The sequence below is a fragment of the Melitaea cinxia genome, chromosome 16, assembly GCF_905220565.1.
Source record: "Melitaea cinxia chromosome 16, ilMelCinx1.1, whole genome shotgun sequence".
In the NCBI taxonomy this organism is placed as follows: domain Eukaryota; kingdom Metazoa; phylum Arthropoda; class Insecta; order Lepidoptera; family Nymphalidae; genus Melitaea; species Melitaea cinxia.
The window spans coordinates 16057566-16201744 of NC_059409.1; the positions used below are offsets into that span (position 1 = coordinate 16057566).

The window sequence follows — 144179 nt, forward strand, 5'->3', positions numbered from 1 at the left end:
ATAACAGCCGGTATTTATCCATCTGTTGAGCGAAAACTCTGTTTTTAAGGAAAACAAATTTGAAGTTTTTACGTCATACCATTCCTTAGCTTTCAAACTTTTCTCGTACTTATGCATCTCAGGATATTTTGCTTCGTTACCGCAACCGAGATGAATTTTTAACTTTAATATTAAAACACATATTTCAGCTGTGACAACACTGCTATTATTAAACTTCTGACTGATAGTCTTAATCCACTGTTTTATATTTGACTCTCGATTAGAATGACGTGTTTTTTTTATTTTATAATACCACAGTGATGACAATTAAGCATACATTCCACCGAATGGTAAGTGATTACCGTAGATGGTTGCGTGCGACGCCAGAAACATCACAAGCGTATTGCTGACCATAAAACATATAACAAATACTATTTTAGTAGATGCTAACTAGAAGTTTGACTAGCCAGTTGGCGCAGTTTGTAGTGACCCTGCTTTCTGCTCCGAGGGTTGTGGGTTCGATTCCCACTCCGAGTCTGGGTGTAATATAAATATTTATTTATATATTTATATATCTATTATTTATAAGTGTATTTACGCTTCAGCCTGTAATATCCCACTACTGGGCATAGGCCTCTTTCCCCATGTAGGAGAAGGATCAGAGCTTCATCCACCACGCTGCTCCAATGCGGGTTGGTGGATAAGTATGTTTATCGGAAAAAAATATGTAGCTATATACCAGTCGGCTGTTATTTATAACACAAGCATTAAGTTGTTTAATTTAGGAACAGACGACAGTGTGTGAATTGTGTAGAAAAAAGATTTCAAAGAAAGAAGCAAAATATCACAAAATTGTGTAGCGGAGATTGAGTAAAGGATTCAAAACTTCCAGAGACAAAGCGCAGATTTTACTGGGATCAGTGTATTTGACACGCGTTAACTCAAGGGACCTCAGGTTAAATATGATTAGAAAAGTTAACAGTTTTTTTTGTTCTACTAAATTGTGATGAATGTACTTGACGTCTTGAGCTTGCGATTTTACGACTTTTGTCTTAGAAGTAGACCGCACATTGTATAGATACCAGCTATTTATTTATTTATTTTATTTCATTAGGAAAGTACACAATGATACATTTTAACAATTGCTTAAAAAAAGGAAATATCTAAGAACAATTAAGTTGCTTTTGCAAGTATTAATCTGTTATGTTTGAATGCTTTAAGACAATGAAAAAATCAATCATGAAATTAACTATATACACAATATATGAACATTAAATAAGGAAAAGAGGTTTATGATATCATATCGAACCAGTGTCTTGCCAGTTTCGTTCTAATTGTTTCAGAACAGAAACAGAGAAAGGAGTTTTGCCTATAATTTGCCGAGCAACTAGGCACATATAAATAGTTGAGGGGTTGTCTTAAGAATCTTTTAGGCACTTTTAGGTAAATTTTACTACGAGTATATACATAACGTTGTCTGGAAGAAATCACTATTTTAGGATAATACCTTTGTATATTTTCCTTCAATTGTATTACTTTTCAACAGACTTCCAAAAGGAGGAGGTTCTAAAATCGTTCTTAAATCGTGTAATCGTATACAATAAAGAATTTTATTATATTTATTACAAACAATGTAAAAAAGTTTACTAAAAAAATCTGTTTGTCTATATGGTATTATTAAATTTGACGATTTCACTTTGTCATGCATATTGTTTTCTCGTGTCTACGCTTAACTTTTTTGGACTTTATCGCGTTTTATTAAGTTTTTTAAATGCTCGATGTTTCGGATACTTTACAGCAACCATGGTCCTCGGAAGTCTGTCATACGTTTTGGGTTCCATCACATAGAACACTCACAGTACATTTGCAGCTTAACATACACACGCACGCACACACACACATACATACATAGATAAGCAATCTCACACATGATAAGAATTAAAATAAATTTCGTACAATGTGACCACCAAGAAACTTTTTAGTTTAAATTGAAAGTAAAGATGTCACGTAACCTCAAGGGGGTTACCGAGACGTCAATTTAAGTTGCTCTTGTGAATGCTGTCTGCATTCATGAGGGCTGCAGCATATTCTAACAACTCGTGACCTGAACTGAACGTACTGAGCGAGAAACGAATACATCCAAACTGCTATAAATCATATTTAATGTTTGGCAATGGCGTTTATTATTGTGACAATTGAGTAATTTGACTTACTGATAAAATAGTTACCACGTTTGGCTTCCTCCGTCGCTGAAGATTTGACGGTCAATAAAACTAGCGAATGTTACGCGCATATTATATTTTCGCTAATAATGTAGAAGGATAGTAAATCATACTTCTAATTAGGTTAATATAAAGATGTTCCTTTATTGAATTTGACCTGTACGCGAAAGAGACTGTAAGAATTATCTAGACTTTTTAAAAATAGATAAATATTCGTGGAAGCGAAGCCTTGTCATATCTAAAATATTCTATTTTCAAATATTTTTTGACCAGCTATTTTTTTTACAATAGCCACAGACTATCCAACAAATTACCTTTTCTACTAATATAAATGCGAAAGTTAGTTAAGATGGATTAATATTCGTTACTCTTTCATTTAAAAACTACTGAACTGATTTTAATGAAATCGAGTACGTTAAAACTAGAGAACCGGAATAATACATAAGTTACTTTTTATTCTGACTTCTACATAGAGAAAGAGGCTGGCATTATATATCACATATATATTATCTGTGTCTGCGATTCGTATTAAAAGTTCAATGTGTATAATAAATCCGAACATTCCGATACGACGCTACGTTAGTGGCCACAACGTTTCCGCTCGTAGACGTCAAGCTACGTCACTCTACGCTCGTTCCCGTAGCGTTAAACATTAGTGTCTCGAGATAGCGAAACGATTTTATAACGTTTAAACATTGTAGTTGCTCGAGTACTCGGCGCGTAAACACGAGTTATCGAGTTATACCCTGCACGATATTGACTCGTACAACTGTAACTAAAGGAATTTGTCATTTAACTAACTGTTAACAATATGACACATCGTCGTAAATTCACTACCAAGTAATGACTTATATAACTGTCAAATTAGTAACAGAAGTTCGTTCGTTGACGTATTGTTTGTTGTTTAACGTGTTATAATAGAGTTTAAATATAAATGGAAGCATTGAATGCAGGGCAGTTTACTTTTAACGAGCACTTTAATTGTTACCATCATCATTCCAGCCTATTGCAGTCCACTGCTGGACATAGGCCTCCACAAGTTCGCGCCAAAAATGCGTGAACTCATGTGCGTTGCCGATAGTCACCACGCTGGGCAGGCGGGTTGGTGACCGCAGGGCTGGCTTTGTCGCATCTGAGACGCTGCAGCCCGTCTTCGGCCTGTGTGTTTCAAAGCCAGCGGTTAGATGGTTCTCCCGCCATCGGTCGGCTTCTCAATCTTGTTATCCCTTAGTCGCCTCTTACGACACCCACGGGAAGAGAGGGGGTGGCTATATTCTTTGGTGCCGTAGCCACACAGCACAATTGTTACAATATTGAGGAATAATTAGGTTTAAATTTTTTAATAATTCGAAATAATTTCTCGGAAACGATTGTAAGTTGAAAGAGAAAACGAATGCTTTGTAGTTCTATGACTCCATCTTGAAGCGCCGGTGTGTGCACGAACTACTACACCAGATCAACGACGTATAGGTATATCTACTATAAGTAGAAACTAAACCTGTAACAGATAAAAAAAGATTAAGGGATAACACAATTCCACTACCCTTGGAACTTAAAAAGCCGACCGATGGCGGGATAACCATGCAACCACTGGCTTAGAAATACACAGGCCGAAGACGGGCAGCAGCGTCTTCGGTGCAACAAAGCCAGCCCTGCTGTCACCAACCCGCCTGCCCAGCGTGGTGACTATGGGCAACTCACATGAGTTCACGCCATTTTTGGCTTGAACTTGAGGAGGCCTATGTCCAGCAGTGGACTGCGATGGGCTGAAGTGAGTGAATGAAACCTGTAATTGTCAGCTTTAATTAAACATTAACACTACACCAACGCTTGTCAAACTCATTTTAACTACTTAAATAAAAGCAGACAAAGGTGTTAGGCGCAGTAACATTAGCACTCGTTCCGTTTTATATCGAAGTAACTCACACTCGCTCATAGATCACAAGTACTATTAATGTATCAAAATTCGTCCAGTCTTTAGCGTCCGAGAGCAGAATGTCGCAACATATTTTAAACAAGAAATACCTTGACCGTCATTTATCAACCCCGCTCTTATACGAAGCCCTCGTAAGGCCTAGAAATTTTAATTAAACGAAGCAAAGATTCTGCTCGCCGTCCGTTTAATTTCCTCAAATACATCACGGAGTAAATTATGTGAAGGTGCGTAATATTAAAAATTGTTTATAATCAACATCTCTTTCGTTTAATTCTGATTTAGGTTAAAAATTATATAAGGTGAAAAAGTTGTTAACCGACTTCCAAAAACGGAGGACGTTCTCTTTTTTATAAATGTTACCTCAGAACTTTTGACTGGGTCGACAGATTTTAATGATTTTTTAATCGAAAGGTGGTGCATGTAATATGGTCTGATATAATTAATTTAGATTTAATAAGTACTTTTCGAGTTATATCTAATAACGCGTATTGACTTACATTGTATTATACCGCATAACTTTTCACTGTGTATACCGATTATAAGGATTCTTATTTTAATCGCAATTTGATGCTTGTCATGTAGTCTCATTTCGATTTGTCCCATTTAAATTTAATCGAGATCTGATGACTACTTTTTGACTAATCTTTGATAACCAATTTTATGACAATTTTTTCGTCTACTTACGTTATATTACTTATCGATGTAATTGACGTCGTTTTTGTTCGTTTGCGAGCAAAAAAAAGTTATATTAAACTTTAAAAAGATCCGGTAACACGACATAGCGTGCCATGGCACAAAACATTATCTGCATTAAGAAAGAAGAATACGGAACACAAAGTAAATACTGTGGATTTCAAGTGTAAGATCCTAGCTCTTACTAATCACGCTATCATCAGTAATATGATTGATAACAAGGTAAAGAGACTCAGGATATGTAGCAACCAAGGAACTTATCAACTGGTCTGAATTTTATACAAATTTGTATAATTTAAAAAACATCGTGCAAAATACCTAGTTTAAATTCGCAGCACAAACATATGTCTCGTTACGTTATTTTTCATTTCAAAAAAAGCTTTACAGGCGCCTGTATAATTTTTAAAGCAATTCCGTATGTAGACTTTTTTATTATTTTTTAACGACAGGCGCTATCACCCTCGTTTTATAATAGCTCAAAGCAATTTTATTTTCTAAATTTCGTTTTTTTTTATACTTTTTGTCGAAACCCATTACGATTGCGTACGTTTCAAATTACATAAAACTAGCTGAAATAGAGACGATATTCCGACTACCTTTGTTTTTACAATTCATAATTTTTTCTTTAAAATTCATCAAGAACAAGAATATACTTAACATACACACGCGGTTGTCTGTACTTTTTGCTTAATGAGTAAATAAATATACCCACCTAATAAATAGGTTGTGAAATAACTTATAATCGGTATTTGACAAAATACCACAAAATAATTGTGTTTGCTCGCAAACGAAAAAAAAAACCGACTTCAATTACATCGACGAGTAATACAACGTAGATCGACGCAAAAATAGTCAAGTAACTACGCGTTATCAAAGATTACTCAAAAAGTAGTAATCAGATCTCAATAAAATTTATATGTGACCACATGACAAACATCAGCTATCGATTAAATTAAAAATTATCAAAATCGGTACACCCAGTAAAAAGTAATTGCGGATTTTCAAGAAGTTCCCTCGATTTCTCTGGGATCCCATCATCAGATCCTGGTTTCCTTATCATGGTACTAAATTTGGGATATCTCCTTTCCAACAAAAAAAGAATTATCAAAATCGGTACACCCAGTAAAAAGTTATTGCGGATTTTCAAGAGTTTCCCTCGATTTCTCTGGGATCCCATCATCAGATCCTGGTTTCCTTATCATGGAACTAAATTTGGGATATCCTCTTTCCAACAAAAAAAGAATTATCAAAATCGGTACATCCAGTAGAAAGTTATGCGGTGTAATACAATGTAGGTCGACGAAAAAAGCGTCAAGTAAAAACGCATTATTAGATATAACTCGAAAAGTAGTTGTTAGATCTCAAATAAATTTAAATGGGACCAATTGGCACACACCACCTTTCGATTAAAATAAAATTTGTCGAAATCGGTCCACACGATCAAAAGTTCTGATGTAACATACATAAGAAAAAAAAAAAAAAAATACAGTCGAATTGAGAACCTCCTCCTTTTTTGGAAGTCGGTTAAAAATACGATCAAGATATAAAAGTACAGATAGTGATAAATTTTTTAAAGCTTCCGAATCAACGAATGTCGTATTTATTTCATGTTTTAAAGTGCTTAATGTTACGGCTGTCAATTTTATGCCGTTGTTAATATTTACTACACGAATCATAAAATATATAAATAAATACACACACACACACACACACGTATGTTTGTTCTTAGCGTAAATAACTTATTGCCCTTGTTATATGCAAGTGCTGGACTTTTGTAATAAATATTTATACTATATGAGTACCATCACCGTTGTAGGCTGGATGAGGATTGCGGAAAACCGGGGTGTCTGGCGCGAACTTGGAGAGGCCTATGTCCAGCAGTGGACTGCAATAGGCTGAAGTGATGATGATGATTTAAAAAACATTGGCTTGACAAAAAAAATTAACACACACTACTATGTATTTGACACACACACGCATATATACTCTATTGTTTACTATTATAGAAGTATAGTCTTTAACAACAGAAACTTAATAATATTCAAATTTATAATTTAAATTAATTATGGTCGAATTTTGATCACTTGGCGACCACTGGTATTTATAAAAATGTTTAACCAATAATAAAATTAATAAGATCCTTTTCTTATGCCCCGTATTAGTTGAACCACTACCAGTTGCGTTTCGTAATAAAAGCCTGACTCATTTAAACAACATGCATGTAAGAGCAAGTTCGAGAGTGAAATAAATTTAAATAGACCTTTAATAAGCTCTTGTGTAAGCTAGTAGTGTCATACATATTATGAAAACAGAACATAAATAATGCTGGATTAGAATAGAAGGTTGGACTGATTTGAATAATATTAAACATGTGGGTACGTCTATTGTTAAAACAGGATTGAAAAATTAAATGTGACGTCATTATTTCGAAAGTAGGTACTCTATGATAAGAAAATAGACTGATAAGTAACATAAACAAAATATTATTTTTATAAGTAACTTTATCGCGTCCAAAACTAGGACCGATCGTTAGTTTCATATGAATAAAATATATATTATTTACGCGTAATAATTATTTATATCAGTTATTTAATAGTTAAAAAAATTATGTTAAGAAAATAAATAAATAATTAGACAATTATATTAGTAGTTAGATTTAAAAAATAGAAGAAAATAAAACGAATAGCGGTAAAATTAACGATTATCACTATTGCTAAGATAGTAAAGATGATTTTGTCAGTGTCATACAGAATGGAAAAGACAAGAAGGAGATAGATTGGTGCCGTCAAGATTTCATTCACATCAGCCTCTCTCAGTCCACTACTGGACAGAGGCCTCCACAAGTTCACGCCAAAAATGGCGTTAACTCATGTGTTTTGCCCATAGTCACCACGCTGGGCAAGCGGGTTGGTGACCGCAGGGCTAGCTTTATCGCACCGAAGACGCTGCTGCCCGTCTCCAGCCTGTGTATGTCAAAGCCAGCAGTTGGAAGGTTATCCCGCCATCGGTCGGCTTTTTAAGTCCCAAGATAGTAGTGGAACTGTGTGTTATCCCTTAGTCGCCTCATACGACACCCACGGGAAGATAGGGGGTGGCTATATTCTTTAATACCGTAACCACACAGCATAGCGGTCAAGATTACAACCTTAGTATAATTTTTAAGACCATAAAAAAGTATTTTGACAAAATTTAATTCTTAGTTTTGGAACGAAAATACTAGATACATTTTAAACCAATTGTAATAACTAAAAACATTAACTTTCTAAATCTTACTTAATTTATTTTTATCATTACAAAATGAACCATTAAAACTGCAACGTTATGTAATTGACATCATATATCAAATAAGTGGAATTGATCAGAACAAGGCCGGAAACGGACATTTTTATCGGCGCGCGCCGTTTTTGGCGACAGTACAAATGACGTAAGAGTAGCAAGCGTAAATGCGGTGAAAGTTGATCTTATTCGGACAGATGACGAGCTATGGACCAGTTTTACACTTGCGCTTATATACGTAGTAGATTTTCTATATACTTAAATCTTTACATGTACTGTGACCGCTATATATGAATGAGTTACTATGTTTTTTTTATTTATTCAACTAGGTCGACCAACAAGCGTACGGCTCACCTGATGATAAGCGATTACCATAGCTTATAGACGCCTGCAACACCAGAAGCATCGCAAACGCTACCCCCAATTCGATCCCAGGAGCTCTGGTCATCTTGCTCACCACAGGAACACAGAACTGCTTGAAAGCAGAATTATTTATCTGTGATCTTTTGTAAAGTGGAGATACTTCCCCAGTCAGGCTGCTCCAGATTTAGGGCAGGATATTTCTCTACCTCAGTTAAATGTGTCTTGTGTAATTTGCTCAACATGTATGGCTTATTTTGTGTGCATATCCGCTACAATATGCTCTAAATATATAAATAATAATAAATAAATATCTACACAATATACACACGGTCGTCTGCTCCTAAAGTAAGAAACTTAATGCTTGTGTTATAGGTAACAGCCGACTGGTATAGCTACATATATTTTTTTCTCGATAAGCATACTTATAAATAATACATATATGGATATATAAATAAATATTTATATTACACCCAGACTCAGGGTGGGAATCGAACCCACAACACTCGCAGCAGAAAGCAGGGTCAGTACAAACTGCGCCAACGGGCTAGTCAATGCTTTTAAAACAGGAGAATCGAAAGCGCTTTGCTTCCGCTGCCGATGCAAACCATACCCAGGCGCTCCTGCTACCTTATTATAGGAATACTAAACTACTTAAATATCGTAGTAAGTGGTATCTCATAATTACTACTTGTATTTTTTTAATATAGCATTCACTGTAAAATTATTTCTATTTTTTTTAAACAACACTTATTTTAACCTTTTATATTATTGGTGACGCACGATTTTTTGACCTTCAGTCACAAACAATCTATAACTAACATATTGTGTTACCCTAAACACAATATAATATTCCATACAAGGTCTGTCAAAACAATGAACGCTAATACCTAATAATGTACCTACTATATTATAAATATCTTAAAAAAATAACAATATCTTATTCCACATTTCGACATCAGTGTGAAAGACTTAAAAAGTAATCTAGCGTATGAACTATGAAGCGATCTCATTGCTGGGCTTGCATAATCTCAGGCCAGTTCGTACTCGAAGTACTCGTTACAGAATACTCATTGCCGTGGGAAGCGTAACGCGAATTTTTGTCACCGTTTCAAGTATTTAATTATTTCAATTATTATATTAATATTTTCCCAAAGATTACTCGAGTTGCGAGAACTTTGGTAATGGATAGTTCATTGAAGACAAAGGCTGTTTGTCAATTCAAAGATTTATTTATGAGTAACGTCCTGTTCAAATATGAATTTATAAAAAATATATTTAGCAATTATGCTGACCCTTTTTCATTATTCACTTCGACATTACAAAAGAATTATCTTTACATTTTTTTTTAAACTTTTAATTTAATATTTAGCTTTTAGTGTTTTTTATATTTGGTTTTGTCTTCTATGTGATGGAAAAGAACAAGTTTAAAAACGTGTTATATACAAAAGCTCCTTAAAATATGAGCCATACTTCATTCGTTCCAGAATAGCGTCTATAAAAATGTGCCGAAGGATTTTCTAGCGCGCAAAAATTGCAAAAGTTATTATGTCATTAATGTTATTAACAAATGAAGTTGCAAAAAAAAAAAGAAATTGAGTTTTTAATAATAACTACAAAATTATTAAATTTAAGGAATCTTATTAAAAGTTTCTTAAAGAGTAGGAAATTCTCAATGAAAAGAATCTTTACTTTCGGAGTTCTATCTCTATTAAATATTTATAGTTTTAATTTAACGCTGAAAATAGGGCTCCGTGCGGCTGCTAAGGTTTGCGCTGCCAAAGCGAGTAATCCCAAAAAAAAATTTTTTAGTATGAAAATTTAACTGAAAAAAAAGGTGAATTCTTAACACTTGAATGAATAAATCATCTCATTGGAAGAAAGTTTTTAAGTCCATTTTTCAACAAATAGGGCTATTGTTAAATAACAAAAAAATTCCCGGCCTCTGTCTTTATTGCAGACATTTGAAATGGTTTAGACAATTGCTCTCTACGTTTGGAGCTATATCTTGGAGCCTTTCTTATAAAAATATACTCAATAGGATTACACTGCTAGTTTTTACTAACCATACCTTTTGTCTGTGATATTTTTTTTAAGTTAACAAAAAATGAAAGGCAATTCAATAAACAGTGTTGTGTTCTTGTGTGACCAGAGCTTCTGGTGGAATAGGGTCGGCAACGCTCTTGCGGTGTCTCTGGTGTTACAGGCGTCTTATAAGCTACGTTAATAGCTTACCATGAAGTTAACCGTACGCTTGTATACAAATCCAGTTGTATTGGAAAAAAATAGCTAAAAGAAGACTCGATCTATACCTTAAAAGAATTATACACATATTAGCCGTGTTGCCAACAGTAACAAACAAAAACAGGAGAAAACAGTAGGTAAAGTAAAAAAGGCATATTTCATACTTTTTTCATTGTTAAAGAAACATTATTTTCCACTTTCATCCTCAATTGCCACTTCTTTATTATTTTCTGACTCACTTTCCTTATTAAGATCATACATATTTATTGTTAAATTTCTTTATACGTGCCTTTTTGTGCCTTCAAATGAGTAGCAATCAGTTATTTAACCGTTTGCATTTGAAGATTTAATGTGTACGACCGATATTTTGATTTCGGTCGATATTTTGATGCGTAATTAAGTAAATTAAGACATAAATGAACAAACATAAATTTGCAAGCTAACAATACTCACGTAAAATGGTGACAAATATAAAAATTCTGATTTTTCGGATAATAAATAAATAATCTTATCACCCTTGGAGACAACGAGTCAAAGCGCCATTTGTAGTTTCATTTTTTGCTATATTATATTTAAGTCTAAATGTTTCAAAAGCAAATGCTATTCTAGAATTTACTACTAATTTAGAGCAATTTTTTTTATTTAAAATTATATCAATTCTATTACTTTGTGCAAGAACTTAATAGCACTGTCGGTCATATTTTTATAATTACAAGAATTCGTTAAGTGTTCTTGTTTAAAATGCAAGCCGCATGTGTGTAAAATTACCTTGTCAGCTAGAAACATGCTAGGCTATAAACATGTACATGTCGCAATACACCACTTTCGTAATTATAATAATATTAAGTTTATTTTATAATATTTTGCAAAATGTATTTCGCTAGATAAACCAACGGGCCGGAAGACACACAACAACAAGATTGTCGGTGTGGGCTGGATGAGGATTGCGGAAGACCGGGATGTGAGGCGCGAACTTGGGGAGGCCTAGGTCCAGCAGTGGACTGCGATAGTCTGAAGTGATGAGATAAACCAAATTTGTGTTACAGATTACTGAATAGATAATTTTTCATAATAAACCCTTTAGGCCTGAATGATGATAATTCCAAAAAGAGTCCAAAAATACAAGCTTACACTACTACAAACGCACAGATAGCAACAAATACATATATCCATGACCTACTTGTATACACAAAATTATCATGGGTTATGATTGAACCCAATACGTCAATTATACAAGCACACAGTCAAGTATACAGATTTTCATTTTTTATAATGTTGTATTTCTGTGCTAACTAAGAGAGCCAGAGCTTCTGAGGATGCGTGATGTTGATAGAGGGGAATGGGGTGACGACAAGGTTTCGACGCTCGTGATTTTATAGGCTTTTTTTTTCGCTGGGAAATGCACGTACACACTAGTCCCATCGCCCGGATCGGGAGTGGAGGGCTTCCAGTGCGCTCAAAAAGCGCACAGACTACCCACTAAAACGTCGTTATGGCGCGTCAAGGGATTGCTAACACAGGCAACCGTGACATGGTTTAACCTAGTGTCATTAAGAATCGTATTTTAAAGTCTGGTGCAAGTAAAAATTTTCAACCACTTTCGATTTACTTACAACGATAAAGAACTTTCGTCATTAGTCTCCGATTCTCAGAATCTGATCAATCAGGGAAGTTGATAAAACCAACCAAAATATGTATCTACAAGCTACGTCAATGACGCAGTCGTTGTATTAATTTACAATCAATATACTTTTGCATGCCTTTTGTCCGATATTCGATTACGATACATTTTTGAAATGAAACGAAACTACATTTATTTGAAACCAACAAACTGCTTATAAACTTGCAAAAATGATAAAATGTCACAAAATATATAATGAGACAAGTGAAGAAGAAATCAGTAAAAAAAAAACGAGCGTGCTTTAGACCACATGACTGAAGTAAAACTTCTGCACAATAGACCTGCACTGTGTCTTGGGTGTACGAAACTGTCTATGAGAGAAAGTGAGAAAAAAAATTGTGTGCTCATACCTCTCTCTTGCTCTGTTCGCCTCACCCAATCACACTTCTCTCAATAATACGCAAACTTTATTCAAAAGTCACCTTTGAAGGTCAGAATTTAAAATTATATAATGTAAGTTACGTAAAAATGTAATAACATTCCATTCAATTATGTAAGAGTTGTATTGAACATTTTTTTATCTCATTACTGATTAAAACCAGATATAACTGGTTCCATTATACATAATTAATAGCTGTTGGCTACCATTTATTCTCTTGGAAATATGACTCATGGAACCCATACATTTTAAATACGTTCAGAATGAAATGAGGAATAAAAGAGAGCCTTGTGCTATTCCAGAGTAACTTAACCTATCTTTGTTCCAATTTTTAAAGAAAAAAGCAAAAAAAAAATTATGTGTTTTCTTCAGCGATGATTACAAAAAGTTTTTATTTTATTTGTTTTTCAATCTTCTACTGGGTACACCTTGCGGTGTCAGTCACGTAATTTACGATCTCGTGACAATTTCTGCCTTTTATTCTAATGTGTTAGTAGCCGATGCGTTGTTCTGAATCTCCGGCTATCTACGTATCAAATTTTATTATCATTATCATCATTACAGCCTATACAGTCCACTGCTGGACACAAGCCTCCACAAGTTCGTGCCAAAAATGGCGTAAACTCATGTGTTTTGCCCATAGTCACCACAATCAAATTTTATTACAATTAGTTTAGTAGTTTTTGCGTAAAAGAGTCACAAACACTCACTGCACCTATCGATTATGTATCCGATAAGTAGATATGATAAAAGCCTTCACGAAATTCCGTCCAATTAGGAAAACACGCAAAATCGCGAGAATAAGCTAGTGCTATAATAAGACCTTTAATTATTTTATACACATTTTAGTTTGGTAAGTAACTAGAGCAACCAGCAAAGGAAATGTGTGGCAACCGTTTAGCCATTGACCCCGTCATATCTTTAACCGCTGACGGTGCACACATCGAGATTGCTTGAAAACTATCACATACTATGCCTCGGCGTTATACGGCAAAGTTATTTGTATACGTCCAGAATGTTAAAAAAGCGTACGGTCTACGCCTACAACAGAACAATACTCCTGACCCTCCTTAGTGGCTTTGGTCAACATCACTACAGGAAGACAACATTTTTTGGAAGCAGCATTTTTCAGCTGAATTTTTCTGTATGATTGAGATATTTCCCAAATGGGGCTTCTAGAAATTACGAGATAGATCTTGTTGTGCTCTATCACAATAAAAAAATAATCACATAAAATATAAAATAATATATTTGTATAACCCATAGCATTGAACACAAACAAATTAAACCGGTAATTCTTAGTCAAGTTTCATTAGTCATAACTCCTGCTTGAAAGCCACAGTTACAAAAATCAAATATATCGTTTATATAACCTTATAAGAAAATATAATTCTTAAAGACATTCGTAATAGTGTTAAAATTATACACAAAGCATCAAATCTACTCACATTTAGCGGAGTTTCATAATCTTAATAGCAAAATAAAATAACAAAAACAGTTATCGTAAATCAAATCAAAGTGTGCTTTCTAGCTGCACAACCGGCGTTAGATATAAGTGAAGGAGTTTAGTTTCTTATAAGAGAAATAAGCCGTGGCTGTACTTATTCCGAATAGGTGGTAGTTCACTTTGCCTATAGGTAAATCTATAAATCCAATTTAAAAATATGAGATAACATACCCATTAAAATATACTTGAATTGAAAACCTCTTAAAAGCATAATTATTTTGATCAGCCTAATATCATTGAAGTAAAATTTCTTTACTCACGCTTGACTTGAGGAGTAAGCTGGTGAATGCGTGACGAGAGAATTATGAAAAGTGTGATCGGGCGAGGCGAACGGAAGTTGAGAGGGAGATATAATGTAGTGTAGATGGAAAGAGAGAGAGTTACGGCTCGTATATTACTATAGTGGAAAATAAAGAAGTTTTATTTTTTAACCGACTTCCAAAAAAGGAGGTGGTTCTCAATTCGACTGTATTTTTTTTTAATGTATGTTACATCAGAACTTTTGACCGGATGGGCCGATTTTGACAATTTTTTTTTAATCGAAAGGTGGTGTGTGTCAATTGGTCCCATTTAAATTTATTTGAGATCTAACAACTACTTTTCGAGCTATATCTAATAATGCGTTTTTACTTGACGCTTTATTCGTCGACCTACGTTGTATTATACCGCATAACTTTCTACTGGATGTACGGATTTTGATAATTCTTTTTTTGTTGGAAAGGAGATATCCTTAGTTTGGTACCATAAGGAAACCGGGATTTGATGATGGCATCCCAGAGAAATCGAGGGAAACTCTCGAAAATCCGCAATAACTTTTTACTGGGTGTACCGATTTTGACTATTTTTTCGTCGATCTACGTTGTATTACTCGTCGATGAAATTGGAGTCGGTTTTTTTTTCGTTTGTGAGCAAACACAATTATTTTCTGTCATATCATCGCTTGTGTAATATAATTCGGTAAATATTGTAAGTATCTACATATAATGTTTCCTAACAAGGTTACCATGAAATAAAAGACGGGAGAATGAATAAACTTCACGCTCAATGATCCCCACTAGGGTATGGATTTTGTGTCGAAGGTCTGAAAATACACTCACAAATACAGAGCTGAGAGACAAAACAATGTGCATTTGATCATCATCATAATTATCTATCTATAGGATACAGCAGATATATCTTTTGGTTTCAACGATTTATATAGTTGACTCTCACTTCAGCCTATCACAGTCAACTGCTGGACATGGGCATCCCCAAACATCCAACCTCCACCGGTAATCTTACGTAGATCGTCGCACTATTTTTTAAATTATTTTTAGTTTTAAAATATTTGGTTATCAAAAACTGTTCATCAGTTCAACATTCGTGATAGTAAACATCTATAATTAATTCGTTTAAAACCATATACTTTTTCACAATATTATCTTTCAAAAGTTCTTTTGAAGTAGAAGAGAAGAAAAAAATTTCCTTTCCAAATATATGGGTAACAATATACGAAAGTAATGTATTTACTTCCAAAAATACAATGTTTTTGATTCCGTCATCTTGCTTATATCTTATACTTGTTTTGTCTTTTAAAAATAGGTTGTCGAGTTGATAAAAATGGTTCTTCTGGTAAAAAAATGTGTTTATAGATTACAATACAGTATATTATGTACTGTGTGGCTACGGTACTAAAGAATATATAAAGTTAATGTTTTGGTTTAAATTACAATTGATTTAAATTGTATCTAGTATTTTGGTTCCAAAAGTAAGAATTAACTTTGGTCAAAATACTTTTTTAAGGTTGTAATCTTGACCACTATGCTGTGTAGTTACGGTATTAAAGAATATAGCCACCCCCTCTCTTCCCGTGGGTGTCGTAAGAAGCGACTAAGGGATAACATAGTTCCGCTACCACCTTGGAACTTGAAAAGCCGACCGATGGCGGGATATCCATCCAACTGCTGGCTTTGAAATATACAAGCCGAAGACGGGCAGCAGCGTCTTCGGTGCGACAAAGCCAGCCCTGCAGTCACCAACCCGCCTGCCCAGCGTGGTGATTATGGGCAAAACACATGAGCTCACGTTATTTTTGGCGTAAACTTGTGGAGGCCTATGTCCAGTAGTAGACTGTAAAGGCTGTAATGATGATAATGATGAATACAGTATATTAACAGGGAAATTAATATCCAAAGGTCCACGTTAGCGAATATCCGGCCTAGGGACAGTCAGCTGCCGGATAACTTTTTAATTGCAAGTATGTAATGTGTTGCAAGTATCAACTTGTCACTGCTTGTGAGTCGCGAGATTAGGTAGATGCGGCGAGATTGCGGTACGATATTTAAGCTTTGTACACATTAGGGGTATTTGTTTTACGTTTTAATAGCATTCTTGAATGTATGAAATATTGTAACTCAAATTTGAAGCATTATGAAATATGACTTGCTGGGAATAACTCGAAATATAAAGTGACCTACTCCAAATCCAATATGGCGAACTCCTAAAAATGGTGGACAAAGCTTTTTTTTCATATGTATTAAATAATAGGACTTGCATATATTAGCAGACTGAGAAACTCACCCAGTGATAAATAAAAAGTGAAACTTTATTGCAGTGCACTCTATTGTACTGCACGATATTAATATTAATTTTTAATAACATATTAACTGTAATGAAGAATTCGCATAAAAAAGCCGTAACGATTCTCATCGCTGTGCGCCCTAGGCTTTAAGCATGGAGCGTTGTATTCGCTCTGCTAACTGGGTTGTTCAAAATTCAATCATAAAATCACTCGTGTCATAGTGACGTAAGGAGATTGTATATCATAATCTTCAAAGGATTTTAAGCGTCTCAAGAAACCGTTATAAGATATTTATATTTTTATTTATTTATTATTGGAAATCTTCAAAAATAGCTGTATTATCCACCCTTTTTCAGTATTTATAGAGATAATTGAGAATGATTTTAACTAAGGTAGGGAAAAACAGGGAAGTAATTCGACCTTACGAAAAATCACAGCTAATTAATACTACTTTTAAACAATGTTATGTTCCTGTGGTGAGTAAGGTGACTAGAGTTCCTGGGAGGGAATGGGAGTAGGGTCGGCAACGTGCTTGGATGCCTCTAGTATTGTACACGTCTATAGGCTACAATAAAAATTGCTTATCATCAGGTGAGCCGTACGTTTGCTTGCCGAAAATGTGTATAATAACAGGACCGCTGGACATTTGATTCGAACGATATATGTTATAGTATTGTACGGATATATTTTCCAAATAGTACTGTCAAAAGACAATTTTTACTAAAGATAAGTTCGTCTTCACTGTAGTCACGGTATTTTTCAATAAATAAATGTTGTACATAAGTAAACTCAGAATGAACTTTAAAATTTAAAATATAATTTTTAAAGTTACGGACAAACGAATGTTAATTTCACTACAATAGTATAGATTATATAAATATTTAATGCGATTTTTTTTTCATTTGTGTATTGACTACAAAAAAATGCTAATAAAACATAATTGTAATTTTTTTACTATTTGTATTTTATTTACGAATTAACTCTTCACACGAAACTGGAACAAACAATAGAAAGGCTCAATTTTCTTTAAATATTTTAAAGTTTTTTTTAAGAACCTACTTCAAAAGTGGCACACAAGCGCACGCTCTACCTGGTGATACCACTTATAAAGTCTACATATAATTATATAATATGCGTATAGACATTTCCAACGCCAGGAGCACTGCATTCGCGTTGTCGATACTACCTCGAGCGTTCCCAGGAACTCTGGTTACCTTACCACTGGAACACAATACTACTTGATAGTAGATTTATTTAAAATAAGTATTCCCAATCGTACAGATTGGGGTATTTTCGCAGTAGGGCTGCACCAAATTTAAGCAAATATTCTCTATATATAAATAAATAAATATACGCTTCACACTCAACTGACCCCAATAGGATGTTTTTCCGTGTCCAGAAACACACAATACACAAGCACAAACACCCAGACCACGACAAACATCTATATGGCCAATACAAATGTTTGTCATGTGCGGGGATCGAGTCCGCGACCGCCAGCGCAACAGCCAGTGCTGTGAAGAATAGTTTTTTGTTTTTTATGGGTCATTTGATACCTAAAATAAAAAAAATAATTATTATTTATTTAAAAATATGTGTAAATAAAACTGAATACTGCTCTTAATTATATTGCAGTAGCTTCGTAACAATTAAAGCGAAGTGACCTTAGACTGACAATAGATTTCCACGCTCTTACACTATAAACCGTCTCAAGACAATAATTAGGAGTAATAAATTAATTTACAACACACGTATGACTAAAATTATTTAAAAACGGGATATTTACCATGTTTTTTGTTTTTAATTTTGCGGAGTTCGATATTTCAACATTAACTGCGAATGTCTTGTTCACGAGACAACATGATAAATATCCAGTTTTTGAATAATTTTAGTAATAAAAATAACCATCATCATCATCACTTCAGTCTATCGCGGTCCACTGCTGAACATAGGCCTCCACAATTTCAGGCCAAAAATGGCGTGTACTCGTGTGTTTTGCCCATAAAATAACCATGTTAATTTAAAATGTTATACGAATGACTATTTCTTAGATTTTTAACCAGCGATTAAGTATTTACTTTTTAACGTTTTATAAACTTATCCCCGCCTGGAGGCGGGAATTTTCTGTGGAGAAGGCTTTATTAATTTGTGGCAGATTTTCTACCATAGATTAGTAGATACGCTTAAAAGAACTAATGAAAGATACTTATATGTTTATCTATATTAATATTATAAGGCTGAGGAGTTTGAGAGAGGTTTAAAAAAAATATTTCAATGTTAGATAGCCAATTTATTAAGAAACCCTTTATGCTATATAATATTTAAGTACCTCTTTTTTAAATTAACGTGGGTGAAACCGCGGTGCACATCTTGTGATTGTTTAGAGAAAATCGCTACATAGCTTTTCTCTTTCTCTCCTACCTTTCCCTAACATGTCCGATGGAAAAAAAACCGAAACAGTAATAAAATGTCATAAAGTGATCGATTTATCGACGCAAATTTAGCAGTATACATATTTAGCAACAACGAACCCTGATTATTGTACATACATGGTTACGTGTCAACGCAATCTAAATCCATCGATCTTATTCGTCACTAACTTCAGCCCGCAACTTCGTCCGCGTGGAACTTTTAAATGGGAACATTTTAAATGTTTACGCAGCGCACGCAGCGGAAGCTCTCAAAAAAAAGATAAAAAACGGATTTAAAGCATTCTTCATTGGTGCTTCGCTCTTATTGATCTTCGTGTGATGATATATACCCTATAGCCTTTCTCGATAAATAGGCTATCTAACACTGAAGGAATTTTTCAAATCGGACTAATAGTTCCTGAGATTAGCGTGTTCAAACAAACAAACGAACAAACTCTTCAGCTTTATTATATTAATGTAGATATCGATGCATTGATATAATATGAAGTTAAAGGACTGGTTAGGCAAAACTTGGTATTTCGATCACGTACTGACACGAATGAGGAATAAGTAGGTACATTTATTACCATATTCTTAATATACAAAAAAAAATTTAACACTATACGAAATAAATTTTTCAGCTACCATTGTAATAACGGTATTTCTGGAGTTCTTTTTTCTGGTTTTTCTCTTCAAAATCAACGTTCCCAATTGGTGGTTACTTTTTATTTAACATGATAATTTTTTAAAAACGAATATAATTGTACAACCGTAAAATTAAAAGTGCTTTTGCTTTAAACTACTTAAATAAATCAATTTTTATATTAATTTTGAGCATACATCGAAACAAATCAGAAAGAAGTGCGTCTTATTGACAAAATGTTTAAGTTACCAATCTAATTTAACGCTCTCAGAAATAATTTTTTATTTACTATTTAATTTATTAAGCCTAAGTAAGAAAAAAAAAACTTAAAACAAAGTAATTTTTATACTATTACGTTACACCCCTACAATGACCCGAAATTCAAGATGGCGCTAAAATCCGGTAAGTGTCAGAGACCATATAAGCGAGGGCGATCGGACATACACCGCAAACGCGGCCTATAGCTGCGCGTACGTTGTTATTGAAACTGTGGTTGTGAATTAAACATGAAAATAACGGTTAGTTTTGTGAATTTTTAGTGATTGTTATATTCGTTTTTTTTTTTTTTTTAGTTATTTATGTGTTATTGGGTGATTTAAGAAAATAATTAAAGTATAACGGATCGTAATTATCATATCAAAAATGTCTATGATTAATTTATATGGTTAACTAGCTTTATTTCTAAAAATAATATGAATACTAGTTGACCCGTCAAATTCGCACAGATTTATATTTTTATACAAATCTTTTTATTTCGCTTTTTTTATTTTATTTTTATATAAATTGTCCAGAAAATAAAAAAATATATAATTTAAAAAAAAAAATACTGTTTTAAAAGAGAGGCTTTTTTAAGTGGGCTAAAAATAATTCTTCATCTTCTACAATTCATATGATATAAGAGCTAGCCGCGAGATTACCTTCACCTTTATAGATAAACAAGTAAATTAAACAACTATATATATATATATATATATATATATATATATATATATATATATATATATATATATATATATATATATATATAAGTTAGATCAAACTGCACACACTGTTAAAATTTGATTCAAATCGGTTAAGTAGTTTAGGTTATTTATATATATCAAGATTAGGGATGTTAGAATAAATACAAGGCTTACAAGTAATCCCAAACAAAACTATCAACAATAGTTAAGCTCTGATCAACAGAGCATTATCCCGCTTATAGCTCATTAAAAATGTAATTACCTTTGATCCTTACATCTAAGACAACGGTAAAGTATATCCAGAATACTAATGAAGTGCTTAAGAAGCTTTACCAAGTTCTGTTTCTTGAATAGAATTCATATAAATAGCATTACGCTTAAGATAAATGATAATTTATGTCATGTGAACTTTATCGTCCTTTTACTGCATTCAAAGGTACGCGGGGATTATATCCCACTACTGGGCATAGATCTCTTTCTTTATGTAAGAGAAGGATTTTTAAAAACGTTGTGATTTGAAACTCGATAAAACGAAAATGCGTCCCGGTAAAGATACAAATATGTAAATTTATAGGATTAACTCGGCGAGCGAATGAGATAGATTACATTACACAGTAGTTTATTTATTTATTTATTATTATTTTTTAATAATTTAAGTATAGAGAATTTTTCACCGAGAAGAAAAAGTCTCTCGTAGGCTTCTTTTCAGAAGTATCATTCTGCTGTGTGTGAATTGCACACACACACTTGTTTTTATTTTTTCAGTCATTTTACCGACTATAATTTTAACCACTTGAACTAAATTACTAAGAAGTTTGTATTCTGACATTTTTAAAACAAAATAATACTTTTTCATATAAAGGCATAAAAAATATATAACATTAAAAATATTAATAATTCCGAATTATGTATATTAAAAGGTAATTTTTTTTTTTATTTAAATGCGGTAATTATGATCCAAAGAAAAATTTTTTTCAGACTATTTAAATTTATTAAAAGTATTAAACATTACATTATAGTTGTATTAATCCTTAAAACAATTCTATAATATGCATACTAATATCTCAAATAAATATAAATAGGGTTTGTGACACATAAAGCCTACAATATATAGCCTTTTTATAGCATATATTTAATTTCTATAAATTATTTTCTTTTGATTAGCCCGTTATCGCAGTTTGTAGTGACCCTGTCCCTTACTTGTTGTTCCGCGGGTTGTGGGTTCGATTCCCGCCTGAGCCTGGGTTTAATATTTGCATTTATATATTTATGTATGTATTATTTCTATGTCATCATTACAGCCTATACAGTCCACTGCTTGACATAGGCCTCCACAAGTTTACGCCAAAAATAACGTGAACTCATGTGTTTTGCCCATAGTCACCACGCTGGGCAGGCGGGTTGGTGACCGCAGTACTGGCTTTGTTGCACCGAAGACGCTGCTGCCCGTCTTCGGCTTGTGTATTTCAAAGCCGTGTTGCCAGTTGGATAGTTATCCCGCCACCGATCGGCTTTTTAAGTTCCAAGGTGGTAGCGGAACTTTGCTATCCCTATTCTATGTATATTTATTTAAAAAAATACCTACACAACAAACAAGTTGCTTACCTTAGGAACAGACAACCGTGTGTGAAAAGATTATTATTTAATTATTTATGGTTGTTACTTGTATTATATAATTTACCTAAATGTTAATCTTTGTCAGGTAACTCTCCTCCTCTTAGCGGCGGTAAGCCAAGCCGCTAAGACAAGTGATTTCAAGACAAATCACAAGACAAAGTCTGCGGAGAGAGTCGAAAAGACGGAGAAACGAGAACTAACAGAAGGTAACAGCGGAATAGAGAAGAGAACACCACTTTTACCTTCAGGTAAGATTTTTTAGTGCTGTGTGGCTACGGCACTAAAGAATTTAGCCACCCCCTCTCTTCCCGTGGGAGTCGTAAGAGGCGACTAAGGGATAACAAGGTTCCACAACCACCTTGGAACTCAAGAAGCCGACCGATGGCGGGATAACCATCCAACTGCTGGCTTTGAAATAAACAGGCCGAAGACGGGCAGCAGCGTCTTTGGTGCGACAAAGCCAGTACTGCGGTCACCAACCCGCCTGCCCAGCGTGGTGACTATGGGCAAAACACACGAGTTCACGTTATTTTTGACGTAAACTTGTGGAGGCCTATGTCCAGCAGTGGACTGTATAGGCTGTAATGAAAGATTTTTAGAGGCCTATGGCCCAGCAGTGGGATCTTATAGGCTGAATTGTGAACGTAATCGAAGATTGTTAATTCTTTTATGTCCGTATTTGATCACACAGTCCTACATTGTTTTATTCTTAAGGGAAATGTTATGTCATTTAACATTGAAGGCAAATTATTTTTAAGGAATATTTGTTTATCTAAGATTTTATTTTTGTGTTACCCACATTAGGAATTCTAAACATTTTGAATATCATATCAAAAATTGACCGCTCCAGCGGGGTTCGAACCCGCGTCTCCGACGTACCGTGTCGGCGCTCTAGCCAATTAAGCTATGGAACGATGCACCCGCCCGAGCGAAATTTTCGATATGATAATTTTTAATTTCGGTTTAAGCGAGATTTTCATTGTAATATGAAACTTTGAATAGTTACGGGTTTCTGTAAAGAGCTCACTATAGACGGCGCCACGGTTCGCTTAAACCGAAATTAAAAATTATCATATCGAAAATTTCGCTCGGGCGGGTGCATCGTTCCATAGCTTAATTGGCTAGAGCGCCGACACGGTAAGTCGAAGACGCGGGTTCGAACCCCGCTGGAGCGGTCAATTTTTGATATGATATTCAAAATGTTTAGAATATTTGTTTATTATTTTCGTATAATTTTTGAAGTAAAACTTCTTTCCGCACGCTTAACTTGGGGAGTAACTTGGCGAATGCGTGAGGAGAGCGTTACGAAAAGTGTGATCGGGTGAGGCGAACGGAGTAAGAAGGAAGTGCGAGTACAGATTTTCTTTCTTTCTTTCTCTCATTGCCAGTTATGTTTCGTATATCTAAGACACAGTGCAGGCCTTCTCAACTGTAAACTACTTTCCGTCTCAAGTATTTAATTATTTAAAAAAACATCATACTTGTTAAAGAATTATTGATGTGGTTGACAAATACATACTTTGTAATTTCGTCATTAGAACATTTTTCAATATAGCATTGATTCAGCTCAGAGATTTCAAAGATACGGCCCGCGATCGCAATGTGTCACAGAAAGAAAAAGTGATTTGTAGTTTTAAAATACGCACTAATATTAATATATAGCCCTCTGCAAAATCGAGTTTGACACCCCTGATTTAATTGTGTTTAAATTATTACAAAAGATGCCTTAACGTAATAATAATCTGCAGTTTCGTCCACGGTCGCAACTGGTGGAGTGGAATATGCCGATTCAAAAGAAAACTTACAAGACAAATCTCCGACTCAGGTCAGTGACTTTTCATAACAGACACATACCAAATATACAGAAATTATAAACAGACTAGCTTTTACCCGCTGCTTCACTCGCATTGTCTACTATCTATCGTGCTTCTAATATCTTCAATAATATGTGTACAAAGTTTCATGATGATCGGTTAAGTATTGTTCGCGTTGGTATTATACATATATATGTTTAAACTTATAAACTTAACTTTTTATTAACTTATATATAACGGGCGACTACTAGTAATACCAGTAGTAATACCAGACCATTAGTACTACAAGCACTTAGTGGTATCTAACTACTTCGAAAAAGGAGGAGGTTCGAGTGTATTTTTTTTATGTGTTACCTCATAACACTTCACTGGGTAGACCGATTTCAGTGATTATTTTTTTAACCAAAGGCTGTTTTTGTTAGTCCTACTAATATTATAAATGCTTAAGTTTGAGAATATATGTTTGTTACTCTTTCACTAAACCGATTTTAGTTAAATTTAGTACGTAAATGGTTAAAAATCTAGAATAACACATAAGCTACTTTTATCCCAACATTTCTACGGGTTCAGAAATTACGCGAGTGAAAACGCGTGGCGCAGCTTGTTTGTTATATTTTAGGAAATTATTCAAAAAATTTACAAATCTACCAACCCTTATATAAATTATGGAATGTGTTGAACTATACAGAGAGCATTTCAAAGTAAAGTTGTTAAAATATGCGTATAACGAATGAATTTTGATCAGTATTCTATTGACTTTGGGCTACATGGTATCAAAAGTGTAAATATTTTGTCATTTTTGAAGTGAAATTTGTACGGAATTATTGTGTTTTGAAACTCAATGAAACGATAATGCATCACGATACAGAAACAAACACGTAAATGTATAGGAGAGAATACATTACACGGTATTTTATATTCTCGGTGAAAAAGTCTCTCGTAGGCTACTTTTCATAAGTTTCACAACTTTACAGCTTAACTGACGGTAAGCGATTTCCGTAGCTTATAGACGCCTGCAACTCCAGGAAGCAGCGCAAGCGCGTTGCTGACCCTACTTCAACCCTCCCCCCTCCCAGGGGCTCTGGCTACCGTTCTCACCACACGAACAAAACATTCATCAATTTCATTCAACGTGTCATTTAGCTGCGATGGGCTGCTCCAGATTTTGAGCAGGATGTTTCCTGCAGTGACCTGCCTCAGTTAAAGAGTCACGTATTTTAGTCACTGCACTACCTTGACATACTCCAAGTAACTTTGATATTAATTTAAATAAATAACGTCACAGCAGCGTCTTAAAACTCACGAAATGAGATATCGTTAATTTTAATAATGAAGTGAAGTTACAGAAGGGTGTTGTCTTTGTGAGTCTTCCCATCGTACATAATTGACCATTTTACACCATCGCCATTATCAAAAATATATATTAGCGAGCATTACTCATGGTACCAAAATATTCTCTAACTGTTATTAGAGCGGTGCGTACGTTCCAGTGATTTATATAACTTATCTATACTAATATTGTAAAGCTGAAGAGTTTGTTTGTTCGTTTAACGTGCTACTGGTCCGAATTGAAAAATCCTTTTGGACATTTTTGAATATCATATCAAAAATTGACCGCTCCAGCGGGATTCGAACCCGTGTCTCCGACTGACCGTGTCCTTTTGGGTTGGATAGTCCCTTTTGCCGAGGAAGACTATAAGCAGTATAATATTTTTGTGGTGTTTTCCCTCAACTTAACGCGGATAAAGTCACGGGGCAAAAATATTCATAATTTAAGGAGCTTGACACGATCACGCAAAGATACCAACCAATACTAACTTTACGATACAAATAAACAATAATACATCTCTGAGACAAATCTTTAAATCCTCAAAACTTCAGATTGTGTCTTACGAGAGTTCTTGAGTCGTTTAGGTTACATTCTGCAAACACTCACATGAAACAACCTCGCGAGTTTATGACTAAAGTTGGCTATATTGAAGAAGTTCTGAGCGACTGCGCTGATGCTCCTTTTTATGGACGCTTTAAAAGCGATCTAAGTAGTATTAATGTTTCTTGGTTGGGGTGCCAAATTGTTAAAGGGATGATGTTACGAGGACACTGTTTACCTATGAAAGATGAGAAGTTTTTAGTTTTCTAGTTGAATTAGTGTTTTTGATAGTGGGTTTCGACAAAGTGAAGAATAGACAATTCGTGAAATGTGAATCTTAATATAATTTTGAGGAATGTAAAAGTAAAATGCTTAATCTTGACTTAGAATAACACAAAAGTTTTAAAATACCATAAGCATGTAATATATCAATTAAGTTTAGGATAACTTTGGTCGGTGGACACACGTCTGCATTAGGGATACTAAGATAGAATAATTAGTTCTCTTAATGTAAGCTGCAGTAGTGTAACAAGTAAACGATCAGTAATAAAACTAAAAATCGGAATAACAAAAGCACGGGCACTATAAGCCTGTGGATATAACTTTATATACATAAAAAAATACCATAAGCATACCCACTATCGTTAGTAATTGACATGGAATTGGCAAGCGAATGATATTATCAAGTCAAACCTACGAGTATTTTTGGTCTTATAATAATTAGCATAATTTATTCATAAGAATTAAATAAATAAAAAGTTTTTCGGTAGGAGACGAACTTTTATATTAACTTAGTATCTCATTGTCGTCTCCATTGCTGTATTTAAATTTCAATTTGATATTTTTCAACAGGATAAATTGGTCAAAATTTTGACAGTCATATCTTTTAGCGCCATCAAAAATAACACCATATAAATACAATATAGTTACATCGCATGCATCATTCAAAACAATCTTCGGTAGAATATTTTTTTTTTACAAAATAACTACTTTAGTCGAAGAACAAAGGCCGAAAATATTACGAGAGTTACACGATGAATAGAATATAAGAACGGTTAAATAACTTGGGATAATATTTCATTACCGCCGCCTTTTGTGGAAATTGTATGATTAGCCCTTTCACCCTATTTTACTTAAGGGATCATATTACTTAAACTTATGGCGTACCCAACATTGTTGGTAGAACAAATTTTACACTGCAGAAGATGTAATGGCGCAGTGGCCATAGCAAGGGACACTTGCTCTAACTTTTAATAGTTGGAAATATAGCAGAACTTTGTATACGGTGATGGATATTTGTGTTTAAATATATTTTAATACGACTACATCGGCAAACAAGCGTACAGCCCACATTATGGTAAGTGGTTACCGTAGACTATAGACGCCTGCAACACCAGAAGCATCGCAAGCATGTTGCTGAGCCTATCCTCGACTATCCCCAGGAGCTCTGGTCGCCTTACTTACCACAAGAACACAATATTACTTGAGAGCAATGTTTAAGCTGTGATCTTTTACAAGATTGAGGTACTTCTCCAGTCAGGCTGCCCCAAATTCTGAGCAGGATATATTCCACCTCAATAATAAATATCGGAATAGCTAGCGTAGTCAACATGTATGTAATATATATGTTATATATAGGTAATCAATCGTATTTGACTAGCCCTTTGGCGCAGTTTGTAGTCATCAAATCACATGAGCCTTTCGCAATCCACTACTGGACATAGGCCTCCACAAGTTCGTACCAAAAATGGCGTGAACTCATGTGTTTTGCCCATAGTCACCAGTTTCTAGTGGCCCTGTTTTCTGTTCCGCGGGTTGTGGGTTTAATCCCCCTCTGAGTCTGGGTGTAATGTTTGTATTTTATATGTATTATTTCTATGTATATATGTAAAAAATAGTTATAACAGTCGACTGTTACCTGTAACATTAAATTGCTTACCATAGGAACAGACGACTGTGTGTATATGTTATAAGATATTTATTAATTATTTAATCAAGCGTATAAGTATACCCGGTATTATCGATATCGTTACATTTAACATACGCGTGACGTAAGAACATACGAGCTTAAGATCGTTCCAGTTCTTCTTGTATCCTTTATGTAACACCATATCTACACGTAATAATTATTTATACCTTATGAGCTTTTATCGTTACTCAATCCTTATGTAATGTATATATGTGCTATATATATTATACATATAGATAAAAATATAGAGCACAGATTGTTACGCCCAGACTACAACAGACATGTGTAAGTCAATTAAATCGAATCCGTGGATTACCACGGATTCAATTAAATTAATTAAATTAATTAATAATAATTCGATTAATGCACCATTCTGTTCCTTTAGCATGTGTGCAATCCGTGGATTACAACGGATTAAATTAAATTAAATTAATTTATAATAATTCGATTAATGCACCATTCTGTTCCTTTAGCATGTGTCAACGTTGTCGTCAAACAAATATTAATGAGGATTAATAAAAAAAAATTTAAAAAGAGGTCGAATTCCTTTTTTAAAATAAGTATAATTTTAAAGTCGCATCATCGCTAGAGATATATTTTTCTACATGTTAAACACAAAAAAATTAAAACACATTAGACTATATTATTAAGGTCCTATTTTCTCAAAGCATGCTCTAAGCAAGCACTATTCAAAAGTGAATGTAGCCATTTCTAAATAGTAATTAAACCATTCAAAACTTTCTCTATAATACTGAAAGTATAATGAACTAATAAACAAGGTTAACAACATTTAGAACAAAAACCTAATTACAGTTTTATTAAATAAATATTAAGTGTAAACTTCACCTGTAATGATCCTCAGTAGGTCCCGGTAGGTCAGTCAAAGAAACGCCTAAGAGAAGACAAAGAATTGTCATAATCTATATAAATAAAAATGAATGTTGCTAATCGGATAACTCGAGAATGGCTCGACAAATTCGGCTAATTAATTTTTTTGTATGTTCCTTAAGGCCCACGGAAGGTTTTAATACTTAAAAAAAAAAAAAAAAAATTTTAACTATTAATTTATGATAGAACGAAGTCTTTCCGGGCTAGCTAGTCTAATATAAATCCTAGATGAATCTAATCCAAATCCACTAGCGCATTACTTACTCTTAGCACTGCGCTAACTCATGGTTGTAGTTAAAGGTTTTGTTGCATTATCCTTTAAAATTCAACGTATGTTTTATATTAATATAATGTAAAAGACACATCAAAATATCTTGCTTAAAATCTAGAGCAGCCCGTCTGGGAAAGAACCTCAACCTTACATAAGATCACAGCCAAATAACAACTCTCACATTACTTTCCTGCTATTAGTAATGTGGCGAGAGCTGTGGGGATAGTTGGTGGTAGAATCAGAGATGCTTTTTGACTAGCCCGTTGGCGTAGTTTGTAGTGACCCGGCTTTCTGCTCCGGGGGTTGTGAGTTCGATCCCACCCCGAGTCTGGGTGTAATATATATTTATTTATATATATATTATTTATATGTATGTTTATCGAAAAAAATATGTAGCTATACTAGTCGGCTGTTACCTATAACAAGCATTAAGTTGCTTACTTTAGGAACAGACGACATTGTGTGTGTCTGTGTGTGATGTAGATATTTATTATTTATTTTATGATGATCTTGATGTTACAGAAATCTTTAGGCTAACGTAGTAGTCTACTATCAGACAGTACAGTTTACTGACATGCTAATCGTATAAAAATGCGAATAGACTTTAACTAGACATGTCTAAAAACAATGAACGGTTCAATTTTAAAAAATATATATTTTTAATTTTGAGAATTACATTAATTTCTCATTTCCGTAACATATAAGACATATATCAACATAATTAAGTCGACAGAAGGACATACGTAGCATAAAATAATTTTCTCCAAGCCGGAACGCAACCCAGTTACATTACATGTGTTATAAGACTGCCAATCTTTCATGCTAAATATGGAATGTATGTGAACACTCCCTTAATGCATTCACTCGCTTATATTATACTGAATAGATACCACGTTGACTTGTTCAATTCATTTATGCGTATGTAAATAGTGAAATATATATCTTTAAACACATAAAAATATTACACAAACAATTATCTTTATTTACAAAAATTTATTAAAGGTACTTTAACATACACTGAGGTAATGCTCAGGAGGAAATATCCTGCTCAAAATCTGGATCATTCCGGAAGTACCTCGACCTTACAAAAGATTACAGCTAAATAATACCGCTTTTAAGCAGTGTTGTGTTCCTCTGGTGAGTAAGGTGACCAGAGGCCCTAGACTCCTGTAATGAGTAATGTGGCCAGAGCTCTGTTGCTGAGCGTCTGTTGTCAAGTCGTCCATAGCTACTTTAATCGCTTACCATCAGGTGAGCCGTACGATTGTTTGCCGACCTAGTTGTATAAAAAAATACAACTAATTTTGCATAACTTCGCCCACCCGGACAAACTCGCCATCCGGATTTTATATATATTACACAATTATAGCTATACCTCACTACGCTACGCTATATGTCACTCAAAGATAGTGTAACACTTTACAATTCACTTGAGAAATAATGTTTAAAATCGATCGAATATTGAGCTTATCACCATATATATACGCTAAAGTTAAGATTTTTGCCTCCCTTTTTAGTGAAAACCTCACAATTACCCCACATAAATTATATATATCATTTTATAGATAATTGCTTGCTCTACCGGTATCAACAATTAAAAAAATTATTATTGCTTTTGTTTTTATAAATTAATTATTAAAATTATATGTATGAAGGCTTTAATTTTGAAACAACGTCAACATGATTGGCGGTCGGTAATTTTTTTACTTATTTAGTGCGAATTATTTATGCGAGTATTGCTAGTCTATTTTAATAGCATTAATAGATATGTTTACATACTTAAAATAAATAGAATGAAATAATAACGAAATATATATTGAAAGATAATAATTAGCACTAAGCGAGCCCTCGATGACGCCGCGTTGGCGCAACGGTTACAGCCATGGATTGTACCTGTTGCGCTGGCGGTTGCCGATTCGATCCCCGCACATGACAAATCATTTGTATTGGCCATACAGGTATTTGCCCTAGTCTCAGTGTTTGTGCAGTCCTTGTGGGTCTCCCCACCGTTCCTCGGAGAGCACGTTAAGCCGTCGGTCCCGGTTGTTATCATGTACACCTGATAGCGATCGTTACTCATAGTAGGGAATATATCTGCCAACCCGCATTGGAGCAGCGTGGTGGATTATGCTCTGATCCTTCTCATATATGGGGAAAGAGGCATATGCCCAGTAGTGGAATATTACAGGCTGAAGCGAGCTCTCACTTTCCACCCAGATATTCCCGTCTTCGATTTTTATATAGTACCTACTGTAGACATCCGCGTTATCTCAAAGAGCACGCAACACGATTTATATAAACGTTAAAACAAGGAACACTTAATTACATCACAAACAGAGACTGGAAATATAAAGAACCATTAACAGATCCGAGCAAAAAGATAATTAACAACGAACAATTAAAGCGGGGAATTGCGTTTTTGAATAAATTGCTCGAAAATAAAATAAATCGGAATGTTCACAAAGAAACGAGGCACACAATTTTGGTGTTAATTTTTTAATTGTAAACGACGCCGTACCTAATTAAAGCAAATAAATGCGTCATACTTATATAAAAATCAACTCAAATATATCACCATTAAAAATTAAATTTAATAGCCTTATCTATATATTATCAACGTCAGTCTTTACAAAGTCGAAAAGCTAACACTTAAATACTCCTAGTGGGACGAAATTCTTGTTGGGCGTCTGAAAAGAGAAAATGATAAAGGTCAAATCACAACTTATTACGAATCTAAACGCAGACAGAAATTTCTATTTGATAAGGGAACTGAAACCAAACAGATACAGTCTTCATATTCATAGTATTCAGTAGATATGTAGGTATAAAAGTCTCACTCTTTATGGCCATTAGTCTGATTTAATCATGTTCTGGAGGTCCGGATACACACTAAGACAATCGCCCACACCATTACAAACATCTATAGGACACATAAATATTTATCCATAGTCTATGACTTCAAAAATTGTAGATTATTGGTTGGGATTAAACCAGAGCTCTAAGAGCATGTTTTACTTTCTGCTGATAAATTGCGAGAGAGCGAAAGTAAATGACCTACCCCACAGAATTAGTAAAGTTATAGTGGCTAATCACCCGTGTCGTAGGACCGATGGTGCAGACGTGTCTTGAAGTGAAGACCGCGTGCTGGCAAACGTAGTGTTGGATGTCCGCTGGCACTTGGGAAGGCTGTTGTTCAGCAGACTGCAATAAGACGAAATGACTGACTAACTGACAGATAAATTGAATAAGTTGGTAACTTATGCCGACATAAACTTCACAAGTTATCGATGAAACATTCTGATAGTCTAAGTCAGAAACCACATCTTCTTTCTATAACCATGTATACTTTTACTACCAGTATTTAATCTCAAAATGGGCGAAACCACAGTAAATAATTTATTTACTACAAAACAGAAATATAAAAACGAATCATGAAATATTTTATATGCATTTCGTAAATACAAAAAGCGTCTCTAAAAGGCTTTAATGCTTTAACTAAAAAGCTGGATTTAGTTAAAAAAGGGTATGTCTTTCGTTTTACCATTTCTTTCCTTCAATTTGGTTTATTTCTCTTCAAATTTTTAGCTTGTTTAGTTTGGCCGCTAAAATTTTATACAAGATTTCTGTTTTTTATTCACTTTATTTGCTTACTATTTAAAATACTTCATGCTTTTATGACTAATAATATCCTCACGTACTTGTTGTATATGTATGTGAGAAAAAAAATCCTAGGTGAATAAATTTAACGGAAGCAGGGTCACGCAGTTATGCTCCGAGTTGGTGGATAATTTATCTACTATAGGTAATCACTATTAATTTATGGTGTTAGATAGACATAAAAGACTTAACAACGTATACCGCTATTTAGTGTATTCGTGCATTTGTCCGAAAATTCTTACCAATAGTGAATTTTCCGATCTCGATATAATTCACCGGAAAGCAATTTAGAAGTCACAAATGAAAATTAAATGACAATATGAAAGAATACGTCAGCGGTAATTATTCTACAGCAAGTAGACCGGTCGGTCGACTGGTCCTCTCTGGTTAAACGATTGGTTGACACGCTCCCTACAGCGAAGATTTTATGTAGAGTAGTGAAAAATAGGCCCTAAACAATTTTTTGACATCGAAAAAAATGTTTTTAAAACAATAAAATTTTTGTTAATACAATATTTGGTTGTTACAATATTGTACACTTTTTGTTTTAATTTTTAACGTAAAAATAAATTAAGCAAAGAAGAAAAAATTATTCAAATATTTAAATCTGTCGAAAAAAAAAGTTCGTGCTCAAATCAATATAGCCTTTTTGATTTTAAACTAAAGAAACATAGATAGATATTCACCGAATTTTTAAATTTTTTGATGTACACATACCGCGTTTCGTTTTTTTTTTTTATTTTTTTTTTCATTCACTAAAGTATTTATAAAAAAGTATAAAAAAAACAAAACAGTAAGTATATTGTATCTAAGTTCGACAGTTATGTTAGTTATGAACAAAGGAAACTCATACTTTAAAATTTAATCTACCACTACGTAGTAAACTACCGATAACTATTCCATTGGAGCTTGTTTCTAAAGAGGATAAGATTGCGTGGTTAAATAATCTCTTTCCCTGGCAATATATAAGCAATAATCCGATAATACAATTACACTAATAACGAGATTAACAATAACTTCGCATAATATTATTTTATACCTTTATATGATAATAAGTAGTAGTAACAGAAATTTATTTTCGGTTCTAATATGGAACTTTGTATGATTCAAAGCTATTGTAATCATACAAATCCTCTCCGCACAAAAATGGCGTATGTAATAATGCTAATAACATTCTTACGTACTACAAAACGAGAGGATCTTTATCAGAATAGCTTGTGCCAAAATCGCTAAACCAATGACTCCAACCATTCGGTATCTAGTTGAACAACTGATCGAGCAATCGATCGTTCAACAAGTCAAACGATTCATCCAATTCGGCGCTGTATTTAATTATAATCAAAGTGAAATTAAGAGATCGATCGGCATGTGTGACAATGATATATTGTTCTAAAGAAACGTTTTCGTTCTTTCCGAGCAGTCATTTTAAATTAATGATAACTTTCATTCATATCAGTATAAAATAAAGTAAAACAAAAATGGTGATTGGTTGATTGATTGTAATTGGTTCGTTTTTTCTTGTCTTTTTTTACTGAAATGTAATTGGTGGAGTTTATAAAATAATAAATGTAATAAGTCAGTTTATTGAGGAATATTTTAGACTATACAAGTATATCTCAAAATCATTTAACACATAAAAACTTAATAGTTTATTTAACGCCTACAAGTATAAAGGTTGGAACTATCTGCAATTTTTACGATATTGTTGGCGTCTCTTTTGGTAACGAGCGTACACTTTCGTAAATCTTTTAAATAAGAATAGAAAATATATATCAACACTTAAATTGTCTTGAGTTTAAACTATATAAAAATAATAAATATTTCTTTCTAATCTCACAGACTTACGGGTAATTTGTTCAATGCATCAAGCTCTGTTACACATCTTGCATTAAGTTCTCGTTATCTAATGGTCTGGTCTTAATGTTGCTTGGGTGCTTGAATAGAGAGATTTAGTTATACACACATTGTTATCATCGTTCTTATATCTTTTTGATAATCACTTACCACCAACTAACTTTTAATCAGAATAATATAGAAGAACTTAATTAAAGAAAAGCTTATATATTTATTTTTACAGATAAATATTAGAAACTTTTACAGCTGAAATGTGACTGTGTGTCATGTATGAGGATGAAACTCTGTTCACTTTAATATTAGCAATGTCTCAAATAGACGATTGCGTGTAACTTACAACATCATATATTTTGTACCGCAGCTTAAAAAGATCTCTATTGTGAGAAAATATTCCAAACTATCCACAATTAAAAACCTGTTTCACAACCCCAAACAATTCAGTACATCACTTGTGTCTCCTATAATCCTAGCGAAGGCGTAATCTTTTATCATCAATGCTCGACTTACTTCAGTGAATTTCCCCTGGTCCTGTCTCGTCCCTGGAATAATATTACGGCACTAATCTCTTTATCACAGCCGGAACTGGGTACAAATACCCCGCAGTTATGAACTGAGGACGGACGAAATCTACTAAATATCTTTATCCATTGAACGATGTAAGAAAATAATTGATTTTTGTCACAACGCCTAGAAAACAATCATAGCAAAATATTTAAATTGAAATTATTTAAAACTTTTCATTAGGCGCCTTATAAATTTTTGTTGCTGTATAATTATTATTATTTAGTTTCCCGCAATTAAATCTAAACTGTCACAAATCTTATAATTAAGTGACAATTATTAGTAACTACCTGTTTTACCTTTTATCTATTTTACCTACTTTATTGTAAGATAATAGCTCTATAAATGTCTAATATTGAGGGCGGATTACCTACATATGCTGATAAAACTGATTTATAACGGTATCCAACAGATAAAATTTACTAAATAACTAGTACTTTAGTTGCTAATCTCATTAGTACTACTTAAAATATTTTTTTATTATTATTGGTGTGCGTTTTTTTACAATACTTTTACTTCAGACCAGCAGTTCTAATACATTCTAATAAATAAAAATCGCTAGGATGGTCCGCCACTGACAGATTTTTGCTGTTATAAATATATCATAATATATATATATATATATATGTTTATTTTTTAATTTATCGACATATATATTTATACACGTAGGTACATATCTCAATACAGAAACAGACTGTAAGAGTCTGTTTATACTTGCTGGAGGTACTGATAAAGCATTAATTAAAGTGTGAGATAAACGTTAACAGCAATCATTAAAACAACTATTAAGACATTTACAGCTTACATATATGGCTTTAACGCCGGATCACTATCATGGAAACAGTCTCTGATACTGAGAAGACGGTTGGCCTTAATAAGGTCGCTTGTCGTACAAAATGTTTTAGGCCGAGAAAATTACTTATTACTTTTATGAATTTCTATCTTCACTACAATGTTTTATTTATAACTGACTGTTTATCTAAAGCTTTCCCATTAAACCTTCCTTCAAAAACCCAAATGCAAAGATCTATTGCCTGTTTTAAACTCCATGTTATATTATAGACTTAATACGGATTTTTATTTATAGACTCAATGGGACCGGTTATTTTAAATTAAATGAGTTGTTGTTATATATTATTTATAACGCTTTTAAATATGTAAATTTTTATTTCTTTATTTACAGCAAATATACGCCACTCCTGTACCGCAAGTTGGTAAAATATCGGATGTTCTGAGTAGTCAGGGTCATCAATTCCAGGCAGCCATCGCAAGCCATCTATACTCACCTTTCTCAATCTACCAGCCAAGGGTAAATAAAAATACGATACATATATTTAATATATTTTTTCTAAGACACACATATATTGATATATAGTCTGAGAATTAAAAATAATCAAAATTAAACTCAATATAGTTTACATCAGAAATGTCTTCTTCTTCTCCTTCTTCTTAAAGTGCCATCTTCTCACGAAGTTCGGCGATCATTTTAGCAACTTGTATCCTTGATACCGGAGCCCTGAATAACGAACGGGTGCTTTTCCCAAACCATTGGCGTAGATTTTTTAGCCAAGAATGTTTTTAGACAGAAATGTCTAAATCAATAAAATAAAAATAAAAAACTATAAAAAGCTACCTCAAATATCATTCTAGACACATCGGAGAGTTAAAAAACGTATAGCTGTTATAACTATGACAAATAAAAAATGACCATATTCTCTCGCGTAATAAATTATATAAATCGCTTACATTATACTAAGTACCTATTTAACATCCACAATTATTTAATTTACAGCTTGGATCTCCAACAACGTACGAAGTGTCAGCTCCAGTACCGTCTCAGCTGGCCTACTCCGAGCACAGGCTGTCTGTGCCTTTGCCGAACTCACTGCAATACGCAACGAAACCCCAGCAAATAACAAAACCAATAATAACGAACTACGATCAGCCCCAAAGTTACATTCAACCGTTGTACGACCAAAACCTGTTACAGCTCCAATCATTTTATCAACAAGGAAACAATGGCAATCTACAACACAATTATCAACCACTTCAATACGCCCAACCCCAGATTTACAGCCAACAATTGCAATACTTACAACCATCCCAGCAACCTGGTATTGTATATCATCGTCAAGAACAACAGAGTCAGTACCAACCTAATCTGAAACAGACTGAGCAGAGAGAATTACAAAATCCAGGTTCAGAACAAATTGTTGAAAAACAACAAATCGCTCAACAGGTGAGTTTGTCGTATATATATTTTATGTAATATTTTTGTAAAAATATGTATAAATTATACTTTATTTGTACATATTTATTGAAGTATGAGTACGATTTTTAAAAAATTTAGTTCAATAATATTATTTAGCGTATTCGGTGTGAGAAAGCCAGCCCTGCGGTCACCAACCCGCCTGCCCAGCGTGGTGACTATGGGCAACACACATGAGCTCAAGCTATTTGTTTTGTTGTGAACTTGTGAAGGCCTATGTTCAGCAGTGGATTGTGATAGGCTGAAGTGATGAATATTATTTATAAGATACTGTTGTCGAAAGAAAGCCACATTTGAGTTTGATTTACAATATATTTAGATAAACGTTAATAAATTTAACTGAAATAATCTTAGATTTATTGAAAATTGTTTATCATTACATATATAAAACAAAGTCGCTTCCCGCTGTCTGTATGCTTAGATCTTTAAAACTACGCAACGGATTTTGATGTGGTTTTCTTTAGTAAATGGAGTGATTCTAGAAGAAGGTTTATATGTATAATACAAGAATAATATAGTAGAGGAACACTGATAGTTTTTTCAACCGTGCGAAGCCGGGCAGGTCGCTAGTTTTCTATACGCTTAATAAATTCTTATATATATATAGCTACACATAATTAAATATACTAAAAGTTTACCGTAAAAATATTTACAGGACTACAACGATAAACAACAAGCCGCTCTCAGCTATGCAAGATTCACCTTCAATCAAGTGCCTTCTCATGAGCAGCCTCAGATCCAAGAATCTGCATCCCCATCTCCATTGCCCACTGTACAGCAAGAGTCCCACGCGCAATCACTTGAACCTCAGCCCCAACAGTATTCTGTTCAACCTCAACCGCAAACACAAATAAACTATCAACTTCAGCACCCAGCTCAAAATCTGGATCAAGTACAATATAAGCCGCAGGAAATTCAACAACCAAAGCCTCAACAAATCCAACAGCAACAGGTTCAATATCAAGCGCACCAAGAATCTCAGCAACCTCAAACACAGTACCAACATCAGCAAATTCAGCAACCATTGCAATATCAACAACCTCAAATCCAATACCAGGAACCTCAGTACGTTTTCCAACAACAGTTGCAACATGCTCAGCCCCTGTCCAACTTTCATTTGCAAGCTCAACCTCAATACCAAATACAGCCACAACAATACCAACTACAAGAAACTCAACCCCAATTATTTAATCTTGAAAAACAAGAACTTACAAAGCAAGCCGTTCCACAAAGACTGTTGTTCAGACAACCTTTTCAGCAACGGTTGATTTATCCCCACGGTGTACAAGCGCAGGAAATAAACTACAAAAATATTCCTGTTTTACCAACCTTCCCCTCCGTTCAGTACTTTGGTAAATTCGCTCGCTCGATCTTCGGTAATTATCATCATTAATTGTATTCATGACTATCGTACTTAGTTTGATATAGTATTAAAATCTTTATACAATAGTGAGTTTTGATCACTAAAATGTACATTTTGTCTTGTAAATATCGGTATAAAAAAAACCGTAAATCAACAGTATCTTCAACTAATTATTTAATATTTTTATTGTCACGTGTTGCGTGATTGTTATCAAAGTTGCTATCTTTATAAATATCCACGTTTCTCGGAATTCGAAAGAATTTTATTTTGTGAATAATTTAATAAACTCGTATGAATGTATAATTAAGTGGTTAATGATCTGTGATGCCATATATTAATTGCTTTTTTACTTTCTCCTTGTAATATATTGATATAGGATAATAAAAAAATATTTAAATGTTGATATTCTTTTTTTAAATACTATTTTTAAAACATTGATGTCACCGCCTCATTACATGCCTATACTGAGATTTTTTTAATTTTATGGAATAAGGCTGATAATCTGTCAAGATAAAAAGGAGTTCGCCAATGTAGTCAATATTTTATCCCTGCCCATTTTGAAAAAAAATGTATCAATTTAGCTAGTTTATGAATAGTGGACTGTATGTAACTTAACAACTTTCATCTTATTTGTACGATTTTATTTTTGTGTTACCCACACATTAGGAAATTCTAAACATTTTTTAATATCATCTCAAAAATCGACCGTTCCAGCGGGGATCGAACCTGCGGAGGTTGATTTTTGATATGATATTAATAACAATAATACTCCTTATTATATCAGCTATCTGCCAGTGAGAGTCCTGTTAAAATCGGCCCCGCCGTTTCAGAGATTAGCTGGAACAAACAGACAGGCAAACAAAAATGTAAAAAATGTTATATTGGTATATATACCGTGTATACATTCAGTCAAAAGCGGTTATTTTAATATTACAAACAGACACTCCAATTTTATTTATTTGTATAGATTACTCAAAAGTACCATGTCAGATCTCAATGAAATTTAAATGGAACCACATGACACGCACCATCTTTTGATTAAGAAAGAATCATCGAAATCAGTCCACCCCAGTCAAAAATTCTTAACATCTTAACATTTTTGATCACTCATCTCACTCATCTTTATTTAGCATATATGTACAATTGTACACCTTGTACGCTTAATGAAAGACACGAAACACAACTGGTACACTAAAACGGTACTAATTCTTGAAACGTATTACGAATATTACAATAACTAGCAATAAAAGATTATCGAGAATGTACCGTTTCTAAATTTAGGCTAAATATCATAATAAAACCCTATCATTATAGACCGTAATAAGAAATTGTTGCTTCAATGAAAATACTCGACACGCATTCTCCGGTCCGAGTCGAAGATAACAGAACCTCCTCCTCTCCACTGTGACCACTTGGTGCTTCCTTTACATTTATCATTTTGAAATTAAAAGCAATTTATATTTACATATACATTATACATTATTTAGGCTATTCTGTTTTCTCACGTAAAAAAGCCTATGTAGTTTGAACGTAGCATTAGCAACGCAACATATGAGAATTTTTTTAAAATTAGTTTAGATTTTTTATACATAGTTTATCAATTACAAACGAACAATCTAATCTTTTCTTTTTACATTAATTTTTTTATATATATAACTAAGTCGGCAAATATACGTACAGCTCACCTGATGGTAAGCGATTATCGTAGCTTATTGACGTGTGTAACACAACAAGCATCACAAACGAGTTGCCGACCCTATCCTCAATTCGCCCAGGAGCTCTAGTCACCTTACTCACCAACAGGAACACAACAATATTAAGCAGTATTATTTAGCTGTGATCTTCTGTAAGGTCGAAGTACTACCCCAGTCGGGCCGCTCCATTTTTTGAGCAGAATATTTCTCGCTGTTCTTTACCTCACTGCCTAATTAGGAATAGGGTTGGCAAAGCGCTTGCGATGCTTCTGGTTTTGCAGACGTCTATAAGCTATGGTAACCGTTTACCATCAGCTGAGCCGTACACTTCTTTGCCGACCTAGTTATATAAAAAAAAAACGGTCAAGTGCGAGTTTAACTAGCGCACCGAGGGTTCCCTACAAACAAAATTACTAAAATTATTTTTATTACATGATGTAACTAAAAGTTTATGCTTATCGTAATTTTTCCTTTATCTGTACTACAAGGCGTTTCTTCGTTGATTTCGACATTGCAAGTACATGCAACAATATATTGCATGAAATATTACTGACTCAAGTCAAGTATTACATTCAAGTGCGACTGAATAGGTCTCGAACAGGGGACGGGATCAAAATATGCCGATGCTAATTGTAGACCCTTTACGACAATAGGGCGAGGTCGAACGAGCATCATATTACGTTTGAAGTAATTTTATTTCGTATAACTTAGCGAAGTTTAATATTATTAAGACTTTCTTTATTGTTCAATTTTCCGCTGGATCGTAAAATATTACTGTTACAATTTATCTGTATTGCTCGATTTGGAATTCGAATGGAATTAATGGAATTGATCACTCAGAAACTTTGTCCAAAGTTTGCCTCAGAATGACAATAGTTGACAATGTTTCTAGACTTGCAACTTAATATGTTTTGATTATTATTTAATTAGTGATGTTATTTCAAATAATGTGTTAACAGCTTTAGTTAAATTTGATTGACTACTTTTTGAAGTGAAAACTTCATTTAGCGCACCGCACACACATTTTTTCATAGGTAAGTAAGTTAGGCTGATCCGTCACGCTCTGAGGTGAAAGGCTCGATCGGGTAAACTCGGGACTTATTGTTTTATTGCGATTGGCAATGAAGTTGTCACTTCTGTCGCGCGGTATTAAACATACATAGTAAGTTTTTTTTTAACTATGTTCATTAATAGATAATATTCTCGAATACCAACTATATTATTAGTCAATGTTAATTTAAGTCGTTTTTTTTTGTTTTATAACTTACTTCTATGATATTACTTGTCTAGTAAAGATAGATACTTTAGGATAAATCGGAAAAATTAAATCTAGTTTTATTTATTGTATTACAAAGTTATTTAGAATAACTAAACAAACAAATCTTCAGGTCGTCTATATTTTTTTTTTATAGGAGTAAGTTGGCATACAAAAAAACACAATGTATCAGCAGGTTATTATACAGGTTGCTATCAAAAGTCTATCTCGTCACAAAGTGATCCCCAGCGTGGTGATAATAATAATAGCGTCTCGTGATAATAGCGTCTTCGGTGCGACAAAGCCAGTACTACGGTCACCAACCCGCCTGCCCAGCGTGGTGACTATGGGCAAGACACATGAGTTCACGTTATTTTTGGCGTAAACTCGTGGAGGCCTATGTCCAGCGGACCAGTGGACTGTATATACAGTAATGATGATGATATTGTTATCGTTGTATTATATTTGTAAATTGATGTTGGTTTTTTTAATTTGCGTTTAATCACAATTTAGATTAAAAATATTAATACTATTTTAGAATAGATAGAAAGATACTAAAGACGAGAAGCGATGTGACGTGACGCGACGTGTTATTACGTCACGTGACGTGATGTAGCAAGACGATTAGAACTTTTTTCTTATTGTTAGCTTACGTTATTGTACATAAAAAGCATTATTAGATGATGTTAAACTTTTGTTGAAACCTATTTCATTAACATACTTTGATTTTGTGTGTTAGAATAATCAAAACGGTAATCATTAGGATATTATTTCTGTGACAGAAACTTCCACAGATCTAGAAATATACACAATACAATAATCAACCTCTAGATCTCCACGAACATCTGTATGATCTAAACAAATATTTGTCTCGTGCTGGGATCGAACTCGCGACCATTATTGAGTCCATCGCTGTGACCGCCAACGCGTTGTGACGCTAATATTTGAGGTCAAATACCTTCAAATGTTTATTTCTAAGGTTATTATAGTTTTAAGTATGTAATATACCCATATTATAAGAACAGGCGTACTCAAATGTAACTTTTCAATGTTTGTGTCAACGTTGTTTGGGTTTAGTGGCTATTTCTTTATCGCAGGATATGTGATAAAATATGTACGATTTTATTTTTGTGTTACCCACACAGTAGGAATTCTAAATATTTTTTGAATATCATATCAAAAATTGACCGCTCCAGCGGGGATCGGACCCGCGTCTCCTGTCAAAGATTTTCATTGTAATATGAAACCTTGAATAATTACGGGTTTCTGTAAAGAACTCACTATAGACGGCGCCACGGTTCGCTTAAACCGAATATAAAAATCATCATATCAGAAATTGAGAATTAGCGGGTATATCGTTCCATAGCTTAATTGGCTAGAGCGCCGACACGGTCAGTCGGAGACGCAGCTTCGATCCCCCTGGAGGGGTCATATTTAAAAAATGTGATAAAATTCTTACATTTATTAAAGAACTTCTTAGTGGAATCTAAATTCTGATTCAGAGTTAACTTTACGACATCAATAATTATTTAATAGAAAAAATTAAATAAAAATATTCTATAATCCTACATTAAGAGAAAGGCTTATGTCCAGCAGTGGGATTTTACAGACTGAATCATGCAATTGTATGCTCTGTAATGACGATACGAAAGTGCGTTTGAGGCCTACTTGATTCAAGAAGTTTTTGGTATTCTTTTGATTTTACGTTCTAATTTCAAATTAACTTTAAAATAAAATACCCTCGTATTTCACTTGTAATATATATTTATATGAGAAAATAATCAACTTAATGGAGTTTTTGTAAATGTAAAATGTCTTTAGTAGGGTAAATTGTTAAAAAAACCGGTAAAATCAATGTGTCGTTCTGAGTAATAAATTTCATAGAAATGGCATTGATCTACACTAATCATTAGCTTGTTTATATCTCAGAATCTTAGGGTCGAAGTAAAAAACGTTCATGAATTATTTTTTACTTACTGTTCTTGTTTATCATGGTATAAATTAATGATCCCGAACTTATCTTCGCTGTCACAGCGAAACCATTTTCGTAGCCTTACTTAATTTGATATATACTGTCTAGATTAAAATATTAAAAAAAACACACAGTTATAATTTGACTCAATTAACTTTAACCTCAGATATACCAAAAGTATCTGAAATAGATAAATGTCACTTCCAAATACTTAACGTTCAATGATTTGGCCGGTATTCAAATGAGCTGGACTGCTGACCTCCTGTTCTCGGCCATTCCTTTCCTATTCCGATTAGCTTTTGATTAAGGTTTTGGCGAGCGAGGACAATTTTGGGCTTAAAAAAAAGCGTGTTTTTAGAGGCTGTACGTGTCACAAGGTCTGCCTTAATGTTCTGCGATTTCGTGTTTCTTTGGTTGTAACTTAATCTACTTACCGGTGATATGTCAATTAGTGAATTAATAAAAATAACAAATGTGAAATAATAACATATTATGACGTATGTAGATGTGAAAATTAAATAATTACTTTTAATTTTTTTTTTTTCTTTTTACTTATTTATAAATTGTTTCAGTTTACGCTACTCGTTAATGACAATATAGTACTTTATGGGCCTACGTATTAAAATAAACATTTACATAATAATTGTGTTTGCTCGCAAACGAAAAAAACGACTTCAATTGCACTGACAAGTAAGACGAGAATCTCCTCCTTTTTTGAAGTCTCACACACACTTCTGCCTATGGCAGTCCACTGCTGGACATAGGCCTCCCCGGTTCGCGCCAGACATCCCGCTTTTCCGCAATCCTCATCCAGCCTACACCGGCAATCTTACGTAGATCGTCGGTCCAACGGGCCGGAGGACGTCCCACACTGCGTTTGCCAAGACGCGGTCTCCACTCCAGACCCGTCTACTCCAACGGAAGTCTAGTGTATTGAATTTATTAATGTATATTATTATATGATTCATATTATTTTTTATTCTTTTATTAATTTTTGGGACTTTGTCCTACATGGACACGCCAGTCCCATTGTAACTTTTACAAAATAATGGCAACACACAGAAAAAAACTTAAACAAATATAGCTCAATTACTAAAATCTAATTAAATAATGAAATAAGGGATAATTTATAAAAATCAAAAATCATTCTAGCAGATCCTGATAAGGGATCCGATAGGATACTTTGCACCGCCCAATTATTGGTAAAATAACATTTAAAAAGTGCTTTTGAAGGCTACTTAAAAAAATTGATTTTTAATTATTTATTTATTTTATACTTAATTGTACACCACAAATATATTACAAACAAAGTATAAAGACAGTTACAGACAGTGAAGTACAATGGGCGGACTTATGGCTAATTAGCCATTTCTTCCAGACAACCCACATTTATATACCTATGCGACATAAATTGATATAATAAAACGAGAGTCCTCCCGTGACCATGGTCGCTGAAAAGTATCCGAAACATCGAGCATCTAAAAAACCTAATAAACCGCGATAAAATCCGAAAAAGTCGTTTCATTATAGTGAGTGAAATTCGCGTGAACATTAGAAAACAATCAATTGATATAGATCAACATTTTCTTATTTACAGAAGATATTACGACGAACGAATACTTAACTTGCCCGTTCTTCCCTAACCATGAAGTTATCTCACGCCATAATCCATAATCTATTTCATGGAATACTAGCGACATCTATCCATCCACATTTTTTACGCGATATGTTATCACCAACACATCATATATTAAAATCTTCTCCGAAACACGCCGCATCTTATGGTATAAGTATTATTCCGATCGGTTCAGTAGTTTTCGCAAAATAACCGACCAAAAAAAACCCGCTCCTCATTAGTAAAGATTGGAAGTAATATTAATCAACCACGCATATTGTTAACATAAGCTTTCTATCTTAGTAAGAGATGAACGAATATATATGAAGGATATTCGTTAAATTCATTTAGCTTAATTGCTTTAACGGTGATGCATTTACAAATTGATATAAAAATCTATACTAATGATATGAAGCTGAAGAGTTTGTTTGTTTGTTTGAACGCGCTAATCTCAGGAACTATTGGTCCGATTTGAAAAATACTTTCAGTGTTATATAGCCCATTTATCGAGGAAGGTAAAGGCAATATATCTTCACAATAAGACTAATAAGAGCGGAGCACCAATGAAGAATGTTTCAAAATCGGGTTTTTTTTTCTCCTTTTGGGATCTTCCGTTGCGTGCGCTGCGTAAACAGTTAGTTTTCCAAATGATCAAAGTTAGCGTTATCCCAAGGTAACTGTTCCACGCGGACGAAGTCGCGGGTAAAAGCTAATATTCAATATAAATGAATCTACTGAATTAGTTAATGTTTCATATGATAGTAGTTTTTATTATTTATTGCAGTAAAATGAAGATAAAGATTGCATTTAAATAAACGATTCTAGTCAAAATCGATATTTGAGTCGGTAACGTGAAGTTAAAAATGTATATACATCTATGAAAAATGTCTTTAGAGGCAATATAATAAAGATTAAGCGATTTTCTGTCCGTATGTTCATTGAATAATAATATCTTATATTATACAAAAACGGTGGTCTGTTACTATGGTAAGCAATTTAATGCTTGTGTTATAGGTACCAGACGACTGTTAATATATTTTTTTGACGAAGTGTTAGGTCAGCGGTCGTAGGTTCGATTTTCGCACATGACAAACATTTGAATTGCCATATCAAGCAGGAGACGCAGGAGAAGATCCTACTGGGTGGTCATTTAGTATGAGGCGTCTATTTATTAATCATAAAAATAATACGCGAGAATTGAATATGGGTGAACACAACCCCCGGAGTAGGAGGTAGAGCTACTACAAACTACGTCAACGAGCCAGTCGATTATTTATTTATTTATTTATTTTATTTTCTTACATCTAATATTACAGGCATAACCCAATTCATTAGACATAGTAAAGGAGACAAAAAGCAAAAGGAAAAAAAATGTTAAACTACAATTAAAAAAGAATTAGCTAATTAATTTTAACTACTTATTCTATTGTAAATTCTTTTAATTCGTAGAAAATTTTGGTCTCAGAAAGCCGTAGACCATTGCATTCTGAGTATAATTTCAGATCTGGTCGTACCTGTCATCTAAATATATTGGCATCTTCAGCCATAAATAGTTTAGATTAAGAAGCGTTAGGAACCAGTGGAATCAGCGATCGTCAAAAAACTAAAACGCTTCTAATGCCAGAAGTTCGTGTTGTTGTTGTTGTTCTTGTTCTTCTTGTTCTTATTGTAAGTAGAAGTACTTGGACATAAGAACATAAAATACGAGTTGCGCCTCGGGGTTTATCCTGCTTAACTCCTACTAAAAGTATATCTCAAACCTAAAAAATATAATCTTTAAGCTGTGTGGCTACAGCACTAAAGAATATACCCAACCCTCTCTTCCCGTGGGTGTCGTAAGAGGCGACTAAGGAATAACACAGTTCAACTACCACCTTGGAACGTATAAAGCCGACCGCTGGTGGGATATCCATCCAACTGCTGGCTTTGAAATACACAGGCCGAAGACGGGCAGCAGCGTCTTCGGTGCGACAAAGCCAGCCAACCCGCCTGCCCAGCGTGGTGACTATGGGCAACACACATAAGTTCACGCCATTTTTGGCGCGAACTTGTAGAGGCCTATGTCCAGCAGTAGACTGCAATAGTGTAGTGAACAGTATATCTTAAGAATTTCGGGCTTAAAATGTAGTCTTTTTTTAAATCTAGATCTTAGTATATCTATATAAAACTGTCAATACATACATATATACACAAATCTTCTAATTTATAACATTAACAGAAAAGATTAATAAATATAAAAATACGATGTTCTCAAATTAGATTTTTAACACAAATGCTAAAACTTGATTATGCAAATGAAACAAACGAGGTTGTAGTTCAACGTCGTTAAAAAAAATGAATGAACAGATATAATTAATATCGCGATGACACTAACACAGCAATAGAATAAATTATTAATAGCCGTGCCTTATTAGACCTCATAGCTTCTCACCTATCGAGCGATTCATTAATGTTGGGTCACTAAACCGACGATTTTATATATTTTGGAACAAATTTCCTAATGGGGCGTTGCGGAGTTGTAGCCCTAGCCGGCAAAAAACCTCCGTGACGTTAAAAAAAAGCGTAAGATTCTTATGTATAGTCCATAGACTATCATAGTCATTTCCATCAGATATGTCTGTTATCATTATTGCAGTTTGCTATTATTATTATATCATTCGATAATTAATATATATTTTTATAAATCGTTGTAAATAAAATAACGGTGTTAGATAATTTTGAAAAGTGGTTTTTTTATTTTATTTTTATCAATAAAAAAATCATAATAAATTTTTTTACCCGAATAATTATTTTCTTTATACCTCGAATAGAACTTAAAATTAATATTTTATAATAAGAACTTCGTTCCTACCTGGTGTCCCGCGACACCACGCGGTATTTTATTATTTACAATTAACTAATTGACCCTGGGAACGTTATATTATATAAAAAATATTAATTTATATAATAGCTAGGTGAATCATGATGGATCTTACAGCGATTGTCTCAACTCACCTTTGTCTATGGCATCTACAACGCCGTAAAAATATTCTCAATATTTTAAGCTATTGCATAGCTTCTATCGCGGGCCTTGAGCGCGGGGACCGAATCCAGAAATTCCGTAACGAAAAAAACCTCACGCTCCCCACTCCGACGGGCACGGAGGTGTGGCTTGAAGGCCGTGCATCGTCTAACGTTGTTTCAGTTCGGCAGTCTTCGAAACGGCGTTGTGTGCGTGCGTTAAGAGGCTCCCCCTTCTCAATGACCTTGAGCATTTAGACTTTGCCACACCCCACCCACCCGCACTTCACCTGATCCGTATTACGTAAAGGTTATTAAACTCGGCCATCTACCGGCTCTAGCTTGTACTACTTAGGACATGCGATTGATCCGTTTCCTAGACCAAGAGCTTGCGTACAAGTTGTGATCATCCATAATTATTATTTAATTTTCTTCTTGTCGTGTCGATCATTTAGGCTATAAAATTATATTAATTACTAGTTCTTACTTGTTGTTCAGTTCGCAGTTATAAAATAAATAAATTTCTAAAATAAAAGTAGCCTAAGTTACTCCTTACTATATCAGCTATCTGCCAGTGAAAGTTCCGTCAGAATCGGTCTAGCCGTTTTAGAGATTAGACGGAACAAACAGACATACAGACAGACAAAAATTATCAAAATGCTATTTTTGTGTATGTATCGTGCATACATCCATATGAATTTAGTAAAAAGCAGTTATTTTAATATTAAAAGCAGCCGCTCCAATTTTATTTGTATAGATATACTAAATTTATATTTTATTCTATTATCGGCTCGGTGAAGATCGACTTTAGGTTCGGATCTTAGACCACAAGCTAAGCAGCTTTACATTTACACAGCTCAAAATTAATAATTTAAATTATTTTTTTATTTGAAGTAAATACAATTGCAAAATTCAACAGTAAGTCTGTCTACCTGTTACATTTTGATGCCTATCTTGGATTAAAAAAAGTAAATAGATTTGCGCGTAAGCAAGAACAGCGTGCGATGACGAGCGACACAAGTTCCCCGTACAAAGGCCTCTGGCCGTCTGCCGCGGGCCGCCTGTCGCCCGGCAAATAACGAAAAATTATATTTTTATGATTTTCTAATAAAATACTGCACTTAATAAAAAACCCTTCTGTAGAAATATTAAGTACAGGATTCTTAATTAATAAAAAAAATATTCACTATTGTAAGTAGTAAAATTAGAAAGCCTATACGATTTTTGTACGCGAAAGGAGGTCCAGGTAAACAATTATTTCTCTTTATTTAGAGAATTTTATACAAATATCTTACAGTCACATTAATAAACTGAATCCGAGTTACAACATATATTTATTTGATATTTTTAACGTAACTTTAACGTATACTTTATAGCACATGAAAACGGCCGAATTTGTCTGGGATCCCCTTAAGTCGCAAACTTATGTTTCTTATTTCAGTTATCATAAACCTATAGTTTCAATGATAAATATTCCTGAATAACCAACAGCTACTGTAAGATAATAAAATAATAAAAATATTTTAAACAATATTAACTTTTATTTATTTAATAAAAGAAAAAAAAATTGTTTTCTTATCGGTAACCACGCTCAAAAAGTGTAACTTGAATTAATATCAAAGAAAAAGAAATACTGCATAAATAAAATAAATAAATAATTATAATTGCATAAGTTGATACAAAATGCTATACAATAGCTTTAACGCGGCAGTCCCCGAGTGCCACACGTTATTTTTTTATATTGTTTTGTTTTAAAATCACTATCGCAGTAAGTAATAATAATAATAATAATAATAACTCTTTATTGTACACCAAAAGTGAGCAAAAATACAAAAATAAAAACAGGAGTTAAGTACAAAAGGCGGCCTTATCGCTAATGAGCGATACATAAGTCTTATGTTACATTTGAATAAAAAAAACGAATGTGCTTTAGACCAGTGACTGAAGTAAATCTTCTTAAGCAATAGGCCTGCACTGTGTCTTAGATATACGAAACGTAACTGGCTATGAGGGATAGAGAGAAAGAAAATGTGTGCTCGCACCTCTCTCTCTTGCTCCGTTTACCTAGCCCGATCACACTTTTCGTAACGCTCTCGTCGCGTATTCACCTTACTCCCCAAATCAAGCGTTCGTAAAGAAGTTTTACTTCAAAAAAAAACGTAAGATAATTTTAACAAAATACATAAATATCTCAGAAATATCTACTAAACATCTTAAATTTTAAACATTTTTTAATATCATATCAAAAATTGACCGCTCCAGCGGGGTTCGAACCCGCGTCTCCGACTGACCGTGTCGGCGCTCTAGCCAATTAAGCTATGGAACGATGTACCCGCTAGAGCGAAATTTTTGATATGATGATTTTTATTTTCGGTTTAATTTATGTAAATCGCTGTTTTAGTAGCGCGATCGGTATTAATACCGGCTTGATCATTGCAGCGCTAACAGCCCGCACAGGAGACAGACATAAACACATCTAGTGTGTTACTCAGTGTGTTCGCTGGTCTCAGTGCTTAGACTTTGTTGTTATTGGATTACTATCGGGATATCAAAGGTAACTTGTCAACTAATAATACTATTTCAAACTCAATTATATCCCTCGTATTGGACAAAACTCGAAATGTCCGAATATTTGATATTTGTGTTGTTATGACTGTTTCGTTGTTAGTCGTAGTGTGATTAAGCTTTTTAAGGGATCAAAATTACTTTGTTTACTACAATATTTTCACAGATTACTATTATGATTTATGATTTCCTGTTGACTATTTTAGTTTGAAGATAGTTATAGCCCTAACTTTTTAGTATTTTATGATTCTAGATTTATTTTTAAGTGCAAGAAAGTACATTTTTAACCGACTTCAAAAAAGGAGGAGGTTACTCAATTCGACCGTATATATGTTTTTTTTTATGCATGTTCGGGGATAACTTCGTCGTTTATGAAACGATTTTGATAATTCTTGTTTCGTTCGAAAGGAGATATTCATAGTTTGGTACCATGATAAGGAAACCAGGATCTGATGATGAGATCCCAGAGAAATCGAGGGAAACTCTCGAAAAGCCACATAACTTTTTACTGGGTGTACCGATTTTAATGATTTTTAATTTAATCGAAAGCCGATGTTTATCATGTGGTCACATTTAAATTTCATCGAGTTCTGATTACAACTTTTGGAATAATCTTTGATAATGCGTATTTACTCTTAAATTTTTTTGTCTACCTACGTTGTATTACTTGTCGATATAATTAAAGGCGGTTTTTCTTCGTTTGCCTGCAAACTCAATTATAATTATGTAAATATTATTATGCATTCCCTTGAACTTTTACTCTGATTTTAAATTTATTGATATCTAAAAGTTTTACTTATCAATTGTCAATAAAAAGACTTGAAACATAAAAAAAATCCAATCTGACCGAAAATTTTAACACTTACACTACACAAATAAAATAACTCACGTTATTAATAAAAACGGAGTTTCGTAGTTCTACCCCCTATGGGAGTGGAAAAGATTACAAACTTCGTACTGAATTCCGTAACTTTACCACTTGAACAAAACTTTGTTTTCGTTTTGTTTTATGAAAAAAAAAAATCTATTTAACTGACTTCAAAAAAGGAGGAGGTTCTCAATTTTACCAAATATGTTTTTTATGTTTCTTACTTCATATATTTTAACCGGATTTACCGATTTTGTTATTTCTTTTCTGATTAAGTATAGTATTTATACTAATATTATAAAGGGAAAGTTTCTAAGTTTGTTTGTTTGTAGGAGGTAATCTTCGCAATTACTGATCCGATCTAAAAAAAATCTTACACTAACAGAATGCTACACTGTTCAGGAGTGATATAGGCTATATTTTATTGTTATTGAATAAAAAATTCAGTAAAAAAATCAATAGTATATGTAAATCAAGTCGGAAAAATGTGAGTGAGATGAAAACTTTACTATATATTTGCATCACAAAAATAATAATTAACGCCCAACGAAGTCGGCACAGGTTGGCTAGTTTTAAATACAATTTAAATAAATATTCATTATTAAATACAATGCTCAAAATCTTAAAAGTTCAAACATCAACAAGATAGTACTGGTTTCGAGTAGTGTTGTATTCCTCTGTTGAGTAGGTGGCCAGGGCTCCTGGAGGGTCAGGGATAAGGTCTGCGGTAGCTTGCATGTGGGTCGTACACGTGTTTGCCGACCTAGTGTACAATAAAATCTTTCTCATTAACGGTAACGGTTCATAGGCCTTCTTCATTTAATGTTTTCCACAGCCTACGGTAGCCACTTATTATAATGTATGGGACGGACGCCAGTTTATCGCCCTAATCGTATAAAAAATAAGAAAATTTATGAAAAATAGTTTGATTATGCGTTTGAGTGTGTTTTTCAAATGTAGAAAGTGAATAGCGCTATGGAGAAGCACGTAATTTTAGTTTTACTAAAAAAAAGGGACATTTAAGGTATTTAAAAGCTTTTGCCTGTAATATCCCACTGCTGGGTCCCTCTTTCCCCATGTAGGAGAAGGATCAGAGCTTAATCCACCACGCTGCTCCAATGCGGGTTGGCGAATACATTCCCTACTATGAGTAACGATCGCTATCAGGTGTACATGATAACAACTGGGACCAACGGCCTAACGTGCTGTCCGAGGCAGGGAGGGGATACCTACAAGGGTAAACTTTCAAAACGAAAATAAATATTTGTGCGAACATAAATATTCATCCTGATCGGGAATCGAACCCGCAAACAACCGGTGTTTAGGCCCGTACAGGGCACATGCACTACTACACCAGAGCGATTAGTTATTTAGGAACAGACTATGATGTGTTTAATAAAATAGGTAACTAAATTTACGTTGGACCTTACGAGGCTATACAGCAAATAAATATTATGAAATAAGGCGGATAACAGATCACACTTTTTAACCGACTTCCAAAGAGGTTCTCAATTCGATTGTATATTTTTATGTATGTTATCGCATAGCTTTTCATTGGGTGTACAGAAGTTGATGATTTTTATTTTAATCAAAAGCTGATACATGTCATGTAGTGCCATTTGAATTTGATCGAGACCTAATTACTACTTTTTGAGTAATCTTTGATAACGCAGTTTCAATTTTTTTTTTCGTTTACGAGCAAACACAATTACTTTATGATAAACTTACAGACAGACGTAATAATACATTTTTATTATAGTGAATATATTATAGTGAGTAAACAAAAGTGTTATAACTGTAACAATATCGTGACGAAGGCCGCCATGTTGCTGTCACCGACGTTGTAACTACATTTAATTTGATACTGGTTTTATGTAATACTTTTCAATGTTATTCTAATGTCAAATATTTCATAAGCAACGCATACAAGCGTCAGGTAAATAATGTGGGGTGGCCACAAAGTCCAGTTGCCCCTGGAAATATACTAAGGTAAATATTTGTTAGAAAACTGTTCTAGTACAGTAGTAGTCTAGTGCGGGTAGTTGCCTAAATGGCATCGATTGCATTTTCATTTCCTTTAAGGGCAGATTATTGTTTTGTACGAATATTTATTTCTGATATTTCCTGTGTCATGTCATGAATACTGTTTTCCAATTATTGACTTGTTCACCGATTTATTTATTATTATTTACTTCTACATACGCAGGCCGTAGACGGGCAGCAGCGTCTTCGGTGCGACAAAGCCAGCCCTGCGGTCACCAATCCGCCTGCCCAGCGTGGTGACTATGGGTAACACACATGAGTTCACACCATTTTTGGCGTGAACTTGTGGAGGCCTATGTCCAGCAGTGGACTGTGATAGGCTAAAATGATGATGATTATTTGCTTCTTGCGTGTGTTCGTAACGTTGTTAAATGTGTTCTTTGAAAACTTTAGCCTTATTTACTTAAAAAATAACGTGAACTCATGTGTTTTGCCCATAGTCACCACGCTGGGCAGGCTGGTTGGTGACCGATAGATCCATATGACCGGTTATCCATAACCTTATATTATTAGCAAAAAAAAAAGCATTTTAAAGTATATTTAATTATTTAATTAAAAAATTGATTACAACCAGGACCGATTGGAGTCTCCTTATAAGCATCTTAATGCCTGTGCAGTTGGAATCACATTTGGATTTATCCATGAGTGACAGAACATTGTGGTCACCGTACACAAGATGTAGAGACCAAAATAAGGAGGCGCTGTAGTAATACTATACTACTACGTACTATTATGAATGTTTAAAATATTTGTAAAATATAAACAAAATTAACTGAGATACGACACAGCAGGAAATATCCTGCTCAAAATCTGGAGCAGTCCAACTGGGGAAGTACCTCGACCTTACAGAAGATCATAGCTAAATAGTACTGTTTTTAAGCAGTATTGTGTTCCTGTGGTGAGTAAGGTGACCAGAGCCCCCGGGGAGAAAATAATTATAATTTAACGTAACATTGGCGACATCGTCTGTGCCATTTTGGAATTACTGAAAGCCAGTAATTTTAATAATTGGTTATTTGAATAAATCATCTTAATTAATATCTAAAAACCATTAACATCAAAAATAAAATATTAATTTCGTTCATCAATCTGGCTTTTTTTTTTCTTTAATCACCTTAAGCACATAAAATTAAAACAATATCAGAAAATGAAAAAAAATATTATTTAAATGACAGTAGACAAGGATATTATGTTGACAGATGACAGCTGTCATACCTTTAATCCGACGAAATTATGTAAGCGTATAATCTGTCGTGCGATTTCGTAAACAATTATAACATTTAATAACAGTTATTTTATTAATTTTTTATTAATTCACTGGCGACCTGTTCTGTATTGTGTAATTTGCTAATGAGTAAAGTAATATAATTATAAGCTAGTGGTGATATATTTGTATCATAATTGTTAATTAAACAACGCTTTCGGTGAGAATGAACGAGCGAACCACAGACTTTATAATATATACCTACATAGATAATAATACAATAGTTTACAATAGTGACTATACAATATACAGGTGGCGTTACTATCTTTATTTTGATACACAAGCTGCTGCCCGCGACGTCGTCTGTGTGAACGCTATACAGCACCAAAAATACCTACGATTATACCTTTTAAAATAACATTCATTTACCCGTTTCTTCTTTACATTTCATATCTACAAAAAAATCTCATAGATGGCGCTGCCGTAAAATTGTCTTGTCTACTTATATTCATTTAATTATGTTTATCGGCTTAGTTACTTATATTGCGTGATTTTTATAGTGTAAAGCTAGCTTATATAGCATGGCTATTAACATAATAACAACAATATTCAAATATGCGTCGTTAAATTACACGTTGTTACAGAATGCGTTGAGGAAATAAAGGTTCACTGCTTGTTCCCGGTAGGTGATAGGGTAGCATGATAATATGTAGCCTATATGTTGACCCAACTTCTTAATAATATTCGTGCCAAATTTGAAGTAAATCCATGCGGTACTTTTTGAGTTTATCCCGGACATACATACAGACAAACAGACAAAAATTCTAAAAACTATATTTTTGATTGTAGATCACACCCCATGTATTCTTTAAAAAAAATGTTCAATGTACAGTTTTGACTTTCCTACCATTTTATTATATGTATAGATAGATATGCTGTGTGGCTACGGCACTAAAGAATTTAGCCACCCCCTCTCTTCCCGTGGGTGTCGTAAGAGGCGACTAAGGGATAACAAGGTTCCACAACCACCTTGGAACTTAAAAAGCCGACCGATGGCGGGATAACCATCCAACTGCTGGCTTTGAAATACACAGGCCGAAGACGGGCAGCAGCGTCTTCGGTGCGACAAAGCCAGTAAGTACTGCGGTTACCAACCCGCCTACCCAGCGCGGTGACTATGGGCAAAACACATGAGTTCACGTTATTTTTGGCGTAAACTTGTGGAGGCCTATGTCCAGCAGTGGACTGTATAGGCTGTAATGATGATGATGATAGATAGATAACAACACCCCCATTCGTCAAAATAATGCAGGTACACAAAACTTACACATCAATATCAAACAAGGAAAAAGCTTAATAATTACACAACTCTAACATCCTGTATCCCTAGCATAAAATAATAATTCTTAATGTTACTCAAGCCTTTTGTAAATAAAACTACTGGCATATCAGCTGTTTCCAAATATTCGAAATTAATAATTTTATCAACAACACATTCCTTACAAAAATGGTATCTTATATCTATATGTTTGGTTGTTTTATTATAATTATTATTCGAAGACAGCTTAAGTGCACCCTGGTTATCATTATATAATTCAGTAGTATATAATTCATTTACAATTTCTTTTAACAAATTATTGAAATAAATAGCTTCCTTACAAGCATCAGCCATACATATATTCTGCCTAATCCCTAATATATTAACACTTTTAAAATTAAATATCCTTCATTTGGTTATATGAATGTGTATGACCTGGTCGCTGAATCGCCGTTCGACTGGTGGCTCATTTATATATATATTTATAAAGCTGAAGAATTTCTTTGTTTGTTTGCTTGAACGCGCTAATCTCAGGAACTACTGATCCAATTTGAAAAGTTCTTGTAGTGTTCTCATTTATAGAGGAAGACTATAAGCTATTATCTGATATTTTACCTATTTTTTCTTAAGCTTACGTGAGTGAAACCGCGGGGCACATCTAGTGGTAAAATAAAATTCCACGTAGACGAAAACACCGATATTTTTTAGATAAGGAATAAAGGTTAGAATTAGTGCCTATCCACTGAAGCAAACATAAAATAACTGAAACTCGAAGAAATTTATTTTTCACGACGGAAAATGATCAACTGAATTATTCTCATAGATTACAATATAGAAAAAAATCTAAAATATCACACGGTTTTCTGAACATAATTTCATGGAACGTTTAATACGCGTCTCGAACGTAACTTATATTCCTTTCATAGCCGAAGAGTTTCAGAGACGAATGGGAGGTCATAAAACACGCAAAAACTATTTATGGCCACTAAAGGTCTTTAGAACTATGAACGTTTATGATCGACGAAAACGTAATTTTTTAATATCGACACACTTTTATATGTTTATTTTTTATTATTTTAAGAATTGTGACGGTAATACAGGTAACACTTGGGCTGAAAAGTGCATAGGCTAGCATAAAAATATGTAAATAATGATGTAATTTGGTTTTATCCATAGAAATAAAATTGGATTGTCTGTTACTAAATGCATATAGATGTATACACGGTACATACTCCAAAATAACATTTTTTTGCAATTTTTGTCTGCCTGTCTGTTTGTTCCGGCTAATCTCTGAAACTCCTGGACCGATTTCGAAGGAATTTTCACTGGAAGATAGCTGATGTAATAAGAAGTTACTTAGGCTTTATAACTTTGCGAACAGAACACTAACTTTTTTGTTAAATGTAACGCGGACGAAGTCTCGGCCACAGCTAATTATATAACATAGTTGCCTTCGAAGGCGATACAATGATTATTTAAATTTTTCGATACCATTTTTATAGGACGAGAGCTAGACTTCTTATCAGCGAGCATTCTCTTGAGGACTGAGAAGAGGAAAAATTCTCTGAGGGCCAGATCCGAAGAATACGGCGTATGTCGTTCTTTTGATTCGTTTAAGATTATGGCAGGCGACTGATTGAGTTTTTATTTCCAAATAAAATGAAAATCTTCTATATTTTCGTAGGCTTCAGCCAACATTTTTGGATCGACTTTTACAATTTTTTTTGTTTTTTTTTTTTTGTACGAATTAATTCCGGTACCACCGATTCATGATGTAGAATTTGTAGCATTATAACTTCACTAGTTTTACGTGAAGTACAGTACCACTAAGCCCACACATGTATCTTTCTCATCATCTATCAGCCCAGTTAGTGATCCCTTTCCAATAATACTGAGCGTGCGTATCGACCATTCTAAAAGACCAATCCCACAGGAAATTACATATCCAACTACACAAGTCAACGGAAATAACATGAACCGGAAGTTTGCTGAGAAGGCTGCCAAAACCGATCAAATCCTTCGAAATTTCAAGTTACATTGCAAGTATTCAACATATGAATATAATAATGGAAACGAAAATACTAATGATTGGAGCCAAACAAATGCTGAGCTAATGCACTTAGCCTCGACCAAAACTCACGTATAAAATTGCATAAGGATTAAAGATTGTGTTATTGCTTAAATTTTACTAAATTGTAGGTACCAGTAGATACATTGGAGACCATGAATTTAATTGCTATACTTTCTTTAGAGATAAGACTAAATCATTTACCAGTTTTGAAGTAAAACTTTTTTACGCACGCTTGACTTGAGGAGTAAGCTGGTGAATGCGTGATGAGAGCGTTACGAAAAATGTGATTGGGCGAGGCGAATGGAAGTTGAGGTTGCCTGTTTGTCAGTATTTCACAGGTTATATTTCGGGGAGTGTGTTCAAGGACTATACAATTTGGTTCCACCATCACCTTTCTGCCACCGAACCACATGGCATCCCATAAATCTGCACCGCTACGTGGTTGAAATCTCACGATCTCGGACTAAGCACTTTGCTTCCTCGTTCCTAATACGCATCCCAAAAATTTGGAATGCCCTTCCAGCTTCCGTTTTTCCAACTATAACTTGGGTATTTTTAAATCAAGAGTGGATAGGCATCTTCTAGGCAAGCACGCACCATCTTAGGCTGCTTCTTCATTTACCATCAGGCGAGATCGCAGTCAAGCGCTAGTCTATATATTAAGTGAAGATAGACAAAGAGAGAGTTACGTTTTTACGAAGATTACTTCAGTAATGTGGTCTAAAGCACGCTGGTTTTTTTTCTTCATATTTATCAGCATCACTATAAGTCGAAAACTCTAAAGACGCTTTATAAATTAATTAATTTTAGTGAAGCTACATTCAATTCATTTGTGACAAAAGTTTGGTTAGTCCAAACCGCCGGTGAAAGTCCACTCCTTCATCCTGGACGACTAATCCTATCCCCTCGATATTACCTTCCGGACTTAATTAGTCAAAAGGCAAATGAGACTACCGTCTAATCAAGGACTGGGATCATTTCTCGAAATTGAATACATTATGAGGATCCGTTTCGAAAAGTAATCTAAATATCAAACAGGCTAAGAGCTTAGGAACACAGTTCAGGAATTCCTATTAAGAGGAAATTGATTATCCGGACGATAAAAGGGTTATCTTAGTTTGCCTATAGATTATAGATTAGACTTGGTAGTCGCTAACTATTGTTAGACCTACCTTAGGTTCATCGCTTAATCTCCGATCCTGTGGAAATGTCGAGATAAAACTTAGCCTATTAGTTATTCTAGATCTCAAACTGTCAACGTACCAATTATTTTCATTATAATCCCTTTAGTTCCTCTGTGCGGTAACAATTTTCATAAATCAATTTTCATATGAAAAATATTTCATTTTCACACACGAAACTCATATACATTTTACACTGTAACCATCATCAATCTACCTCCCTTTTGGTATCAGGTGATGCTTAATGAATCCAGCTTTAATGATCCCGACGAGTAAGTACATTGTTCGTAAAAGTTATATCAGTTCTCATGATGTAGTAAAGTTTTAATTATACTGGTTAAGCGCGAACACTGAAGTAGACTATCACTAATTTAAAAATAAATAAATAAACAACCAGTGGCGTAGCCAGGTCAAGAGAGGCATCGTGCCCTGGGCACTACTCACAAAGAGGCGAAAAATGGTCCGCAAGACAAAAAAATGCTGGACATATTATATGGCTATAGAATAGGGGGGGGGGGAAGTTATAGTGCCCCAGGCACAAGTTAAGCTCGCTACGTTACTGTGAACGCCTTACACTCGACAGAACAAATGATTTTGTCTTGTGTCGGTGGTCCCGACACATAAAATACACAAGCACAAGCACCCAGACCAGACCAAAATTTTGTATGGCCAATACAAATGTATGCCATATATGTGCAATGATCGAACCATAAACCGTTAGCGCAGCAGTCATAAGCCAGCCCTGTGACCGTTCCATGTAGATTTTTTTCCTTGATATATATTTCAATAATATATGTTGCAATTTTTACTACGCATATTGATTTCTGTTTTGTTATCCTCCCGAAATAAAAATGCTAAAAAAATACATTAATTAACCTTATAATTCTGTATACATAATACTAACAAGTTCTCGCCGTTTCGCTCTCGTTATTTCTTAAACCGTGAGAGTATTGGAATAAAAGTATGATTACCAACAATGTGCGCACAAAACTTTATAATGATAAGGTCAATAGTTTTTTCGTGAAAGAGTAACAAAAAGTGTGTGTCAGCTCCGAAGCACGACTGGAGTTTACTCCTTCAGATCGACTGTCTAAATAGGCACAAAAAAGGCTTACTAGTCAAAGAAAAAGATTAATACCATATCAAATAGTAAATAAACGAATTAAATAATTAGAAAACGTCGTCGTCTATCGGAATCCTATCGAGTTCCGATAGATGGCGTTGCGAGAAACGTAACGAGGTCATTCGTTCAGTAGATTTTACTTCTCATATTTTTTTTTCATACCGGAGGCCTTATGTGAAAATCGATTCGTAAGGAGTAAACACCAAAAACCCACCCACCCTCATAAAATTTCGCATTTATAATATTAGTAGGAAGTAGGATGTATACAGTCAATTGTTTAATCAGTATAAAGGTACGTGTCATTCGTTTTTTTTTGTACGTCACTAGGTCGGCAAACAAGCGTACAGCTCACCTGATGGTAAGCGATTACCGTAGCTTATAGACACCTGCAACACCAGAAGCATCGCAAGCGCGTTGCCGACCCAATCCCCAATCCCCCCCCCCCCCCCCGGAGCTCTGGTCACCTTCTCACCACCAGGAACACAATACTGCTTGAAAAGAGTATTATTTTGCTGTGATCTTCTGTAAGGTCGAGGTACTACCCCAGTCGGGCTGCTCCATATTTTGAGCAGGAAATTCCTGCTTTGCCCTACCTCAGTTTCAAACAAACACGCTCATAGACAAACAAAAGTATGTACATTCATTTTTTTATTACCGAGGGATAGGCAAATTACTAAACCATATAGACTTGCCTGATATGTTTAAATACGTACTCGTACATAAGTGGCACGAAATGAGGACAAATGAAACAACAAAACGTGACAGCTGTCAGTTGTCAAATGTTCGCGTCACGTCATCTGCCGACTTCGGAATTCGTTTATTTCTTGACTAGAATGAAATTAGCACTAAATGTGTGTAACGAAAAATTTGTTAAGCTAAATGGTATAGATTTTTTTTTGAGACAAGCTATTTATTTATTTATTGAATTAACACCAATAAGATAGACACCGATAAAAGACACTTATAATTATACAGAAAAGATCTTAAAATTTAAGCGTTGTCTTAATTATATGTGTTAGACTATTTAAGCACGTATATATACAGAGTATAACTGCTACTAAGCTGGGCCGGAAATTCGTTCGCGTGGAATTTAACAAAAAAGTTATTGTTCAGTTCGTAGAGTTATAAAATAAATAAATTTCTAAAATGAAAGTAGCCTAAGTTACTCCTTATCACATCAGCCATCCGCCAGTGAAATTCCCCTCAGAAATGGCCCAGCCATTTCAGAGATTAGCCAGAACAAACAGAGAGATAGACAGATAGACAATTAGACAAAAATTGTAAAAAAATGTTATTTTGGTACATATATGTACCATGTATACATCCATATTTAGCAAAAAGTGGTTATTTTAATATTACAAACAGACACTCTAATTTTATTTATTTGTATAGATAACAAACAATAATAATTTGAATACAGTTAAGAGCAATGCCGAAATATTAAAAAAGTCTCGATCAATTGACAATACAGTTGAATGGATAAAAAATTATGACATTATTTGATAAAAAATTATTTAACAAGACATTCCTTATCACGTCTTCTGTTATATAAATTGGTACGTTGAGTGATAAAATCCATTTAAAGATGTGTAATGAGTCAGTGACAATTTTTAACCGAATCCCAAAAAAGGAGGAGGTTCTCAATTCTGACAGTATTTTTTTTTTGTATGTTATCTCAGAACTTTTGACTGTTTGACAGTGAGATCTGAGTAGTACTTTTCGAGTTATATCTAATAATGCGTTTTTTCGTCTATGTATACCGTCTATGTATTTCGTGTCGATGTAATTGAAGTCGGTTTTTTCCGATTGCCAACAAACACAATTATATCTATACTGATAAATGACATTGTAGTGGTACAATTACTGTTTTTAAAATATTGAATGCTTGTAATGGATAAAGTCAAAAACGAAAGGATCAATGTTAAAGATTTTTTCACCAGAAAAAAAAATTGTTATCTCTTAGTGACATAAGCAATATTGTAACGGAACAGCCAAAATCGCGTGATCCAATGTTCGAGTCAAATGCTAATAATATTTTGTATCAGTCACACACAATCGTCTGTTCCTGAGGTAAGCAACATAACGCTTGTGTCATAGGTAACAGCTGACTGATATAGTAAACATATATATATACATAAAAATATTTATTTATTGTTTATTTTACACTTTATTGTACACCAAACAAATACGAATATTACACCCAGATTTAGGCGGAAATCGAACCCACAACCGGAGTAGAAAGCGGAGTAGAAAGCAGGGCCACTACAAACCGCGCCAACGAGCTAGTCAAATATAAAAATCAATAAATCAAATCCGAGAAAATCCGATGAGATTGAAAAAAGTTATATTTAAATTGATTTTAAATAAACTCATAAATATATTTTAAATACCAGTTGAAAGCCGATCGGATTACTGTATCACGAATACAGTTTCATTGCAGTGGTTACTTTATTGCGATCCTCGGATTTCGTTAAAATTTTTAAAATGTATAAATATGAACTCATTTTTTATATATTTTTATTATTCATACGGTAAATGATAACTTTAACTGGCTTATGTTAATATTTTATACATGCAGTTTGTAGTATACCTACTTTCTGGCCCGTGGTTCGCGGCGATTGCCACCTGAGTTTGAGATTAATATTTGTATTTATATATGTATTATTTATATGTATATTTATAAAAAAGACAGTAACTATAACAGTCGGCTGTTACCTATAACACAATCATTAAACTGATTACCTCAAGAACAGATGACCGTGAGCGTGTGTTATAAGATATTTACAATTTATTTATTTGATTAATTTAGTCTGTAAGTTGTTTCATTTGTACCGTATTGCCTGTAAGAAATTAATAATTAAGGCTAAGTACTTATATACGTTTCAAAACTGACTTTATTGTGTTCAAGTTTATTTTTGAAATGATTTGAGATCTTGCATTTTCTTGTGTGGATCTGCAGTAAAACTTTATGCAGTTATTGCGTTTTACATTTTGCGTCCTTCACATCAGCCTATCGCAATTCACCGAAGGACATATATCCCTACAATACCATCTCCTCTGCCCCTAGGTTGCCTGGAAGGAATCACTTTTTAGCGATTAGGCCGTCGTTTGTATCTTATGATACTTTGTAAAAATCTATTTTGCTATGTAATATTTCTGTGTATTTTGATATACAATAACGTTTATTATTGTTACTACTATTCCCCCCCCCCCCAACAAGCTCATTTTTTTTCCTTACAAAACACTGTTTGATGGAAAACTATACTATATTGGCTAGTTATCATATATGTACATTATTTCCTATTTACCATATATGTACACTTATGTTCTACTTACAATACACACTTAACCTATGTTACTGTTAGTAAGGGATCTTTTTACAAGCTCGTTTTAAACACATTAGTTTTTCGCAGTCTTTATCCAGCCTCCGTGGCAATCCTACGAGCACACTGCGCTTACCAACATAGTTCACTAAAGAAAACGTCTGCTTTTGTTTTGAAACCTTATTCCTTTCCACTACATTTCATTCTTTATAATACAGCATATTTGTAAGAATAAATTGTAATTTAATGTAAGGAAAAAACATAGGACTAAGGAAAAAAAATTACTAATAATAACATAGGTTAAGTGTATATTGTAAGTAGGCCAAGTAGGCCATAAATGTATATATACGTTAACTAGACAATAAGTGTACATATATTATAGATAGCAAGTAAGTGTATATATAAACATAGATAATAATAATTATTATAATAGTGACAACAATAATTAAAGTAAGGCGCAATACAATTTTATGTCTTTTTGCATGTAAGATATCAATTAAGTTTAGCATAATTTTGGTCGGTGGACTCACGTCTGCATTAGGGATACTAAGATAGAATAATTAGTTCTCTTAATGTAAGCTGCAGTAGTATAAGAAGTAAACGATCAGTAATAAAACTAAAAATCGGAATAACAAAAGCACGGGCACTATAAGCCTGTGGACATATCTTTATATATTTAAAAAAAACACAGCATATGTCACTCTCTCTACGATCATTGTTTGATTAAAAGGGATAATGGTTCTTAGGATAAAGTCTACCTTTGCCATCAACTAGACATTTAATTTTCTGTATATTTTTTTTCTAGTTGAAATTTACTAACTAAGAATCACAAATAAAAAAATATTTTTCATTTATAAGATGAAAAGTTTAGATTTGAATTTAATAATGTTAAGGATTTCCGAATCGATTTTTTAAAATTATTTTTGCTTAAGGTAACCGGTTGTAAGGTAATTTACCTCACGCCTGTTTCTCCACAAATGTATTTTAAACTTAATGAAAGAAATTTCAAGGTCAAACGAAATCAGATGAAATACTTTTTTTTTTCAATTTCCAGATGACCTCAAACCTCCTGCTGATTCTACTAATGGTCCAAATTTACAAGGCGTCAAATCTACCGAACAATTTAAGGAAATCAAAAGAAATAATTTCTACACCTCTTACAATCAACCATGTGCAACAAAGCGCAATATCAATATCAAAAACGAGACAGAAAAAGGGTCCAGTACCACTGTCTCTCCAAATCCAACACCAATATTTCGTGCCAAACCTTCATGTGATACCATTGCCCAATGTCCAACACACGCATGATGGAAACCAAGTTTTGTTTCCAATCCAACATTTGGTGCCGGTTCACGATTTAACGGTTATACCATTGCGGAGAATGAGCGAGCAGCAGATCTCATACAGATTTAACGACGAAGAAGATAATAGGTACAGGAATCCGTATGGTGGATATGGGATTGGTTGGAAGTTTGGTGGCCACGGCGCTGGACATGGATTCCATTATTTGTACGGTTGAAATCTAATACATGAGGTTTCTTCTTTTATTTTTGGCATAACATGAAATTTAATTTATTTTTATTATTATTTATTGTAAATAATTATTTAGTGTCAGATTTGTATATAACTATGAGACAAATAAAACACAATATACTGCACTGTTTTTTTTACACCTACCCTACTAATCGACTGGCAAATAAAGCTAGGTCATATGCACCAGTTAACTTTAATAGTGTAAAATAAAACACAAACAAAAGTTAAACCATTAGCAATAACTTAGTACTTGGACACACTAATGCGAAACTTGTAGGCGCTTTGAAACTCACCAAGTGAATTTGACAAGCAATAAATGGTAAAACAAAGTGGAAATGTTTTAAAATTAAAAAGTTTTGCTGGCACTAAGTGTTTTTTTCTACAATACGTGAGGAGACACATAAATATAGAATTTTATTCGCACTAATTCACTATACTACAATGGACTCACATCAAAGTACTCAAAAGAATGTTTTAACCAAAAGTTGTACAAAACGTTAAGATGGTATAGACTATAGAGAGATAACTTGGCACCTCACAAGTGGATTTTTTTTTACTCTGTGTCTTGTCACATAAATTAATTTCAAGACTGTATATGAACATTGAAAGCTATATACTCCCTAAGCTGGCTATAATTCTTCTTATTGACTACAATTGTTTGATTCAGCACAATGTTTTATCAAGATCAGCGATTAATTTATTTCCAGATAGTAAAATAAAAAATAAAAAATATAGAAAACATTACATGCTCAATATAATAATGCGTTCGGGTTAATATTAGACCTACTTCGCTTCTGTAGCGGGTATATTTGTTTGCTTATATGTTTGCAAGTACGTTGTGGGGCTGATAATGAGGTAGACAATATCCTGATCAAACAAACTATTGACACAACAACTGACAGCAGGAAATATCCTGATGAAACGAGAATGAACTAACATATCCACTGGGGAAATACCACAATGTGTCATAAGGTTTCAGCGTAATAATTCTAATGTTAAATAGTGTTGTACCTCTGTGGTACGAAGGAGGTTAATGGAGCGTGGGGAGTGTGGTCAGCAACGCGCTTGCGACACTGGTATTGCTGGTGTACATAGGCTGCAGTAACTGATTACCATCAGGTTGGTCGTGCGTCTGTTTGCACTTTTATCGAATACAAGAAGTAATTAGTTTATTACCATAATACGAAAAAAACGACACCCTTAATAAATCGAGTTTGGCGGTAGCTTCAATAGTATTAATAAAGTCATAAAAACTATGTAATTAAGAGCAGTTTTTTTTTATATATACAACTAGATCGGAAAACAAGTGTAGATACGGCTCACCTGATGGTAAGCGATTACCGTAGCTTACAGACGTCTGCAACACCAGAAGCATCGCTTGTGCGTTGCCGATCTTACCCCAATCCCCCGGGAGCTCTGTCACCTTATTCACCACAGGAACGTAAGGTCGAGGTACTGCCCCAGTAGGGCTACTCCAAATTTCGAGCGGAATAATTCCTGCTGTGCCCCACCTCAGTTAAAAGACATATCTTCTAATATGTACGATTTTATTTTTGTGTTACCCTCACATTAGGAATTCTAAACATTTTTAAATATCATATCAAAAATTATAAAATAAAATCGTACATATTAAAAATAGCATGGTGTCGTCTCCTGTCAAAGATTTTCATTGTAATATGAAACTTTGAATAGTTACGGGTCTCTGTAAAGAACTCACTATAGACGGCGCCACGGTTCGCTTAAACCGAAAATAAAAATCATCATATCAAAAATTTCGCTCTAGCGGGTACATCGTTCCATAGCTTAATTGGCTAGAGCGCCGACACGGTAAGTCGAAGACGCGGGTTCGAATCCCGCTGGAGCGGTCAATTTTTGATATGATATTCAAAAAAAAGACATATCTTCTATTAAAATAGTGTTTATAACAATATAAGATGCATAAGTGGTTCATACTGAGCGTAAGTGGATCTACAAAATGTGTACGAGTACTTTCTAGGAGTTAAGATTGTAAGAAATTCAGATAACTATATTTTTTTTACTTATAGTGTGAATATATACTATAATAATATAAAGCTGAAAAGCTTTTTGTTTGTTTGTAACTACTGCTTCAAATTGAAAAATTATTTTTGTGTTGGATAGCCCTTTTACCGACGCTATAGGCTATTTTTTCCTCAAATTAACGCAGATGAAGTCGCGCGTCGCAGTTAGTAAAGAAATACATTGATGACTTTTAAAGGTCCTTTTAATGATATGCAATTTCGTTTTATCAAGATTGATATTTTAATGAATACAATATTTAGAAGCAATATCATTAACTAAACACTCATAATCAAAACAAGTAACCCTGCAATTGTGACCTATACAAATACAATACAAATATGTACTTTTTATTGTTCACTAACAAGGAATTAATTTAATTCGAAAGAAAAATATAAACATGTACAAAAGGCGGTCTTATCGCTAAAAGTACGATCTCTTCCAGACAACCTCTAGCATGGAAAGGAAATAATTAGGTAGACGGCATGGAGGTGTACATACATATAAAAAGAAATGTAAACTATGCATTTGATCATGTCATGATCTTCAGCAAAGTGCATGAGCCCACAAAGGTTTCTGAGTTGGTAAAACCAAAAAATAAATTTAAAAAAAAGCGTAGCAACGCGCGCAGCGTACAGCTAGTATATATATAAGAATAATATATAAAATATATAAAAATACAAATATACATAGACAGAAGAGGTCACATAATAAGAACACGTATATTGAAGTAACTTTGTCAAATATTATTGGTGCCAACTGCCAAGCTAAAGCGTGCAGTACCGTTAGGTTAACGATGGACGCGCAGTTCCAAAGGAGACGTTGCCCTTGCTACACAGGTAGGCAATTTTTAATTATTATAAATATTTATTTACAATAAGGGCCTGTTTCACCTGGAAAGTTTATCCTGCACATAAGTATCAATACATTTTTACAGCAGGGGGTACAATAGAACATTAGGACCTGTTTCGCCACAATTAATAATCTATATTTTTTGGATACACAATTATAATATGGAATCCCAGAGAAATTTAGGAGAACCTTCATAAATCGTAGTGACGACCACGCGTTAGTTCATTTTTTTCTTCTACCTACGTTGTATTACTTGTCGATGTAATTGAAATTGGTTTTTTTCATTTGCTAGCAAACAAATATAGGTTTTTTAGGTTATTGAATTGTATTATTAAAGTAAATTAAGTAAACGATACTTTATTCATCATTATAATCATTATAATGTTGTCACAAACTGTGATACACCAGACTGGTTGTCACGTTTTATTTAAAATAATGTAAATATTTGTGTTTTATAGGATAATCAATATTAATAATTTGCCGGTCTTCAAACAAGATGGTAAACTTAAGGTAAGTTGACGTTAGATAATATTCATTCAAACTAAATAAATAACGACATACCATTTTTTAATTATTTTACTAGACTTAAGATTTATTAACCCTTAAAAAGTTTCAAATTTATACAGAATCGAGTTCTAAAAATGACAAATTAATTTATATTTTTGTACCACTAAAAATTATACATTTATTTCGAAATTTTAGGATATTAGGTACGTTAAAAATATTGTAACAACAGAACTAAATAAAAAAATACCAAAATTTAATGTGTAAAAATTAAAATAAAAACAGAGTCAAGAAAAAAATCTCACAATTTTAATCTCTAACACTCTTCTCTCTAGCTTATTTCATGGATAAGCTTTTTTTAGTAAAAATATCAAAAAAAATTCAAAATTTATACTTTGGGAAAAAAATCTTGAAAATAACTTCAACCGCATTGATCCTAAAAACACAGAACTTCCTAACTTCTTACATCTTAACTTTACGTCCTTTCTAAATTCGGATTCACTGCGACACGATACAACATTATCTGGCAACACAACTCCCGCCAAAGTTAACAACATCGTAATGCCAAGAAATAAAACAAAATATCTGACATAACGAGCGTCGTCTGATTGCAGAGGTCGAGCCGCGATTGTCACATACTTTATTGCACTGCCCTGCATCCGATGCGCTGCGCCTGACGGTAAGTGCTGTACACATAACATTTAACTTTATAAATAAATAAATATTTACAACATACACACACGGCCATCTGTTCCTAAAGTAAGCAAGTTAATGCTTGTGTTATAGGTTACAGCCGACTGGTATAGCTACATACATATTTTTTTTTTCCGATAAACATGCATATAAATAATACTTATACAAATAAATATATGGTATATGTCACCCTGACTCGGGGTGGGAATCGAACGTAAGCAACTTATTGCTTGTGTTACAGGCAACAGCCGACTGCCATAATATTGTTTTTGATAAATATACATAGAAATATTACATTTATAAATATATAAATACAAATATTACACCCAGACTCAGCCGGGAATCGAACTTGCATCCCGCGGCACAGAAAGCAGGGCCACTACCAATTGCGCCAACGAGCTAGTCAAACAGCATAATTTATAAAGATCTTAGATACCACAGAAAAACCAATACTAGCCAATTACAATGGCTAATTAAAACGGGAATTTCGCAAAGATTCCAAATATATATCATTGTGAAATTTAGACAAAAACAAACAAGTATAATAAATGCTCAGTAATCAATTACTTGATTAATTGTTATTGATATTTTAATGTTACAATCGGAGGAGATTATTGATTCGTCCTAGGAACAGTTTCACTGATCGGAAGAAGGGTATCTTGCTGATAAAGTATAAAGTATCAAAGAGATTTTACAAAACAGCCGCTAAGATACTGTTTTAACAACAACATTTAATTTCACAGTTTGCACATAGCAAAATCTGACAGGTAGAATTTGATAATAAAATACGCGAACCAAGGATACATGCCTTACCATACTTGATTATATTTTACATCTGGCTGTCCTTATCTGGACAAGACCGGATCCTGATAGAGCTTGCCGGGTCTGGCATGTCTCATTCTATCCTGATCCGGTCCAGATACATGATCTGGTAGAGCCTTTTTTCTATACGGTATAACATTTTTCTTTAGTAATCATTGTACACAATAACACACCCAGATCTTAGTTCTCTTTTCTGCCACTGGCTGCGCTAGCATTAGGACGTATCGATGACATTATTATTTATTACATGTAAACATGCGTAGGCTCACGAATGTTAAATTTGATTAATTTAAATATAAAATATTCATTTATTTATATAAAATTAGTAGTCCTAGGCTGTCAATAGCAACAAAACTTCGGATCGGAACAACGGATTTAAACGTGTACTTCTTGAAAAATGGCGCGCTCTACTGTCAAAAATTCTGTCCCTTAAATTGAGACCAAGCGTTCAACATTACGTTCGGACTCTTGGATCTCTATTTCGTGGTAAAACAGAAAAAACTATTACGTCAGCCATACGTCAGTTAACTATCTGAAACCTTATCAGTAACTAGTGAAACAGGCTCTTAATCTCACAATTCCCGTAAATTATCAAGAAATATTACAGTCCATTACTTATACTTAATTTAAGTATTGTTTTACCAGATTTGTCATTCAGTTAATTGACTTGGTCGAACGCTAATACCAATCTATATAAATAAAAATGAATGTTGCTAAGCACATAACTCGAGAATTGCTCGACCTATTCGGCTAATTTATTTTTTTGTAAGTTCTTTAAAGCCCACGGTAGGTTTTAATACAAAAAAGAAACTAACTTTTGACAGAACGAAGTCTGTCCCGGCTAGTAATAAATATTAATGGCATTGCAAACAAAATAATTAAACAAATTTTAATATACTTCACGATTCAGCCTGTTATATCCCACTGTTGGACACAAGCTCCTTTGCCCATATAGGAGAAGTATTGGCGCTTAACGCTGCAAACTTGCGATCGTCGGTGTTTAGGCGCCGATGACACGGCACACGGAACATTACACCAGAGCGGTCGTCTTAATTCAATATTCATAATAACGATAAACAATCATATATATTAATACGCTAAGGTTGAAATTGCCTCCCTTTTTAGACAAAGACCTCACAATTACTCCACATAAATTATATATCATTTGATAGATGATTGCTTGCTCTACCGGTATACACTATTAAAAAATTATTACTGTTTTTGTTTTTGTAAATTAATTAATTATTAAAATAAAATATATGACGGCTTTAATTTTGAAACAACGTCAACTGATTGCTCGTCGGTAAATTTTTTGTTGGGCATAGGCCTCTTTCCCCATTTAGAAGAAGGATCAGAGCTTAATCTGGGATAAGAGGCCTATGCCCAACAGTAGGATATTACAGGCTGAAGTGAAATTTTTTGTTCAATTTCAAATCAACTCACACGTAAAAATACTTTTTTGTAATTTTGTAAAGTGATTATTTTTATTATAGTTATTTAGTGCGAATTATTCGCACGGTTATAGCTAATTTTATTTATTAGCTAAGCGTCGAAGTGACCATTTTCAACTCTTTAAAATTATTATAATAAACACACAGGATAATTTTTTTTTCGGACGGTACTGTTCGCATCAAGCGCTAAAGTGAACAAAACTAGTGATTTTAAAGTATACGGTGCGCATCATAGTTTAGCCTTCGTTTTACTGCCAGTCGTAAGAACATTTTATACCGGTATAAAAAGTCTTATTCAGTACATACTAAATGACTTTAGAGTCAACTTACTTTACAATAAACTATTTGAGAATTTGAAATAAGTTTTCATGTTTTTGGAAGATTTTGTACTCATTTTTATGGCAATAACATTTGCAAGTTACCGGAATTCAAGAAAAAGGTTTATACACTCTCTTGAAAATTTCCATATATAGCCTCTTAGAGAAAATCTGAGAAAACCGTACATTGGATACGAATCAAGCATAGCAGGTACCTACAATAGTATGGAGGATGATGAGAATTTCTAATTCAAGGTCCACCGCGAATCCCTTTTATCATCTTGTAGTACGAAATTTACTAGGGAGCACATCATAACCTAATTGTAGAGTTGTCTTTTCGGAGGTTACTCCATAAGAATCGATTTTCACATAAGGCCCCGGTATGAAAAAAATATTAGGAGTAAAATCTACTTAACGAATGACCTCGTTACGTTTAGCGTAACGCCATCTATCGGCACACAATAGGGTTCCAATTGATGGCGTAATGACGTTTTCTAATAACGCCGTGTTAGATAGATAGCGTCATTTGATTCGTTTATTTACCTTTTGATATAGTATTAATCTTTTTGTTAGACTAGTAAGCCTTTTTTGTGTTTATTTAGACAGTCGATCTGAAGGAGTAAATTCCAGTCGTGCGTTAGAGTTGACACTTTTTCTAAAACTAGGTCTGCAAACAAACGTACGGCTCTCCTGATGTTAAGCGATTACCGTAGCTTTTAGACGCTTGCAACATTAGAACTTTGCAAGCGCGTTGCCGACCTTATCCCCAATCCCATGAGCTATGGTCGCCTTACCTACCACAGGAACTTAACAATATTTCAAAGAAATATTATTTAGCTGTGATCTGCTGTAAGTTCGAGATACTACCCCAGTCGAGCTGCATTAGATTTTGAGCAGTATATTTCCTGCTGTGCGCTACCTCAGTTAGAGTTGATTTCTACAGTTTCATTTATTACATCTTGTTATTTCCAGGTTACGTTATAGACAATTCAACGAATATTGGTTATAAACTGTTTTACGAGGCTCAGACATGGCCGGTAGCGAGAGATAAGTGTGAAGATGATGGCGCTAAATTAGCTGTTCCTAAAAGCATGGTGAGACGGTGTTTTATATATATATGACGTAGCTCATTGAAATCCAAGATTGTATGTATATATATGTGAGCAAACTTTACACTTAATATATATATATTTACGAATTATAGGTAATAACCGACTGATATGGTTATTTTTTTTTATGAGTATACGTAGAAAAAATATATATGTTACCGGCCAAACCCGATTTCAGGACAAACTAGTTTTGCCTAGGCTAAACTAGTTCTTCCTATACGTGTTAGGATTAACTAGTATAACCTAGGCATAACTAGTTTGTCCTTAACCCGATTGGATAAACCAGTTTAGGCTAGACCAAACTAATTTGTCCTAAGTCCGATAGGATAGACCAGTTTAGGCCAGGCCAAACTAGTTGATCCTGATATAAATACGCACACTTTAGGATAAACTGGTATGGCCTAGTCTAAACATTATAGTATATCAAGAAAGTCAAAATAAATGAATAAAGTGAACAAAATACTCTGTAATTGAAAAAATAATTATTTTTATTAAAACCATAATGATTCGTCGTTAATATGGATAATTGGTAATACAAACAATCATACTATAACAAATAATAAGTGTTTTTTAATAGAAGCAATAATCATATCTCAATTATTAAAATTGTTATTTATTTTTATATGGTTTACTTTGGTGGCACTTAGAATTGCAGAGTATGAGTGCCTTCTTGCACTGGCATCTGTTTGTGGAACAGTTTTTGTAGCAGCTGCACCTAACAAAACCTTGGCCTGATCCAACTGAATGTTTCGTAGCTGCAGTCCTTAACAATATTTCAGAGCCTTGGTTTACATCTGTTACCTCTAAAAAAGTTTGATTGCAAATGCCGAATTCTGATCTGAAAAAATAAAGTAAAAACATATTAGGTACTTTAAAATATCATTAATGCTTCAGAAAGATAGATAAGTAATTAAGTAACAAAAAAATAAAACCTGCAATATTGATTCGTCATTTTTCTGAAGAATAACTCCAATAATGTTTCTGAGATCACCTTTGCCTTTGTCAACATCTGGAATCGGTACAGTCACATTATCTTCAATGTTGGCAGGTGGATGAGACTTGTCAGAAGTAGCTTTCATTTTCTTAGCGTGTTTCACAAGATTTTCTCCTGCAGTTGTTCTAGCTTTATGAATGTCATTTTCAGATGAAGAAACTTTTTCTCGATTACTAACTTCGACAACGTTATCATTTCTATCTTCTGTTAGGTTAACATTACGATCATCTTTTATTACCTTCCTTAAATCATCTTCATCTTGAATATCATTTATGATTTCTTGCGGCAAAGGGGAAGTCGAAAGTCCTACTCTGGGTTCTATTCCAAATAATGCCTTGTATGGTGATTATTTTATCCCTGAATGGTAGGCGCGGTTTTTCATGAATTGAACGTATCTCAAACCTTCTGACCATTTCGTTGAAACGTTGTCATTCATCCAAGACCCTATCATATTCTCAATATCTTGATTGGCACGTTCAACTGAGCCCTGGCTTTGACTATGTCTGGCAAGCTCACTTATAACATTATTTACAAATTCCCTACCGTTATCAGATTGAAGAATGCACGGCATTCCTATAGTTAGAAATATATCATTCAAATGGTAAACCACCTCTGCGCCCTCTTACATTGTAGGGCGCGAAGCAGAACAAATTTTGTTAGATGGTCTTGGTAAACCATAATAAATTTAAAATTTCCATCTGGTTGTGTCTGAAAATCAATCAGATCTACCTGGCACCTACTATTCATTTCCGAATGAAGAATGGGCTTAGAGACTAATCCTCTTTTCTTCTTTGTTTTATTTTGATGACAGACACAACACATATATAAATACAAGCTTATCATTTCTTTTGTGATATTGGCATATTTTTTTGATGTTTCGGCTAACATCCTGTCCCGAAATTTTTTTTAGACTGTTTAGACTAGGCCATACCAGTTTATCCTAAAGTGTGCGTATTTATATCAGGATCAACTAGTTTGGCCTGGCCTAAACTGGTCTATCCTATCGGTCTTAGGACAAATTAGTTTGGACTAGCCTAAACTGGTTTATCCTATCGGGTTAAGGACAAACTAGTTTTGCCTAGGTTATACTAGTTAATCCTAACACGTATAGGAAGAACTAGTTTAGCCTAGGCAAAACTACTTTGTCCTGAAATCGGGTTTGGCCGGTAACATATATATAAATAAAAAAATTCACCCAACTAAATTACACCTAAACTCAAGCAGAAATCGAATCCACACCCCACAGAGCAGAAAGCAGGGCCACAACAAACATTGACAAAGGGCTAGTCAAGAAAAATGTATTATATAGAAGAATTTAGTTATACTCGTAGTGTGGTTGGCAGGTTGACGAGTTTTTTTTGAACTTATTAAAATTAAACAAGACATATGTGAGAGACATGTCTTCCCGCGTCCTGCGTTCCTACATACTTTTGCTGTAAGACCTTGAAGTACAACCACGATATCTTTGTAGATACTGTGTGGCTACGGTACTAAAGAATATAGCCACCCCCTCTTTTCCCGTGGGTGTCGTAAGAGGCGACTAAGGGATAAAACAGTTCCGCTACCACCTTGGAACTTAAAAAACCGACCGGTGGCGGGATAACCATCTATCTACTGGCTTTGAAATACACAGGCCGAAGACGGGCAGCAGCGTCTTCGGTGCGACAAAGCCAGCCCTGCGGTCACCAACCCGCCTGCCCAGCGTGGTGACTATGAGCAAAACACATGAGTTCACGTTATTTTTGGCGTAAGCTTGTGGAGGCCTATGTCCTGCAGTGGAGACTGTATAGGCTGTAATGATGATGATGATAATGATCTTTAAGTAAACTTACACTGTATAAATATTATTCCTACATATTACTTTTTTTTTCAAATCCTATTCATTGGTGAAACTTGTCAGTATATTTATTCCTTTATAAATTTCGTTGTAAGCAAAATACTTTGGTAAGATCAAAATGTTTTCACACTACAAAATTTTATTTAACGTCTTTCAATGTTCATCAACAGGACGAGTTCTTATTTATGAGGAAAATAGTCAGAAAGATGCATTACTCCAGCATAGTTGGCAGTAGCTATAAGATCCTCGTGTGGCTGGGTATTAATAACTTGGACGACTACAGAGTTTGGAAAAATATTGATGGTAAGAACTGACCGATTTATCAATCGAATTTTGTGAAGGCTTTTGAAAAGTGGGATAGACAAGTAAGCTACGATAGCCATGTTCTCGGCGTTTGTGTTTATATTATGTGTATTTATAGGGTAGGGTGGACTGCGATAGGCTGAAGTGTATAGGGTAGGGGATAGAGGTTTTATTGTACTGAAAGGTGATGAATTTGAAGCGTATATATTTTTTTACAGACTTCAAAGTAGGATGAGGTTCAAAATTCGACTCCATTTTTATGTTTGTTATCTCAAACCTTTTTACTTCGTGTACCAATTCTGATAATTCTTTTTTAATCAAAATGTGGTGCTTGTCGTGTGGTTACAATTAAATTTGATTGAAATTTAACAAGTACTTTTTGAGTTATCACGTATAATGAGTATTATTTAACTATTTTTTTCGTCAACCTGCATTGTATTACTTTTCGATGTGATTACAGTTTGTAATTTTTTTTCGTTTGCGAACAAACACAACTATTATCAAATTATAAACATGGCCATGTGTTCAAGAATATTTTGCAAATCAAATGCCAGTACTTAACTGCAAACATTTATTTGATTTAAATAAGGATTACACATTAAGCAGGTACGATTCAGAGACACATTCAACCAACTCAGATTTAAAAAAAATCAAATCTAAAAGCAGAAAAAAAGCAATGAATATCATTCTCATTGAAACGACATTAGCTTTGATTCGGATAATCTTCAGAATGCTTTCACTGTAAAAAAAATCCTCGTTTTATTTTTAAGAATGATGGCTTTTTGATTAACGATTATGTCTGGTTACACCATAGACGACCCGCACGACAGCGCTGACTGCACGGAAATTCGGATCCCGTGATAAGCGTTATTTAATAGGGGAGTGTTTAAGGTTTGACGTTCATATGACAAATAGCGCTTTAAAGCGCTTTTATAGCAATTTTAATTGTGACTTTTATAAATACCTTAACGGCTGTTTCACCATTTGCGGATAACGCTATTTGACGGATGACGATACAAATAGACTTTGACAGCGGGAGGTAGGATAGGCCAGTAGGAACTAAGTTTTGATCCTTCTTCCACATGGGGAAGGCCTATGCCCCCTAGTAGTGGGATATTACAGGCTGAAGCGATATTCTTGAAGCTATAGTTTAATGAAACGCAAGTATCAAAATCCATTTTAATATCGGCGCTGCAGGTGTTGGACGATTTATCCCAATTATGGCTTTCGGATTAATATTTTATCGCGTAACTTTCCTTAATATATTACAGTTTAATGTTAAATCACAGTTCCAATTACGACTTACGTAATTAAAAACCTTCTATATCTATATAATTGTGTTTGCAGGCAAACGAAATAAAACCGACTTCAATTATATCGACAAGTAATACAACGTACTCGTAGGTAGATGAAAAAATAGTCAAGTAAATACGCATTATCAAAGATTACTCCAAAAGTTGTGATCAGATCTCGATGAAATTTAAATGTAACTATACATGATAAACATCGGCTTTCGATTTAATTAAAAATTATCAAAATCGGTACACCCAGTAAAAAGTTATGCGGATTTTCGAGTTTTCCTCGATTTCTCTGGGATCCCATCATCAGATACTGGTTTCCTTATCATAATACTACACTTAGGATATCTCCTTTATAACAAAAAAGAATTATCAAAAACGGGTCATAAACGACGATACATAAAAAAATATATATACGGTCGAGTTGAGTCACCTCCTTCTTTTTTTGAAGTTGGTTAAAAATGATTAAAATTTTGTTTTTTATGAGATAATATTTTTGAGCTAAATTTTATTATTTTCAGGTGAAAATATAGAAGACACGGGATTCGCCTTTTGGTCGACTGGAAATGGTGAAGGCTACAGGTAAAACTTTTTTTTTCATTGTTAGGACAGATATTGCCAATATTTTAGTAAATTAATTCTAATGAGCAAAAAGTATAATGCAAGTAGGCAAGCCGCTGTAGACTATATAAGAATCCCTTACAGTTATGAGATCCATAGTTTTTTTTTGGAATTGGAAATCTACAAAGACAATCCAGCTACACCTTTGTGACTCCCAGGAACGACCACTCCTCTCAAAAGATAACCTTGTCCCGAAGATCTCGACCCATTCTTCAACCTTTTAATCGAAATCCTGTGTTGTTGAAGCTTTTTGGTTATGGAATTCATTAGCGCTCACTACAAAACGTGCACACTAATTAAATTCTTAAAAAAAAACTTATTAAGTTGTCATTATTATTATTTATATTAATGTAAAATTTGATTTTAATGTTGTCTTTTTGTTTCCCTTCGTTTTAGTTACTCGTTTTTTATATACATGTATGCTTCTTTGTATGTACGTATACTATATTTCAGATATATATTATTGAATTGCATTTTTTTTTTGTATATTTTTCGCCCCACCCCACACTTTCTATACCAGTCATCTGCCCAAAGCTTGCCCGGAAGAAATCGCTGCATTATCAATAAGGCCGTCTGTTGCAACTGATACAATTATATTAATTACAAATGTAATTCTGTTTTTATAATTAATATTTCTGTACAAAAGTATAAACAAATTCATTTATTTTCAGCGATGCACCAGAAGAACCGCATTGTGCGGGTTTAGACGCCGTGAGCTGGCTGCGAGATTTCTGGTGTCATCTGGCTGAGCCGTACTTGTGTCAAAAAGATTTTAAAAAATAAACACATGATACCCTCTAAATGTGTATTTTTGTATTGGAATAAAATTTCTTTACGCATGCTAGACTTGCGGAGTAAGCTGGTAAATGCGTGACGAGAGTGTTACGAAAAATGTGATCAGGTGAGGCGAACGCAAGTTGAGAGGGAGACATAAGTTAGTGAAGAATACTTTAATCGTGTGGTCTCAGGCAAACTCGTTTTTTTTTTAAATTGTACATTGGAACCTTTTACCTGGCGAAAAAAGTTTAAGCATGTGCTAGAAATTTGTAACATTAAAGTTGATTTAATTTAGAAATACCATCTTGACTGATCACACCACTTTTGAGATAGAGAATGACCAGCTACTCAAATCTCCCCAACACCTCGTTCCTCCTCTCTGTCCCTCCCCTACGACCAACATCGCTTAGTGTTTCACATTACAGTCTTAAGTAAATTAAAATAAAGACAAATAATAATACACGTCTAGATTTATCATCAATCGGTACGCATCACTTATTCATACAAACTAATACACACAAACTCACACATGCACACCCGCGCACAAGCGCACACGCACCCGCAGCTGCATCCGCATGCGCACGCGTACGCCGAACCTGTACAATAAAACTGTGAGCCTGTTATTTGCTATAAGTTTATAATTATTTTCTGTGTAAATAAATAAATAAAATTTATTTAGATTTTTTTTTTCAATATTATACATAATTACAATTAACAATTTACAGAACTAAATATTTACAGATAGTTACGGTATAAATCATATCCGAAAAAGAATGGTTCCAAGAATGCTGGCGGGATTTCCCCGTTGAATCGCTATGCCAGATATCTGGGAAAAAATGCACCAGCTCTAGTCGTGCCTCCAAGCAACCAGCCCTAGTGGTGACTATGAGACGAGGAATTAAATCTTTAAAAAAAAATTGCAAAAAAAATATTACAATTGAAAAACTAGACTTTTGCCACATAAATGTATTAGTGGAATTTATCCCAACAATTCAAAAATATATTCTGTATAGCTTTCAATGTAATCAATTTAGTAGTTCATAATGATAGATCATTAAAAACACGCATAAGTTTCAAACTTATTCTAACCGATCATAATTATACTTAATAAATTAAGTATAATTAAAGTTTTTTTGAAAACAGTTTAAGAGAAAGCGTTACCTGAAACAGGGGTTTATAAGATGAGTGCTTGATACAATATGATTGAATTAAAACTTTAGCCGAGATCTTCCCGACTTTGAATACGGCTTTGCCACTTATATAGCGGCTTTACATAATCTCCGAAGAGATTTCAAGTTATATGCGGATTTATACTATTTGATTTTATTACTTTTTTGCTTTTGAATATGATTTTGATGGCCGCGTAAAGTGGTGAGAAACTTTCCATAAACTGTTAGCTCGGATATAAGTTTTTTTCGTGCGTGTTTTAGGTTTCAACATAGAGTGGGAACTGTTGGGCACCGCGCTAATGAGTAACAATCGCTATCAGAGTTCCTAGTGCGAGTTTTATTCACAGAAACATGAGAGAAACGCGTTTATACGTGAAGATTATTTTGTATGGGAATTTAAACACTGCAGCCTAGACGATAAAGAATAGTATACGATACAATCGATACAGAGTCATCTAGCGACAAACGCGAGAACTAGGTTGAAATGCCGAATTTCCCATATAAAATGAAGTTAAAATTTACGCCCGTTATTGCGAGACGGATTAAACAAAACATTGCACAAAGCACTTTGAAGTGACTGACTTAAAGTTAATTCCATTTTGATACCTGTAATAGAAAAAAAGTTTCAACTGGATATTTTTTAGTCATAGTGACATCTGTTGTTGAATATTGGAACTTAATTGTAATTGCTTGTTGTAGCGACACCTATGTGTTTTCTTGCATACATTGAAAAAAATATTTCGCACAAAAACTGTAACATCAAGAGAATTTAATAATAATAAAGCGAAAAAGAATTACTATTCGTTAAATGTTTTATACATATTTTATCTCGTTTTATTAAGTCGTTTATTACTATTTAAACATATAAAATTTTAATATTTTGCAAATATCATAACATTCTTTCTTCTATCAAAACTCGCACTAGGCAGGTGTCTAAGATAAAATACGAAATTTGTATTTTTACAATTATTTGGTTTTGGGCTAGGTTTCTCTATTAGGGAATAAGCATTTTATAAGCTGTTCGGCATCGTGGTCGCTTAAAACAGTAACAATACTAACTAAATTTAAATGAAATAGTAAAATCCCACAAACAATTTTGGAATTTTCTCAAGACAAATTAAATGTTTTTATTAAAATAATAATAATAGATAAAGGTTATTATCCGGTGCAGGATTACATCTTCTATAATATATATAAAAGCGAGAGGTTACTCACTCATCACGAAATCTCCGAAACTATAACACCTACAAACTTGAAATTTGGCAGATAGACTCCTTATAGGACGTAGACATCCGCTAAGAACGGATTTTACGAAACTCGACCCCTAAGAGGGTAAAACGGGGGTTGCAAGTTTGTATGAAAGTCCTATGTTTTTGAAGTAAGAGACTTGAAATTTAAAATATATGCTCTATAGATGATGAGAAGGTGTCCAAATAATGTATCTTTAGAAATCAACTCCTTTTTGGGGTTAAAACAGGGGATGGTAGGTTGATTCCCTCATCACGAAATCTCCGAAACTATAACAGCTACAAACTTGAAATTTGGCAAGTAGGTTCCTTATAAAAACTAGACATCCGTTAAGAACTGATTTTACGAAAATCGACCCCTAAGGGGATAAAACGGGGGCCGGAAGTTTGTTTGAAAGTCTTATGTTTTTGAAGTAAGAGACTTGAAATTTAAAATATATGCTCTATAGATGGTGAGAAAGTGTCCAAATAATGCATTGTAATCTATATATATAAAAGAGAAAGGTCACTTATCACGAGAACTCAAAAACTGTTGGATGGTCTATCCATCCAGGTTGGACGAAGATAAAATTTGGCAGAGAGGTAGATTATAGTTAGCAGACGTCCGTTAAGAACAGATTTTACGATATTCCACCGCTAAGGGGGTTTTATTAGGGTTGATAGTTTGTATGAAACATATACAGCCTGAAAATAAAACTAAAAATGTGGTGTATGGTGTGGTGTGAGGTTTTATAAAAATAACTATTAAATTATACTAAATTGTGCCTTTTAAAAAGTTACTCAGTTTGATAAGGATTTCAAGTTACTGAAATAAAAAAATAATTTGCGTTAAACATCTTAATAGTAATGCATATCTTCATAACCACGCGGACGTAGTCGCGGGCAACAGTTAGTGTATTATAAAACAAAGTCCCCAAAAGTGTATGTGATCGATTCGCTCAAAATCTACTGAACGGATTTTCATGCGGTTTCACCATTGGAGAGAGGGCTCCATCAATGGCAAGAGGAAGGTTTACGGAACGGCTAAGCCGATTTTGATGAGAGTTTCACTGGAAGTTTGCCAGGTAAACTTTGTGACACACTTATTTCAACGCGGGCGAAGCTGCGGGCACAGCTAGTAGTTGATAAAGATGTGTGGACTTAGTGACGCTGTATTTTATGCAACATGTTACTAATTTTGTACTAAAACACAGTTTATATATTATTTTCAAAAGAGTAGCTGCGGAGTTTCTTGCCGATTCTTCTCTGCAGAATCTATATTCCGAATCGGTGGTAGCTTTACTTTTACAAAAATAATAATTTATTTTTAAAGTTTTAATTTGTAAAATGACGAAGAGATTAACGGAAAGAACTAGGTACGAAGTGAACAAGTTGGTTGTTGTAAACATAAATGTAAATGAATGTGAGAATATTCTGATACCAGAATGTACTGCTGTGTGGCTACGGTAGTAAAGAATATAGCCACCCTTTCTCTTCCCGTGGGTGTCGTAAGTGGCGACTAAGGGATAACACAGTTCCACTACCACCTTGGAACTTAAAAAGCCGACCGATGGCGGGATAACCATCCAACCGCTTGCTTTGAAATACACAGGCCGAAGACGGGCAGCCGCGTCTTCGGTGCGACAAAGCCAGCCCTGCGGTCACCAACCCGCCTGCCCAGCGTGGTGACTATGGGCAAAACACATGAGTTTATGCCATTTTTTGGCACGAACTTGTGGAGGCCTATGTCCAGCAGGCCTATGTTCAGACTGTAATAGGCTGAAATGAAGATGATGATGATGATAATGTACAGAAACTTGAAAGTACCGTTCAAATAAGGTTGGTGAACATATCTTTATTTATAAGCCTAGTAAAATAGATGGCAGTAGTGGATGAAGTTGCAGGTACAGCTTGCAAATGCATAATTAAAAATGAAAAACTAAATTTGTTGCCGAACGCTAAACTCGATAACGTCTGGATCAGTTGCAGCTGATTTTTGATCTAAAACTTCTTTACGGGCGATTGAGATGCGTGACTAGAGCGTTATGAAAAGTGTGATCTCGCGAGACGAACGGAAATGAGAGGGAAATATCAGTTAGTGGAGACAGAAAGAGAGAGAGAGCTACGTGTCGTAAGTTTTACTTTAGTCGTGTGGTCTAAAACTCAGGTCACTCGTTTTATTATTATTATTATTTTTTTTTTTGAATACTTTATTTTTTTAATAAAACACTTTTTTCGGATTTTATCGCGGTTTATTGTTAACTTTTGATTCCCGACGTTTCGGATACTTTACAGCAACCATGGTCACGGGAGGAGTCCTCCCGAAAAATCCGAAAAAAGTGTTTTATTAAATGAGTAAAATTCGCGTAAACATTAGAAAACAATACTTTATTTTTATTTTTATTTATATGTAGAAGGTTCTTACAGGAAAAAAAAGAAAAAAAAAACTCAAGGTTTGAGTAAGCGTATCGATCATTAAAAATGTCGCACCTTTAAAGTAAAACCGTATTAAACGAAAGTATGGAATGTTATAAGAGAATTTTTTGTGACTTGCAGCCATGTTTATCCAAATAATAATACTGTTTTAAAGTTCCGTCTTCACTCTTCTACGATCACGTACCCTATATTACATTACTTGGTCTATGCGATCACGTTCTTATTGGTATAGACACAATATTGTGTTTAGTGAGCAGATTATAACTCGGTTTAGTAACGCTTTAATTTATCGCTAGATGGCGTAAAATACGACACTTTACAAAAGAGAACTCATTTTGCAGTTTAAACTTATTTTAGATAGATGGCATTAATAAGTTAATTCATGAAAATTTTCGTTTGGTATAAACGTGCTATGTATTTTTAACTGACTTTAAAATAATTGTGTTTGCTCGCAAACGAAAAAAAACCGACTTCAATTACATCGACGAGTAATACAACGTAGATCGACGAAAAAATACTCAAGTAACTGCGCATTATCAAAGATTACTCAAAAAGTAGTTATCAGATCTCAATGAAATTTTTATGTGACCACATGACAAACATCAGCTTTCGATTAAATTAAAAATTATTAAAATCGGTACACCCAGTAAAAAGTTATTGCGGATTTTCAAGAAGTTCCCTCGATTTCTCTGGCATCCCATTATCATATCCTGGTTTCCTTATCATGATACCAAACTAGGGATATCCTCTTTCCAACAAAAAAAGAATTATCAAAATCGGTACATCCAGTAGAAAGTTATGCGGTCAATATACAACGTAGGTCGACGAAAAAAGCGTCAAGTAAAAACGCATTATTAGATATAGCTCGAAAAGTAGTTGTTAGATCTCAAATAAATTTAAATGGGACCAATTGGCACACACCACCTTTCGATTAAAACAAAATTTGTCGAAATCGGTCTACCCGGTCAAAAGTTCTGATGTAACATACATAAAAAAAAAAAAAAAAAAATACAGTCGAATTGAGAACCTCCTCCTTTTTTGGAAGTCGGTTAATAAACAAAAAGGTTCTAACTAAAAAAAAAGTAACGAAATATAAAATGAATGCTGTGTTTTCTTTACATATATACGGTCGAATTGAGCAACCTTCTCTTTTAAAAGCTGATGTTTATCATGTGGTCACATATAAATTTTATCGAGATGTGATAACTACTTTTCATCTTCATCTTTTCTTTCATCTACGTTGTATTACTTGTCGATGTAATTTAAGTCGGTTTTTTTTTCGTTTGCGAGCAAACACAATTATTTTATTGTCAGGACAGAAAAATAAAACTTTGTTTTGATGACAGAAATATTTTTACATTAAGATTGTAAGAAAATTAGTAGGTATAAATAATTATAGGCTTTAAATGTTGTTTTTCTTGTTTTAGAGAAACGCAAATACAGTCTTTATTTTGGGATTTCTATTAAAAGGAACAGAAAAAGTATAATTATTATATATATTTATATATGTTCGGGGATAACTTCGTCGTTTATGAACCGATGTTGATAATTTTTTTTTTTGTTAGAAAGGAAATAACCCTGGTGTGGTACCATGATAAGAAAACCAGGATCTGATGATAGGATCCCAGAGAAAGCGAGGGAAACTCTCGAAAATCTGCATAACTTTTTACTGGGTATACCGATTTTGATGATTTTTAAGTTAATCGAAAGCTGGTGTTTATCATGTGGTCACATTTAAATTTCATCGAGATCTAATTACAACATTTGGAGTAATCTTTGATAATGCGTATTTACTTGACTAATTTTTCGTCTACCTACGTTGTATTACTTGTCGATATAATTGAAGTCGGTTTTTTTCATTTGCCTGCAAACACAATTATTTACGTTATATATAATTGTCTGTTCCTAAAAATGAAGGAAAAAATGCATATCGATGCCTAACAGCCAAAAAGGGTTAAGTGACATTTTATAATCGAATACAACTATATATATAGTTTATATATATAGTTGTATTCGATTCTAACTATATATATAACTCAGTTTCTCAAAAAATGTCGCTTAACCCTTTTTGGCTGTTAGGCATCGATATGCATTTGACACTTGACAAGACAGGACAAAGTCTGGTTGGTCAGCTAGCATGTACTTAACAAATTTTTCTAATTATATTAATGTGGACGAGCATACTCTACACGTACAATGTGAAATATCTTAAGAATTAATAGGTAAGTCTTATCATGCCACTCTCCTGGGACCGACCTTCTAATTGACGGAGCATGCTGGCGTGACCAGAGCTGGTACGTGTTTAAATAGTGTTGAAACTTTCATTAATTAAAATGTTTGCTAAACTTAATTATATTTGTAGTCAACTTTCACTTTGTTTGTGTGGATAATGGATTCCTAATAACCAAAAAACTCTTTCTGTCAATGAATATTCCGCTTTGTTCTTATTTATGTCCTTTTTCTAAAGGTTGTCTGAAAGAGCATTGCAGTTTAGCAATAAGACCGCCTTTTATACAATTCTTATTTTTATTTTTTTTTCTTGCATATTTCATGTTACATGTATTTGTATTTTTTTGAAAAAAAATCTGTCTTCAAGTGGACGAATATGGCCACCATAAAGTTTGTTATCTTTTTTTTTACAATAACAAAGCAAAAAAAAACGAAGCGTTGCTATTTATATTTATAACAAAGGCAAAAAATACAAAGAGAATAAACTATAAATAGTATTTTAAACAGTTAAAAAAAATATTTAGTATTTTAAACAGTTAAAAAAAATAGAAATTGGCCATATTTCCGACGGGGTAGGTTAATTTATTACATGAAATATTTGCTCTGTGAAACCACTATCAGTAACTGAAATAAAAATGGATATTATAATAGAGTGTTTATTTAAAATATATTATTTTTACGACATTCATTACAAATAAAGAACAATATTTAACAAGTAGTATAGAAAATATCAACAATGATATCAAAATCAACAATGATGTTCAATCGATAAGTTAATCTTAGATCATACAATCATTAAAAAAAAACCCAGTTTATACAAATTTGTCAGTACCTATTTTCTATTGTTAAACTAACGCAGTCTTAGTGCACGTACGTTTTACATAAAAAGCATTGTCTCACATCTGCTATTCTATCCTCATTGCAAAGATTTTTTAAAATGTCTTTTACCTTTTTGGTAAACCTTAGAAGTTACTGCTTCAATCTTGTTCATATTAACAGAATATTGATTTCTTATTATAATACATTGATACATTGACAAGTAATACGAAAGAGACAGTCGATGTAACAACCAATTAAATAGGTACGCAATATTTTAGGCCATAGCCACAGAGTACAGTAAGTATACCGGGAAAAATAACTGTTAAACGGTACTGTAATAACTGTTAACTGTTGTTGTTGTTGTTGTTGTTGCTAATAACTGTTAATCAGTACTGTTAACGGTATTGGGGCTCGAAAAATACTTGTCATCATCATATCAAACACCACCTTTCGATTTAGAAAATAATCATTAAAATCCGTCCACCTAACAAAAGTTATGAGTTACACAAATAAATAATGTCGAATCGAGAAGTGCCTAGTGCGAGTTTTATTCACAGAAACATGACAGAAACGCGTTTATACGTGAAGATTATTTTGCATGGGAATTTAAACACTGCAGCCTAGACGATAAAGAATAGTAGGGCAATTTTTTATTTCATTGTCATGTGATTTTTATGCATGTCCTACCCACTTCATAAGGTATTTCTTAAAAATTTAATGTGTTTAGTTTAAACGTTTGTTTTTGTCTTTGTAGTAGACTTTATTGGCTTTCGGAATTTATACAAATTATTAGTGTTACTCTATTTTTTTTAAATAAAATAACTTTATTTATGATTACTAAATGGTTATTAAACCTATGTCACACCGCACACTGGTCATAATGTTTCACCTTAAAGAATGTTTTTAAAAAAGCACGTGATGGAGTATTATATCTCCAAAGAAAGGAATATTTATTTTAAAATGATGTTAATAACACACTTTCGTTTATTTTAATATTAAACAAAATTAATTACAATTAATTTCTAGGGCACAAAATCTAACTAGGTGGAAATTCTTATTGAGTTACGTTATTTTCTTACCTCTCTTCAAAAACTACCAAATAATATCCTTTTCTTTTAAATGGAAAAGCGTTAGATTACAATAACTAACGGCTGGGCGAGAAGACTTGTTGCAGTGTAAAAATTTTGTTCCATTTAAAAACGTAGTTTTCTCGGGTGAATTGCATGATTTTATGTACTTGCTTGAAAGCAATTGGTTTCTTATTGTGTTTATTCCTAAATTATCGCTAAACAAGTTTAATTGCAAGTTTAACATTGAATATTGCAGTAATAGTTTTGTATACTCACACAAAACGTTACGTTCCATTGAGAAATTTTGTAACTCAGTGGAACAAATTGTAACTCAATGTAAGGGTAAAGGCGCGATACATGTACGTACAATTAATATTTTTCACTAAGGTGTGGTGTTTTATATAAAAATATTAGTATATTACTTAATAATTTTGTTTTAGACAATAAAGTTTTACAAAAATGGTTTTGACACCAGCAGAACGTATAATCGAGAACGACTAAAACTAAATCCAGAAAAATTGGAAAGTATTAAAAAGAAACACGCTGAATATGTAAAATCTAAAAGCAAAACAGTTAAAGATCTGACGGAGAAGGAAAAGGAAAAGCAACGAAAAATTTGGAGAAATCAGAAACGTAAGCAAAAACAAAAGAAAAAACCGCTTTTAGTTCAGGAAGAAAAAGGTACTAAGAAACCAAAAATAGCAAACCAAAGTAAATTGATTAAGAATTATAAGACTGCTTTAAAAAGAAACCAAAAATTGACAAAACTAGTAAATACCTATAAAAAAAGACTTTACCGTTTAAAAATTTCAACAGAAAAAAAAATTCAGACGCTTGACAAAGACAACTTAAAATTGAAAGCAAGAACAGAACTTTTAGAATTAACTTTGAAAACTTCTTATAAACAATGTCAAACCGTAAAAGAAAAACAAACATTAAAAAATGTTGTTCTAAAGGAGAATATCCAGAAAACAATTAAAAAGACTTACGTGTCGAAGCTGCTAGAATAAGAAATCAAAATAAAACCGAAAACAAGATACGTAAAGAAATTGAAATTTTTTATGTCAGAGATGACGTAAGCAGAATAACTGCCGGAAAAAAGCAATGTCGTATATTAAGAAAAAAAAGGAGCAAATTCGATATCTCACCGACACAGTTCGTAATTTATATACAATGTATCGTAAAGAGGGAGGAAAATACAGCCCTTCAACTTTTAACAAATATAAACCTTTTTATATACTATCCCCTGCCGTGCAAAACAGAGAAACGTGCTTGTGCATCAAGCACAACAATATGCAGTTTATGTTTTATGCTTTCAAGAAATACAGAATACTAAAGAATTCCAACACTGTTTTGGAAGTTACAAAAAATCTATGCTGCGACATAAATTCGAAGAAATGCATGTATGAAGAATGTAAAGAATGTAAAGACAAGACTATTTGCTACGAGCCTTTGGAAGAAAAGAAAGAAGATCAGGTTAAGTGGAGTCAATGGGAAATAATTGATCATAAATACACGAAAACGGAAAATAAGAGCACAAAAGAATTAACAACAAAAAAAAAAAAACGCTCAAATTGCAAAAAGTAGGAAGCATTCTTGACCTTAGGTCTTGTTTTGAAAAAAATCTAAAAACATTTAAAATGCATCATTTTAACTGGATTTACCAGCAAAAACAGTACCAAAAGTGCGTTAAGAACCTTCAACGACACGAAGCGCTAATTATTTGTGATTTTTTGGAAAATTACGCATGTAAAATGGGTGAAGAAATACAAGCAATTCATTTTGGGGCCAGCAAAAATCAAATCACGCTACACACCGGTATGATTTATTGGGCTAAAAAATCACTTTCGAAGAGTAAAATAGATAAAGAAGAGAAAAATAGATACTTTAACAAAAGTGATCCATTTTTATTCAGATGGTCCTACATCCCAATATAGGCAGAAAAAAAAATTATCTGCTCAATTTATTCACAGAAAAATTAAAACCTGACTATACCACCTGGTCATTTTCCGAGGCAGGTCATGGAAAGGGAGTAGCTGATGGGATCGGAGCCTCTGTTAAAAGAGCGTTGGATCGTCAAATCGCATTTGGGAGGGATGTTGAGAACGGTTCACAAGCATACGAGCATCTTTCAAAATGTATGGATTTAGTAAAGATCATATACATACCCGAAAACGACATTGAAAATATACAAAAACTTGTGCCACTAAACCTCAAAACGATTATTAGCACTATGAAAATTCATCAACTCTCATCTCGTTCACCAGGCCTCATCCAGTGCAGGAATTTATCTTGTTTTTGTGGCACTAATAGGGGTTTGTGTAATTGTTTTGATCCAAAAACACATGCTTTTAACAACATATCTTCCCTGGAAGTTGCTAATTCCGAGTCTGTAGTTATTGATATCTCTGATGATGCTGAAACTGACGGAACAAACTGTCCCAAGTATTCACTAAACATTAAAAAGAAAGAAAAATCTTTTCCAAAAGTCTCCAAGAAATGTAATTCTGATTTTGAGGTGATTACATTTGCAGCTGATATTCATGTTGACAATTTAGACTGCTTACCAAAACCTAGAATTCCTTATGTACTGGCTTCTAACAAGGAAAATGTGGACATCAATCAAGCTGACTTACCAATTCCCGTGAATTCTGATATTATGAATATAGATACAAATTTGCAAAATGTTGACGACGTCATATATGCTCATGATAATAACTACCCGGCACACACTACACCAGAAGATTTAGATGGGATTTTAATAGACTTGATGCTGGATGAGGAAGAAAAAAAACTCATAAATGCTACTTACGACCTCCCCTATTTTGATGCAAACGACGAAGCGACTACGACATCTAGCACGGAAAATACTGCAGACCGTAAATTTCAACTATTGTTTGATAATTCTATAATCTCAAAGCCATTTGAAACTGACCATGTTGCAGACAAAACTTTTATCCAGATGAATGATAAATCGGAAACTCCGAGACCAAGAAATAAGCGTGTTTCAACGGTAGCATGTTCCTCTACTGAGCCTGTTCTAAAAAAAGTTAAAATTGAAATATTAAAGAATAGGATATTATTAACACCAAATAAAATGAAGATCGTCAAAAGTAAAACTGAACAAAATCCATTAAGTTCAAGAGCACTTAAAACGACGATTAAACGCACTGTGTCGTGCAACAAATGTAAAAATATTTATCTTTTTTATAATTGCATGACGAAATGTTCTAAATGTGAACTATTTTACTGTGGAAAGTGCATCACAAGTTCAAAATTAGAAGTTGATGGTGTTTATGTCTGTGATATGTGTGTGCAGGAGTGAGTAAAATATTTTTTATAATGCCTAGACGAGTTGGCACGAGTAGGTATGAGTAGGTATGGCTTAAAACCTAAGACTGATTAATTATAATTCTAATGATTCGAGAATTAGAGAATAATTATTAGTTGATCTTAAAATAACTTTCTTATTTGAAGACTGATAGAATAAGTAGGTAACATCTTATTTAAGTCAACTGTCAGGTTGTTTGTGCCATAATAAATTAAGAGATTTTATTTGTTATTGTAAGTAAAGGATTTTTTTTTAATATTATTTGATTACTTTTCAGAATTTAGTTAGACTAAGAACATTGATAAAAATGAGGCAAAACCTACGTTAATTTTGTTTGTTTGATTTTTTTCTACTCAATTTTCTTTATGAGAAGAATAAATTGTTTTTGTTAATTTTAAAGTTGACTTTTATTTTTATAACTTTAAATCTATAGTCATTTTGGTAGCCATAGTGAACATTGCCTTACAATTTTGTTACGTTCCACTGAGATATTGTCCTCTACTTTAGTAAGTAAATAATATTAATTTGTGTTATACCTACCTACGTTTAGTACGACTTTTTTACGATTGTTATTTAATATTAGAAGATGTTGGTTTATAGATAACTATAATAATTTATATTGAGCTTTTTTAACTTAATAGCTATGCGAATTATAATAGTTAGGCCATATCAGTAATGTAACTCAAAGGAATTACTGATATAAATACTCAGCTATCTTTCTTTCTTTTCTTGGTTTTCTTTGATGATTATTGAAAAGTACTTTATTATTTCTAAAATAAAACCTTTCATTTAAGCATACTGAGTTATATTATAGGGTTTATAATATTTAATATTTCGTAACTCAATGGATTAATAACTCCCAATAAAGCAAAGGAAAATTCAGTTATTTCATCAAATATTGATTAATTTGTAGATTTTCTTGCCTTTTTACGTACTTTCCTTGTTAACACATCAAACTTACGTTATTTTATCCTCAAAAATACGAACTTTTTTTTTAAATTAACCTTTTTGCAACATCGACAACAAAATAAAAAATTGCCCAGTATGCGATATAATCGATACAGAGTTATCTAGCGGCAAACCCGAGAACTAGGTTGAAATCCCGAATTTCCCATACAAAATGAAATTAAAATTTACGCTCGTTATTGCGCGACGGATTAAAAAAACTCGCACTAGGCACTCTGAAGTGACTGAGTTGAAGTTAATTCCATTTTGATATCTGTAATAGAAAAAAGTTTCAACTAGATATTTTTTTTGTGATAGTGACATCTGTTGCTGATAAGTGGAACTTAATTGTAATTGCTTATTGTAGTGACATCTATGTGTTTTCTTGCATACCTACATTGAAAAAAATATTTCGCACAAAAACTGCAACATCAAAGGAATTAAATAATAATAATAAATAAGTTTTATTAAGTCATTTATTACTATTTCAATATATAAAATTTTAATATTTTGCAAATATCATAATATTCTTTGTTTCTGATATATTAAAAAAAAAAAATCTAAAGTGCAACACCGTTTACTTCGTGTCAAATGTTAAAGTAAATATCTATGAGTAAATATAGAAATTTAGGTTATGTTATGAAAAACGATATAATTTTTAAAGCTTCATAAATAAAATTACTAATATATATTAAATTTAATATCGCAAAGGTAATTAATAATACGTACCTTTGTACTTCCTTACAAAATTTTAGAGTTCACTAATTAAACAACAAATTATGATCATAACATTTTACCTTTCGATTTTCAGATGAATTTGTTACGAAAAGGAATGTCGATGTTGTCTATTGGATTAAAATCGCATTGTTCTTCATATAGCGGTAATGTTAAATAATGATTTACTTAAATTTTATGTAATAATTGGTAATAAGCTCGCACTACTAGACATTTATCAGACTGAGTGCGTTTATGCTATAAGAATTTCGAATCAAATGTAGCTCTGTCAGTATAGTTTTCTAACTAGTCAACAATTTACAACGTTTCATGTTTATCAAATTTGTAGTTTTAGTCCTAACAGGTAACAAATATGGCACCTACTTTCTCGTTTTTCCTTTTATAAAATTGTAATATAATTTGGATTACCAACTTCATTACAAATAAACGATAGTGAACTTTATTATTTTATATTTGTTGTTTGAAATAAGCTTCAATAATATTCTGTAAAGGTTCAGCAAATAATATCTAAATGACCATGTCTAAATATCCTTATACATTATTATGTTTCTAACAATTTCATCAATATTTTTAATGACCCAAGTTTTTTCCTCCTGTGCCTTAGTATAACGTTCTAGTCTGTAGGCTTCAAAACTCCTACTTAACAATCTGGCTGTCACTCTATAAAAATACTCAAGGAAATAAATTAAACTGACCATGTTACATAACTTTGGGCTGACAATCTTATTTGCAATTTTTTTTTTTATTTAACAAAATATACAAATGAGGGTATATAGACACCTGCAGCACCAGAAGCATTACCTTCAAGCAGACCCTAACCCCTTACTCTTCAAAGATATCTGACCACCTTACCACAGAAACACAAGCAGTCTAACTTAGCTGTTCTGTAAGGTTGAGGTATTTAATACTTTCCCAATTTTACTGCTTCAAATTTTGAGCAAAATAGATTCTGGTGTGCTCTAATTCAATGAAGCTATGTTAATGTTATTTTATTTGTACAGCTACGAAGTCTTTAGTACATCGGCCTGCTCCCCTAACTGAACTCCTAACTAGTCTAAATTTCCAAACAACATTATCAAAATCGATGGCGTCTCTAGCTCAGATGCACAGGACAGGTCCGCATATCAAGAAACGGAAGTCCAGAAATCCTCTCAATGGAAATCCTTTTGCCAAGGTATTAATTTGAAAATCTTTTGCGCTTAGTAAATTATACAGAACTAAATTATGAATATGTGAGGGCATATAATAGAAACTTATTTCTTGTGTGAGTTTTATTTTAATCCCCTTTTTTGGGAACGAAGTTTCTTATGGGACTTTGCCGAGGGGTATCCTGGCAAAGGCTTAAAAAAAGAAATTTTCATGTATAGTCTGTATGATGTCTAATGTATTGTTTACGACTATGTGACTCTATGTGACTGTTATTATTATTGCAGTTTGATATTATTATTATATCATTGGTTAATTATTATATATTTTTATAAATCAGTATAAATAAAATAAAGGTGTTAAGTTAATTTTTTAAAGTAGTTATTTTTATATTTATTGATAAAAAAATCATAATAGAAATATATACCTAAGTGAATAACTATTTTCTACGTATATATTTATATATATTTTTGTTGTATAACAACATTTCGAACATTTTAAATCATCAATGACCTTATAAAATTTGTTCCTTGTTTACAATTTTCAAATGTGATAGTATTTACAAATGGAAGTGTGGACATGGCGTTGACGTAAAGCATTAAATAATGTATATGGATGTTAAAACAGGTGAGGGCAGGGGTTGTTGTTGTATAACAAAAACATATATATAAATATATACATAGAAAATAATTTATATATTTTCTATATTGATTAGAAATACAATTAGGTACTAATAATGCCATATCAATATTATAGGGTGTTATTCTGAAAACTTTAATCAAGAAACCCAAGAAACCGAACTCGGCTAACCGTAAATGTGTGCTCGTCCGTCTATCAAGTGGACGTGAGATGATCGCGTACGTACCTGGTATCGGACACAACTTACAGGAACATAATATTGTATTAGTTAGAGTCGGCAGGTGAGTGGATAGTTTCTTTGGTTGTGTGTACATAGATATACATAACGTAACCAGACGTTACGTTTTAAAAAAAATTGTCTCGTTCTTTAACTGAATTCAAAAAAAGAGGAGATAACTCAATTCGACCGTGTGTATATATATACAGTCACAGGACTGTTGATCTGTAGTAATAAAGAAACATCGCCTGTGGTATTATTATAATGCATGCATGATTAACAAAAGGCACGGGCATTTTGAGCCCGTGGATCGAAGTTTTTAAATAAAAAAAAACAAATGTCAGTCGTGGGGGGGAATCGAACCTGCGTCCGCTGCGCTAACGCTAATAAAATAATTAATTAAATATTGCAATCTACTGCCTTTTACATAAGCCCGTTATCTATAGTACATAATAAATATATAAATATTTTTTTCATTTTCAGGGTTAAAGATTGTCCCGGAGTGAAACTGAAATGCGTCCGCGGTAAATTCGATTTACCCCACGTCGTCAAACCGAAAAATTAATAAATCATTTAATTCGTAGTTAAAATATATAATAGTATAAGCATTCGTTTGTTTTATTACCTTGATTTTTTATTTATTTATTTACTTAGCGAACTAGCAAGATACTTCTATATCTATACATATAATAAAATGGTGGGAAAGTCAAAACTGTACATTGAATATTTTTTTATAAGAATACTTGGGGTGTGATCTACAATCGATACCGAAGCCAAAAATATAGTTTTTAGAATTTTTGTCTGTTTGTCTGTATGTATGTCCAGGATAAACTGAAAAAGTACTGCACGGATTCACTTCAAATTTGGCACGAATATTATTAAGAAGTCGGGTCAATATATAGGCTACAAATTATCATGCATCACCTACCGGGAACGAACAGTGAACCTTTATTTCCTCAACGCATTCTGTAACAACGTGTAATCTAACGACGCATATTTGAATGTTGTTGTTATTACGTTAATAACCATGCTATAAGCTAGCTTCATACTATAAATAAAGACATTCTGCAGTATATTTGGTATCAACATTGCACCCGTGCGAAGCCGGGGCGGGTCGCTAGTAACTAATAAATCGAGAGTCGGTTTTTTTGTTTGTTTATATTGCGAAAACTACTGAACCGATCGGAATAATACTTATAGCATAAGATGCAGCGTTTTGAAGGTTTTAGTACATGATATGTTGGTGATTACTTAACGTGTAAAAAATATTGACCGACAGATGTCGCTAGTATTAGAATATGTCTAGTATGAATATAGTATTTATTACATGTTTGTGCATGTATGTAGGTGGGATTGTCAAAAAAAAAACAAGCTATAAAATTATATTATACGCTCATAGGGCTTAGGCTATGTACAAAAAATAATTTAAAAAATGGATAGATAAGATATTGGCTCCTCTCGATTTGTATTATTAAGTTATAACTCGCCTGTAAGTTAAGCGTTATTATTAAGTGGGTAGGTACAATACGTGTAACATTACCATGTACTTACGTCTTATTTATTTTCTCATAACAATTTATGAACAAAATAAAGCTTATGGTGTTATTTATTCAGGATTCAGACTGTAATATTTTGACTAGCCCGTTGGCGTAGTCTGTAGTGGCCCTGCTTTCTGTTCCGCGGTTTGCGGGTTCGATTCCCGCCTGAGTCTGGCTGTAATATTTGTATTTATAATTATAATAATACTTTATTTCAGACTAGATTTTAAGTCCATATTGGGTTAGTACAACAAAAGAACATTTAGAATAAAAAAACAAAACAAATTAAATTAAAAAATCAACAAGTAAAAATAAAATTAAATAAAGTAAAAGTAAAATCAAAAATCAAAAACTCAAAATTCAAAAAAATAAAAAAAAATTAAAAATTGTGTTAGTAGACAAAAAAAAAAACGAAAAATTACGAAAAAATAAATAAATAATATTAATATAATAATAATAAAAATAAATCAAATTTATATATGTATTATTTCTATGTATATTTAAAAAAAAATATAGCTATACTAGTCTGCTGTTACCTGCAACACAAGCATTAAGTTGCTTAATATAGGAACAGACGATCGTGTGTGTATGTTATAAGATACTTTTTATTTAATATCTGGACATAGAGGTCTTTCTTTAGTAGGAGAACAGTCGGAACCTAATCTACCACGCTGTTCTACTGCGCATAGGTGGATATATTCGACTGGTACCGACAGCTTTACGTGCTCTCCGAGGCACGGCGGGTAAACCCACACTAACAGACATCCGAACCGGAAAAAAATATTAATATTTAAATATCCATGCGGGAATAGAACTCATCAACCGGCGGTGTGTGGGCACCGACATTACACCAGATCGGTTGTTGTCATTTAGGAATTTAACCGACTCCAATATTTGATGGCATTGTTTTAAATTAAATTTTTAGTAACGTGCTGATGTAAATTATAGTATTTTTGTTGTTTGTCAACAAACAGATTATTCTACGCATTGTATGTAACTGCAGTAAGAGGCGGAAAGCCTGTATTTGTATGTGTGTGTAATTCAACCCGTTACCTGCGCTCGTAACGGTACTAAAGGCGACTTAAATGTTAAATATCTCAGCAAATAAAAGTATTATATTTCTGTTTGATTTTGATACAAAAAATAATCATTAGGCAGTGGGCTAAAGTCAGACTTAATCCGTTAAATACAAGTATGTAACGTAAATGAAAGAAAGGTACTGGTTTTATTAACATATGATATCTTTATATATATATTTCTTGTGTGCGTGTGTATGTCACTGAACTCCTAGACGGCTGGACCGATTTTGATGAAATTTTTTGTGTGAGTTCAAGGGGATTCGAGGATGGTTTAGATTCACTATTTGGTCCACTGGAAAATGTTTATTTAACTAATTTTTCATTTATAAGTAGTTGTTAATTTTGGAATGTTTTACATTGGATCCGGTAGACTGCGCTACCATCGCAGCATCAAATATTAAATATTATTCTATTTTAATTTCAGTTTGTCCCGACAGTTGGTGCTGCGATCAAATTGAGAAAAATATTTGAAATTTTGTGTTATGGCAAAACAACGTTTGCGGGGTCAGCTAGTAATATAATAACGCTAAGAATGTGGTGAAAGATCTTTAATTATAAGACCGCCTTTGAAATACTTGGGTTTACTATCTACGTGAAATGTGGTGATGGTATCCTAAACCAAAAATTATCTCAAGTTTTTAGTCCTGAAAGATTGTAGTTTTTTAATAACACACTTAAGAACTGGGTTCTGTTCTATATCTACGCATTGTTCAACAAATTCACACTGGTCTCACACCTGGTCAAAGGTTTAATCTTTAAAAAAAGAGGATACCTATATATCAAACTTGTAGGCGAATTTGCCTCAGCTAAAATGAACCTTCAATGTTTCAGAAAATTCAACGAGATTGAAATAAATACTTAGACTAATTTAGCCCTTGGAATTTCAGTGAAATTCAGCTTCAGTGATATATAACGTCATTTCTAAAAACGTTTAACATTTTTCGAAACTCAAATTTTCTCTTGATGTTAAAAAAAGGTGTTCGTTGGTCACTTGTTCTAGTTTTTTTTTCTTTCTTCCAACAAACTATAACTTGGGTATCTTGAATAGGCATCTTCTAGGCAAGCGCGCACCACCAGGCTGCATCTTCACTTGCCATCAGGTGAGATCGCAGTCAAGCGCTAGTCTTTATTTTAAAAAAAAGTTTGCTGCAATAAAAACACTCGAACTAGATTTTCACACTTGAACTTTCCAATTTTATGAAAAGATTTATTAGTCCCTTTGAGATTGTAATTGGCTTGTGCCAATAAAGACATTACCTATTCAAATTGCAAGCAATAAAGCAATAAACAGACATTGTTAAATGCATGCGACCAAAATAAAACAATAAACACATCACAGAACGTCACTGTTTCGGCAAGTCATCAAACAGACAATAGACTCAGGGCAAGGGAGGTTTTTTTGCGTTTGAAAGTAGAGCTATTTGAGAGACGCCGTGCTGTTGTGACGTAACCGTTTGCAAATATTACCTAGGTACATTGCAAATTATTTAATTTACAAGTTTTCGTTTATCGACGAGTTTATTATTTCGAAATTATAAATAATAATATCACCTGACTTAGATATCTTCTGAACACGTTTTTAACTTTAATCTGTGTTAACAGAACCTTTGATGCAACAAATTTATTAGTTAATATGATATTACATCATCAATGATTCTTTCTCCGTTTCTTAGATATAGTGGGAATTAGGGTATGATGGGGCTGGTATGTCTGTGTAGACAAAAGTCCCGAAACGAAAAGAATAATAATAAAAAAAAAACTTTAGATTAATTCATTTGTAATTTAGGTATCTGTTTAAATACACATTACATTACTTATTATTTACCTAAGTATAGTTTTAAAGAACAAATACGCGCTATCATCGATTACTCAAAAAGTAGTCATCAGATCTTGGTCAAATTTAAATGGGACCACATGACAATCGATTTTTTTTTCGAGATTTCGATTAAAATAAGAATTATCAAAATCGGTATACCCAGTGAAAAGTTATGCGGCATTGTATGCGCAACGTAAATACGATGAAAAAGTAGTCAAGTAAATACTCATTATTAGTTAATGAGACCCCATGACACGCACCACCTTTCGATTAAAAATATATCATTAAACCAGTCGATCCAATCAAAGGTTCTGAAGTAACATACGTAAAAATAAAAAAATACACTCGAATTGAGAACCTCCTTTTTTGGAAATCGGCTAAAAAGCGACACTGCTCAGATCCAACACTCGAAATTCGTGAAGTTATTGACAAAATAGACCTACCTACCATTTTTTCAAAAAGTCATTTAAAATTTTCGATATAGAATCGACATCTGTAACCGAAATCCGCCGACATTTAACATATTTCGTAAATCAAAATCAAAATCAAAAACAGCTTTATTCAAATAGGCTCCAAGAGTAGGGGAACACCGGGCAAGACGGGGTGGTGGGCAAGATGGGGCATCAGGCCTTTTAGGTGATTTGAATTGATCAATTACATTCGTTCTGCCATCTCTCTACTATCTGCCATGACAGCTGTTAGTCACACAAGTACTAAGACTGTGGCTAGTCATTTGTTTTAGTTATCGTCGAAAAGTAGATTTCGTTTGTTTGTACTAAAATTTCTTATATATACGTTTCGTAGTGCATGAAACTTGTATTTGGTGAATTTTAAGCGGCACCTCGGTAAATCCTATCTACAGTACACTGCAGTAACAGATAATAACTTGTTTTGTTATGAAACATTATTCAATTTTCTTTTGTTTGAATATTAATTTTAAAACGGATCAACGGGCAAGACGGGGTATCAGATACCTTATCTTGCCCGACACGGTTTTGATTATTCAATTTTTTTTTAAATATTGTTTTAGGATGATTTATATAAAAAAGTCATATATGTTTAAAAAAGAAACTCAGAAAGAGGAAAATTGTCAGGGGAAGCAATAAAAAAGGCGATAGAAGTTGTTTTGAAGCGAGAAACGGGATATATGTTGGCTGCAAAACCTTTCTTAGTCTACATTGGAATGAAAGGTAAAAAAGGCTCGTGAAAACAAAATAAAATGGAAAATGTAAAGGTACCTTTGGGTACCAGTTCCTCGCTAAAAGAAGAGGATGAGCTGGTGGATTATTTACTAGACATGGAAAGCAGGTTTTTTTAAACTGTAGGTACTGTGACAGCGCCTCTTAAAAAAACAGCAACGAGCACTGCAGTTGTTGTTACAGATCCTGCTACTTCGACAGTAGTGACAACTAGTACAACTGAAGTTAAAACAGGTTTAAATTTAAGTCTTTCCCCTAGATGTTCCTATTGGTCTAATTTAGTGCAAGATAATGCAGTAACTTCAGGTCAGCCCAAAGTAACTAATGCCTTTTCCAGTGACCATGAAAACATTAAGAGTGACCAAAAGATGCGGTAAAACTGCTATCATAACCTCTTCACCCTATAAACAGAAGTTATTAAAGTAACGTTACAAGAATTTATTTTAAAAAAATGTGACAGAAAAGTTAAAAAAGAGAAACTGAAATCAGACAGAGAGAAAAATTATTTCAAGAGTAAAGCCACAAAGAAATTTAATCCAAAGAAACGTATCAGACAATCGTCTTCTGAAGAGAGTGATGTTGAAATCGAAAACACTCCATGCCTATATTGTACAGGCTACATTTTGACTCCGAGAAAGGTTGGATTGCTTATTCTTCTTGTGGTAAATGGTCACATTATGGCTGTTTAGGGGTGGATGATAATGATGCCGAAGCAACATTCATTTGCGAGTTCTGCACTCCTGAATAGTCAAGAGAATGACTATACCCCATCTTGCCCATTAGGCCTACCCCATCTTACCCGACCTATCGGGCATGATGGGGTGATATGTCATATTCTAAATTTTATTATATTATTAATAATGCTATGGTTCTGTGTTCCTGATTTAAATTTAATATGTAAGATTGATAACTACAAGCCTGATTAAGAATAAATATGATTATGAAAACATGAACCCCTATGATTTCTGGAGTTTTAAATCTTAAGTACCCCATCTTGCCCGGTGTTCCCCTACTTTCGAACCGTCATTTACAAATTAAAACTTTAAAAATAAACTATCATATTTGTAAAAGTAGAGCTACCACCGATTCGCAATGTAGATTCTGCAGAAAAGAATCGGCAAGAAACTCCGCAGTTACTCATTTGAAAAATAATATATAAACTGTGTTTTAGTACAAAATTAGTAACATGTTGTATAAAATACAGCACCATTAAGTCCACACATCTTTATCAACTATGTAATCCTGCACCGAGTAATAAGCTTTATGTATTAATTTTTATCGTATTTATACGATACGTATATATACATAATTGCCAAACCTTATTTTTTTAATACAATATTTTATTTAAATAAGTACAATAAAATATTGATTCACTGTCAATTAAATGTGTTATTTACTTTGGTGTATAAAATAAAGTTATTTTTAAAAAACCTTTTACAATAATCAAGAAATCTTCAACATACAATGTATTGTGATGATTTGCCTACATTTTTTGCCTTATTATCCAAAACACAAAGCAGACATAACCTAGCGAAAATTATTTCTCTTATGTTCTTTAAAACAATACTTAAATAACATAAGTCTTCAAACAGATAAATTACATATAAAAAGTTAAAAAATCTAAAGTCAAAAATGTGTTCAGAAGATATAGATATAGAGATCTAGAGATCGGGTAATGTTGCTAAATAATAAACTCGTTCATACACAAAAACTTCTAAATTGAATAATTTGCATTGTAGTCTATTGTGTATTGTGTTTCCTTGGAACTAATGAGACTTTGCCTCTGAAAGAGCTCTACTTTCTAACGCAACAAAAGCTTCACCGCGCCGATCTATTGTCTGTTTAATGATTGCTGAAACAGTAGCGATCGTGGATGTGCTTATTGTTTTATGTTAGTCGAAACTAATTTATTGTTTTTTTGCTACGTTTGAATACTGTCTTTATTGGCACAAAACTAGAGTTAAACTCCCAAAGGACTACTAAAATCTATTTATAACATTATAAGAGAGGTCGAATTCGGAGAATGCTATAGGTGTGTTTTGTAACAGGACGTTATAAATCGTTCACCTGAACGCAGTTTTCTAGCAGTTTTGAATTTGTACGCTACAAATTCAATTTTTTTTTTCATAAAAACCTTCTTCTGACAATAACGCACACAAAAAAAAACATTGTTCAATTTAATCCAGTCGTTTGGAAACAGCCAGCAGTTAAAAATGTGTTCAAAATATATCTAGATCGGGTAATATCGCTAAATAATAAACTAGTTCATACACAAAACTTGTAAACTGAATAATTTGCATTGTAATATTTGCAAACAGTTTCCTTGGAACTAACGGGACCTCCTTTCTGTCACTGTCTTCTTCCTGTTCTGTCACTGTCTTCTTCCTGTTTCTGTTCTGTCTATTTCCTTTTTTGTCACTTGTTACTTGTTTAATGATTGCTGAAACAGTAGCGATCGTGGATGTGCTTATTAAACAATATATATGTTGCTCTCTTACGTTTAAAGAAACTTGTTTATTGTTTCATTGCTACGTTTGAATGCTGTCTTTATTGGCGTAAACTAGAGCTAGAACTCTCAAAGGCCTATTATAATCTATTTAGAACATTACAAGAAAGTTCGGATGTTATTGTTTTATGTTGCTCTCTTACGTTTAAAGAAACTTGTTTATTGTTTCATTGCTACGTTTGAATGCTGTCTTTATTGGCGTAAACTAGAGCTAGAACTCTCAAAGGACTATTATAATCTATTTATAACATTACAAGAAAGTTCGGATGTCAGAGAATGTTATATGTTTTGAAACAAGACGTTATAAACCGTTCAACTGAATTTCACGCAGTTTTCAAGCAGTTTTAAATTCGTATCGTATTTTTTTCTTCTTCATACAAGCCTTCTTCTGACAATAACGCACACAAAAAAAGCATTGTTCAATTTGATCCAGTCGTTTGGAAACATCCCGTACATACATTGTAACGATTCATTATTATTCATATTTTTTTATGAGGGCTAAATGATCTAACATCTCGGATTAACAGTTACCCAAACGACTATATCTATTTTAAAAGTAATATCTCAATTGACGAATCCAAATAATTTTTCATGGTTTTGTAAAATCCGGTAACAATTGTTATTAAAACCCTTTGCTGTCACGATATCAATGAACGACCACCGTCGGACTTCATTCTTCAAATGGGGGCCGGAAGTTACGAAATGACAGCTGGTCTCTGATGACGCTTCGATGAGTCCCGTCAATACGATCACTGGACATCATTATCTGTGGTCGGAAGTTATCATTACGATTATACAAAAAATTTAAAGAGACGAATTTCAAAAGGATAATTAGAATTCTAAAATAAGTTATGTTACAATGGAAATAAATAATATAAGCTTTAACCAATGTATTTATTTATTAAAATCATTAAAGTTGTATTAAGTGACGATATTCAATGTTTTAGCCTGTTATCAGCTTTAGTTTTCTAGTATTTTAATCTGTACATAAATAAAATATGTTAGACAAACGCACACGGTCAACTATTACTGAAGTTAGGTCATGTAACGCCTGTGTAGTATCCAACTGATGTACAAATATGTCGGCGCGAGACATTTTCCGATGTCAAAGATACGTTTTGTCGCGCGTTCAAAAAATATGTAGTAAATATATGTAAATGTAATTAAATTAAAAGAACATAGAATAAGAGAATATTAATTCTTTCTTAACGCGACGAACTAAATCACAGAGAGGTATAAATATATTTAAAAAAAATAGCGATCAGATAGGACTGGAGAACAAAATTAAATTAGACTAATGTAGAAAGTAATTTAATACAAGGAATCACAATTTTAAGCTTAATACTAATTTGAATAAAGAAACAACTTTATCTTTCGTTTATGGGTTAAACGAACGAGTTTAAGACAACCCGAATTTTTTTTAGATCTACACTATGGACTGAAATACATTTTTGATTAATCTAATATTAATTTAAACTACACAGAGGGTTCGCATTATTTCTGACACGTGGCTGGAGGTTAAACTCCGTGACACGTGGCTCCGCAGAAACTCCTTGGATGATCATCCGCCAGTCTCTCGAGTTCAGTTGTTCAAACTCCACGACACCATCTCCATCACGATGTCAGCCGGGGCCAAAAAAATCCGCTCGGCCAGAGGGAAGAATACCGATGCTGCTCCAAAGAGGTTAAGCGGTTCTTTATCGTAGATGTTGGGGCCCTAGTAGCCAATCCACAAAATCCGGCCACATGGTATCACCGGCAACAACGGCACCGCACGTGTCCGCCACGCCAAGGACCCTCGAAGATCACACCAGAAAGTGAGCCCTTCCGTAGTCAACCCCCAACGTCTCTGGCTTGACACGGAAATGGCCCACAAAGACAAGCACATCCTAACATTTTACAATAATTTAATTTAATAAAACAATAAACTTTAGAGCAAATAAAATTAATCTTACACACACAATCTACACACATATTCGCAATTAAAACAAAAGTAAGTTAGTAATTAAAATTAAATAAAAGTGTTAAATATTACAACAACTCACCCAACAAAATCGCACCCTGAACCTGACCGAGGCTGAAGACCAAGGAAAAGAAGGGAGCCGCACAGCACCAGCGCTTATATACTGCAGAGCCTAATTTACACCGCGAACCCACCAACTACTGCTTACGCAGCCCTACGTCATACGAAACACGCTAATACCGAACTGAATGAACGAAGAATAAAAATATACGTCACAGTTTCAACGAGTTTACATTGTACAAAACGTATTTAAACATGTTTGTTACACCATATAGCACCTATACACCTGAGCAGAAAAGCAGCTTCGAATCTTTATCTCACATTATCGTTAAAAGTGAAGCTATCACCGAATCGGAATGTAGATTCTGCAGAGAAGAATCGACAAGTAACTCTCCGCTCGCTTCAGCCTGTAATATCCCACTACTGGGCATAGGCCTCTTTCCCCATGTAGGAGAAGGATCAGAGCTTAATCCAGCACGCTGCTTCAATGCGGGTTGGCGGATATATTCCCTACTATGAGTAACGATCGCTATCAGGTGTACATGATAACAACCGGGACCGACGGCTTAACGTGCTCTCCGAGGCACGGTGGGGAGACCCACAAGGACTGCACAAACACTCAAACCAAAGCAAACACCTGTATGGCCAATACAAATGTTTGAAGTAACTCTCCAGTTACTCTTTATTACATAAATAAACTGTGTTTTAATACAATATATATTATAGATACAGCGTCACTAAGTCGAATAAAAAGATTTTCAAATACCTACGAACCTACCTTTCAGTTACCTAATGTAAAAGGTAGTTACAGGTTTAATCCAAATGCTAATCCCTCTTGAATCTAATTAAAGTCTGACATCAAGGGTAAGACTCACTAATTCACTCATAAAATTTTTACCTGATAGATTGGTATATCTATAGGTGGGTAAGTAATATTTAGGTAGGTTCTTATGCTGGGTAGGTAGTTTCTTGAAATCAATTAGAGGGAATAAAGGAATTTAAAGATAAATACCCATAGGTATAAACTATAGGTAGGAAAACACTGCTACTAAGATTTGCTGAATTTTATTAATCCAACTACGTCTCCTATCTTGGTAGTATGTTTTCTAATAGCACTTTTACAAAAATGTTACAAGTAATAAATAAATAAATAATCTTTATTTTAATACAAAATTTATAACATCTTGCATGCAATGCAGCATCACTACCTAAATCTACACATTTCTATTACTTATATATAGTAGTGCAGCGAATAATAAGCTTTAGCTATTAATTTCAATGCAACACAGAATTTAAAGTTATTTTTCAGACAGTTATATTTTGTGTGAGATTTTATTATAAATAGAAATACAATAACTCAGAAGGGAGACCTACACGTTCATAAAACATATAATATAAACATAGCATTCAAGATCCGGGACACACGTACAGGCGGACATCGAACCTAGAAATCTGGAGCGACAAATAAGCAGAGGCAGTGAAAACTACAACTATAGACTAGCACTAAGTATTCGAGACATCCAGAATTTATTAATTTACTTGTAATGGGAAATCATTTGTGGATAAAAATAGCTAACTGGAGTGGAGACTGCGTCTTGGCCAACGCAGTGTGGGACCTCCAGCCCGTTGGACCGACGATTTATGTAATATTGCCGGTGATGGCTGGATGAGGATTGCGGAAAACCGAGATGACTGGCGTGAACTTGGGGAGGCCTATGTGAGGCCTATGTTTGTGTTTGCAACAGGTTGACCTGACTGACTGATTAATAGCTACACAAATCTGATAGATAAAAAAACATTATTTCTATTTTTTTTAATGATACTTGTATAAAGCAAGCAATAATTACCTAAGTAAAATTGTAAATTAGCCGAAATAAATTGACGCAATATCGAAACAATGGCACCTATTGAAACTAAGACAATATAAAAATCTATTCAAAGCTATTAAGTTTATTTTATTTTTTGTGCTATTTTTTATTATAACACATTTCTGTAAGGGCGAAATAAACAAAGTCGTTGAGGAAAAAAATATAACAAATTGACTAATTTGCATTGTGATATTTGCAAAGGGTTTTTTGGAACTAACGGGACTTTACCTCTCAAAGAGCTCTACTTTCTAAAGCAACAAAGGCTTCACCACTCCGATCTATTGTCTGTGTAATGACTTGCCAAAACAGTAACGATCGTGGATGTGCTTATTGTTTTATGTTGCTCGCATTATTTCACCAACACCTGTTTATTGTTTTATTGCTTTGCAACTTTTTGAATACTGTTTTTGTTGCTGCAACTTAGAGTTAGAACTCCCAAGAGGCTACTAAAATCTTTTCATAGAATTAGAAAGTTCAGGTGTAGAAAAAGTTATTTGTTTCGAGATATGGCGTTACAAATCAGCTCAATTACGAAAAGTTTTAAATTGTCAATTGAAAAAATCGAAAGAATTTCTTGTACTTAGTTAATTGACATAGAATCACCCACCCACAGTGGAACCGCGTGACAGTTTCAACTATATATACTCCTTTTTCTTAAGAGAAGAGACCATGAACCAGTTGTGGACGTATAACGATGTAAATTCGTTACGAGACAGTAGATGCAGTACAGCAGCGAAATAAATGCTATTTGTCTTCTGCAATCACCGAGTACGAAATATTTTACCGTATTTACCACGTATTTACTTTTCAAAAACGCTATCAACCAACTTAATATTAAGTATGAAAAAAATCCTGTTTTTAACCGACTTCAAAAAAGGATGAGGTTACTCAATTCGGCCGTATATATATCTATAATAATAATATAATATATATAAAAGCGAAAGGTCACTCACTCATCACGAAATCTCCGAAACTATAACACCTACAAACTTGAAATTTGGCAGGTAGGTTCCTTATAAGACGTAGGCATCCGCTAAGAACGGATTTTACGAAACTCGACCCCTAAGGGGGTAAAACGGGGGTTGGAAGTTTGTATGAATGTCCTATGTTTTTGAAGTAAGAGACTTGAAATTTAAAATATATGCTCTATAGATGATGAGAAGGTATCCAAATAATGTATCTTTAGAAATCAACTCCCTTTTGGGGTTAAAACAGGGGATGGTAGGTTGACTCACTCATCACAAAATCTCCGAACCTAAAACACTTATAAACTTGAAATTTAGCAGAAAGGCTTTTTATAGAGCGTAAACATCCGCTAAGAACGTATTTTATGAAATTCGACCCTTAAGGGGTTAAAACGGGGGTTGGAAGTTTGTATGAAAGTCCTATGTTTTTGAAGTAAGAGACTTGAAATTTAAAATGTATGCCTTATAGATGATGAGAAAATATCCAAATAATGTATCTTTAGAAATCAACTCCCTTTTGGGGTTAAAACAGGGGATGGTAGGTTGACTCACTCATCACAAAATCTCCGAACCTAAAACACTTATAAACTTGAAATTTAGCAGAAAGGCTTCTTATAGAGCGTAGACATCCGCTAAGAACGTATTTTATGAAATTCGACCCTTAAGGGGGTAAAACGGGGGTTGGAAGTTTGTATGAAAGTCCTATGTTTTTGAAGTAAGAGACTTGAAATTTAAAATGTATGCCTTATAGATGATGAGAAAATATCCAAATAATGTATCTTTAGAAATCAACTCCCTTTTGGGGTTAAAACGTGGGATGGTAGGTTTACTCACTCATCACAAAATCTCCGAACCTAAAACACTTATAAACTTGAAATTTAGCAGAAAGGCTTTTTATAGAGCGTAAACATCCGCTAAGAACGTATTTTATGAAATTCGACCCTTAAGGGGGTAAAACGGGGGTTGGAAGTTTGTATGAAAGTCCTATGTTTTTGAAGTAAGAGACTTGAAATTTAAAGTGTATGCCTTATAGATGATGAGAAAATATCCAAATAATGTATCTTTAGAAATCAACTCCCTTTTGGGGTTAAAACAGGGGATGGTAGGTTGACTCACTCATCACAAAATCTCCGAACCTAAAACACTTATAAACTTGAAATTTAGCAGAAAGGCTTCTTATAGAGCGTAGACATCCGCTAAGAACGTATTTTATGAAATTCGACCCTTAAAGGGGGTAAAACGGGGGTTGGAAGTTTGTATGAAAGTCCTATGTTTTTGAAGAAAGAGACTTGAAATTTAAAATGTATGCCTTATAGATGATAAGAAAATATCCAAATAATGTATCTTTAGAAATCAACTCCCTTTTAGGGTTAAAACGGGGGATGGTAGGTTTACTCACTCATCACGAAATCTCCGAAACTATAACACATACAAACTTGAAATTTGGCAGATAGGTTCTTTATAGGGCGTAGACATTTGCTAAGAACGGTTTTACGAAATTCGACCCCTAAAGGGGTAAAACGGGGCTTGAAAGTTTGTGTGAAAATCCTATGTTTTTGAAATAAGAGACTTGAAATTTAAAATGTACGCTCTTTAGATGGTGAGAAGGTGTCCAAATAATGAATCAGAAAGTCCTATGTTTTTGACATAAGAGACTTCAAATTTAAAATGGACGCTCTTTAGATGGTGAGAAGGTGTCCAAATAATGTATCTTTAGAAATTAACTTTTTTGGGGTTAAAACGGGGGATGATAGGTTGACTCCCTCATCACGAAATCTCCGAAACTATAACAGCTACAAACTTGAAATTTGGCCGGTAGGTTCCTTATAGAGCGTAGACATCCGCTAAGAACTGATTTTACGAAAATCGACCCCTAAGGGGATAAAACGGGGGTCGGAAGTTTGTATGAAAGTCCTATGTTTTTGAAGTAAGAGACTTGAAATTTAAAATATATGTTCTATAGATGGTAAGGAGGTGTCCAAATAATGCATCGTAATCTATATATATAAAAGAGAAAGGTCACTGACTTACTCATCACGAGAACTCAAAATCCACTTGATGGTCCATCCATCCAGGATGGACAAATATGAAATTTGGCAGGGCGGGTCCGCTAAGAACGGATTTTGCGATATTCCACTGCTAAGGGGGTTTAATTGGAGTTGATAGTTTGTATGAAACATATACACCACCTATAAAATCGCCTGATAGGTTATTTATACTGCAGCCGGAAAATAAAACTAAAAATGTGTTGTATAGAGAGGTTTTATAAAAAACAACTATTAAATTATACTAAATTGTGCCTTTTGAAGAGTTACTCAGGTGATAAGCATTTCAAGTGACTAAAATAAAAAAATAATCTGCGTTAAACATCTTAATAGTAATGCATATCTTCATAAACACGCGGGCAACAGTTAGTGTATTATAAAACAAAGTCCCCAAAAGTGTATGTGATCGATTCCCTAAAATTTACAGAACGGATTTTCATGCGGTTTCACCAATGGAGAGAAGGCTTGAAGAGGAAGGTTTACGGAACGGCTAAGCCGATTTTGATGAGAGTTTCACTGGAAGTTTGCCGAGAAAACTTTGTGACACACTAATTTCAACGCGGGCGAAGCCGCGGGCACAGCTAGTATAATATAAAAATGAGTCGCTGAATGTGTTGCTAAGCGCAAAACTCGAGAACGGTTGGACCGATTTCGCTAATTCTTTTTTTAAAATATTCCTTGAAGTACGAGGATGGTTCTTACGGAGAGAAAAATTCTAAAAAAAAAAAAATTTAAATTTCCTGAAAAAGTCTAAAAACAACACTTTTCTATACTCCCATACAAAAGATTTGTGATAATACTTAAAAGTCAATTTGAACTTTAATACTATACGATAAAGTTTGTGTTAGGCGATACGAAGTTCGCCAGGCCAGCTAGTATATATATATATATATATATATATATATATATATATATATATATAAGGAAACCACGATCTGATGATGAAATCCTAGAGAAATCGAGGGGAACCCTTGAAAATCGTAGTGACGACTAGTGCGTTTGTTAATTTTTTTTAGTGAACTTACGTTGTATTACTTGTCGATGTAATTGAAGTCGTTTTTTTTTCATTTGCAAGCAAACACAATTATTAATACAAAATGTTAGTTCCAGATAACATTTGGTTAAGGATACCGTTGTCACGTTTCACTTAGAAAGTAAATAAAAGTATAAAATTATAAAGGGACGAGAATAAATCCACAAGTATATAGGAAACTGTATATAACCGTCAATTTAGCGGACATATTATTCCGCATTGTCAACAGCTGCATCAAATTGTCCAAAGTTGCCAATTTTATTTCAGACGAAAATTTTCATTATGCCATAGAAAGTAAAGGATATTATCCTGTAGCCTCGTTTTATTATATCGGGATTGTTTTCACCCATGTCAATTAATGCAAGGGTTCCACAAACCCTTCCGCGTGGACCAGAATAACGTCCACCGAGAACGGAACAGATAGCAAAACAATACTGAAGTGAAAGTTTCTTTAAAATCGTTGTAATTTGAAACTCTAATCTAACTAGCCCGTTGGCGCAGTTTGTAATGCTTCCTGCTCCAAGGGTTGTGGGTTTGATTCCCACCCCGTGTTTGGGTGTAATATTAATATTTATTTATATATTAATATATGTATTATTTATAAGTAGGTTTATCGAAAAAAAATGTAGCTATACCAGTCGGCTGTTACCTATAACACAAGAATAAAGTTGCTTACCTTAGAAACAGACGACCGTGTGTGTATTGTGTATATATTTATGTAATTTGAAACCAAAATGGGTCACAATAAATAAACAAAAACATGAATGTATAAAAGAGAATGAGATGGAATACACCTACTGTTCAAAACTCGAAAGCGACGCGTTTGTAATGGCGATAACGACCTTTTTTACAAGCAGTCGGTCATCGTCGCTAGAACAAATCACAACAGCCTATCTCCCTACAAATTTTCAGAAGATCCACTTGTGCCCTGTGCGGGTTTTTATTATTATGACTAATTTTAATATCCTACTAAAGTGTTACCGAAATACAAAACACAGTTTAAATACAATTCGTACATTTAATGTTTTAAAGCAGGGGTTCCCAAACTTATTTTGACTAATGCCCACTAAGAGAATAAATTATTTTATAGTGCCCCCTTTGGGCAATCTTTTAATGAATATTAGTTGATTTTCACAAGTTGTAGTCGAGAGTCCTTATAAATTAAATGACAAATCCCCCCAAGCCTCTACACAACGGCACCTTTTTTTTCTAGGTCTCTTGCTCCTAGGTCCCTTTAGTATTGCAGCGCCCACAAGGGGGCATTGTCGCCCACTTTGGGAAACACTGTTTTAAAGTATAGTAATAGCTAGAGATGACAACTCAGATGTTTTTGTTGAAAAAACTCATGTTAGATCTTACCATCTCATGTATCTGGCGGAAGCAATACTAGATTGATTTATCTCTACAACTTTTGTTTCTTATATATTATTTAATATTTTCTTATATATTATTAAAAAAAAATATTTGTCTTCGCGGCGGCGCCACGGTTCGCTTAAACCGAATATAAAAATCATCATATCGAAAATTTCGCTCGAGCGGGTGCATCGTTCCATAGCTTAATTGGCTAGAGCGCCGACACGGTCAGTCGGAGACGCGGGTTCGAACCCCGCTGGAGCGGTCAATTTTTGATATGATATTCAAAAATGTTTAAATTATTTGTCTGTCTGTACATGAAGCGGGATTAATGATAGAGGGTGGCATGAGTCAGCGCTGACCACTGATGGAAATCTTGTGCATGTTGTGTATACGTTGCACATTCAGGATTACTACGACGAATACAGTTGTGGGCTTGTGGCTCACCGGACAGCGACGAGACAAATATATTAAACCTAACTAGTAATTCTTTCTATTTTCCAATTTAAACCAACTTAAGATACTGTCATGAGGTAGGTGTAAGTGTTATGTCTTTCACTGACACTAGTGATCGCCCAGTGGTCGAAATTCGATCATTATTAATTTAAATTATAAGTTTGAACATTGAACAAAGTATTTATTTGCGTGTGTGTATGTCCAATACATGGTAGTGTGTGTAATGTTTTTTTTTTAATTTTTAAAAAAAATATTAGCATTCTGCACTCCTTCTGTATATAAACTATAAGTGTGCTTTTCATACTCCTCCGTCCGCGCATTTCTCGTAAAAAGTGGTACAAAGTTATTCACCTATTAATATATAGATTTGACGCATGAGTTGTACATTTTTGTATGTATAATATGATACAAATTTTGTAGGACGGCTGACAAATGCTTAAAAAGGCTAGTTCCGCAACTTTTTTTCTTCGACGTTTTTTTTTTCAATCGCATATTACGTTTTTAAAATATATAGTCTCAAAACACCACAATTTATTGCAATTTTTTGTTTTTTAGGAAGTATGTATAACTAAATACAAAAGCATTCGATTAGAATTAACGTTTTTTTTTTATGTCACTAGGTCGGCAAACAAGATTACGGCTCACCTGACGGTAAGCGATTATCGTAGCTTATAGACACCTGCAACACCAGAAGCATCGCAAGCGCGTTGCCGACCCAATCCCCAATCCCCCCAGGAGCTCTGGTCACCTTACTCACCAACAGGAACACAATACTGCTTGAAAACTGTATTATTTAGCTGTGATCTTCTGTAAGGTCGAGGTACTACCCCAGTCGAGCTGCTACATATTTTGAGCAGGAAATTCCTGCTGTGCCCTACCTCAGTTAACTCAATTCAGTTCAATGAAAAACATGGTTACGTTTAACCGGACGCGTGAGATCCTCTCATATATCTCATAACATTCAATGTTGTTTGTAATTCAATTGTGTCAATGGTAGCACACGAATATTGCATTTCTGATCGAAGTCCAAAACTGATTTAAAGTCGAAACTTTATTCAATAACTAGCGACCCCGCAAACGTTGTTTTGCCATATATGCTATAAACCCCCTTAATCCCCCCCCCACTTATACCTGAGGGGTATAAAAAATAGATGTTTGCCGATTATCAGACCTACCCGATATGCTCACAAAATTCTTTAAAACTGTTTCTGAGGAGTATGTTAACCAACATTGGGACACGAGAATTTTATATACAAGATTACTTTTATTTTACTATCTAAGCTACTGAAAATAGAACATTGTGGTAAATCCCCTATTCGACTTATTCCTAAAAATTAGTTACAGACTGTTTGAAATTAGTAATCCGTATATCTGGTGATAAGCAAAATACAAGAGGTGGTATATTTTTTTTTTACTTTTCAGATAGTTATAACTTATACTCATCTATTGTTTCCCTGGTAAACTAAATAAATCATATCTCTATTCCCATCTCAAAACCTCAACACTGAGAAAGAACTTTCAAAGAACTTCCTAAGAATGAGAATATCTTAACAAATACTCATTGACACAATTGCTTACTTCGGGATTAGTTATGGATAATAATGTGCAGTTATTTGCAACGACCGGATTCATTGTGTAAGAATCAGTTAAATTGCGATCACAAGAGGATTTCAATATTATCTACTAGTGTGATAAAATCGTACCATTCGTAAATGGTATTTGGTTTTGTGGAAACACACAATACTTCTGACTCAACTCTTTCGTCACGTCACCCGGGTTTTTTTATATTGCAGCAAAGTTTGAGAGAATGAATCCGTCTGTTCGTGTCTGTCGTCTGCGGACAATGCCCACTATTAAGGGATAATAATTCGCAAAAAGAGCAGGTACTGCTGTGAGTAGTGTCTAAGTTAGGAGAAGAAGCGACTTGGATGTTATTCAATTTACGTAATTTAGAAACGTGTGGTTACTGCTGTGTGAATCAAAAATAAATACTGATGTGGCTAATAATTTATCCTCTAATTTATTTTTGGAGACGCGTTGGCCTTACGGTCACAGCACTGGTATGTGGCTGTTAAGCTGGCGGTTGCGGGTTTGATCCCCGCACATGGCAAATACTTGTATTAGTCATACAAATGTTTAGCCGTTGTCCACCCAGACAACGGCTTATACACAAGTATTGTGTCTGTTTCCGGACCGGGATACAGGAGATAATCCAACTGTAGGCCGTTGAGTGTGAGGCGTTTCTTTATTTATATTTATGTTTTGCCGTACAAAATATATTATTAAGGTACAATTTTGGCTAAAGTTTTCTTTTTTTTTTAAATGATGATTTATTTATTTTTAGTGCTATTCAATAGGCCATAGTTTACCTTCATCATCATCATTACAACCTATACAGTCCACTGCTGGACATAGGCCTCCACAAGTTTACGCCAAAAATAACGTGAACTCATGTGTTTTGCCCATAGTCACCACGCTGGGCAGGCGGGTTGGTGACCGCAGTACTGGCTTTGTCGCACCGAAGACGCTGCTGCCCGTCTTCGGCCTGTGTATTTCAAAGCCAGCAGTTAGATGGTTATCCCGCCATCGGTCGGCTTCTTAAGTTCCAAGGTGGTTGTGGAACCTTGTTATCCCTTAGTCACCTCTTACGACACCCACGGGAAGAGAGGGGGTGGCTAAATTCTTGAGTGCCGTAGCCACACAGCACAGTTACCTTAGACAGACAAAAAATAAATTTGTAACAAGTGTGACAGGCAATGAAATTTCTATGGATAGCAAGTAGATACAAGAAAAAACATATATAACACAACTTATAAAAAAAATTGTCAATCTGCGGCAGATTTTTGAAATACACATTACTAACATTGATCGATTGAAACTCAACAATAGTTTCAGAAATTTCATTAGAACAAAAATACCGCTCTGAATGTAACACTCAGACCAACGCTTGCTTGCGCTAAGCAGATGCAAGCCCTTATCCCACGTTACACTTGGTGGACCTGGATAATCTCACACAATAATATTCTGCCGGACACTACGTGACATTGATTTCGTTCTATGACAAACATTTGTTAATTTAACTGTTACTCAAGTAATTTTAACTTCTGGATAAGTTTCTACTTCGTAGAATAACAAGCAGAAGTAATTTCAATTTAAAGTAACAATAGTTTTTCTATAACTCTTTCTGTTACGAAATCTATACATATAAATAAAATTAAAGCGTCCGTCTGTGATTTTAAAATAACCGTGGTTTGTGCATTTGGTTATTTACACAACTTTAAAAAATAAAAAAAAAAGATAAAAAAATTATATATGTCTTTCTGTTTGTCCGGTCTGTGAAATAATAAAGTCATTGATAAACAATAACCTGTGAATTAAATTGCATTGTGATATTTGCAAAGGTTTTCCTCGAAACTAACGGGACTTTGACCATGAAAGAGCTCTACTTTCTAACGCAACAAAAACTTCCTCTTCCCGAATCTATTGCCTGTTCGATGACTTGCCAAAACAGTAACGTTTGTTGGATGTTCTTATTACCCGACTGCCATGGAAGGGTTATGTTTTTCGCGTGTATCTTGTATGTATATGTTATCTACGACGTTGCATAAAGTTTCGAAGGACTACCGTATTAATATATTTTAAATGTACAGCACAAAATGTATGATATTGTTTCTATTTATTTCGCTGACTTTGTGTGCATATTGAATTTTTATCTTATTCCAGCTTTTTCAGTTGATTTTCTATTAGTTGTTCTTCACGCAGGCGGGTTTTTTTTTTTTTTTTATTGTTTTATGTTGCTCGCATTAAATTAGCAACGTCTCTTTATTGCTTTGATGCTTGTTACTTTTCAAATACTGTCTTTGTTGTCGCAAACAAGAGGTAGAGTGACTAAGGAATTACTCAATTCTTTGTATATAACATTACAAAAAAAATCACTCGTCTTAATTTCACTGAGCTCTGAAGTGCTAAATTGATGATTCGGTCTGTAACAAACCTCTTCCTGCATTTAGGAAAAAATCGGGGTTCAATTCACCACGTTGCTGCAAGTTGGCCGATACTATGAGTAACGAATAACGAACGGGAGCGACAGCTTAACGTGCTCTCCGAGGCACGGTGGGATAACCCATAAGGATAGACATCCAAACTAGAAACAAATATTAGTACAAATACACAAATACAAATATCTATCCCGAGCGGGAATCGATTCCGCAAACCGTTGGCGTTTTAGTCACCTACACGCACCATAGCGGTCGACAAATACTAAATTAACTTCATTGAGTGTTAAATTAATCTTAATAATATTGCTTCTGCGTTCATCGAAAACAATTCTTAGACATACGTTCATTAGCTAAGACAGATTCAACTACAAGATTGCTACATTTTTTTTTCGAAAATCGTGCTATGACCAGCAGTGGGACGTTTACCGATGTGAATTTTTTACAGAACAGTGCCTAGATAGAGCCACGCCAGTTCTTAAGTATGCTATTTTCGCTTCAGCCTGTAATATCCCACTAAAGGGCATAGGCCTCTTTCCCCCATGTAGGAGGAAGGATCAGAACATAATCCACCACGCTGCTCCAATGCGGGTTGGCGGATATATTCCCTACTATGAGTAACGATCGCTATCAGGTGTTCATGATAACAACCGGGACCGACGGCTTAACGTGCTCTCCGAGGCACGGTGGGGAGACCCACAAGGTCTGCACAAACACCCAGACCACGGCAAACACCTGTATGGCCAATACAAATGTTTGTCATGTGCGGGAATCGAACCCGCAACTGCCAGCGCAACAGGTACAATCCATTGCTGTGACCGCTGCGCCAACGCGGCGTCCACAATTATTATAATAATAAGTATGCTATTAACACACTGGAATCTTTCAGTATGAAAAAATTGACTGTATTTACTGATTTAATGATATCTGGCAGATAATAAATAACAATAACGGCTATCGATGAGATTTCGAAAATTATGTTGTTTCGAGTCCATGTAGTCATTTACATGGTACTAAATCACAAACAAACGATTTTAAAATCTTTGTCTGTCAATTATTCTGTTTATCCGGGCTAGTCTTCGTAACGTCTGAACCGATTTTTACGGGACTATCACTGGAAGATAGAGGAAGCTATGGAGCAACATATAGGTTACTTTGGATTTCGAAATTATCGTGAAATCATGATTTACGCGGGGAACCCCCCAGATATAAATAAATAAACGTCAAACACTCATAGACCACGACAAACATTTATGTCTGTCGTGAGCGGGACTCGAACTCGCGATCGCCAACTCAACAGACAGTGCTTCGACCGCTGCGCCAACGCGTCGTCAAATGAAAAGATCTCAATATGAAATAACCGAACATTTTTCTATTGAACATTTTTGCTAGCCAAAACAACTGAAATCCTAAAATAAGATAAGGTATGTTACCATGTGAGGTCACATATTTTTTATCTCATAACTTACACGGGATGAGGATTACGCTGTTAAAAAAAATAATGAATGTCCAGATACACCATAGATATCCCACGCGAACGAAGTCAGCCAGATCAAATATTGATGTCTCGTTTTCATTTTATATAGTTATTTTAAAGTACAAAATATACACATTACTCGTATAAAGAACTGTAAATCAAAGAGGTTGACACCTGATACATAGATTTGAATCTAATATATAAAATTCTCGCGTCGCGATGTTTGTAGTTATACTCCTCCGAAACGGCTTGACCGATTCTCATGAAATTTTGTGTGCATATCGGGTAGGTCTGAGAATCGAACAACATCTATTTTGCATCCTTCTAAACGCTAAGGGCAGTCCACCCTAAAAAAAAAAATTTATATTTTTGATTATTTATTTTATTTTTATTTTATTATGAATTAGCATCAAACAAATACATACCACCCTAAATTTTCATAATATAAGTGGCAAAACAACGTTTGCTGGGTCAGCTAGTATACTTATAAAATAACATTATCTATACATCTATACAAATAAATAAAATTGGAGTGTCTGTTTGTAATAAAATAACCGCTTTTTAATAAATACAATTTTTGTCTGTCTGTCTGTCTGTTTGCCCCGGCTAAGTTACTGCACCGATTTTGACGGGATTTTCACTGGCAGATAGCTGATGTAAGAAGGATTAACTTAAGCTACTTTTATTTTAGAAATTAATATATTTTATAACTCTGCAATCTGAACAATAACTTTTTTAATATGTACGATTTTATTTTTGTGTTACCCTCACATTAGGAATTCTAAACATTTTTGAATATCATGTCAAAAATTGACCGCTCCAGCGGGATTCGAACCCGCGTCTCCGACTGACCGTATCGGCGCTCTAGCCAATTAAGCACTAATAACTTTTTTAATAATTCCATGTGGGCGAAGTTGCGGGCACAGCTAGTTAAAAATAATATTGTGGTTTCTCTCAGCCAACTGGTTTTAAATGACCTTAGAAACGGACGACCGTGTGTGTCATCATTACAGCCTATACAGTCCACTACTGGACATAGGCCTCCACAAGTTTACGCCAAAAATAACGTGAACTCATGTGTTTTGCCCATAGTCACCACGCTGGGCAGGCGGGTTGGTGACCGTGTGTGTATGTTTGGCATTTTCATTTATTTCATGGTGTATTATCTAGATTTAGTTTCGTAGACATAATATCAGATGATCAGGGTTTCCAGAAGACGCATAGTGGGCAAGAGTTGAAATAAATGGCGGAAAGATTTTAGGAAGAACGGAGGGTGCCTTGCACTTCAGATGGTAGGAACAAATCGAAATACACGTGGACATACGCACATGCGTGCATACATTCCCACTAACGCAATTTCTAATATAGACTCTATGGCCCATAAAATGAGGTAAAAAATTATTTACCGATCATAACATGCTCCACGCGCAATTTCAACCCTTTCAAAATATAGCGGTCGCGTCGCCCATTTTGTATCGATGACATATTTCAAGATGGATGGTTAACTGTTTTTGAATGTGTGTTTGATTTATATTTAATTTCCGTTATCTTCTTTTTGTTGAGTTTGAAGAGGGATTTATTTCAATATAGGATAAATTTTATTTATACCTACGATATTTAGACTTCGAAGTGTGTTATTTTATTTAACCGACTTCAAAAAAGGAGAAGGGTTACTCAATTCGACCTTATGTATTATATATAATATTTTTTATGTATGTTCGGGGATAACGTCGTCGTAAATGAACCGATTTTAATTATTCTTTTTTTGTTGGAAAGGCGATATTCCAGGGGTAACACCATGATAAGAAAACCAGGATCTGATGATGGAATCCTAGAGAAATCGAGGGGAACCCTCGAAAATCGTAGTGACGACTAGTGCGTTTGTTAATTTTTTTCGTCAACTTACGTTGTATTACTTGTCGATGTAATTGAAGTCGGTTTTTTTTCAAAACATTTTGAATATCATATCAAAAAGTCGGTTTTTTTTCTTTGCAAGCAAAAAAAAAATATTTAACTAGAAAAGTTTCTATCCGTGGAATTATTATGTTGAGTTAGGTAGCAATGTTTTACATAGGAGATTTTCTAAACAGCGTTCGAAGATTTATTACAGACACGACAAAAACGCCCCATGCGCGTCTTGACCGACCCTGACGATAAGATCACTGCGTTAAACGCGCATTACATTATCACACACACCGCCTCCACTGGCGGAGGCGACTTCCCCGCGATCTGACGGCTTGCATGCGCCTACGCACGTAGCGGGCCTTCCGTAGCCCATCTCAGCGCTCCTCACAGCGCTTCCTCGACACCGATTTCGTCCTAAGCCGAGGTGCGATCGCTCTAGGAGAAACCCTTTGGACGAATGGAGATTCCGAGCCCTCCTAAAGGGCTCCCCCTTTTCTTTCACGGTAGGGCCTCAGTACTCTGTTCCTCACATCTCCCCAAAAGTAAATCTTCTTTGGTAATTCTATATTTAATTTGCGGCAATGAAAACAGTATTCAAACGTGACAAGCAATAAAGCAATAAGCGTTGATAAATTAATGCGAGCAACATTAAGCAATGAGAACATTCAAGAACGTTAATGTTTTGGCAATCATGAAACAGACAATAGACTCAGGAAAAGAAAACTATTGTGGCGGTAGAAAGTAGAGCTCTTTCAGAGACAATGTCCCGTTAGTTACAAGGAAACCCCATCGCGAATATTACAATACAAATGAATCAATTCGTAAGTTTTTGTTTTACACCGAATGTATTGTACCGCAGTAATTGTACCTGACTTTGTTATTTTCTGAACAAGTTTAAAGCTTCTGTGTGTCAAATGTTATTCTATTTTCGCTTTACAACAAATACAAAAACAAAATAAAACAAATGTTTAAGGGGGGCTTCCATACAACAAACGCGATTTTTTGCCCTTTTTTGCTCGATTTCAATAAAGGCAACAGCAAGAAGGAAGGCACTTGAAATATTCACAAAATACTCAGTTGTATTTTTGCTTTAATAATAAATGATAAAATTAAAATAAAATAAAGATAAGAAAAAAATTTGTCTAAATATTTTGTCTAGTCAATGGTACGGAACCCTTCGTGCGCGAGTCCGACTCGCACTTGTCCGATTTTTCATGATTGTAATGGAATCCTTCCGAACGCAGAGAATTATGTCCAGTAATCGTATTGACGGAAGTCATCGAAGCGTCAACAGAACCAACTGTCATCTTCTAACTTCCGGTCGACATATATTTATGAATTTATATTTATTTAATGTATTTATACAATGTTAGTTAATTGAAATCTCGTAATATGCAAATGATTCAACAGTAAATGATTCTTGGAATGTAATGTATATGTTAGTGTAATTTCTCCTATTGTTCTTAGCCGTCTTTGTAATGTTCTATTGACTGTGAAAGCCCCTATTTATAAAATATTTCCTTTAGAGTATAAAATTTTAACAAAAAATATTCATTGAATATACAGGGAGGAATTTTAATTGAATATTTAAAATAACGTGGGAATATTCGTGTCTTGATACTACACCTCAGACGATTTGTAACTACGATTTATTACTATTATGAAAACATGTAAATGTTTCTATTACAGCATCATCACCCAGCAGTAACTAGCCTTATCACTTTAGCCTATCGCAGACCACTGTTGAACATAGCCCTCTCCAAGTTCGCGCCAAAGATCCCGTTTTCCGCAATCCTCATCCAGCCACCGCCGGCAATCTATATATAACTAATATAATCTCTGTGGTCGGTATGCCTGCTACAAAAGTCTACTCAAATTGCATCTATAACGGTTGATTATTACACTTTTTAGGGTTCCGAACCTCAAAAGGAAAAACGGAACCGTTATAGGATCACTTTGTTGTCCGTCTGTCTGTCAAGTCCCTTTTTCTCAGGAACACGTGGAGATATCAAGCTGAAATTTATATCAAATACTCAAGTCTACTGTTACTTGAAGCTGTGAAAAAATTAAACTTCTAAGCCAACGCAATCAAAAAATACAAACGCTTATGTTGAAAATTTTCGACACTCTTAAGGGAATCAAAACCTACAGGTTACTTCTCGTAAACACAGAATTTTGAAATTTGGTACGAAGCAACGTGTTATAGGACAGATAAAGAAAAAATTGCGAAAATCATAAAATTTTAGTTACATCATATAATAAAAAAATATTTTAAATATTTTTTGTACGGAACCCTCAGTGCGCGAATCCGACTCGCACGTGGCCGTTTTTTTCTATTAAACTATTTATTTACTCTTAAAGCTGTGCAAGTAATCTAATGTTTCATTTTCTGTCATATTTTTGGTCAAAATCCTAAAATAACACACGACGAGCGTCATCCACGTGTCTCCTTGCGATGTGAGACGAGCAGATAACAATCGTCACGTGTTACAGATTGTTTTGATTGCCGCAGCTCGGCGTGTGCGCGCGTGGAGACAAACTTGTCTCACATCTGATTGACATGTTGAGGAAGGGTAAATGCAGCAGCTTGTGCTACCGATAAGTATCTTTTATATCTCAGACAAGCTACGCCACGCGGTTTCACCCGTTATTTAAAAAAAATAGCCTATTCTTTGGTAAATGGGCTATATAACACAAATTTTTTTAAATTCGAACCAGTAACTCCAGTAATAGCGCGTTTAAACAAACAAACAAACTTTTCAGGTTTATACTACTAATATCATAAACGCGAAAGTTTGTGTGTATGGATGTTTGTTCCTCTTTCACGCAAAAACTACCGAATGGATTTTAATGAAAGTTTACAATAATATAGCTTATACATTATTTATTTATTTAGTAAGAACCACCAACAGAATTACATGTTTAAAAAAAATACAATCAGTTGCCAAGGTATATATACATATAATTCCTCTTAGAGGTACTTACAGCATGCGCTTTAGACAATTAAGTCGTCTGCCTATTCAAAAGATTTTGAACATACAAGATTTAAAAATTATGTGGTGTCATGGGACACCAGGTAGGAACCAAGTTCCTTCGGATAGTATAGAAGCAACACAATTTGAAAGAAAAATGTTGGATTTTGTAAATATTTTCTAGTTCTTGATTTTTTTTTTTTTTTTTGTTGATTCTTTTTTAATTAAGTATATAAAAGTATTTAGGAAATTTAGTATTTTAGAAAATAACAAATATCGTAAAATAAAATAAATCAAACAAAATAATAATAATTCAAACTATTAAGTAAAATAAAAAAAAACATATGGCTTTATTTATCTTTGTCGACAGTATAAAATTACATGAATAATTTAAAAAAAGTTTACTACTAAAATTTTAGTTTTACAAACGTCATATTATACAGTCGTGTGACTGATCTTACGTCACTTCTGTTATATATTTTTCTTACGGTTTGAGTATCACATTTTTTTCAGTTCGCTAGCCCAGCCAAATGTTAAGCCTGCCGTAAGGAACTTCGTTCCAACAAAAAAAAAAAAGAACTAAATATAACTATTACTATATACTGACACGCACCAATTACAGAAATTGGAGTACGTTCGCGATTTAGGTATCACATTGATGCTAAGTTACGTTATAATGTACACATTGATAACATATGCAGGTCGGCACGCAAGATAATGGGATTTGTTTTTAGAAATTCTAAACAATTTAAAAAACTTAAAACCAGAAAACTTTTATCACTACATTAGTAAGGAGTAAGCTAATATGGAATACCCATTTGGAACCCTAACTACCAGACCCATAAAGATAGATTGGAAAGTATACAGAGACGGTTTACGCAATTTTATTCTATTAGACGGGACAAAAGAATGCCCTCACTACTCACGACTAAATAAGATTCGGTTAATCTCACTCTGGAACCGGCGCAAGCTACTTGATATGGTTTCCTTACACAAACTAGTGAATGGAACTGTGAATAGTTCAGAACTCCTAAGCAAAATTTCAACGTTCCCTCTCGCATACACCGATATCCCAATTCACTATTTGCTTATAAAACCCAGAGGACAAACCTCGGTTATTATTCCCTCATCCCTAGACTGAGTAGAATAACACATAGGCTATAATTTTTAAAGATAGCGTATGAACTGTCCAAAATATAACGATATTGCTGCCAATCACGACCTATTCTAGCGCACGCCGCAAATACTGTAGAGTTTTCAAGCATGTATGTATAAGAGAAATGTTTATTTTAATTAGTCCTACAAAAAAAGTCCGCGACAGTATATATTTATCTTTTATAAGCCATTACTGCCAAAACGTACAGTGAACCATAAATACAATAAAAATTCACAGTATATTTCTAAAGCATATTTGGTAGTAACAAATGGTTTATATGTGGTAGGGCACAGCAGGAATTTCCTGCTCAAAATATGGAGCAGCCCGACTGGGGTAGTACCTCGACCTTACAGAAGATCACAGCAAAATAATACTGTTTTCAAGCAGTATTGTGTTCCTGTTGGTGAGTAAGGTGACCAGAGCTCCTGTGGGGATTGGGGATTGGGTCGGCAACGCGCTTGCGATGCTTCTGATATTGCAGGTGTCTATAAGCTACGGAATCGCTTACCATCAGGTGAGCCGTACGCTTGTTTGCCGACCTAGTGACATAAAAAAAAAAATACCCCAGAACCAATTTTGATGAATTTTGGTATAAAGATAGATATTGAGAAGATAATAAGCTACTTCAAGTACTTACTGATCCCGCGCAGACGAAATCGCTGGTACCAGCTAGTAATCTATAACTATATATAAACTAGCTGTGCCCGCGGCTTCGCCCGCGTTGAAATTAGCGTGTCACAAAATTTTCCCGGCAAACTTCCAGTGAAACTCTCATCAAAATCGGCTTAGCCGTTCCGTAAACCTTCCTCTTGCCAATGGTGGAGCCCTCTCTCCAATGGTGAAACCGCATGAAAATCCGTTTATCATCCGTTAGATTTTGAGCGAATCGATCACATACACTTTTGGGGACTTTGTTTTATAATACACCAACTGTTGCCCGCGACTACGTCCGCGTGGTTATGAAGATATGCATAACTATTAAGATGTTTAACGCAAATTATTTTTTTATTTCAGTCACTTGAAATGCTTATCAAACTGAGTAACTTTTTAAAAGGCACAATTTAGTATAATTTAATAGTTATTTTTATAAAACCTCTCTATACACCACATTTTTAGTTTTATTTTCAGGCTGTATATATTTCATACAAACTATCAACCCCAATTAAACCCCCTTAGCGGTGGAATATCGTAAAATCCGTTCTTTGCGGACGTCTGCTAACTATAATTTACCTCCCTGCCAAATTTTATCTTTGTCAAACCTGGACGGATAGACCATCCAGCGGTTTTTGAGTTCTTGTGATGAGTGAGTTAGTGACCTTTCTCTTTTATATATATAGATTACGATGAATTATTTGGATACCTCCTCACCATCTATAGAGCATATATTTTAAACTTCAAGTCTCTTACTTCAAAAACATAAGACTTTCATACAAACTTCCGCCCCCCGTTTTATCCCCTTAAAGGTCGGGTTCATAAAATCCGTTCTCAGTGGATGTTTTCGCCCTATAAGGAACCTACTTGGCAAATTTCAAGTTTGTGCTGTTATAGCGTCGGAGATTTCGTGATGAGTGAGTCAACTTACCAAACCCCGTTTTAACCCTAAAAGGGAGTTGATTTCTAAAGATGCATTATTTGAACACCTTCTCACTATATATAGAGCATACATTTTAAATTTCAAGTCTCTTAGTTCATAAACATAGGACCTTTATACAAACTTCTAACCCCCGTTTTATTCCCTTAGGGGTTGAGTTTCGTAAAATCCGTTCTCAGTGGATGTTTACGCCCTATAAAGAACATATTTGCCAAATTTCAAGTTAATAGCTGTTATAGTTTCGGAGATTTCGTGATGAGTGAGTCAACCTACCATCCCCCGTTTTAACCCTAAAAGGGAGTTGATTTCTAAAGTTACATTATTTGGACACCTTCTCACCATTTATAAAGTATAGATTTTAAATTTCAAGTCTCTTCCTTTAAAAAACATAGGACTTTCATACAAACTTCCAACCCTCGTTTTATCCCCTTAGGGGTCGAGTTTCATAAAATCTGTTCTCAGCAGATGTTTACGCCCTATAAGGAACCTACCTGCCAAATTTGAAATTTGTAGCTGCTATAGTTTCGAAGATTTCGTGATGAAGGAGTCAACCTACCATCCCCCGTTTTGGCCCCAAAAAGGAGTTGATTTCTAAAGATACATTATTAAGACATCTTCTCACCATCTAAAGAGCTTACATTTTAAATTTCAAGTCTCTTACTTCAAAAACATAGGACTTTCATACAAAATTCAAACCCCAGTTTTATTCCCTTAGAGGTTGGTTTCGTAAAATCCTTTCTGAGCGGATACCTACGCCCTATAAGGAACCTACCTGCTAAATTTCAAGTTTTTAGCTGTTATAGTTCCGGAGATTTCGTGATGAGTGAATCAATCTACCATCCCCCGTTTTAACCCCAAAAGGGAGTTGATTTCTAAGGATACATTATTTGAACATCTTCTCATCACCTATAAGGCATACATTTTAAATTTCAAGTCTCGTACTTCAAAAACATGGAACTTTCATACAAACCTCCAACCCCCGTTTTACCCCCTTAGGGGTCGATTTTCGTAAAATCCGTTCTTAGCGAATGTCTACGTCTTATAAAGAGCCTACCTGCCAAATTTCAAGTTTATAGGTCTTATAGTTTCGGAGATTTCGTGATGAGTGACCTTTCGCTTTTATATATATTATAGACTAGCTGTGCCCGCGGCTTCGCCCGCGTTGAAATCAGTTTGTCACAAAGTTTTCCCGGCAAACTTTCAGTGAAACTCTCATCAAAATCGGCTTAGCCGTTCCGTAAACCTTCCTCTTGAATCCCTCTCTCTATTGGTGAAACCGCATGAAAATCCGTTCAGTAGATTTTGAGGGAATCGATCACATACGCTTTTGGGGACTTTGTTTTATAATACACTAACAGTTGCCCGCGACTACGTCCGCGTGGTTATGAAGGTATGCATGACTATTAAGATGGTTAACGCAAATTATTTTTTTATTTCAGTCACTTGAAATGCTTATCACTCTGAGTAATCTTTTCAAAGGCACAATTTAGTATAATTTAATAGTTATTTTTATATAACCTCTCTATACACCACATTTTTATTTTTATTTTCAGGCTGCATTATAAAAAAACCTATCAGGCGAACTTATAGCTGCTGTATATGTTTCATACAAACTATCAACCCCAATTAAACCCTCTTAGCGGTGGAATATCGCAAAATCCGTTCTAAGCGGACGTCTACTAACTATAATCTACCTCCCTGCCAAATTTCATCTTTGTCCATCTTGGATGGATGGACCATCCAGCGGTTTTTGAGTTCTCGTGATGAGTGAGTCAGTGACCTTTCTCTTTTATATATATAGATTATGATGTATTATTTGGACACTTCTTCACCATCTATAGAGCATACATTTTAAATTTCAACTCTCTCACTTCAAAAAAATAGGACTTTCATACAAAGTTCCAACCCCCATTTTATCCCTTTAGGACTCGAGTTTCGTAAAATCCGTTCTCAACGGATGTCTACGCCCTATAAGGAACTTACTTGACAAATTTTAAGTTTGTAGCTGTGAGTGAGTCAACCTACCAACCCCCGTTTTAACCCCAAAAGGGAGTTGATTTCTAAAGATACATTACTTGAACACCTTCTCACTATCTATAGAGCATACACTTTAAATTTCAAGTCTCTTCCTTCAAAAACATAGGACTTTCACACAAACTTCCAACCCCCGTTTTATCCCCTTAAGGGTCGAATTTCGTAAAATTCATTCTTAGCGGATGTTTGCGGCCTATAAAGAGCCTATCTGCCAAATTTTAAGTTTTTAGGTGTAATAGTTTCGGAGATTTCGTGATGAGTGAGTCAACCCACCATCCCCCGTTTTAACCCTAAAAGAGAGTTAATTTCTAAAGATACATTATTTGGACACCTTTTCATCATTTATAGAGCATACATTTTAAATTTCAAGTCTCTTACTTCTAAAACATAGGACTTTCATACAAACTTCCAACCCCCGTTTTACCCCCTTAGGGGTCGAATTTCGTAAAATCCATTCTTAGCGAATTTTGAGACCTATAAAGAGCCTATCTGCCAAATTTCAAGTTTTTAGGTGTTATAGTTTCGGATATTTCGTGATCAGTGAGTCAACCTACCATCCCCCGTTTTAACCCCAAAATGGAGTTGATTTCTAAAGATACATTATTTAGACACCTTTTCATCATCTATAGAGCATACATTTTAAATTTCAAGTCTCTTACTTCTAAAACGAAGGACTTTCATACAAACTTCCAACCCCCGTTTTACCCCCTTAGGGGTCGAGTTTTGTAAAACCCGTTTTTAGCAAATATCTACGCCCTATAAGGAGCCTATCTGCTAAATTTCAAGTTTGTAGGTGTTATAGTTTCGGAGATTTCGTGATGAGTGAGTAAACCTACCATCCCCCGTTTTAACCCTAAAAGGGAGTTGATTTTTAAAGATTCATTATTTGGACACCTTTTTATCATCTATAAGGTATACATTTTAAATTTCAAGTCTCTTACTTCAAAAACATGTGACTTCCACACAAACTTCCAACCCCCGTTTTACCCCCTTAAGGGTCGAATTTCGTAAAATTCGCTCTTAACGGATGTCTACGCCCTATAAGGAGCCTTTCTGCCAAATTTCAAGTTTGTAACTGTTATAGTTTCGGAGATTTCGTGATCAGTGAGCCAACCTACTATCCCCCATTTTAACCCCAAAAAGGGGTTGATTTCTAAAGATACATTATTTGGACACCTTTTCACCATCTATAGAGCTTACATTTGAAATTTCAAGTCTCTTACTTCAAAAACATAGGACTTTCATACAAACTTGCAACCCCCGTTTTACCCCCTTAGGGGTCGAGTTTCGTAAAATCCGTTCTTAGCGGATGCCTACGTCCTATATGGAGCCTACTTGCCAAATTTCAAGTTTGTAGGTGTTATAGTTTCGGAGATTTCGTGATGAGTGAGTGACCTTTCGCTTTTATATATATTATATTATTATAGATTATAGATTATAGATTATAGATAGATAATATAAAAATGAGTCGCTGAATGTGTTGCTAAGCGCAAAACTCGAGAACGGTTGGACCGATTTCGCTAATTCTTTTTTTTAAATATTCCTTAAAGTACGAGGATGGTTCTTACGGAGAGAAAAATTCTAAAAAAAAAAATTTAATAAAATTAAAGAATCGACTGTTAGGCGTTACGAAGTTCGCCGGGTCAGCTAGTGTATAGATAAAAATGAATGTTGCTAAGCGCATAACTCGACAACGGCTCGACCAATTCGGCTTAATTTTTTTTTGTATGTTCCCTAAGGCCCACGGAAGGTTTTAATACTAAAGAAAATTAAGAAATATATTAAAAAAAACTATAATTGTTTTATTTCATTTTTACTATTAACTTTTGACAGAACAAAATCAGTCCGGGCAGCCAGTATTAGTATAGATTAAATTAAAAAGAAATTCTTTTATTTTGTTCTATTGTACAATAGACACTTTGACTAATTATTTTCTGTAGAAATGTTTGACACACTGTTAAGGGTTGTTTTATAAATAATTAAAATATTTTTAAAATAGGCTTCATGAGCACTTTCGTATCGTCATTTTACAAATTAAAACTTTAAAGTGATTATTATTTTTGTAAAAGTGTCGCGCGTAAAAAAAAATATGATTGGGCTAAAAGAGAAGGAGAAAATAGTTTTTTTACGCAACGAACTAAACTAGAGAGAGGTAAAAAAATTAATAGTTAGCTAATTAAAATTGGATTTGGAGGTCAAAATTATATAAGACAATAATTAGATAGCAATTTAATACAATTTAACCGAAAAAAAATTAGGTTTTACACAGATTTCTATGAACCAATAATTTCAACTTATTTCTGAGAATTAAATGTACGTTTCTAAAACAATACAATATTTTTTTAAAACAAAATTAAGGTTCGTAATATTTCTGGCACACGGGTGGAGGTTAATCTTCATGCCAGAGGGTAGGTTTCTAATCTGTATTGTTGGGTTCCCAGCGGGTAACCCACAATTGTCTTGCCGCGTGGTATTAACAGACACCAATAGCACCGCCTGTGACCGCCACGCCAAGGTTCCTGGAAGGTCACACCAGAAGGTGAGCCCTTCCGTAGTCAACTCCCAACGTCTCTGGGTTGACACGGAAATGGCCCATAAAAGACAAGCACATCCTAACATTTTACATAAATTAATTTAATATATTTTTTAGAGCAATTAAAATAAATCGAACACATACAATCTACACACATAATAACAATTAAATAAAAGTAAGTTAGAAATTTCAATTAAATATGAGCAAGTTAATACTACAACAACTCACCTAACAAAATCGCACCTTGAACCTGGCCGAGGCTGAATACAAAGGAAAATCAAGGAGCCACATACCACCAGCGCTTAATTACCGTTGAGCCTACCTTACACAGCGGACCCCCACCTATGGTTGTTTACGTACTATCGTACGTCACAAGAAACACGCGAGAATACGTTAGGTAGGACACGCGCTAATAACGACAACGCCTAGCAAAAGAAAATAGCAATTACGCATCAAACAAATTAGTAACATTTATATATGTTACAAAAGTAAAGCTACCACCGATTCAGAATGTAGATTCTGCAGAGAAGAATCAGCAAGAAATTCCGCAGTTACTCTTTTGAAAATAATATATAAGCTGTGTCTTAGTACAAAATTAGTAATATCTTGCATGAAATACAGTGTCACTAAGTCCACACATCTTTATTAACTATGTAATCCTGGTGTGATTTTCATTCTCCTATGTAATCCTGGAATAATACGCTTTATCGGTTTTTTTAACAAAAACTTTAAATTTGTGTTGAGACAATTCCAAAATTGTTTATTTTTTCTTTATTTTTAATGGTTTATTTTGAACCCAAACTATTGTACTTACTTTAATCTCAAATCACTATAATCTTACTCGTACAGGTATATATAGCATGCCTTAAATCTACTTATGACTGGATTAAAATTATCATAGGAGGCGCCAGGACAAACACAGTCCCAAGGAAACCCTTCGCAAATATCACAATAGAAATCATTCAGTTTGAATGTAGGTATTGTTTAATTTTTTTTAAAGTGTTCATTATTTTGCTTTTACCAAATTTTTTTTTGTCCCATGTGGCTTAAAAGCTATGTAACTGTAATTTTTAACCGACTTCAAAAAAAGGAGGAGGTTTTTCAAACATTTTTGAATATCATATCAAAAATTGACCGCTCCAGCGGGGTTCGGACCCGCGTCTCCGACTGACCGTGTCGGCGCTCTAGCCAATTGAGTTATGGAACGATGTACCCGCTAGAGCGAAATTTTCGATATGATGATTTTTATTTTCGGTTTAAGCGAACCGTGGCGCCGCCTATAGTGAGTTCTTTACAGAGACCCATAACTACATAACTATTCAAAGTTTCATATTACAATGAAAATCTTTCATCATCGTCTATCATGTCAAAAAAAGAAAGAAAAATTGATTATTAATGTTTATTAGGACAAAGAGGAAAAACAAAATTTAATTACAGCGCGCTATTGATTCCAGTATTTGATATTTAAATTTACTCAAAGAATCGCTAAAAAAGTTACTTAATATTAATTACGCTTTGTCCGCCGATCCTGTTTTTTTTTTGTAACACTATTTTTCTGGGAATCGATTTTCATAAAGGCGGGCGCGGGCGGTATGAAAAAAAATATGAGGAGTAAAATCTACTAAACGAATGACCTCGTTACGTTTCTCGCAACGCCATCTATCGGAACTCGATAGGATTCCGATAGACGACGACGTTTTCTAATTAATTGATTCTTTTATGTACTATTTGAAATGGTATTAATCTTTTTCTTAGACTAGTAAGCCTTTTTTGTGCCTATTTAGACAGTCGATCTGAAGGAGTAAGCTCCAGTCGTGCGTCGGAGCTGACACACCCTTTTTTTCTTTATTCAACTAGCGTAAGTGCTGGTTATATGAGGAGGGGATGATAAACTTAGGTCAATATATCCTCGTTATTTAAAAAAGTGCATTTCTGAAAGGTACGACAAAATCAATAATTTAGGTTACCTATATTTCTTTATCTATATCTATACATATAAATAAAATTGGAGTGTCTTTTTGTAATATTACAATAACCTCTTTTTAGTTTATTCACACGGATGTATACACGCTACATATACCAAAATATTTTTTTTTTATAATTTTTGTCTGTCCGTCTGTTTGTTCAGGCTAATCTCTGAAACGGCTCGACCGATTCTGACGGGACTTTCACTGCCAGACAGCTGATGTAATAAGGAGTAACTTAGGCTACTTTTGTTTTAGATTTTTTTTATATAACTGCGAACTGAACAATAACTATTTATTAAATTCCATGCGGACGAAGTCGTGCGCACAGCTAGCTTCTATATAAATTATATAACTTAATAACTTACCACTTCGCGCACAATGTACCACACAAGTACCACATTTAGACTTAATTACCGCGTAAATAGTAAATATAAATCCCCAAATATATTTTTGGAACAATTACTGCCCCACCCGGTTAAACCTTGATTCTTAAGTATAGGTACTACCATCTAGATGTAACAATACTTTTTATTTTTTAATATATAGACTACCGTTTGACCGCGATCTCACCTGATGGTAAGTGAAGATGCAGCCTAAGACGGTGCGCGCTTGCCTAGAAGATGCATATTCACTCTTGCTTGATTCGAAGTTATAATTAGTTGGAAAAACGGAAGAGCATTCAAAATTTTTGCGGTGCGTGTTAAGAACGAGAAAAGAAGTTAAATTCTTGTAGTAAATAGAAACTATGAATTACGTAAAAAAAAACTTATAGACAAAAATTTTAAAAGTTCTTTCGCTTGATGAATATGTATTATGTTATTACTGACTAGCGACCCGCCCCGGCTTCGCACGGGTGCAATGCTTTTACTAAATATACTACAGAATGTCTTTATTTATAGTGTGAAGCTAGCTTATAGCATGGTTATTAACATAATAACAACAACATTCAAATATGCGTCGTTAGATTACACGTTGTTACAGATTGCATTGAAGAAATAAAGGTTCACTGCTCGTTCCTCGTAGTTGATAGCGTGATAATATGTAGCATATACGTTGACGCGACTTCTTAATATTATTCGTGCCAAATTTGAAGTAAATCCATGCAGTACTTTTTAGTTTATCCCGGACATACACACAGATAAACAGACAAACAGACAAAAATTCAAACTATATTTTTGGCTTCGGTATCGATTGTAGATCACACCCCAAGTATTCTTTAAAAAAAATATTCAATGTACAGTTTTGACTTTCCTACTATTTTATTATGTGTATAGATTATAAGTGGCATAGGCTTTACATTCGGTGCAGGATTACATGAAAAAGATGCGTGGATTTAGTGACGCTGTATTTCATGCAAGATATTTCCAATTTTTATATCGAAATAAAGTTTATTTTAAAGATTAACTATGAAGGTTCATGAAGATTCTTCGATACGACACGAGACAATATTATATCCACGATAGTTGAAAGAAAGCTAGTGTTGTGAATACATGCTGCATGTCAAGTGAATATAGTCGATAAGGCAAGTAATATAAAAAATAAAATATATCTTTTATATATACTCGTATACTTGTATACTCGTAGTGGGATATATTAAATGTCTTAATATATTGCATTCACCCTCACGCAAGAGGGTCCCGAGCGGTGCATAATTAGGAAGGGTGCGACCCTACCCTTAGCGTTATGTAATATCGATCTGTCTCTTACTGTATGTGTTGTGAAAATTATTTTTATGAGTAATGAAAATTTTCGCCTTTTTTACTTTAAAATTATATATAACTAGCGACTCGCCCCGGCTTCGAACGGGTGCAATGCTTTTACTTAATATACTACAGAATGTCTTTATTTATAGTGTGAAGCTAGCTTATTGTTAACATAATAACAACAACATTCAAATATGCGTCGTTAGATTACGCGTTGTTACAGAATGCGTTGAAGAAATAAAGGTTCACTGCTCGTTCCCCGTAGGTGATAGCGTGATAATATGTAGCCTATATGTTGACGAAGTAAATCCATGCAGTACTTTTTGAGTTTATCCCGGATATACATACAGATAAACAGACAAAAATTCTAAAAAGCATATTTTTGGCTTCCGTATCGTTTGTAGATCACACCCCAAGTATTCTTTTAAAAAAAATATTCAATCTACAGTTTTGACTTTCCTACCATTTTATTATACGTATAGATGAAGAAATAATTGCGAAACACTTAGCCGCTGATTGTAGAATTACAGTTCAGGACCGGGAATACCAAAGACAAACGCCCAGGTAGATTTTGTTGTCTATTTTTTAAATGATACGTCATATTCGCTTTAAATAATAAATAAAAAAAGTGATAATAAGAAAAATATAATACCTATAATAAAAATATATTACCCAATTTTTTCAATGAAAAAATTATATATTGTCTTGTTCTTATCTATATATATAAAAATAAATGTTTGACTGTATGTCCTTTATAGAATCGTAAATCATGCATTTGATTATGTCATGATATTAAGCAGTGTTGTGTACGAGCCCATAAAGGTTTCTGAGTTGGTACGACAAAAAAAAAAACAAAGATAAAAGTTTATCATCGCGCGCAGGGTACAGTTAGTGAGTAATAAAACTTCAAGCCCTAAACCGATTTTCTTTTTGAATGTTCCGACATTTCGGCGAGGCAGCTTAAAAACTTTAACTAGGTAATAGTAATCTATAGTGAAAAATAATTTTTTCACTAGCCCGTTGGCACAGTTTTTAGTGCTATACTACGTGCGTACGTACTATATGCCGGTATTTATCTAGCAAAAAAAATACAGTTGTATAGGCCGGTTGTTACCTATAACACAAGCATAACACATACGTGTGTTATGTGGTTATAGATATTTAAAAAGTTATATGAATAAATTTTCATTTAATTGTAGAAAAGCTTTAAATTATTTAGAATGTTTTTTTTTTTTATAAATTTTGCAAATAAAAATAATAACAAAACTCCATTCAGCATAGCAACAAGAACGAACCAGAGTAACATTGGTTTCATGGCACAACAAAATAGTTTTTATATTCCAATCTGTACACAGACAGTTTAAACACGAACTTATTATTTCAGACAAAAGCAAAATTGTAAAACCTAATACCTACTATTCAAGGTATACATTCAAATTCGCACAAACTTTTTGTTTGTATTTTTGTGTATTGAAGTAAATCCCCAGAGATGACTCCGTATAACCGTTAGACCGTTCTAAGAAGTTGTTCGCTTTGTCTTTAGGCAAGGGTAGCGCATTGTGCTCACGTTTTGTCGCAATTTGCATGTTCGAAAAATTTCATTAATATCGTTCGTCACAGCTGTCTGTCTATTGCAAAGAAAATTAAATGTGAATAACCCTTTTAAAAACAAGCTTTTATTTGACTGCGCTAAAATAAAAAAACATACATTCTTACTTTAAAACTTTTAAAATATGTTACTAGCTGACCCCGCAAAGTTGTTTTGCCATATATGTTATTAACACCCTTAACTCCCCCCTCCGCCCGCTCCCTTATAACTTAGGGGTATAGATGTTGGCCGATTCTCAGACCTACACGATATGCACACAATATTTCATAAAAATCAGTCTATCTCTTTCGGATGAGTGTTGTAACTAACATTGTGACACGAGAATTTTATATACTTATTAGTTGACTCGGCAAACGTTTTTTTTGCCGCTAAACGCTATTTAAAAATAGGGGTTGGTGGTAGAAGTGTGAAAATTAAAAAATAATAATTTATCTAAAAATAAAAAATAAAAATTTAGGGGTGGACTACCCTTAACGTGAAGGGGGATGAAAAATAGATGTTGTTCGATTCTCAGACCTACCCATTATGCACACAAAATTTCATGAGTTTCGGTCAAGCCGTTTCGGAGGAGTTTAACTACAAACACCGCGACACGAGAATTTTATATATTAGATAAGGTTTTTCACTAAATTCTTTGTTCATCACAATAAAATATAGCCTATGTCACTCCTTAATAGTCTAGCTTTCTGTTAGTGAATGAATTTTCGTGATGAGTATTTGCGAAGATTACCCCCTACAAACAAACAAAGTTAGAAACTTTACCTCTTTATAATAGAGAGAAACAAGGATACCTAAAAAGTATAACAGATCAAAAGAAAAAATTAAATAAAAATATTGAAAAGCCACGCAACGATATTATCTACGCTCTTTTGTCTATATTTCTCAAGCTTAGAAGTGTTATCGTAAGCAAACATTTCGTATTCACTTTCTACCGACGCAAGCTGAGTTATTGTAATGGTCATAAAATTTTTTGCAGCGGAAAACATAAAGCCGACGACAATCTTGACTGTTTTTATGATAAGCGAAAACAACGCAATCTTTTCAATTCTTTTTTGAATTATAGCCGGTCAAAATTAAAAGTGAACGTCATAAAGATAAACACGTTTGTTTATTAAGAATAAAGGATACCAACACTGGATTTAACAATATTTATAAATTTGTTATGACGTTGTCACGTTATACTATCGTTCGTAAACCAACCTCTTACGGGAACCCGGTGGTCTAGAAACTACGAAAAATCTTTTATTTTCATATTTCGAAAGTATAGTATTTCAAAAATATACAGATAAAATTTGGTGATAATATTTTCAGTATTTTATGTTGCAAAACTTATTTAAAAGGTCAGCGCCATAGCTGGTAATTGAGTCGGTGGGTCTAGTGAGTATTTCTATTGTTCGTTGGAGCGCATTTTCTTCGGTTACTGTACCTGAGTTGTAATAAAGGTAAAAATATTTAATAAACTGAGGGAATTGAAGAGTTTGAAAGGACTGACGAGGTACCTCTTTATTTTTCACATCGCCTCGACATTGTGAATATTGCCGTGTGGATTTCAGGCAATGTAATAATGTGTAAATAGTACATATGTATAAATATATACTATTATACACATATACAGGGTTACTTGTAATATGTCACGATCCCTTTAAGGGGTTGTCAGGATGTATGGGCAATCACAAAAAAATATTTTGAAAAATCCATGTTCAACTGTTTTAGATTTTTTTTAATTTTATTATTATTGGTGAAAAATCCCCGAATCTATCACTTTAAAGGGCATTAAAAAGAGATTAATTGACGAATAATCGTAAAATTGTCATAGAATGATAGACAATATTCTAAATAATAATAAATGACAACAAACATAACGATAACTTATTGAATTTTTAACCCTTGACTCACCAAAGTTAAAGAGAGGAAAATAATGTCTTTGTTTTACAAACTTATGACGTACTGAAAAAAAAATCTATGAACGTGTATCTGCGTATTATTTTTACCCGACTGCCAAGAAAGGGTTATGTTTTTCGCGCGTATCTTGTATGTAGGCATAAAATTGAAGGATAAGTCAAATCATTCTCTCTTTGTGCATGTCTCCGACTGCATGTTATCTACGACGTTGCATAAAGTTTCGAAGGACTACCGTATTAATATATTTTAAATGTACAGCACAAAATGTTTGATATTGTTTCTATTTATTTCGCTGACTTTGTGTGCATATTGAATTTTTATCTTGTTCCAGCTTTTTCAGTTGATTTTCTATTAGTTGTTCTTCACACAGGCGGGTTTTTTGGTTTTTTTTTAATTATCATTTTATAAAAATATCTACACTTCCTAAGCTATCTAACGAGCTACAATAACCATAGTCAAACTCAAAACTAAAGTCTCAAAATCAAAAAAAATTCAAGCAAAGAAGAGTAAATAAAAAATCAATATTATAATTTTTTATAGCCTTGGATTTTGGACCCTTGATTACGAATACAAAGGCGCATTCTTTTCCTTAAAGTGCTTTTTACGACACCTGTTCGTAAAGTTTGCCTGATTTGTTCAGCAGCATTAATAATGCGAGTTTTTTTTTTATTTGGGGTCATACGAAGAGTATAGTGTATGATGTGTCACCTGTTCCGAACATTAAAATATCGAAAACTTTACGAACAAGTGTCGTAAAAAGCACTTTAAGGAAAAGAATGCGCCTTTGTATTCGTAATGAAGGGTCCCACATTGAAAATGAATTGAAATAACATCATGTGACTGTTCTTCTTCATCGTTTCCTCACTGCTGAAGATCGTGGCCACATATGATCTTCCACTGAACACGGTCGTGTAAATATAGTTAAAAAATTATAATATTGATTTTTTATTTACTCTTCTTTGCTTGAAATTTATTTATTTTGAGACTTTAGTTTTGAGTTTGACTATGGTTATTGTAGCTCGTTGGATAGCTTAGAAAGTGTAGATATTTTTAAAATAATACGCAGATACACGTTCATAGATTTTTTTTTCAGTACGTCATAAGTTTGTAAATCAAAGACATTAATTATTTTCCTCTTTTTAACTTTGGTGAGTCAAGGGTTGAACATTCAATAAGTTATCGTTATGTTTGTTGTTATTTATTATTATTTAGAATATTGTTTATCATTCTGTGACAATTTTACGATTATTCGTCAATTAATTTCTTTTTAATGCCCTTTAAAGTGATAGATTCGGGGATTTTTCACCAATAATAATAAAATTAAAAAAAATCTAAAATAGTTGAACATGGATTTTTCAAAATATTTTTTTGTGCTTGCCCATAACCCCAACAACCCCTTACAGGGATAGTGACATATTACAAGTAACTATACTATATATACCCAGTAACTATATATACCCAGACTCGGGGTGGGAATCGAACCCACAACCCCCGGAGCAGAAAGCTGGCACTACAAACTGCGCCAACGGGCTTTCTAGTGTATAATTAGATAATTACTTCAATGGGTTTGATCGGGTTGTTTTTTTATTTTTTTTAATTGACGAGGTATATTTTTAAATTGCGCTTTTTGAAAGGTTGGTCAAGATCGGAACACTTTCGACAGTGAAATTATTTTTTGTTGCTGTCTTGTCTACGGTAATAAGCATCTGGATTATGGTAAACATATTATATATACAAATAAATAAAGTTGGAGTGTCTGTAATATTAAAATATTAGCTTATTACTAAATGCATATGGACGTATACGGGGTACATAAACCAAAATAACATTTTTTTACAATTTTTGTCTGTCTGTCTGTCTGTTTGTTCCGGCTAATCTCTGAAACGGCTAAACCGATTTCGATGGGACTTTCACTAGCAGATAGCTGATGTAATAAGGAGTAACTAAGCCTACTTTTATTTTAGAAATTGATTTATTTTATGGTTATTGATTTACTCTGTGAACTGAACAAAAAATTTTTTTGTTAAATTCCACGCGGACGAAGTCGCAGGCACAGCTAGTACAGCTAGTAAAAATCTATATACCTACTGCTAGCCAAACTGAGCTAATAAAAACAAACTAACTATATAGTTATGCACCCCAGCCCTTCGTCATTACATTAGTACGTGACTATTCCACTGACTTAGTACTGCCACCGGGCAGTTAACAGAATTAAGTACGGAGACAAAACATATATATTGAATAATTCTTCGATTTTTTTTGAAGAGACATGAATGTATCAATATATTTCATTTGATTCAGTAATATAACAGCCTCCAAATCGGCAAAATGTTTGTCCTAAGAGAAAGTTTGACTATATCGCTTACACACGTTTGTTCATAGCAATTGTCTATTGTGGCCACACCGTCAATGATAGTAATAAGGGAGAAGCGATTTTTAATTAGTAGGGTAGAAGCGAAACTTTGTCTAGCAAAAGTTTGTCTAAACTTATCATTAATGTGTTATTGTAACTGTTGTAGTAATATGTATAGATCTATATTTGTAAATGTTATAGCAATATGTATAAATCTATCCAAATAAATAAAATTGGAGTGTCCGTTTGTAATGTTAAAATACCGCTTATTAATAAATGCATATGGATGTATACACGATACATATACCAAAATGATATTTTTTACCATTTTTGCCTGTCTGTATGTCTGTTTGTTCCGTCTAATCTCTGAAACGGCTCGATCGATTTTGACGGGACTTTCATTTGATGACAGCTAATGTAAAAAAGAGTAACTTAAGCCACTTTTATTTTAGAAATTTATTTATTTTATGATTCAGCGAGCTGAACAATAACATTTTGTTAAATTTCACGCGGACGAAGTCACGGGCACAGCTAGTGTTATATGAATTGTGTGAGACTGTTACTTGCGGACAAGCCTAAAGGCTTTTGCAAGTAAATGTAGTGTATTCAAGCTTTTCTCAATATGTTAACAACGAGTGAATACGCTATTTCTATGTAGGTACGCGTGCTCTATCTTACAGCGCATTTTCACTTATCATCAGGTGAAATAGTGGTCAAACGCAAGCCTATCATTGTATGCTGTATGTATTATATAAAAAAACGACACTTGACACATCTTTAGACCACACGACTGAAGTAAAACATTTTTAGCTATATCTAACTTCTACTAATCCTCTTAACTCCCGTTCGCTTCGCCCGCTCACGATTTTCGTAACGCTCTCGTCACGCATTCACCAGCTTACTACCCAAGACTAGCGTGTGTAAAGAAATTTTACTTCAGTAATTGTGTTTGCTCGCAAACGGAAAAAAACCGACTTCAATTACATCGACAAGTAATACAAACGTACTTACGTACTCATTACATCTCGATCATATTTAAATGGGACCACACGACAAGTATTAGCTTTTGATTTATAAAAGAAACATCAAAATCGTTGCATCTAGTCAAAAGTAAAGAAGTATACTAAAATAAAATGAAAAAGGCAAGTAAATACGCGTTATCAAAGATTACTCCAAAACTAGTAATCGGATCTCGATGAAATTTAAATGAGACCACATGATAAGTATTCGATTTCGATTAAAATTAGAATCACCAAAATCGGTAATATAACGTAGATCGACGAAAAAATAGTCAAGTAAATACGCATTATTAGATATAACTCGAAAAGTACTTGTCAAATCTCAATTAGATTTAAATTGGACCACACGACACGCAACACCTTTCAATTAAAAAGAAATTCATCGAAATCGGTTCAACCAATCAAAAGTTCTAAAGTAACATTAAAAAATACAATCGAAGTGGGAGGTTTCTACCTCCCACTTTTTTGAAAGTCGCTTAAAAACGAGTGTGTTAGACCAGAACTGAAGTAAAACTTAAGAGGCGTAACTTCTTTCGAACTTCACTAACTTATATCCATCTCCCTCTCACCTTCCGTTCGAAGTTTAAATTCAACAAAGCCTTTGTTTTATAAAAGAAATATACAATAAGTTTGCGATGCGCTAGTCACTATTAGATGTTCGTTCATTCGGTTGAGATAAGCTGTACGTTTAAATAAGTAGTGATTAGCCACGAATATAAATATATTTTGATGTAGCTATTTTGCCATGCAATCAGTATTTTTGTTTAGGGTTGGTTGGATTTTTGTTGAACCCGTTTAGTATTAATCATTAAATTTTACTCATACGATTACAATTCCAAAAAGAAAGATACAATAAATAACATTGAACCGCATGTCGTCCTTTTCTTGCAGTGGATCTCACTCACACAGGTAGTGGAATAAACTCTTTTGTAGTAGTGAACACACACAGAGAAAGCCCCGCCCCCATGCGTATATAAAGAACCGTCAAGTTCATTCGTTTTGTTATTTCGATAGTAACTCGCAAGCTTGTAACTCGTGACGAAATGAAAAAAATATTTCTTTGGACTCCATATGCTGATAAGATCCCTCTGGATCTGTCAGTGAAGAATAAAAATGTGAGCAATATATCACACCTTCCGGAAATGGTAGCGTGTCTGCAATATCCATCTTATGCTACTGCTGATGATGTGCAGAGAATTAATTACTACCAGCTACCATCGACATCTTCGCAGCCTGCAATTGTGTATCCTCCAATGAACAGCACAGTATTGTCACCTTCGTCTTCCCCTGACTCATCGAGCACGGAGAATTTTCCACATATTATGGCGGATGTCGATGCTTTACAAAATGACCCGAATTTCCTTATATTTGAAAGGAATGCACTCAGGGCGATGTCGGAGAAAAATGGCGGGACCCTTCTAGCACATAACCCCAGGATGCGTCGCGCCGTCCAGACGGATCAGAATGTGGACGATTCTTACAGAAAGCAGAGGGAGAGGAATAATTTTGCTGCCAAGCAGAGTCGAGACAAGAGGAAGCTGCGGGAAATTCGTCTGGCTCTAAAAGTTACATACCTTAGCAACGAAGTTTCACGACTTAAAGAATTCATACATTCAAAGAAATGCCCCCATTGTCGTAAATAACTGTCACCGCGTGTCTCTCTGTGTGCCTGTTCCGTCTATCAGTGAAGTGGAAATATCATTGGTGTTCCTAGCCTATTTCATTTGACGAAACAAACCAACAAAAAGGAGTTCACGTCACATCAACTTATGTGGTAAGTTCAACCAATTTATTTGCATCTGAAAGTGTTTTATTGAAAAAATATTAATTAATTTGATAACGTATATCCGTAAGTGTCCTAGCCGTACTTTCTCTGTCGTGTACTTAAAGTTTCGTTAGAATAAATCTTTTGATAGAATCGTCTGTGTAAGTTTCATTTTATTTCATTGTTTATTTTTATTTTATACTAGCCGTGCCCGCGACTTCGTCCGCGTAGGATTAAAAAAAATGTTCAGTTTAGAGTTACAAGTTAAATAAATTTCTAAAATAAAAATAACCTAAGTTACTCCTTATTACATCCGCTATCTGCCAGTGAGAGTCCCATCAAATTCGGTCAGTCGGTATTTTAACTAACTTTGTGACACGAGAATTTTATATATAAGATATATTTATCACTACATACTATAAAACAAATTCGCTTCGCGCTGTCTGTAAGCTTAGATCTTTAAAACTACGCAACGGATTTTGATGCGGTTTTCTTTAGTAAATAGAGTTATTTCAGAGGTAGGTTTATATGTATAATACATGCATATGATATGTACAATATACTAAAGGAACACTGATAGTTTTAGAGGTTTCTAATATGATGTTACAAATAAAAATATTTTCGCGCATATATTATATGTTATATTTTTATTATGTTTATATTATTTTATATTTGTATTATTTTATATTTATATTATATTTTGTATCAGCATTGCACCCGTATGAAGCCGGGGCGGGTCTCTAGTTGCTATATAAAAATAGAGATGAAATCGCTCCATATACCTACTCAAAAGTTCTGAGTAACATACATAAATAATACAATTGAATTGAGAACTTCCTTCTTTTTTTGGAATCGGTTAAAGCCTGTTGGCGTAGTTTGTAGTTGCCCTGCTTTCTGCTCCACGGGTTGTGGGTATGCAGCCTGAGTCTGGGTGTAATATTTGTATTTATATATGTATTATTACCAAGTATATATATAAAAAAAAGATA

At 34.0% G+C, this 144179-nt stretch overlaps 4 protein-coding genes across 7 annotated transcripts; all 4 read left to right on the forward strand.

The window, feature by feature from the left end:
• The first annotated feature begins 20397 nt into the window (after positions 1-20397).
• On the forward strand, positions 20398-65526 carry LOC123660987 (putative mediator of RNA polymerase II transcription subunit 12). Its single transcript, XM_045596002.1, has 7 exons — positions 20398-20409; positions 22556-22718; positions 24219-24295; positions 36538-36663; positions 37147-37593; positions 38279-38975; positions 65273-65526. Exons 1-7 carry the CDS (start codon positions 20398-20400, stop codon positions 65524-65526), a joined length of 1776 nt encoding a protein of 591 aa, XP_045451958.1.
• Positions 65527-68566: 3040 nt separating this feature from the next.
• LOC123661063 (CD209 antigen-like) lies at positions 68567-79386 on the forward strand. The gene is made up of 7 exons (XM_045596076.1): positions 68567-68627; positions 69099-69150; positions 69759-69823; positions 73400-73521; positions 76538-76670; positions 78490-78550; positions 79261-79386. Exons 2-7 carry the CDS (start codon positions 69137-69139, stop codon positions 79370-79372), a joined length of 507 nt encoding a protein of 168 aa, XP_045452032.1. The 5' UTR covers positions 68567-68627; positions 69099-69136; the 3' UTR covers positions 79373-79386.
• Positions 79387-92133: 12747 nt separating this feature from the next.
• Positions 92134-95936, forward strand: LOC123660785 (40S ribosomal protein S12, mitochondrial). Of its 4 annotated transcripts, none has more exons than XM_045595821.1 (5): positions 92134-92152; positions 93403-93472; positions 94328-94500; positions 95229-95392; positions 95812-95936. In XM_045595821.1, the coding sequence occupies exons 2-5, from the start codon at positions 93403-93405 to the stop codon at positions 95891-95893; spliced, it is 489 nt and encodes a 162-aa protein (XP_045451777.1). In that variant the 5' UTR covers positions 92134-92152; the 3' UTR covers positions 95894-95936. The 4 variants fall into 4 exon arrangements, with proteins under 4 accessions (XP_045451777.1, XP_045451775.1, XP_045451776.1 ...); XM_045595819.1 differs by lacking the exon at positions 92134-92152 and adding an exon at positions 93162-93302; XM_045595820.1 differs by lacking the exon at positions 92134-92152 and adding an exon at positions 93172-93190.
• Positions 95937-142468: 46532 nt separating this feature from the next.
• Positions 142469-143068, forward strand: LOC123660988 (transcription factor VBP-like). Its single transcript, XM_045596004.1, has one exon. It carries the CDS (start codon positions 142469-142471, stop codon positions 143066-143068), a length of 600 nt encoding a protein of 199 aa, XP_045451960.1.
• The last annotated feature ends 1111 nt before the right edge of the window (positions 143069-144179 follow it).

What these genes read in the sequence shown, in the direction of transcription:
- LOC123660987 (XM_045596002.1), top strand. An exon ending in TCTCAATCTACCAGCCAAGG is followed by an intron (nt 36,664 to 37,146) that starts GTAAATAAAAAT and finishes TTTAATTTACAG; the next exon opens with CTTGGATCTCCAACAACGTA. An exon ending in CCCCTCCGTTCAGTACTTTG is followed by an intron (nt 38,976 to 65,272) that starts GTAAATTCGCTC and finishes TTCAATTTCCAG; the next exon opens with ATGACCTCAAACCTCCTGCT.
- LOC123661063 (XM_045596076.1), top strand. An exon ending in AGTTTGGAAAAATATTGATG is followed by an intron (nt 76,671 to 78,489) that starts GTAAGAACTGAC and finishes TATTATTTTCAG; the next exon opens with GTGAAAATATAGAAGACACG. An exon ending in GGAAATGGTGAAGGCTACAG is followed by an intron (nt 78,551 to 79,260) that starts GTAAAACTTTTT and finishes ATTTATTTTCAG; the next exon opens with CGATGCACCAGAAGAACCGC.
- LOC123660785 (XM_045595821.1), top strand. Translation starts at nt 93,403, where the DNA reads ATGAATTTGTTACGAAAAGGAATGTCGATGTTGTCTATTGGATTAAAA. An exon ending in GCATTGTTCTTCATATAGCG is followed by an intron (nt 93,473 to 94,327) that starts GTAATGTTAAAT and finishes TTATTTGTACAG; the next exon opens with CTACGAAGTCTTTAGTACAT. An exon ending in ATGGAAATCCTTTTGCCAAG is followed by an intron (nt 94,501 to 95,228) that starts GTATTAATTTGA and finishes TCAATATTATAG; the next exon opens with GGTGTTATTCTGAAAACTTT.
- LOC123660988 (XM_045596004.1), top strand. Translation starts at nt 142,469, where the DNA reads ATGAAAAAAATATTTCTTTGGACTCCATATGCTGATAAGATCCCTCTG.